The 144179-nt window shown below is 39.7% G+C and overlaps 1 protein-coding gene across 3 annotated transcripts; it reads right to left on the reverse strand.

Moving 5' to 3' along the window:
• Positions 1-9003: 9003 nt before the first annotated feature.
• Positions 9004-98664, reverse strand: HHIP (hedgehog interacting protein). 3 transcript variants are annotated; one of them, XM_079770731.1, is made up of 14 exons: positions 97762-98664; positions 91733-91925; positions 84656-84812; positions 83617-83818; positions 40852-41003; positions 40258-40431; positions 39419-39562; positions 35583-35704; positions 32857-32980; positions 31661-31791; positions 27900-27981; positions 18898-19046; positions 16166-16290; positions 9004-15337 (listed from the first exon to the last, which is right to left on the reverse strand). In XM_079770731.1, exons 1-14 carry the CDS (start codon positions 98539-98541, stop codon positions 15323-15325), a joined length of 2550 nt encoding a protein of 849 aa, XP_079626857.1. In that variant the 5' UTR covers positions 98542-98664; the 3' UTR covers positions 9004-15322. The 3 variants fall into 3 exon arrangements, with proteins under 3 accessions (XP_079626857.1, XP_079626856.1, XP_079626855.1); XM_079770730.1 differs by having other exon boundaries at positions 16162-16290; XM_079770729.1 differs by having other exon boundaries at positions 9004-16290.
• Between the last annotated feature and the right edge of the window lie 45515 nt (positions 98665-144179).

Below are 144179 nucleotides of genomic sequence, written 5' to 3' on the forward strand. Positions count from 1 at the left end.
AAAGAGATTCTGGGACAGTTTGGACCATCAGACTTCTAATACATTGTATTCATATCCATGAAACACTATTTTTTAAAATATATTTTTTATTGATTTTAGAAAGGAAGGGAGAGGGAGAGATAGAAACATCAATGATGACAGAGAATCATTGATCGTCTGCCTCCTGCATACCCCCTACTGGGGACGGAGCCCGGAACCTGGGCATGTGCCCTCACCTCCTGGTTCATAGATCGACATTCAACCATTGAGCCATACCAGCTGGGCCATGAAACACTATTTTGAAAGCACTTTACTGTGGTATCTCCTCTGATGTTGGCAAAAAATGTGGCAGTTATCCTTATATCCAGTTTACCAAATATGAAATAAGCTTAGATGACAATTTCAAATGTTAGCCTTCTAATTGACTTTCAAATATGACATTGGAAAGACCACTGATCAGTGACCACAAGATTCTGACTCAGTTTCCATTGTTGGTCCGGCAATCCCATCCCCATGCCATTATCTAGTCCAAATTGTCTAGGGGAATGACCTATGAACACAGATTAATTTAGATGGTTATCATTAATCTACAGATATTCTATATTGTTAGAATAGCACATGACCTTAAATTACAGTCTGAAGTCAAGTGAATATGAGAATGCCCATACTGACCCTTTTACCGTCTCATTCTCTTGCTCTCTTTGAAGCCATCCTTAACGTTCAGGTGTATTTCAGCTTCAGTCTGCATTTAGGGCTTTCCTCTTGCACATGTCCATAGAAGAAAGAAGACAACATTTAGTTTAATCCCGCAATTCCTTACTCTAATAATTTGTAGGTTAACTTTTGAAAGAGTTGGAATAATAGGTCAAATTTCCTAAAATTTTGCTACTCAAAGTGGGTCTGTGGGGCAGGAGCATTGAAATGACTTGGGAACTGATTAGAAATGCAGACACTTAGGCTCTGCTTCATATCTGTGGATCATACACTGCTTTCCACAGGACCCCCAGGTAACTGTTAAAGTGCCAGAGGGACTGGATCCAAAGACAGAGTGCTAGTGACTAGGGCTGGGGGTTGGGGACCTGGCTCAGACATAGCATCAGAGGTTAACAAATGAGCACAGCCCTGGTTGGTATTTCTCAATGGTTAGAGCACCTGCCCAAGTCCTGAAGGTTGCAGATTCGATTCCCAATCAAGGGCAAGTACTTGGATTGCAGGTTTGATCCCTGGCCCTGGTCAGGCACTTGTGGGAGGCAACCAATTGATGTGTCTCTTTCACACACACCTCTCTCTCTCTCTCTCTCTCTCTCTCTCTCTCTCTCTCTCTCTCTCTCTCTCTCTCCCCCTTCTACTTCTCTGAAAAGCAATGGAAGAAATATCCTCACATGAGAATTAAAAAAAGAAGAAATGAGCACAGTCTTTTAGAGGTTTGGTCTGGAGGTTTGGTGGGTGATGCCTGCTGTTCAAGGTTTGGGGCACTAGAGGGGGGCATTGGGCTGCACAGCTAAGTGAGCCAAGCCTCTCTCCAGGAAGCAAATGGACATCTTAAAATGGTGCATTATTAAACTTTGTTTGGATCTCTCATGCTAGATTGACTCTAGTTACCAAGTAATGACTGCTATTTATTTAGCAAGAACTGTGTGCCAAGCACTGTGCCAGACCCTTTACATGAATGGCCGCATTGAATCCTCAGAGCTGCTATTATTGCTTTCTGTTACAGATGGAGAAACTGGGCTCTGGGAGGTCAGGAAATATGTTTATGGCCACACAGCTGAGTAGTGACTGGAAGTGATGGAGGATGGATGGTTGGGGGCTCTGGCTGAGCCTGTGCTCTGCACCTCCACACGACACAGCCTCCTCTCAGCTTCCCTCCGGGGCAGGCCCAGTGAAATAAACAGCTGTGACTGTTAAACAATTAACATGGGAGAACAAAGAAGGAAGGTGACATGCTGCACATTCCTAACGCACATTCTCTGGGAGGTGGGAGAGCACAGAGGGCACGTGCATGGGCTGGAAAGTTATCCTGTCCAGTGCGGGAGCCATTCGCCAGGTGTGGCTACAGGGCACCTGCAGTGTGGCTGCTGTGACTTCGAACTGAATGTTTAATACGCTAATTCTAATGAGTTTCTCTTTAAAACTGATACTTGAGTCAGTTCTCAGAGGCTTTTAAGTATGTCTGGAACGCCTTGGGTATGTGAATCTACTTTTTCAACTGTCAAGTGTTTTGATAACAAATTTCCTGGCTGCATTAAGATACGCTGTAAGTGTAGAATATACACTGGGTTTCAAAGACTTAGTATTAAAAAAGAACATAAAGTATTTCGTTAATGATTTATATATTGATTACATGTTGAAATGCTCATATTCTGGGTACCTGGAGTCATATAAAATAAATTATTAAAATTACCTCCACCTGTTTCTTTTTACTCTTTCAATGTGGCTACTAGAAAATTAAAAATGATACACGTGGCTCACGTAATATTTCCGTGGGACTGTGCTGCTCCAGAGCCAGGTTGTCGGCTTCAAGTCCCCACTCTACCACTTAGCAGCTGTGGGAACTCTGTGTCCCCCGCCCTCCCCCGCATTTCTTCCTTTGTAAAATGGTACAGTAGTACCTGCCTCACGTGGTCGTTGAGAAGGTTAAATGAGTTAGTGTTTGTAAAGTGCTCATTGGATGGCAATTCTCCGCTGGTCTTTTGCGTTTCTGCACATCTTGTAAGCAGAATGCCTTTCTACTGAACTGTTTTTTCAAGGATGCTTGAATAGCAAACAGCCTTTGAAGACAGAGGTAGCTTCTCCCTCTAATACAAAGGTCAGGCAGGTCTGCCTACTGTCCATTATAAAAGATTGGGTATCCTAACCTCAAAGTTCCTCTTTTGTAACTCACCCACTGCATGTGCCAGTATCACCTGGTCCTTTCTTTGGGAATTGGGGCTCAGAGAACTAGTTACTGGTTATGGCTATTGCTGTGAGGAATAAAATCGTCTGACCCAGGGTCTTGTGTCCTCTGCCAGCATCCTTGAGCTCATGGCGGGCTAACTTGTTAGCTAATAATTACAGTGAAATCTTAGACCCGTCACAGTTTTTGCCAGCACTTAGAAGAGATGCCTAGCACACAGCCCCCTATGAGTGTTAGGTTTTATTACTGTGACCCCCACTTACTTCCACTGGGTTTAGCTGAATCACTACTGTCTTATGCCTTTTGTGTCCACTTCTATTTAGGAAGAGATCTTTTCCTCACTCTGTCTTTAGCCCTCTGACACCCCCCTTAGCTGTACCTTCTTGCTTATGATTACTTCAGGTGGCATGTGGTAAAATGGTTCGGCAGCCAAATGGACTTCATTTTCTCTCTTTAAATAGTATTTGTGATTGCTCCAAAGTCTTCTCTTCCAGGAGAACATCGTAGCACGACATAGAAAGGCACATAGTGGCACTCTCCTGCCCCTGGTTCCTTGTCTGTACTTTCTCCAAGACAGAGGAGGGTTTGGCACATGGTGAGTGCCAGCCACCATCACTTCTGTCCACCAGCACCTCCCTCTGTGCGGTGGTTCCGCTGCACTTGTTCACACTTGGAGTTGTGTGCACACGTGATCACAGTGCAGTTTCCACACATGCGTGGTCGATTCCAACTGTACTATAAAACTATACCTGGGGTTAGGCACTTTATTGGTTTTGGTGAAAGGCCAATGTGAAAAATTTCAGAGTAAAGAGTATGTTTAGTATACTATTTGGAATAAGCTACAGGATCAAAGCAAAGTTAGAGGGCATGGGAAGCATTTCACTGTGAGTTATCTATGAGGGATTGTCAGGCACACACATCACCGAAACATCTTAACTGGACTCTCTGAATTGCCTTTAGCGCTGATTTATGAAGAAGCCAATATAAAAAGATACCCTTGTTTTTATGTAAACAACTTATATAAAAAAGCGTTCAGTTCCTCAGACACACCAGCCACCTCTCAAGTGCTCCATGGCCTTGTGTGGCCAGTGGCTACCGTGCAAAGACAGGGTGTTTCCATCATCGCAGACAGGTCTATGGGCAGCCCTGTTCGAAAACAATATGTAAATGTTTGAACCAGATAGGCACTATTGTTCTGTGGTGAATAGCACTCAAAGTTGCTTCCAAGGCATTTTGATATAATTTTCAATGCGTTTACAACTTTAAGTTACGTGACTATATCTTGGTGTTAAGATAAAGGTATAAAATTTTATTTCTGAAAGTTCAGTATAGCACAGAAGTTCATTTTCTTTTTTTTCAAGGTTTATATCTTTTAAAAATATATTTATTCATAGTGATATTTTTCTTTTAAACTTTTTTTCTCTTGGTAGAGAAACTGAACAACTCAGTTTCTGTTATTACTACACACAATTTTGGCAGAATTTACACAGCCTAAAACAAACATATATTTTATTTTATGGTACATATTGCTTTAGCAACCCAGTTTATTTTGAACAGATAGATGGATTCCAACATCCATGAAAATATTGTCCTTGTTTGGTGATTATGATGCTGTTGCTGAAAATAAAAACAGCAGCTGTAGTAACAGCAGCAAGTGGCCTCATGACGATGACGGAGCACCATGCACAAGGAGTTACTCCGTGTTGTGTACATTCCACTCAACTGAGCACAAGCCTGGAATGAGGATATAGGACACATCACTGTTTGCTTTGGAGGCTGAAAGTCATGTGTCCATCAAGTCTTTTCCATGTTCCTATTCTGCCCTTGAAGTTAGCACGGTCTATAAACCATGCTCTAGATCCTGTTCTTTAACAATTGGTCCAGGTACCAGCAGCATGAGCCTCACCTGGGAGTGTATCAGCGACATGGAACCTCAGCCCCATCCCAGACCTACGGAATCAGGGTCTGTATGTTAGCAGAGTCTCCAGGTGACAGGTGACAGGAGGCACACCGAAGTTGGAGAAGCACCACTTTAGACAATAAAAATGAGGCCTCTTTGGTTTCTGGGCATGGCATTATGGGTTGAATTGTGTCTCCCTCCCTCCCCAAATTCATATTTTGGGGTCCTAAGCCCCAGTACCTCAGAAGGTTCCTTATTTTGAGATGAGGTCTTTACAGAGGTATCAAATTAAAATGAGGTCATTAGGGTGAGCCCAAATCTAGCATGACTGGTGTCCTTATAAAAAAGGATATTTTAAAGAGACTATGTGAAGTCACGGAAAAGACAGATATCTATAGGTCAAGAAGAGAGGCCTGGAACAGGTCCTTCCCTTATCACCTTCAGAAGGAACCAACTCTGTGGACGCCTGGATGTCAGCCTTCTAGCCTCCAGCGTTAGGAGACAATCAAGTTCTGTTGTTTAAGCCACCCCGCTGGTGGTGGTACTGTTAGGGCTGCCACAGCAGACGCATGCTTACACTTTCTTCTCTATCATGAATTGTCTGCCTTTTAGATAATGTTTCCCAGGAGCTTATGCCCTGTATCTGCCCAGAATATGGTATCTGTCTGTCAGGGTGCCTACAATAGTGGTCTTGGGAACACAGATCATGGAAGGGATAATTACGTTTCTGACTGTTGCAAAACCAGGCACTAAGGACCCTGAAGGGAGTGGTGGCCTTCTTGCAACAGTGCACTTCTCCAGCACAAAGGAAACCCACGATAGATCAGAAAGTGTTTCAGAAATGTAGAATGAGAGCTTTAGGAGACATTAAAGGGTTCAAAAACTGCCTTATGACCCAGCGATTCCACTTCTGGGTATACTAGTATATCTGGAGAAATCCAAAATGCTAAATCAAAAAAAAAAATATATGCACCCTTATGTTCATTGCAGCGTTATTTGCACTAGCCAAGATATGGAAGCAACCCAAGTGCCCATCGATAGATAAGTGGGTAAAAAGTGGTGGTACATTTAATTTATACAATTAAGTATTACACAGCCATAAAAAAGAATGAAATCTCACCATTTGCACCAGCATGGACAGACCTAGAGGATATTATGCTAAGTGAAATAAGCCAGACAGATAAAGACACTTATATGTGCAATCTAAAAAACAAAAGAAAAAACAAACCAAACAAAATAGAAACAGACTCATAGATACAGAGAATAGACTGATGCTTGCCAGAGGGGTGTTGAGGGACTGGGTGAAAGAGGTGAAGGGATTAAGAAGTTCAACTTGGTAATTACAAATAGTCAGAGGGATGTAAAATAGAGCATAGGGAATATGGTCAATAATATTGTTAATAACTATGTATGGTGCCAGATGAGTACTTGAAATATGGGGAGATCACTTTGTAGAGTATATGATTGTCAAACACCTGAAACTAATAGAAAATAATATTAAATGTCAACTGCAATTGGAAAAAAAAAAAGAATGATAGTATGTGGATGAGAAAAAGACCCAAAGAACAAACACATCAGAGAAAGTAACAAAGAACCACAGAGGGTGGAGGAGAAGAGGCTGGGAGACTAGAGAAAAATGACTAAGACTGTCTTTTCTCATTGTTTAGCCTCCACACATTAATGCAAAGGGGTAGTTAACGGGCTCCTGTCTGAGATTTGCAATTTCAGATTTGCAATACAGATGTATCCTGGGATTAGGAATATCTAATAACAATACCTGTTAGAGCGGGCAGGAACCTCAGTCTCAATTTATATATAAGGAAACTGAGTACCAGTGCAGTGAAGACTTACCCAATGTCACCTGGTTAATTACTTGGAGACATAAGGCCAGGAGCCACATCTGACAGTCCTGGCCCAGGATTCTGCAAGTACACCTGGCCCGCATGGCTTTGGTAACAGCACATCACAGAACAGGGTATCTATGATCATCTAAATTGCTTTACATGAAGCACATGGATTTTGCATCAAGTAGTTTTAATTATAAGGCTATAAATTTATGAAAGGGATCTGACGACATCTTATTAAATTGCAAGAGTGAGCTCAAGTAGTTTCTGCTGTGGGCACAGTCCCAAGAAGAATGAATTTTATAGTCAGGAGCCACCCGGGCTTCTCCCTCCCTCTTCCTGCCTTCTCCTTTCCCCCTCTTAAATTCTGTTTGTTTGTTTTAACCATAAAAATATTGTATAGAAATCAAACATACATTAAGTTATGAAAATGCAGAAGAAATATTTCATCCAAGTTGTTTTTCTTCCTTTTATTCTGTCATTTATTTGAATGATGATAGGATTTAATCTCCAGAGAAAACTCTTTGGAACTCCAATAGAAAAACAACTATTTTTTCTGATCAGATACTAAGTGTGGCTGCTTCTTTAAGTTGTATTTCCATTAGAAATAGTACATTATTCTAAAAAATTCCTTTTAAAAAGTGCGTGTAAAGAAGCAAGTTCATTGAACTCTCCCACATTAGCTATCAGACTCCTGGACAAACTGGAAGCTGATAGTTTTAATAACACAAATGTGAGTATGAAAATTCTTAGGGACAACTGTGGGAATAATGGCCTCTTCCACAGGGAGCCACTTAAGCAATTTAAGGGTTACATATCAGGTTCAGAGGTGGGGTCCTTCTGACTACATCTTGCTGTGATCATGTTGGCATTCAAGGCAATGGTTTTCTCTCCTGTTCTCCTGGAGACGATCTCCATGTCCCTTTGTAATTCTACCATGTTATCTCCCTTTTCATCTGTGTCTTATTATATATGTAGCTGAATCAATCTAAAGGAGGAAAACAGAAACCGCTTTAAATGTTTGCAATGCAGGGAATGTAATGCAGGGAATTGATGACACTGGTGAGGGCAGAGCTAAGTCCATCAAGGGACACCGAAGAAACCCAGGTCAGCAGCAGCCGGAGACTACTTCTGTCCCTAAGCTGTGACATACACCTTGTCATTATTTTCTTTTTCTTTTTTTTATATCCTCGGGTGAGGATTTTTTTTAAAATGTATTTTATTGATTTTTTACAGAGAGGAAGGGAGAGGGATAGAGAGTTAGAAACATCGATGAGAGAGAAACATCGATCAGCTGCCTCCTGCACACTCCCCACTGGGGATGTGCCCGCAACCAAGGTACATGCCCTTGACCGGAATGGAACCTGGGACCTTTCAGTCCGCAGGCCGACGCTCTATCCACTGAGCCAAACCGGTTTTGGCTTGTCATTATTTTCTTTATGGCAAGTATGCAGGAGCTGCTCTGAGTCTGCCAGGGATTCTAAAAGCAGGAGATATGCCCTCTGGAGATTTATAATCTGGTTGGAGAGGCCAGATATGCACAGGAAACTGAGAGCGTGGTTAAGGGCTAACTGGCTGGGACAGATTCTAAGACCTGGGAGGGCAGAGCCTCAGTGAGAGAGGTATCTGGTGTTTCCGGAGCCACTGTGGAGTGAATTAAAGGACGCTTCTCCTGGTGTCACATCGCCTAACTTAAAGCTTCTGGAGCCACTTGAGCGAAGGGACTCTGTGAATAAGCTTGTAACACATTTTATTCTCTTAGAAATAGTCATCTCTTGTAGAAAAATAGCTTCTCCTCTTGGCGAGTCAGAGCTGTTTTTACTCAGGGAGAAGGGAGACCTAGATGAAAGTATTTGGCTCTCCTAAAGAATATTAGCAGAGTTAATATTCATGTTCAAAAGAGCATATCTGAGCTTATAAGAAATACTCTTGGTGGGGCTAACTGGAAGCTAAGTGGCAAGGTCAACAACATTTTGGGGTATCTGCCATCCCCCTTTTTTGTGCTCCTCCCCTTCCTGCATGCTTCTTCCCTTCAGGTTGGGCAGTCAGGGCTCTCAACTGCTCTTCTACACTCTTCACTTATTAATTTTTTCTTACTTCAAGGTCAGATTGAAGTCACTTACAACTTAGAGTAAATGGAAGTCAATATAATATCCATGGCTGCCTAATCTATCCATACAGTGAAACTGACCCTTAACATTAACATATATTTGGGGGAGTAACATTTTAAAATTAGAATATGAAAAATGACAAAAGGCAAGAATATTCTGAAGAAGTAGTTTGGGTATCGAATATAAAAAATGATGTTCATATAGTCAGTATGAATATTTAGGAAAACTTTTAAATACTAAAATAAAAAAGAATTTTAAAATAGCACATGTATATCAGGTCATAAGATAAAGTTTAATACATTTGATCACGTTAAAGGGCACAAAACACAGTCAGTCTAACCAAATTTCAGGCATGCATTTACATAAATATATTAAATTAAGAAAAGAAATTATACACTTAAACATCCTTTTCACCTAAAAAAAATCATTAAATCCACAGATCAACAATAAAAACCAATTCTCTGCATTTACCACTTCAAGATACAATTGTTCTATTTTAAAGATAACACAAATACACTTGTTAGAATTTATATGCATTATACATATATTATATATTACATAGATAGTGTGTATACATATGTAGTGTTTGTACAGATAGATAAATATATATACATGGGTGTGTGCACATGTACAGATACACACAGATGTACTTTAGGCCATCTGTACTATTATTGCTTGATTCTAGTGCTGAGCTGAATTGGAGTTGGTTGGGTGTGATTAGTGTCTTTTGCTTCAAACATGTTCATTATGCCCATTGGGCTCACAATCCCCCACTATCGATGTCCTTGTCTTTCTATATCACATAATCACACTAGGCACTTCAATAAATATTTGCTGAATTAATGAATGGCTGGTTGACTGAATAATAGAAGGTTAGTTAAAAAATCAAATTAATTCAAATTTCGAGGGATTATCTGAGCCAATGACTTTGCATGTTACTTTTCAGAAGAACATTTATAGAAATCCCAACTACTACATATATTAACTCTGCTGCCTCACACCTGTACCTGCTTTTATACTTGTTCACACAGCCTTCTGCCTCTTATTAACAGAAATTCCAGCAAGGATTGGTTCTGGTAGCTTCTGTGTGTGAGATTACAGACAAATTGTTGCTCTAATTGTCAACAACCTGAAGGAAAATAAACAACTAGGAAAACTAAAATGTATTAGAAGGATGATAAAGTTCTTTAAAATTCTTTAAAACTGCACAAAATCAATCACAGATAAGCCCTGAAAGACAAGGGAGTTTCTTTTCAAATTTGTCTTATGCTTAGTAAGGATAATAATTCAGTAATTTTTTTCATTTTAATTAGATGGGTTTCTTTTAAATAAATAGTCTTCTTTCACATATCCTAGGCAATTAAGCTCCAAAAATTCCAATATACCTCAGTGTCATGTATCCTATTATTACTACATAGTTCTTGGTGAAATGCATGTCCAAAAATGTCCTATAAGTGTAATGAGATATGGGAAATATCTGATACCTGATAAGGTCATCAACTTGATTTCTCAATAATAGTATTACAAAGAGACTGTATTAATGTGTTAAATCATATTAGACTCTACTATAAATGAAATCTTACTTTATTCTAGGAAAGTCATGCCTCAGATTTTAAGAATATGAGGTAAAGAAATATCCAACATATCTTTTGGGCATAGACTATACCAAACCTGATTATACATTGTTCATCTGAATGGAAACTATTGGCTAGCTATTTCTTAGTTCAAAAGGAAATGTACAAGAATAAGTTTTAAACTGTGAAGACAAAGTTTATTTTATAACTTGGTCTTCACAATTAAAAACTAGCTATTATGAATTTCCCATCACCATTAATGTTCTGTTCTATCTTATGTGCTAAAATGAAATGTCTTTTGAACTTCAAAGATTATAGCCAATTGAGATAACTCACCAAACTTTTAAGTGAATTTGCTTATATATGGATATATGTATTTTGATTTTAAGTAAATACTTCATCTACATATGCAAAAACGTCCTGACTGAAACATGTCTGACTTTGAGATGTATGTGAGATATAACTTTAGAATTCATATTGATATTTTTGGGGAGTTTTTGGTAAGCCACTATGTAGTCTGGCAAAAAAAAAAAAAAAAAAGCAATAACAGGTTTTAAGCCTACTTTTGTGTTGATACAAAGGATCCATTGCTTATTTTTTTATTTTCCAACCAATTTATATATGAGCTATGTAAAAAAAAGCCAAGTAAACGATGGATCTATCTTGGGTTTGTATTTAATGAAGAATATAAGAAAAGTGCTAATCTTATAACTGAACAAATCTCCTCATGGCAGCTGGAGAAACTGCTACTGTGATTGACAGGAAACCGGCACTACACCAATCCCTCCCACTTTCATGAATACATCTTACTGCCCTGGACACCTATTTTAAGGCAACTTCCAAAACTTATGAGGAGATATTTAAGAGAAAGGAGTGTTGAAGTTGGCTAGGACTAGTGTTTGACAGGTTCTATGATCATGTTTTCAATATTTTTAATATTGAAATGCTTCTATTATTAGGTTTCCCTCCTTCTTTGACATCCTATGAAGTATTGGAGGTCTGACTAATTCGTGTTGGTGTGATGAAGAGAAAGGAGGTAAGAAAACAAACATATATTTCCTTTGGCTATTCTAAAGAGGAACTTTGCAGCTATTGCCAGCATTCACGACAACAGGCTCACTAACTTCCTGGGGGTAGTATAGAAAAACATACGTTTTCTGGGCATGGGACTGTTGTTTGAGTTCTCTGCAAATTCAGGTCTTAACTGGGGTAGGAAAAGGAGACTGCCAGAGTTGGCGCCCGCTGCTCCAAAGTTTTCTTTAAACCAGTGGTCGCCAACCTTTCAGACCTCAAGGACCACCGATAGGCGACCCGCTGGATAGACGTTATTGGTTGTTGCCTGAATAGGAAATGGCTGCTGACTTTCCTTACTGTCAGCTGAAGCTCTCTCCTGGGAATATTTTTGTGTCTTTCCTGCAGCTGTGATGGAACACCAGCTGAACTGGAGCATCTGGGCTGGTAGTCATTTCTGCTTTTGGTCACTTCTTTCAATGATTATAATAGATCAGTCTTATATGTTTATATTTATCTGTTGTTCTTCATGGTACAGAGTCTGAGAAAATGTGACATCAGGAGACAGTATTTCTCAGAAAAATAAATAAATAAAAGATAATAACCAGCAAAATGAGTAGCAGCCTACCCCAGGACAACTTCATTATGGGTGTATTGGGGACGTCTGTTGAGAGACAGAGAGAGAGAGAGAGAGAGAGAGAGAGAGAGAGAGAGAGAGAGAGAGAAGGGGGAGGTTAAAAGTTAGAAAGCTATATGGGGAAGGGGCAAAAGGAAAGAGAGGAGAGAGAGGAGAGAGAAATAATTATCATAGGTAACATTCTGTAGAGATGCTCAGAAACTTTATTAATCAGCCAACTACAGCGGCCTGTGGTATACCATATTTTTCCTCTTACAAGTTTGGACTTGGTTTTTCTTTTATGTTTTAAAGCTAAGAAAGTTAGACTAATAAAAGTTTAAATTAATGTATACTTTAGAAGACTCTAGTTGTAGCATCTAATCTCATAACTTACACCTAGCAGGCTTTGTTGTATAGTACATGATTCAGGGATAAAAACAATATTAAAAAGAAGTACAGGGTGTCCCCCCAAAATGTATACATATTTTAGCAGCTGATAGCTCAATTTTGAAAATTTTAATAAATAATGCCTTCATAATTATTCAGAGTGTGGGGATACATTTTTTTGGGACACCCTATATATTAAAAATTGTTAGTACATTATTATGTAATTACTTTCAAAGAAATAAATACAGAAGAAGTGCCTGTTCTGAAGTATGTAAATGAAAAAGAGTTTTCTATTTAGGATGTGTGCATATATTGTATGTGTAGGTTTCTTTGTTCTTTCTTTACAAGATAGTCCATTAATCTGAGAAAATATCTGAGTATTCTTTGTGATAAAATAAAAAATATATTTTACAAAAGCCACACTGAAAATTCAAAGAAAAGTGCTTTTTATCATCACTCAGATTTCTGAAATTATCCCTTCTTTTTCACTTTAATAATATGCCAATTTCCTCTTCTTCTCATTACATTATATAACTAGGACAAGAGTGTGGTAGAAGCAGTGGCAGGAAGATTCTTTCCAATTCTTTCTCGTCTACCATAGCAGCGTTTCATATTAAACTGACACCCACATATTACGCTCCAGAACAGATAAAGGCATAACAATATATATTTTTCTATTTCACTATTTCATCTTGATCTCACACACCTGCATTCACAAGGACATTTCTTCCATTCTGACTGTGTGCTTTATGAACCGAGTTGGTGGAGATGCTGCCGTTTGTGGGAAGAAACAATAACTTTTCCTTAGCTCCCACTTTTTAAACAATTCCTATTTGTCTCTCATTATGAATCATTTAAGACAATTCTCCAGTCACATATTTTAAAAATCTACTTGAAATAATAGTTCAAAAAATGTTTGAAATGACCACTGAGTTTAAAATATGTAGCCATCCTTGTCCAGCTCGTGTTGCTTAGTGGTTGAGCATCTACCCATGAACCAAGAGGTCCCTGGTTCGATTCCTGGTCAGGGCACATGTCCGGGTTGCGGGCTCAGTCCCCAGTGAGGGGCAAGTAGGAGACAGCTGATCTATGCCTCTCATCTATGTTTCTATCTATCTATCTCCTCCATTCCTCTCAAAAATCAACAAAAAATACTTAAAAAATAAAATAAAATCTGTAGGCATCCATTACCATTGCTATTTATGTCTCTCCTAAGAACAGAAAGAAATGACTCCAATGAGTTTCCTTTCTTTGCTTGGGTATGATGTCCACAGATCTTGTTACCTTCTTTTTAGAAGATTGTGGTCTTTCATTCTAATGACTCACAATAGAAAAAGCAATGACACCTGGGGTCTATATGTTTTACTGAGTCATCTTCCACTTAGGAAAGGACTGTATAAAAAACTGGGGTCTGCTCAATTTAATATAGATATTTTTAAATAGGAGAACTAATGACAAATAACACCTTATCTATGGGAAATATTATTTTGGAAGAGATGGAAAGATTCAGGATGTAAGAAGAAACACTGGATTTTCCACATTTTACTGAATATATAGCAGTATCCTTATTGTTTTCAGTGAAACTATGACCGGGAGAATGTGTAATAAAACTGCACAATCTGACAGATTTAGACAGCTGGCTCCCTCACAAAAAGTTCACATTTTGTTAATGTCACCACATTGAATAAGGGACGATTAGATGGTAAGGTCCATTTACAAAAAATGGTTGTCAGGACATTTTTTTTTTTAATTGTAAAACTTTCTGTGATGGAATTCAGTAAAAGGGCTATGAAGAGAAAGCAATGGAGACAAAAGACTGCTATTAACCTACAGATGCAGGCTACTGCAGGGTTCATTGCAAGATTTGTCACACTGTTGGGCCAATGAAGTCTTAGTGTGACTAGAAGGGACCACCCCTTTTCTGGGGTAAGAGGGCAATTTGGTCTCCATGCTCATTTAATTCTGAGACTTCTTTGAATAGACTGTCAATTGAATCTAAATTGTGCAAAATTATGCATGCACTTTTTAATGCAGGCCATTGTTCCCTAAGCACTGAACCAAGATTTCTCAACCCATTTCCATTTGGCATGAGGTCACTTGAAACTTAAGTAATCATATATGGAAGACAAGAGCAGTGTGCTTAACCAATCTTTCCACATTGTGGTTTCTGTATACATGCTCACTGTGCTTCCATTGCAACTCTTCCCGCTTTAAATCAATAGAGAAAAATACTAGTTACAAGATTTTATTCTTTTTCATTGAGGTTCCTATTCCTGAAAGGAAGGAGCAGGTTTGGAAAGTCAGCCTGCGCTGCATAATCTATACTACTCTCCAATTTAGATTCTGCAGGAACAGCTGTTTGCTGGAGGGCAGCCTATCGTGGGTGTGCGTGTGTCACGGGGAGGTGTTTTTTTCAGTAGTGCAAAGAGGCCTTATAATTTTGTTATAATCCAGACATGGAGAGCTGGCCTTGAAACCATTAAGAAAAATGTCTATCAGACTTTTTGCAGTTGTGAGTGAGAACATAGCATTTCTTTGAAAACCTGAATAGAACATTTACAGAAATTTATTCATACATTAACCAAAGAGGAATTTCATTGAGATCTGGAGGAACATATACATGAAAAGTCATATTTGGCAAGAATTATTATATGAAAAATTTGTACAAGTGACAGCTTACATAGCCAGGATTTGTTTAAAAGCAAGTGAGCTCTTCTCCAGGGAGGTTTGGTTGATGTGCAATCTGTTACGCTCTAATCACATACACTGACAGTCTTGCTACGGTGAAAAGCACTTTACAAATGTTTAATGCTGGCATTTTATAAGGATTGGCTGTTTTCTTGCTTTTTCATCCGTCGTTAAGGATTACATGTTGGCACAGGGATACATTGCTAGATTAGATCCACAGCACATTTAAGACTGTTTGCTTTCTCACTCCCCTTCTTTCCAATTAAGATGGTGAAAAATGTAACTTTAGTATTTTACAGGACAGGGTAAAGGTGTTTCATCTAGGTGATGTCTATATTATAAAAATAAAATAAAAAATATAAATATGTAACACAAACCCAGTGCCTATTGTTAAATAAAATATACAATAAAAGCAGACCTTTTAGGAAGATTGGTTTTAGAATATGCTGTTATGATTTAATTATAAAACACTTGAGAACAATCTTGATATTAAGCTAGAGTAACCAGATTTCTCTGCCAATAAAAAGGTAAGTGCATAACATTCTGTAATTGGATACAATGATAGAAATGAAGATTACAATTTTAAATCAAGTTGCCCATTTAGAAATTCATCAGGGAGTTCTGAAACATTCTCACATTATTGTCCTTTAATATAAAAATATTGCCTTTTTTATTAGATCCATCAGATTGCACAGTAATGGTTCAAAACTCCATTATAGTTGACTTTAGTTATTACAGACAGAAAATTCCGGGGAAGTCAAATAATCTCTTCTGGTAATATAAAAATCCCGTTATCAATTTACAATGGAATTTCTGTGTAAATTACTCCACACAAGGAAATATATATTTTTAAAACCCATCTGTTATGCAACCACACATATAGGGGTTGTGAGTGTGTGTGTGTACGTGCGTATGTGAACAAACGTGCCAACATACACACACAGAATCTGCACATTTCTGGAAACTATTTTTAAATTAATAAAAGAAAATGAAATCACAGGAGTGTGTAGCAGGATAGCAGTCTTTCTTTTTAATGACAGGATGAAAAATAAATGCCCATTGGAAAGGAATAGTCAAACAGTCCCAGAAACTATACAATGTAACTTGTTAGATCCAGCAAATAAGATGTCATGTCAATGATCTGATCAAGAATACCTGCCCTGGTCACTCTGCGGATGTTTCTGTCCACTTGTTCACACTGAGGACCAAGGTATCCTTTTTTACAGAGGCACTTGTTGGGTCTAACACAGACACCTCCATGACGACAGGCTGGCTCACATTTTGCTGGGAGGAAAAGAAAAGAGCAATACAATCACACTCACGTCGTGTATGTCGGAAACAGCACAAATAGTCGATGAGTAAGGGAAGGGAGGGAGAGGAGGCGGAAGCCAGTCACAAAATAATCCAAAAGATAATAAAGACAAGAAGGGAAGAATGCTTTCAAACACACAGTTATTTGGGGACCAGACCTCGGCACAGAATGGGAGACATCGCCAGAAAAGCATAGATCATGGGAAACAATTTTAATCCCTTGCAAAATGGACTCTTTAAAACAAGGATTTCAGTTCTTTGCAAGTCTCGGCCCCACTAGGGCATTTCCATGTAAAGCTCTGTTCCTACTCCCCCAGGGAGGACCTCAATGTGGGAAGGGCCTGGCCCACGAGAGAGGCCATGGCTTGAGTATCTCCAAACAGCATGAAGGGATGGTCAGGTATCAGTCCTGGTTTTGATGGAGCAGTGAGCACTTGGACTTCCTAGGACCCCTCCTCATTGCTCCTTCGAGGTACCCAGTATATGCCGCCTCCCAGCACACATGGAAGGTCCTTCCCGGGTCAGTGCAGTTGGCCAGATGTTCTTAGCAATCCTTTTCAGGGCTACTCTACAGCACAGAATCTCTCCATAAAAGGACTGTTAGCACTACAGTATTGGTGGGAATGTAAAGATTTACTGCTAAAATGAGATGGAGAGAGAAAATTGGGTATATAACTTCATTGCCTTTTGCTGATAGGATAAATCTGGGAGGTACAGTCCTGTTGGCAGAATCAAATTCCTTGAATACATTTCCTTATACTTTCAGGGGACAGGGTCATTTTAACCTTTGCAATGCATTAATAAAAAAGGGGTCTGTGGTTGACACATGGAAAAGGGAGAACAAAAAGGAAATAGACTGTTCTCTCTTTTAAATTTGTGGGAGATGAGTAAACTATGTGAGTATAGGAATAAAATTCTTGCTTGGGTCACCAATATCACAAATGGTTTAATTTTATGAAATGGTTCTGGTTTATCTTATATGTTTAAATTATTTAAATTGATTTACTGGAAAGATTAAAGTACTTTATTGAAATAAAACTTAATGTTAGCTCAAAGAATATCTATTTTCATTTATATCACATATTATTATTATTAATACCTATTATGGTATATGTTTAATGTCACCCATATTCAAAATAATTTGTTTGCCGTCAGTTTAAACATACTGTTGCTAGAAGGCACTCAATAAATACTTGTGATCTAGTAGTTTGAGAAGTTAGGCAAAATGCAAAGTAAGGTATAAAACAGAATGGACACGATATAGAAGAGGCAGATAGAATATATATTGTCAGGAATCAGAGGGAACAGAGGGGAGATATAGTCTCAGAAATTAAATATTAGTGCATTTGAACACTGATAGTATAGTAACCATAGTATTAATCAATCATGAAATGTTAGTAGTGCTGAAACAATTTAAGCTTAAAATGTAGGCTATATATGTAACTTTAAATATTGGCTACTTTTTGTCATATAATATACAAAGTAGACAGGTTATAGTTGTGATTTTTCTGAAAAAAATACATGTTTAGGGTAAAGAAAAGAATTAACATTTATGAATTAAGAATGGGGCTTTTAATTTTCATTGGCAAGAGATATTTTAATACTTAAAATAGCAGAGGTTAAAACTTTTATTGGATGTAATATATATATATGCTGGTTGTTGAAAATGCATTTTTTATCCTTATGCCAATCTTTCCCCCAGTTTTATTGAGAAATAATTGACAGACACCACTGTATAAGTTTAAAGTGTACAGCATGATGCTTTGATTTGCATAGATTGTGAAATGACTACCAAACTAGGTTTAGTTATCACCAATCATCTGATATAGACACAAAGAAAAGAAAGGGAAAAAATATTTATCCTGAAAATGCATTTTCAACATATATATCTTGAACTCATTATCTAAAGTTACATAATCTTACTTCACACCAAGTAGGATTTGAACATCCTGGCATGTAACTGAGGAAATCCCTAGTGAAAGGATAGAGGAACTCTGGAATAAACCTCCTTTGCTCGCTCGCTCTCTCTCTGAGCATCTGCACACCTAGTTGATGGTTCACAAGGGAGTGGCCAAAAGGATTGAAAAATCTCATATATGCCTCTAGGTAATTGCGTTTCCCCCTTTTATTTAATAATGCCCACAGAAGAATGCTGTTTTTAGTGCACCGTAGCCAGAAAGCAAGCAGTTAAGCTCGAGAGGCATTTATGGGGCGTCTGGAAAATGCTGACCCTGGGAGAGGGGCTCTGCAAACGCGAAGTCCTTGGCTGGTGGGAAGTCTCAAACCCAGGACTGGGAGCCTATAGAGATGATCTGTTTTTAATCTTTACTTTTGGAAAGGATGCAATTATTTAAAAGCCTTTTATGTTTATGACTGACTTATATATGGGAAATGTTTACGTTGGGAAAATGGGAAAGCCTTCATTTGCTAGTTCAGGAGCAGAGTGAGCATTCATATTATTGGAAATGACTGAATGTTGAACACTCCATAATTCAAGAAGAAACAACCTGGTGTTAAGTTCTTGAGTTCCTGAGGACTGTCCCCTGCCCAGTCTTCCACTGGGACAATGGCAGTACTGACCGATTCTGCAGAAGTCGCCCTCCCATCCTGGGGTGCAGCAGCACGCCCCCGTGGGGGTACAGTAGCCGTTCCGACAGAGCCGGGAGCATTCGGAAGTCAGCATCTGGGCTGGTTGGACCACTGCTCGGCACTCCTCGGGCACTAGAGGCCTGAAACGAAAGACAGAAATTGGTTGAAAATCAATACTGGAATGAAATCTAGTGATTTTGTAGCTCACAAAGTGTATCTCTTGCTTTCTAAGCAGACCCTTCTTTTAAGTGACTCTGAAAGATTGACAACTTTTTTTTTTTTTGACAACTTTCTAGGAATAGAAAATATACACCAGAGAGGAAACAAACTAGCCAGTTTGAACTAAAGAGGACATTAGCAAACACTGTAAGAAACTTCATCATGATCAAAATTCATTGATTAAAATATAATTATGCTACAGCAATATTTTACATTTGCTGGCTAAGACTTCCTAGCAATTACAACTTTAACAATATAGATGTATAGACATTAAAAAAATCTTTTTTCCAGATCTACAAAAATTTTTTGTAGTATCTGAGATACGTTTCACTTGTTATTGGAATATTTGGCATTATCACAAGGCTGAGGGTATTCAGCAAAATAAATGCTTGTAACCTAAAAAGCTTGGGAATCCATTTTTGTTTCAATTTTACATTTATTTTGAGATACATTTTTAGGTTGACTTTTTTGGAAAGGATAATGCACTGTGTATGTGTATGTGTATGAGTGTGTGTCCTACTGACTCAAAATTTCAAGTCTTTATGCAAAGAATTATTTATATATATATGTAAATAATATATATATATTTATTTATATATATATAAATAAATGGCTCTACTCATATACACACACTATATATACACACTATATATATATACACACTATATATTTATGAATGTGTAGATATACATTTTAAAATGTTTAATTTTATCCTGCTATGAAGGAAACGAATGCTATTGGTAGCAAAGAGAAACATCTTATCTGCTGAGTAAAAAGTCATAGATTTTCTTTTAATTGCTCTATAACTGCCATCGTTTAGAGAGGGATCAAGAAGCCTTCTGAAGATTTTTATGGTTCTCGCTGCTTTTGAAAGAAGAGGCTTTCAAGCTGAGTCAGGCTGGAACCATGATCACAATTAACTACTCACTGTCTAATAATCTTTGGGGAAAGACGTGTGGTGGTACACTTCTCATCAGGAACTGTTACCTGTGCCCCAGTGTGATGAGAAAGCTCTTTTTGGTGAAGGAATGTAAATAAACGCGCCATCACCAGTCAAATGGCCATCATCAGGACAGCCAAAGCGGTGGGGCTCCTTCAGTAGCATATCAAAGAAAGTGATAATTATAGGCCACAACCACCACAAGAGGTAATGAGGTAGCTTTCTGAGAGAAGCAAATAATTAGACCCTTTAGATTCCCCATTCGTTCCTGAGATAGGTTGTCTTGTTATGCCCCTGTGGGCACTGTGAACAGCAATAATAATTTGGAGGCTGACCTCAGGCTGTTTATACAATGACTCAAAATCATATTAAAAATATATAGTGACTTCTTTAGCTCTTCTCTCCAGTAAAAGTCCCAATCTGAGTTGAAACTACTGTGCTTTACAACGAACATGACAATTCAGAAAAACCCCTTAAGTTCTATTCAACCGCTTATTTAAATCTAGAAATGGTCAATTTCTAGAAAGGTCCCTAAGGCATTCCGTGGACTGAGCATATTTTTACTCAGAAAACATCAACGGATATTGTCCATGTGTTTCCCAAGGGTGTCTTTTGGGGACTAAGGGCAGGGCTGGATAAGGTGGAGAAAATATGAAAGGATTATGCCAAGGAAAGTGAAAGCATGACCTCTGACTTTTTCTTACTGTGGTTGACTCGTTCAAATCTGCTCTCTGTCTTCCTCAACTAAAATTCTTACTCTGTGAGACAATGGCGGTGTCTTTGACCATCAGTAGAGCCATTTGTTTAGTAGCCAGGAAGTTCTTCTGAGCCATAGGCCACGATCATTTACCAGGTGGCACTCAGTAAGCAGTGTTGTTCAAATTTTACTGGTAACTAGAATTCTGTTATCCAGTTCCACTTGTTATTCACTTGTTCACCCTTTTTCTGACGCATTCAAAAAAAGAGACCCAGAAGTAGAATGTATCAAAAATATATTACATGTTATATGTCATGCAAAACATGGAGGCACACAGCTCATGTACTACTCGACAGTAGGGCTTATGCCTGAGCAGCTGAGTCTAAAGAGAAGACACCATTTAGATCAAGAATGTAAGTGGCTCTGGTTAAAGGACAACAATCAGAAGATGCTGCCTGTTTGAGGCAGGGTGCAGGGGAATTGATTCCCATGGGAATTTGCCGAGGAAAGGAAGGCAGACAGGAGAATAGGGGTCCAGTTCTGAAGTGCAGTTTTTCAGGGTGGGTATCTGATCCTTGTTTCCACACTGACCCTCCAATTAGATGCTTTGACTATTTTTCACCATATATGCATACATGTGCATATAGAGCTTATGGGCAGAATTCTAAGTTGTTTTTCTGCCTAAGATTTAGTAAATACTTATCTACCTATGGATGAAAATATTTCATATTTGGGCTTGCTTACTTTAGCTTATATAAGATGCTGTGGTTGTCATATATATAAATATTATGATTCCCTTTTTTTATTTAAATACCTGGGAAAATCATCTTTTTCTTCTTTTATAAAGTTGACAACTAACATTCCTCACTTGGCATGTCCAATAAATCTTCTCTTTTAAACTGTTAGTCTATTGGGAATACCTTAACTCAAAATTACATAAAACATAACCCATTTCTTACAGAACTTCACTTCTCTTAAGGAATAGATTATCCTCTCCTTTTCCCTTCCCAATTGGAATAAAGCTTTGAGAACAAAAACTACATATTCAAACCTCTTCAAGTCCAGTCATTACTCGGGCAAATATTGTGCTCTTCCTGGGGATAAGATATAAACAAAACAGAATCCTGATCCTCATGGACAAACCATGGGTAAGACAGACATGCAAACACAGACTAAATCAGTGTGATCTTTGTTGCGATACAGGCATAAATGAAGTAACACAGGAATACAGAGGAGACAGTAATTAGCTTAGGATTGAGGGATGTTATAGAAAGATGACATTTAAGCCACCAAAGTATTTTATCTCCTTCAACTACTTATATTCATAGGTGCTAGGAAAATACCATATAGGAATTCAATGAATGTTTGTTAAATTGAACTGAATGCATATAGTAGAAACTTTCTCAAATACTTTTTCTGATATATAAACTCCATGAAAATAAATTCCCAAATTTCGATGTTACACTTTTTGATTCATTTGTCAATATCGATAAAAACAAGTCATTTAAGCAACAGATTTTTAAAACCCAACTAAAATAGATTAGTGAAAAAATGATGATAATATGCAGTTTTTTCTTTAAAAATTACACCTTCCTCTAGAAAACAACTTTTTACAAATGTATGTGGCTGTTTTATGCAAGATTAAATCTGCCTTTATCTCAAGTACTACAATATCTGGTGATACATTGCCTTGCAATAGAAGTATAAGGTATTCAGAAGGTTTAGTCATCTACCACCATTCCAGGCAAGGGAGAAGTGTGGGAATTCCAAGAAATGCTTTTACGAGTTTTGACTCTTAACAAATGAGTGTCATCTTGAAGAATAAGTTCTTCTCTGTTCATATTCTCCATTTTATGTCCTTTTAACAAATGCCATTTATAAGTGGTAATTCAATCAAGTTTTCATAGCAATCTATATAATTATTCTAGGAACTGGTATTCTAACATTTAAATTTGGTAATTTAAGAAAGACTATACTACACAGTACAAAGCAGAAAATTCCTTTGAATGCTGTGGTCATGGATCATGTCTCCAGGAAATAAGATATACATATAAGAAGAATTATATAACCATTTAAAAATAACATGGTCATTTAGATATTTCTTTCCATAAATTATTATATAATGTTTTCTATTTATTTTGAAATTTGTGATAGCTCCACATAGCATTGTATGGATTCCATAAGTATAGTTTATTCAAAAACATAAGCAAATCTTGGTAAAGTATGAATAAAATTCCAGTTATGCTTAGGCTCTTACCATATATTATGTATGCATGCTTATCCATTCATTAGAAATTTTGACTTTGCTCTCACCCCATTTTTTGGTAATATATCTTTAAAATTTCAGATGCTGTCTTACAGCTTAGAAAGGATTTGTTGGTTAAAAATATATTGTGCATCACAACATAAAATGTAGTACATTAAGAGTGAAATATACCCTGGCAGATATATCCATTTTTTAGTTATTGGATATGTAAAAAAAATAGCGATAGCCAAACTGTGGGACATACTTCCTTGTCTTTTAGGTTTCAAATCCACCATGCTGAATGGATTTTTATAGGGCATATACTTGTTCATGACCTCTAGTGTTAAGAAATTCTGTCATGTTTGAAAACTAGTCCCTAGCGGAGCCTGTGTCCCTGTTAATAGCTGAAAGGTCAATGGAGCTGCTAAACAGTTTGTATTACTGTCAGGGTGGCCATGAAAACACCGCCTGCAGCAAGAGACTTGGCAGCTGGGTCAACAGGCACTGTGGGGATTTATCAACCTAGGGGGGCCACTTGCATAAAACTTTGACTGATGAATTGGGACTAGACTGGCTTATTGGGCTAAAGCCTCTCTATTATGCATGCCTTTCTTTGGGATGGCAGGGCTGCCTGCCGGCTCCCTGAGACATATGCAGAGGATAAACAGAACCGATTTCCTCTTATGAAGTGATTTTTTTTTTTTAAAAAAAGCACTCTTCAGCATCCAGTATAATAAGGAGTAGGATGAAGATATTTTAAGAAAATAAACAAAGGGCAGTAAGTGGGGCCGTGGAGGGGAGCGGTAGGGAGGCGGCAAGAGGAGCAGGTTTGGATATTGGTCACACAGGAGTCTGAGGTACAGCATTTCTGTAAAATGACCTCTCAAGCCTGGAATTTGCATTGTTCATTTATAGACCCCTTAAGGGAACGGTCTGCGGGACTTGGTTGGGTAACAGATAAGCAGTATGTTAAAATACAGCACGACTGGGTACATGGTAATTAAATCAACATTAAGAATGATTTTGTTATATAAATTCCTGGAGAAAGAACCCCAGAAATGTTTCAAAATTAAAAAAAAAAAGTCATTTGCTTTTAGTGCATCTGAAACAAAAATGAAAGAACCTTTGTCAAAAGTGCAAAAAAACTCCACCACCACAACAACAAAACACACACATAATAAAGCTTGGAAAATGCATAACTCCTTTTGGAATTCTCTAGTTTCTATCCCCCAGGAGCACTGTTTGACCCTGAAAAGATTTCATTAAGAGCAAGCATCCAGGGCATGTCTTGGATATTTGAAAACTAGGTATGAAGAGCTCTTTACAGCTCCATGGACACCTTTACCCTAACTTGGGAACTAACACAAACTTAAATGTTGAGAGATTACCTGAAAATAATCCTTCAGTGCACGGAATGAATACCAATAATACTCAGAGTTTAATATTTTAAATCTAGTATTTAATGACCTCCATAGCACTCTGCAGAAAGGGTGGAGGGCAGCGTGAACTCAGGACCATATCAAAGGTGAAGGGACACACCATGGGAACCCACTTAGCCCAGGGCCCACACGAAGGAAGAGTCAGAGACAAGACCAGGGGACTCCCTGTCCTATCAGGCTAGACCTGCTGACACTCTCAGCCAGTCTCAGGGGGCACTACTGTGTGAAACTCGAATTGTGGCCCAGGTCTTGTGCTCACTGGGTTGGGATCTTTTCTGGAACTGCTGGCTGAAAGAGCTCCCAGATAGGGCATGCAGAACCCATACTACAGACTTTGGGGGACCCAGTGCGTGGGCCCAGCAAGCTGGGTGATTGGTGTGGACTTGATCCTAATGCAACTCCATCACGAGATGTAATGCTCCACTCGGAGGATACTAACAGAGGCAAAATGTTCTGCTTTTTCCTTAAACGACTCCAGAGTTCTAGCGAAGCCTTAGAGAAACCTGGTTGTGTTCGCACTAAAGTTTCTTTCATGATAAATAATGGCATTTGATTTTTTTTTTTAATCCTCACCCAAGGATATTTTCCCATTGATTTTTAGAGAGAGAGAGAGTGGAAGGAAGGGGGAGAGACAGAGAGAGAGAAACATTTATGTGAGAGAGACACATCAATTGCTTGCCTCCTGCACATGCCCTGACCAGGGCCGGGGATCGAGCCTGCAACAAAGGTCTGTGCCCTTGACTGGAATCGAACCTGGGACCCTTCAATCCGTAGGCTGACACTCTATCCACTGAGTCAAACCAGCTAGGGCAGCATTTGATTTTTATAAGAGGTTATCTTACCATCCTCTTCTGAGAAGGCCGCCCACTGTAAATGATTTTGCACTTATGTAAATGACTGTGTAACATACAGCCTCAGACCACATTGTCCTTAGGGAAGTTTGCCTTAAGAATATTAAAAATGGTTTATAAACTCCCTCATCTTTCTTGAATGTGAGTGTGTGTGTGTGTGTATGTGTGTGTAGGGAAAAATAGAAACAAACAAATCCTATGGTAAGAAAGTAACTTCTGTGACATCTAATATAGAATATAACATTTTTATAATTTGTTGTTCCTCTCTTCCAGGGCCAGAAGTCAATTCATGTTTGAAAGATATTCTGAAAACATTACAAATCTGGGACTCCTCCACAAGAATAGAGTTAATCTAAGATTTTAATTTGAGATGGATTTTGGATATGACAAAAAATGTCTATATATTGTTTTTTTAAGTTGATGAGGTTCTTTCTTTCTTTCTCCCTCAAAAGTTTTAGAAAAACACTTTTGCTTTGAAGCAGATACTCTGAACACTGCAAGGCCAGTAATTAGCTTGTGTTTGCAAAATAATCCCGCTCACATACACGAAAGTGTCTACTTATATAGAAATTCAATTCATCTAGGCCGAAATACTGTAATAATAAACGTTGGCATCCAAATCAAAACAGAATGAGGCTCCCAACAAATGTTTATGAAAACATTTGTTTTCTTACAGTCAGTTTGATTTTGAAATGTATGCCTCTGCCTGTGTACAAGGACCATGTCTTTGGGGCTCTGTTACTCCCCCAACCTTCTGAAAACCAAACACACATCTTAACCCTGGCCCCACACATGACACGACTCACCAGAAACAGGCACCATAATGAGAAGTCAGGCCTTTCAGGTATGTCACTCGGAGACCACCCTATGAGAGGGGGCCCTCAGATCACAAAGCCAAGGTCCCTCATGGCAACCCTGGTAATTAGACACTAATAATGGGTTGAAGGTGTAAAATTCACCTCCGTGCACCACCAACAGACTAAACAATCCAGATGAAGAGAGAAAGATTTTCCGGAGGAGGAGGAGGAGGGAGAATTCATTATACCACTACCAGGAAGCTTGCAAAAGCAGACCAACTTTGACAAACGTAATGGAATAACAATGGCTATTTTGAAACGAATGGTGAGCGTTAGATCTGAGCGAAACCCCCAGGCCTCATTATGAATCATTAGAATGCTGGTATTTTATGAATTAACATGAGTTTGGATTCCGTTCTTCATAGTGCCAACTTCAACAGTTACTGTGTGTGGTGTCTGACATTTTTTTCATTCATTACTTTGCTTTTCACAAAGAGGACATTGGCTTCCCACTCAAGGAGGAAAAGAAACCCCGCAGGGCACAGCCGGTCCTTGTCTTCCTGTGAAAGCACACGTGTTCCTTACGTAGCGAAGGGATGCTGTCACTGTGGGACCGATGCCTAGATGTGATACTTCGGACAGACAGTTTAGAACTGAGTGTTCTTCTTTTTGTTCTGAAGTACCTCAGGAAAGACAGTGTTTTGTGGTAAAAGGGCAAGAATCTCCATTTTGTTAGTGACTTTTTCAGAAAAACATACACAATTTACAACTTGGGGAAATATTCTTAAAATAGAGCTAAATTACTGCTTTTAGTAAACTTTTCAGGTTATTAGAACTTATTCTTCTAAAAGACTTGAAGCCCAGGAATTTAAGTTTGTAAATGGGCTTATGAAGATAAGTCAGAAGAGAACTAATCTGAAGCTCATCACATGGGCTAGCGGGGCTCCCATGACTACTGGTGTCCAACAATGGTCGTGTTTGTGAGGATACTTAGGTTCTGCAATAGTTGTTTCCAAACTTGTGACTAATTTCTATTTGACAGTATGTAATTTAGCAGCTTCTGATAGTCCAACTTTATCCATGAAGTTAACGACTGACTAATTATGATCCAAGATAATTTGAACGCCGTGTGTGTGTGTGTGTGTGTGTGTGTGTGTGTGTGTGTGTGTGTGTGTGTGTTGTGATGGGTGGGTGGAGAGTAGCAGGGCAGGAATAAATATACTCTTCAAAGGATTAAAACATTCAAGTCCCCTTTTTGCTGAGGTAAATAACAAAACACGTTTTTAGTTTTCGTTTGTTTAGTCACAGAAGCCTGCGTGCAAGCTGTGAACTTCCAGGGAGTTTTGAAATGAGGCTCAGATGTTGAACTGCCAAAATAGCTTACCCTGATTACCTATCAGAAATCACAGTGAGCAGCTGCAACGTCTGCCAGCACGTTTCTAGTTTTCTCAAGAGACAAGGGGGGGTTCATTGTTTTTCCCAGGAGAGCCGAAGCCACTTCCTCATACATCTGGGTCTTCCTCACGTTTAACTGAGGACTCATTCCGCAAACATAATGCTGCCCCCATGCAACAAGCACGACCTGAATGTGTGATAGCAGTAAGGCTTTTGAGTTTCAGCCTAGTCCAGCCTAGCTCTCACAGGCTGGGGCCGAGGGTCCTCTCAGGACAACCGTAGCACGGGGACAGGGCAGACGCAGTCATCTTTCTCAGTTGTTCATGGTAATTTGTCACTAATTTGAATGCACTAAAATAACGTGGAGAAGAGTATTTCTTGACTCAAAGGAATACAAAAAGAAATCTCACCTTTTGGGATCTATAATTTTGTAGAGTTTTCCATTGTGAGTCTGGGTCATGCTTTTGCTACTTGATAGAATGTAAATTTCCCCTATGTAGAGAGAAATACAGTAAATTATTTCACAGTACATGTATTTATACATGTGTATGTGTGTGTGCTCCCGTGCATGCCCACACACCCACCCATACACACACACCCCCCTCAGGAAGATCACCTGCCTAAAATCTATGAGCGTCTCACACGTCTGCCTTCACATCGCACCCAGATTCCACCCACTTCTCTCTGCATTCCATTGTTACTTCCGTGCAAGCAGGTATTAACTTCTCTCCCTGATTATGGCAACAGCCTCCTAACCGATCACCCTGCTTCTATCCTTGTCCTTCTGTGTCTTCTCTCAACATACCAGCCACAGTGATTCTTGTAAGGTAAGTTAGATCCTATGAGTTGGATCACTCTTGTTTCGATAGCCTCCAATGGCTTCTGATCTCTCTCAGAGCAAAGCCAGGTTCTGACAGTGTCCTGTGCTGTCTCCCTTCGCCCCTTATTGTTCTGCCTCATTTGCAATGCTTTGCCCCTTATTCACTCCTTCCTAGCTTCACTGGCCTCTGGGCTTTGACCACACAAGGCAGGTTCCTGTCCCAGGCTCCTGCCTCAGGTTCCTGCCTTTCAGTAGATCCTCAGTGGGTTCTCCTTTAAGTCTGTGCTTAAACATCATCTTTCTTGACTATACTATTTAAAATTGCACTTGTCCCAACCCCCAGCAATCTGTATCCTTCTTCACAACTAGATTTTTCTCCTAAGCACTTATTACCCATTGACATACAGTATATACTTTTAAAATTTACTTTTATTGTCCTCCTTTAGCATATGAATTTCATGACAACAGTTTAGATTTTTTAAATCTGCTGCCGTATCCACAACACCTAGAACAGAGCTTTGCACAGAATATATTTGTAGAATGAGTGTTGTATGGCAAGTTTTATCTTGATTTATTCTGCCCAAGACTGAAAGGTTTGATTACCCTGTTGTCACTGTTAATGGATAATTTGAGGCTAGATGGAATTGGGGTACTCGCATCTTTTTAATGTTTAGCTTTTTAAACAATATAAATAAAAATTTGGAAAGACAGAAGGAGAGAGACCCTGAAGCTCAATCCCAACTCTGCCTCCCTAACTCGTGATGCTAGGCTATGTTCATGAACAACAGACAGCAGACCCTGTCAGGAGAGAACCACTCTTGTTTATTACCAGTGCATCCATGTAATTCAGTGTTCATTCAGAGTGGATAACACAAATAGGGCGTTAGAAGCTATACTTATGATTACATGTTTATAAGGCTTTAACACTTATATTTGGTTCTCATTCATGAAATAGTTCTTGATTTACTCTATACTTCTCTATTCCCCTCTATTTATTGCGTATTAAGAAAACCCTATTACTTTCTTACTTCTGAAATGGATGTGATATGGTTTACGCTTAAAACTTACACACAACAGAAAAACTAAAAATGAAGTTAAAAAGCAAAGGAATGTAAGTAAAAAATTAATATTTATCTTATCAAGTTCTTTAGATAGTTTACCTCATTTGATTCTTCCTACAAACCCATTCTGATTTTATAGTTTAAAAAACCCGCACATAGGCCCGGCCGGTGTGGCTCAGTGTTTGAGCACCTACTTATGAACCAGGAGGTCAAGGTTTGATTCTTTGTCAGGGCACATGCCTAAGTTGTGGGTTGATCCCCAGTGTGGGGCATGCAGGAGGCAGCCAATCAATTATTCTCTCTCATCATTGATGTTTCTATCTCCCTCTCCCTTCCTCTCTGAAATCAACAAATATTATTTAAAAAAACTACATAGGAAAAACAAACTTTTAATACTTTTTCCCCCCAAATATTTCAAAACTTACTCATTTCCTTAAATGGCTCTTAATTAAGTCCAGTTTCACATTAAATCAATATTCAGTGAAAGTATATTTTTAATTATAAAATATACACGATATTATAGCTTTGGAGAAGGAAGGATTGTGTATGTTTTATTTGTTGGTTCTGCTCCCAACAGTATTAAGTGTAGACAGACACTTGGATATTTTAACCAGTGATGCTGCTGCTAATAGGATGACTGAGAGTGAATCATTTGTAGCAAGGTCTGGGGAAATCTAAATGATTCAGTCACAGCATCTAAATATTCATCTCTAACTCTGGCACAAGCAAGTTAATCCTAATTTGTATTTTCAAATAAGAGTTGGCCAATGAAATGTAAATTACATTACAGATAATTTAAGAGAAAAAGGGTATCTTTCTGGGTCCTCTAAGTGGGGAAGGAGAATATTAAGGGAAAATTAATTGTAAAATGCTTCCAATGCTGGAACAAGAAAAGGACAGATTGGATTTCTCTTCTTTGAATCATTATATTCCTGTGGCTCTGAAATATGTGTTATGTGTTTGAGGAATCTTGTCTGAGTTCCTTGTTAACCTGCTGTAAGTAAATGGCGTGGAACGATTTCTGACTAATCCTTCATTTGATGCAGGAAAACCAAATCTGTACTTTTAGAGAAAATATTCTGATTTCGATGGGAACCACAACTCTTTCTTAACACAGAGAAATTCATCTCTAATGTTAAAGGGGCATAGTTGTCATTTTTCTTTAAAGGGAAGTATTATGAAAGTAACATTTATCTCTAAAATTTAAAATTAGTGGCATTTCCACTTTTTGATCACATTCTAACTTTAACTTCTTTTTGCAGACATAATGAAAGTACTAGAGGCCCAGTGCATGAAATTCATGCACTGGGGGGGGGGGGAGGGTGGTCCCCTCAGCCCATCCTGTACCCTCTTGCAGTCTGGGACCCCTCTGGGGATGTCTGCCCTGCCGGTTTAGGCCCGCTCCCCGTTGGACATCCCTCTCACAGTCTGGGACCCCTCACTCCTTACTGCCTGCTTGCTCACTGCTGCTTACCGTTCGACTTGCTGCTCCTTCCTTAGTGCTGCCGTGGAGGCGGGAGAGGCTCCCACCACCACCACTGTGCTCACCAGCCATGAGCCAGGCTTCTGGCTGAGTGGCGCTCCCCCTGTGGGAGCACAATGACCACCAGGGGGCAGCTCCTGCATTGAGCATCTGCTCCCTGGTGGTCAGCGCACATCATAGCGACCGGTCGTTCTGGTCGTTCCACCATAACTGTTGCTTAGGCTTTTATTATAGATACCAACAAATAAATTGTATGTTATTCCATAGATCATCAACAAGAAGATAATTTCTATTCTGTTGCAAAGCAGATCTATGAACTCAGATTATTTTGCACAAATTTTACGTCCCAGTGGACACAAAATAAAAATTAGGAAATAGAGGATAAGTGAAATTTGGATTGCAACAAATATTTAATTTATTCCAAGAGGCATGGATAAATGGGAAGGCTTTCAGATAGAGAATCTAAACAAATGACTCAGATGCATCAAAAATATCAGTAGACATTTAAAATTTCCCTCTTCTTTGGGACTCAAAAGTTCTCCTTTTGTTCCTGCCTCCCATTTTCCTGCTTTGGTGACTTTCTTATTTCTGGGGTGGAAATAAGATGTAACGGCCCCCCACAGAAAGGTTATTGAAGGAACCCAACAAATAACTGGACCCTCTGAAATCTCTCCAGGAGGTCATCTTTGCTCTAGGTTACATTTCCAACCCAGGAGGATGAGAGGGTGGTGTTTATTCTCCCGAGCGGAACAAAACCTCCAGGCAAAGGCATGAGAAGGGAACTTAACAGAAAAGTTGGTGCGGTACCTAATTCGTCTTCTCCAAATCCCAGTATGTGACCTGAGAAGTAGCCTCGACAGGAACCGCCATTGCCGAGACAGAGCGGTTTTTCTTGCCATTGCTTGGTCACGGGGCTTTGCTGAAGAGTTAAGAAATTCCTGCAACACAAACATACCACAAACCTACAGTAAAAACACACCATTGCTTAAAAAAACACACAAGCATTTGTCTAAAATAAAACTCAATAAATAATTGTTGTGCCATAGGCCTGGCTTCTAAAGGGAACAATATTATAGCCCATAATGTGTGTGAATGCTATGAAATTCCCAGCTGGGGAGAAAGTGCTTAGTTAGGATTTTGTTCCCCCAGGGCACTAAATGTACCTGAGTCTGAGAAAAGCCCGCCCCTTCATCCAGAGAATGATACTTCCTCTCCAGGACTAGACTCCATGCTGAGCTATCAATCAGAGAGAGGGGCAGGGGGAGATAAGGGGGTCAGTACACTTTTCTAGTCCTGTAGTGACCAAGCATATCAGCTCTGCCATGTGCCTGAATGCCAGGGGCTTGGGAAACAAGATTCTGAATTTGGGTTTCATCACAGAATTTCTTATAATTATCCACAATGTGACCTTAACTTTAGACCAAAATTTAATTTTGGAGTATTCCTACCACTTGAGACTAATTAACTTGCCCAAAGTCCTGAAAATCAAAAGCAAAAGCAAAAATTCTCGGCCTTCCAAGATTATCTTTAAAATATTTATAAACTCATATAAAACCATAGTTTTCAAATTACTCATTATCATGGCAAATTTATGGTAAGGATGAAGGGAAGAGCCTACATAATCTCAAAAGTCCTGAGGACTTCTCTGCACTAAAGAAAATTATTATTATTTTTTATAATTGACGAAGATACAACATCAAGATATGATTTATTTTAAACCTGTTGCTACAATCATTTTATTATATTATTCCAAGATTTAATGTTTGTGGTGTTGTACACAAAGAAAATTATTTTATGAACTTGATCAAGTCTGTTTAAAAAGCATCTCTTAGGTAGTTCTTCAAACCACCATACAATAGTGGGACTAAACATAAGTAATATCTGTGTGTGTCCCAGAGCTGACCCCCAAAGGGAGACACGCACTTGAATACTTTATGGCAGCCTGCCCCCTAATCAATGTATATGTCATTCAATATATCAAATTGTGGGATCAGGACGCCTACCCATCACGGTCTCCAAACACGTAGCTTCCATACAGCCTTTCCGACTGGCAGCCTCGGTAAACAAACCCGCCAACCAAAGGACCACTGCTAAATAGCTTGAATTCTAAAAGTGATGGCTCACTTTCTGGAAAGAAATGTACATAGCATTAGATCAGATGAAACGTATTTTCATAAAGTAAAAGTGATGGAGGCCCAGCCACGATTATTCCAGTCATTTACTAGAACCCTGAAGTGTGTTCCATCATGCACGAGGTGGAGCCTTGCTATAGATATTTAGTGAAAATAGTTACTCCTGTTGCTTAACTGGTATAAATTTAAAGGGCTTCCACATACAGCTTAATGAAATGGGAATGCTCCGACGTGCTTGCTGTTGTTATAACTGCCAAGACTTAGAAAGTTTGTAATGCAATTAGAATCTGGATATTTTGGAAATCATAGTTACTTACTTTAGAACCAAAATACTTAAAAATAATACTGAATTTTTTAATATTGAATTTTTTGTAGAAATGCTTCAGCATATATTTAGTAAATGGAGCTAGACATTATATAAGCTGTTTGAAAGTTCACACTTTAATGAAAATAAAAGTATAGTGCATAAAAGGTCTTTAAAACCACATTTGCACATTTCAAATATTGTCACTTAGTCAAGTAATATCTTCATTTAAAATATTTTAATAGTTTTGTTGATAGACTTGTGTGGTTAACAAAGCCAAACGCAGTCATTCCTTTTGAATCATGTGTATGGACATGACCTCACTCTTTTCATACATGTCACTATACACTTGAATACACATATGCTAATTGCAGTGGAAAAGATCTGAAGTCAGTTACAAATCAATCTGAAAATTACTTATTACTCATTAAGTACATTATGTGCTTAATATAAATAAGTCACTATCAGCAGGCAGTATTTTAGACACAAACTTTTGTGGAAAGACAGCAATTTTAAAGTCCTCCCCCCTCCCCATGTGATTATGATGAATATGATATTATAAGACGTAGAAAAGATAGATTTTAAATAACCAGTACTCTGAGATGTAGACTATTTGGAAGGCAGCTATGCTCACCACTATACCACCAACACCTTGATGTAGACTATTTGAATGATTGAGGACATAAACTCTGGAGTCAGGCTGCTGAACTCTGGGGTTCAAATCCAGGCCCTGCCACTTTATGTTGTGTGATATTTAATTTTTCTGTGTCTCACTTTCCTCATCTGTACAATGTGGCCTAGTGCCTATCACATAGGGTTGTTCTGTGAATGAAATGAGTAAAGTTTATGAAGTGCTTACTACCAGGGCTGGCATGTAGTAAGCACTGTGGCTGTGGTTACTTGTTGTTGTTGTTTTCAGTTTTATTGAGGTATAATTGACAAATAAAATTGTAAGATATTTATTTATTTTTGTTTTGTTAATCCTCACCTCAGGATATTTTTCCATTTATTTTCAGAGAGAGTGGGAGGGAGAGAGACAGAGAGATCGAAACATAGATGTGACATCGATTGGTTGCCTTCGCACATGTCCCGACCAGGGCCGGGCATCGAGTTACATGCCCTTGACTGGAATTGAACCCGGGGCCCTTCAGTTTGCAGGCCGACGCTCTTTCCACTGAACCAAACTGGCTAGGTCATAAATTGTAAGATATTTAAAGTGTACATCGTGGTGATTTGATATATGTATACATTGGGAAAAGATTCAGTGGATATGTTTTTAATACATAAACGTAGGGATGCCAATATTGTAACCATTTTCAGCTGAACCCCAAATAATGTGCTTGTAGAATTTAGCTTAATCTACAAATATAGCTGGAATTCCATCAAGCTAGTGACTCATTAGGTTTTTTTTCCAAACCACATTAGTCTTTGGTTTGGCTTTTGTAAGATGCACACACACACACATACATGAATACCTGGAAAAAAAATAAAGTAAAATAACTGAATACCACATGAACTAACACAGCTGCTTCATTCTTGGTACTGAATAAATATCTGTATTTAATGAGTAAATAGAAGAAGCAATCAATTTAATAATCTACTGTGTTTCTTAAATCATAATATTTGATATGTTGCTTCCTCCAAAAGGAATAAATATTAAAACATTGAAAGATGTTAAGTATCTTTGACTTCATATTATACAATTTTATATTTTATATGTATCTCTAAATAACTCTAGTAGTTACGTTATTAAAAATAATGTCTAAACATCCCATTTCCATGACATGTCTTTGCAAGGCTATTACCTTGTTTTCCCTAAAATAAACACATTTAAAAAATTGCATTCTTATTTGAAACACTTATAATTTTCCTAATTGCTAAGACTAGCATGCTGGTTATTGAAAAATTCCTTACACTTAACACTTGTTTTTTGCTCTGTATATAAGATGTTAAGACAAGTTCCCCTTGTATATTACATAAATAGAAGTTATTCATCTTGATTCTCAGATGAGCAAAATATAAACTGCTAACTTTTGAAGGTCCATTACATTTTTTGGATTTACCGAGCACCATTTAATCTGTGGGAAAGGTAATTACCCCAATGGAACCCTGGGGGCTTATAAGAGTTCCTGGACCTTTAAAAAGTGAGCAATTTACTCCTTCACCACTGTTAGGCCAGTGTTTTCATGCTTTCCCAGTGCTCATTCTGCAGAAATCCTTTTCTCTTCAATTAATATACTAAAATAAGATAAAACCAAACCAAACCAAAACCAACAAATGATGTTGTACTCACCATAATCTTTCCCCTTTATTATCTGTAAGATTCTGGCTGATGACCTGTTCTTTCCATTGGAGTCTGAACACAGTATTGTTAAATTGATGTTGATGTCAGTGGGATGTCGATCCACGGCACATCTGTGTAACAAAAGGGGACACCCATGAATTCCTACCTGTGTCTTCCAAGCTCAGACTGGAGAGTTCTGACACAGAGGTATTTGTGGGCTGGCAGACCTTTTGGACTATTTGGTTTGGATCCACTAGAAGAGGCTGAAGGAAACATCCTGATGTGTTTGTGTATCTGCTGAAGCTTAATGATCTCTAGAGAAGAGTTTTTAATTTCTCTGGGTATCTCCCTACACTGTGAATGTGCACACTGACTTCAAACACTTGCTAGTCTGTTATTAAGGAACTAGAGGCCCAGTGCATGAAATTTGTGCACAGGGGCAGGGGGGTGTTCCTCAGCCCAGCCTGCACCCTCTCCAATCTGGGGCCCCTTGAGGGATGTCCAACGGGTGGTTGGACATCCCTCTCACAATCCAGGACTGCTGGCTCCCAACTGCTCGCCTGCCTCTGCCTGATTGCCCCTAACTGCCCTCCCCTGCAGGCCTGGGCACCCCCTCCAACTGCCCTCCCCTGCAGGCCTGGTCCCCCCCAACTGCCCTCCCCTGCAGGCCTGGTCACCCCAACTGCCCTCCTCTGCTGGCCTGGTCACCCCTAACAGCCCACAACTGCCCTCCCCTATAGGCCATCTTGTGGTGGCCATCTTGTGTCCACATGGGGGCAGCCATCTTTGACCACATGGGGGTGGCCATCTTGTGGCTTGGAGTGACAGTCAATTTGCATATTACTCTTTTATTAGATAGGATATCACATGTACAATAAACTGGTAAAGTATAAGAATCAGCAACAGCCCACTTTGGCGACACACAATGTAAAATTAGTTGTTGTATTAGTTTTGTGTGTCTTCCATGGAACCCCTACATTCTAAAACTCGGGCTGCTCTAACAAAGGAAAGTGTGCACTCCAATTTAGGGAACACAATAAAACTGGTCCCACAACCATTGAGGTCTTTTAGTGGACTGTAGTCTTCATGTTCTGGGCCAGAATTTTTCTGTGACTTAAGTCACTGACTATAAACTCCAGGAGGACAGGAGCCACTTCCACCTTCATCTCTGTATTACCTAGTTCCAACCTGGGGATATTTGTTCAATGGTTAAGTCAATGAGGAATTAGGCATGAGGAGTTTGGGTTGAGGGAAGAATAAAGTTGAATACTATAATTTTGAAGTTCCTACAAATGTGGAAGATGGTGTTGCATTGTTTTTAGGTTTCCCAAACTTTGTCATTATTGACACTTTGGTGGGTGGTGGTAATGGTGGTGGTGGTGGGCGGGGTGCTGTCCTGAGTATTGTAGGACCTTTAGCAGCATCTCTGGCCTCTACCTGCTACATGTCAGTAGCATGATCCCTTCCTCCCAAGTTGTGAAAACCCAAAATGTTTCTAGACATTGCCAAATCATCCTCTAAAAATCACTGTTTTAGGCAAAAATATATAGGTATACACATTAATGACTTAAAAACAAAACCCTTTGGGAAATTAATAAATTAATAAATAAAACAATCTGAGAGTAGGTTCTGGGTCTTGGGCAACATGTTGCAATTATTTGAACAACAGCAAAACAAAAACTGTTGCCTCCAAATGCTCCCATCCATATTAGGGAAACTATAAGCCTGACCTGCCAGAGATGGGTTAGCTGTTCTGTGGCAACAGTCTCTTAGTTGTCCTCTTTAATTCAAGGACTCACAGAATACAATGCCTGGCAGGGATCATGACATCCACATGCTGTGACTGAAGGTGGAACTAAATCCACACAGGGTGAGAAAATTTTCCTATATTGCTTTTCTTTTTCAGATGAAACTATAACATAACAACAAAAAGGTTTGCCCTGTTTCTGGTAAGAAAGAGCAAATCTGGAAGAAAAGGCCAGGTCTCCCAATGGTTTCGTTGCTGGGGGCCATGAGGCTTTTACTCTGGCTGAATACTAGGTCCACTGAGAACCACTTGACCCTTCGAACCTTTAGTTTCTTATGTAAAAAAAGAGGCTGAGAGTGAAGCTTCTCTGTCTGATACTGTAAAGGAAGATACATGTTGTTATACATTTGTCCAAACCCATACAAGGGGCGACACCGAGTGAACCCTAATGTAAACTGTGGACTTGGAGTGATTATGATGAGTCGATGCAGGCTCCTCCGCTGTCACCAATGGATCACTCTGGTGGGGTCAGCAATGGCGGGGGAGGCTCTGCATGTGTAGCAGCAGGGGTATATGGGAGATCTCTCTACATTCCAATCAATTTTGTTGTGAACTTACTAGTAAAACTGCTCAAAAAAAAAAGTTTAAAGTCTTCAAAAAAGGGGGAGAGGGGCTTGATGCCAGCTACCTCGGAGCACCCCTGAGAGGCATAAGGAGATAAGGAGCATAAGATACTTAGCTCAGTATTCTGCACCCAGGTGCTTCGTAAAAGTCAGCTTAATGCCTAGCCAATAATAATTATTTAGTTTCCTTTCTGCTTTATTAAATGTTCCAACATAACCTTGGAGGGAGGCATGAGTGTGTCTCCAGCCCTCTGCCGTGGGGGGTGGGGGCTCCACAGCACAGGCGTCCTGCCCTACGTCAGGCCTGTAAAGTGCCTCCCACTGTGTTTTTACACTGAGGGTCCAGGACCCCCGGGAAGGTTGCACGAAAGCGCCGGCGGGACTGCGGTGACTCAGGCTGCTGGACTTCAAAGTGCTGCTCTGCGGTGGTATCTGCGAGAGCTGAGCTACAGGAATGGAATGTGACAGTTTCCTCCACATCCTGAACCCACCTTAAGTATTCCCTGTCGCCCAGATTTTAAGATCTGCTGAGATGCCAAAAAGGAAATGAACTGTAGACGTGGACTTTGATGGAGGGGAGATGAAGGGCATGAGGGATTATAAAACTAAAAAGTTCGAAAACTGCTCACCTTGCACACAGTGAACACTCAATAAACATTAAATAGCAATAATACTTTAGCCAATAAAGGAGTCAACGTGGCCCGATAGCCCTTGGTATGACCAGCAGATCACGGATTGGGTGAAGCTTTCATCACAGAATTACTTTAGGAGACTTCATAGCTTTTTAAAAGTGTGCCCCAAGCTTCTCACTCTACATTCTTCTTAGGGTTCCTTTCTTTAGGGTTCATTCTAGTAAGTGGTCAGTATTTCATTTAGCATTCCTTTAGTATTTGTAATTTTTTTCAAGGAAAAGAATGCTAATGTTTAGTCAATTCCTTATAAGTTGGTACTGTATTAAGTGAAGCTATGAAAATAAGAACTATAATTTATTTAACATCTACCAGGTGTGTCAGACCCTGTTTCATGACTTACTTGTAGCTGCATGCTTTTAATCATTGTAGCATCCTTGCAAGGTAGCGCTTACCACCCCCATTTAATATGTAAGGAAAGCATCGTTTAGACGGATTTAAGGAGACAAAAGGTTTATTATCTCTCTGATGATTCAGGTGGAGTTTGAATCATGACACTGGCCCACCGTGCTTCTCTAATAATAGCCCTCCAAAACGTGAAGGCGATTTTTCTGCATGAAATTGTCCTTTTTCATGTCTAATCTGCCTCCTAAATCTGCTCCGTGCATTAATAGAGGAGAGTGCTAACTACTGGCTCGGAGAGTGAGCCTGTGTGATTTCAGCGGCACAGCCCTGAGCACCACTCCTGCTGCTCTGGGTCTGGACCCATCTGTCTGTCTGTCTTTTCCCAGTTCCCGAGTCCCAGCCTGGCGTTCACGCAGGCCAGCCACCGGCGGGTGCTCTCACCTGCCTGGATCGTGGAGGCCGTGGGCAAACACTTCGGGGGGCTGGTTGGTGCTGTTGAAGTGCGGGTTGCTCCTGGGGATGGAATAAGGCACGTTGCACATGTCTGTGTCCACGTCCAGCCGGAGGACAGAACCTGTGAAGTCACTGGGAAGTAGGAGGACGACATGAGTGCTTTCGTTTTTATGACATGTTTCACCAAAACCAAATGCAGGGAGGTTGCTCTACAGATCATGCCCCTGTCTGAGACCAAATCATTCCAGTTCCCAATTCCGTACAGCTGGAAATAAAGCGAGGGGCGGTCTGCTTTCAGACAAGAGGCCACAGACTGCACCCTCAGGCGGGGGCTGCTGTTTGCGTCTGTCCTCTTATGTTCTTGCTGACCCATCTATCTTGTGTTCTGCAAGAAACTCGATGGAGTATGTCCATTCTGCGGAGTGGTGGCAGCAGTGTGAACACGCAGAGAGGAGGTGCTGTTTGCATCTCAGGGCTGCGAGCGATATTAGCTCTCTGCCTTCTCACTCTGCTTCGTGCATTGATAGAAGAGAATGCTAAATACTGGCTCGGGTAAGGATGTCAACAGAGCCTTAAGTTGTGTTAGGTCATCAAAGTGCAGCGACTTTCAGAAATGTCACATCCACATGCCACTGAATGCCTCTTCACATCCCCAATGCAGGCATGCAAACCTAGTTAAACGTTTAACCCGGGGGATACAACTCACAGACTGCTTTTCACTCCCTGGGCCCGAGCCTTTCTCCTGGCACTTTCACATCAAGTGGGAACCTGCCTTTTTTATTTATTTATTTATTTATTTATTTATTTATTTATTTATTTATTTTTACCTTAACCCGTCCATTTCTTCCATATCATCCAGCGTGATCATCCCATCCCCAAGAATGATGTACAGCAAGCCGTGGGGGCCGAAGAGCAGCTGTCCCCCCAGGTGCTTCCTGTGCAGCTCTGCAACTTCGAGAAAGACCCTGGCGGTCCTCAGGTCAACCTGATGGGGGTTTTTCCTACATTGTGGGGCAGAAACAAGACCACGACTGTGAGAGCTGGAAGGCGAAGCCACTGGAAAGTAACGAGTACACACCTAGGGAAGCAAACACCTGGCCTGTAAATAAGGAAACACATACTTGAAATGGGGCTAATAAAAACCACCAAAAAATTACGTTATTTTCCAAGGTTCAGAAGTAGCATTTAGATTGCAAGGTAATTGAGGAAAAGTGCCCAAGCTATCGTTTTGTTGTTGTTTTTTTTTTTTTCTCCAGTTTTCCTTAAAGACACGCATGGGGGTTTAAGCAAGATGGAGATTGTGGGTTTAATTATTGCCACTGTATGGCTATCTATTTGTAACTTCTAAACAAAGAAGGATGAAGAGATACAGAGAAAATAAGATGGAAAAATATGTATGCCTCCGTGCATTTCAGCGATACCTGGACACCGTGTATTCCACAACTCGAAGAATGTGGTCATGCGGCCCCATAGCCCAGCGTTCTTGGTTGGTGGTGTAAGACACATACAGCTTTCCGTTTTTCTTGTAATTGGGGTGGAATGCAAGGCTTAGCAGTCCTCTTTCATCTCCTCCCTGCAGTCAAATGAAAAACACAAAGAATCGCAAAGTTAATTATGTTCTTTATTGTGTTTCAGCTGGAACCCCCGAAAGAGTCTCTTTCTTTCTTTTGGATAATCTTTGCCCAAACTCTTTTCTTTTCTTCCTTGCCTACTGCACAAAAAGGGATTATAAAACATTTCACTTTGCGGAACTCTTTAAGGGTTAGCACAAGCCAGTTGTCTCGCGTGGTTATCTATGCACAAGACCCTCGCATTACTTTTGTCGAGTGATTTGTGCCTGTGATCTTGGGAAGCTAGGAAGACAAGGTTAAGTGCTGGGAAGAATTCTCTGCTGGGTTACCATGTTGCTTGTCGTCCACGGAAGACAAATAAAAAGGTTCATAATCAGCAGTCACTTCTAATCCAAGTCTCCAAAACCTAAAACACAGTGTGGGCTGCCAACTCCCACTGTCTTGGCAATATGTTTAGAAAACAGTTAAATTGCTTGTGTAATATGTAAACCTTTGTTTTACCCCGGAGGCATCTGCATTGGTTGTCACAACGCTGGTGGTCTGCTCATCATCGCTAGGTAATAAGCAGCCTTGGTCTCTCTACGTAGAACGAGGTATTTTCACATGCATCCCCTCCACGCTCAGAGTTTTTCTTCATAGAAGGATGGGGAAACGGGAGGAGAGCGGAAAGCCAGGGCTGGGGCGGGGGCGGGAGAAATACGAGAGGGGAAAGGGGACACTAGGAAATAAAAATCCCAAACAACTTTCTTTTGTTATTATATGAATGTCAAGGACTGTGTACATTAGGCATGCCAAATGCTGTAACAATTAAAACATCATCATGTTCTTAAATAGAAAGGCATTTTATCTTTTCTGCTAATTCAGCTTGAAACTCAATATGGTCTTAACATTTGTTTTATCCCACAAGTAGTCTAGGAATTTCTATAATGAAATCAAAGTATCTAAAATTAACTAGATCAGAGACTCAAGTCCCTATTCTAGTACGGCAGCAAGCGTCTGCTCCGGAGTCTGCTGAGTCATCCACAGAGGTGAGGACAGTGACTACACACATGGACAGCTGCTAGTGCATCACCTTCTCCGCACCATTTCCTTAAAAGCTCGTCCTAGGGCAGAAAGCTACACGTTGCTCCTTAGAAGTAAGTGGTCAAGGAGGGAAAAACACCTCTACCACTGCAATGACTTCACAAGGGGATAGTGGAGGCACTCGAGTGCTTTTTTTTGTCTCTAGAATAGCATGTGCTCCTTGCAAAGCATAAGACTACGTAGTTTGTATTCTACATGGATTTGAGTATTTTAACTTTTAGGCATAAAAGCACAGTTTTAGTAAACATTGTTGATTGATTTCCTGGAATAGAGAAAAAAAAATGCTCTCAGATATGTGCCATCCAAAGTGGAAACATCCACACTTTAAGATGGTATAAATAAGAAAGTCGATGCAAATATCCCAGAACTACCAAATCGTCGTTCAAATGTCAAAAAAGTCACTCTCCTCATTTGCATATCACAATATGCTTCATATTAATTTAAATTAAAAGAACAATCTCACTGAAGGGTAGGGATCTAATGACTATGATTTTATGTGTGAGCCTCTATTGTAGGGACTATCTTGTTAAGATGATTTTAATATGGAGTTGATGTTGCTGTTTTTCTGTTTACATCTTCGTTAAACAAATATCTCTGCCCTTTCTTATGAGACTTTGAAAGCTGGGATGTGTAACTAAGATTCGGTTATAGGAAAGTCACTGCACATTTAAACCTCCTTGGCAGATGCATAAGGAGGCCTGGGGGTGGGATTCAGTGTGTGGCTACTTCCTCTTCTGTACAGATTTCCCTCTGAAGCTGTGAGTGCAGAGAGAGGGCTGCATGCCCACTTCACAACTGTTTGTGTTCCACTCTAAGAAGCTTTTGTTGAAAGTAGTTCTTTTGTAGTCTCTAATCAAATCATCTGAAATACAATTGGAGTTGGATAGCAACATGGTTTAAAACTGCTGGTTGCTTTTCAGGAATTAGGAATGTAGAATTCATGTACTGTGGGAAGACTGATGGGAAAAGAGATTTATGCAAATCCCCAGTGTCACCTATCACAAGCAGGCAGCAAGTAATTTACAAACACATTAGGGTTGCCTCACCGGAGTATCCAAAGCTACCATGAGACCCTGGTTCCCCTCTGCTTGGCCCTCCCAATACCGCATCTACTTCTAGACAGCCCCACACCAAACACAAGTGACTCCTCAAAATCAGGTGTTTGAATGATTTGAAAATAATGTCCCTATGCACTGTGGAACTCTGAGATTTAACACATGTTTCAGAGTAAATCATAACCATTGGAATGGCAGTTTACTTATTAAGAGTCCCTAAGGGTGAGAGGGGTGCCTTAATAAGTAAACTGCCATTCCAATTACCATTCAGCTCTCAGGAGAAATTTCACAGGGTCAACAGAAGAGAGGCAAAACCCTCCAAAGAGTATTGGTGACTTTGGTATAAATACAAGATCAGATCTAGTCTTATAGTTTGAGGATACTCTATCCTGGTGGACAGGTCAAAGTTCTAACCAATTGGCTGAGAATATTCCTGGTCTCTGAAGAAAACAAAGTATGTAGCATTTGAAAAAGGGAAGTATTCACAAAGTGATTATACCAGAAAATATTTTTTTCTTTTTAAGAGGAATTGTGGAGCACGGTCTTTCACTGTGACATTATATATTTTTAAAATATATTTTTAGTGATTTCAGAGAGGAAGGGAGAGGGAGAGAGAGATAGAAACATCAATGATGAGAGAGTCATTGATTGGCTGCCTCCTGCACACCCTGCACGGGGGATGGAGCCCGCAATCCAGGCATCAAACCGGGGACTAAAACTGTGACTTCCTGGTTCATAGGTTAATGCTCAACCACTGAGTCATGCTGGCAGGGCTGTGATATTATTTTGAAGAAAACATTCCCTTCATACTTTCAGCAGGGGTCAAGTTAATTTTTCCTGATTGCTGGCCTCTTTAAAAATTTGCCTTAATCTCTTTCAAGGAATGTATATTTTAGGAAACAGGGTTGGGCAGCACTGAACCGGAAGCAGCATTTCCCATTTTTGCATAGTTTTTCTTAGTGATCTTTTGGCAAGTGACTGGCTTCAAGTTCAGTAGTCTACAAAACAGCGCTATGGCATTGAGAAAAAAAAATGAAACATCCATTAAAGTAAACAATGCAGTGCTAAGTTCAAGATATTCCTTGTTACTGCCTTGTCCAAAAAAAGTTTGTATTTGACATTCGTTCAACAAATATTTATTGAATACCTTACTATGTGTTAGGCATTGTGCTTGGTGCTAGGGCTAAGACAATCAATAAAAACCAACCCCTGGCCCTGGCCTATGTGGCTCAGTTGGTTGAACGTCATACAGTGCACTAAAAGGCCACCAGTTCAATTCCCAGTCAGGGCACATGCCAGGTTGCAGGAGGTTCTGTCCTCAGTTGGGGTGCATATGAGAAGCAACTAATCAATGTTTCTGTCTCATCGATGTTTCTCTCTCTCTCTCTCTCTCTCTCTCTCTCTCTCTCTCTCTCTCTCTCTCTCTCTCCTTCCTCCCTCTCCCTTCTTCTCTCTAAAATCAATTTTAAAAAAACTCTGTTATTAGAAAAAAAAACACCAACCCCTGCCCTTAAGGAGCTTATACATGGAAGCAGATAACAAAGTACCATTCTCAGTTGTTTTATTCCCACCATACTTTCTTATGATGCTGATTTTGGGGGGAGGCTAAGCAATGCTACACTATGAGAAATGTGCATGACCCAAAGACAAGTATTAAAGAGAATAAATAAAGAATCTGGGTAACTTTGACACAAAGGCTGATTAGTATATTAACACCTGAGGTTTCTGCACTCAAAACTTGGTAAGAAAAAGAAAAAAGCTTGGCTGTACGAAAGCTAAATTACATGAAGAATTAGGCAGTTTCTGCAAAAAGTAAGACCATCTTCTAATTTATTTTATGTACATGACACAGGTGCGCAGGTATGGATGAAGACCTCCAGTAGAATTGTTGTCCTCTTAATAACGAAGGAGCTTCTAAGAATTGCTGTAAGAACAGAGTGGCGGAAACTTTAATTCTCTATGAAACATATACTGTATTGTAAGCAAGTCATCACATTCCCTTTATTGCTGGCCACTCCCATGTCTACGGTTTGCTGGCACACCTCAGGAAAGGGACACGAGGACTTGCAGACTACACGGGCCCTCTTTGTGCAAACCTTGGCTTCTCTGAGGCAGGAACTTTTTGCTGTTCAAAAAATGTGAAATAGGTTTGTTTTAGAATTGTTAGTTCAAACACAATACCAGGTTGTATTCGTTTTTCTATTGCTGCTGTAAAAAAAAACCACCACACACTTAGTAGGTTGGAATTCAACTTGGGTCTCATTCTGGCTACCATAAATGTGTGGGCAGGGCTGTGTTCCTTTCTGAAGGCTCTAGGGCAGTGGTTCTCAACCTTCCTAATGCCGCGACCCTTTAATACAGTTCCTCATGTGGTGACCCCCAACCATAAAATTATTTTCGTTGCTACTTCATAACTGTAATTTTGCTACTGTTAATGAATCGTAATATAAATATCTGTGTTTTCCGATGGTCTTAGGTGACCCTGCTAGCGGTTCTCAACTGTAGAGCCTAAGACCATCGGAAAACACAGATATTTACATTACGACTCATTAACAGTAGCAAAATTACAGTTATGAAGTAGCAACGAAAATAATTTTATGGTTGGGGGTCACCATAACATGAGGAACTGTATTAAAGGGTCCCGGCATTAGAAAGGTTGAGAACCGCTGCTCTAGGGGATAATCCATTTCCTTTTCCAGTGTTTAGAAGCCAGCGGCATTCTTTTGTGTGTCCTCTGTACTCCCTCTTCAAAGCCAGCAACAGTGGACTGAGTCCTTACCACATGGCACATCTCATGCCTCTGACCTCCTCTTCGCTCCCACTTTTCAGAATTAGTGATGCCGTGGAGCATCTGCTAACATGGGCATGTGACACTTTCATATAAGAACTCTGTCAAGAGCAAGGCTCCTGTGTTAATCAAGAAGGTTAAGTTCAATGTTAGTTCTACTAACTGGCAGATTTTTAAGCTCACTGAAATGGTATTATTTTGCTTTGTTCCTAAGTTTTGAAACACTGTAGAGTATTAATCTCTTCACAACTCCTGGAAAAGATGAGAAGTGTTGCTTTTCACTGGTTCCAAGTCTAATTTGGTCTCAGAAGAGGAGTCAATCCCCTGAGGATCCCCACTTAGCTTGGGGAGATATTGCATGATTTGTTTCTGTGATAGAATGAAAAAATATATTTGCTCTTGATCCCCAGTTCCTGAGTGAAGGGACGGTTTTTGTTACTCATAACGAACCCCTGTCAGCTTTACTGGAGTTTATGATAATGAGGTAACTCTTGGTGGGTCCCTAGAAATCTTCAGGATGGGCTGGTAGCCAGAGGAACCAAGAAATGTGATTGGAGGATTGGAACTTTCAATCCCCCAACCTGCCGGGAGGGGCAGCACAGGAGACTGAGCCCACTCACCAATGGCCAATAATTTAATCAATCATCCCTCCGTAAAAACCCCAAACAATGGGGTATGAAGCTCTGGGCTGTTTAGCACATTGAGGTGCGGGGTGGGGGTGGGGGTGGCACACCCGAAGAGGATTTGGAGGCTCTTCTCCCCCACCCCCATGCGTTGTTTTCATTTGGCTGTTCCTGAGTCCTAGCCTTTAAAATAAATCAGTAATAATAAGTAAGACACTTTCTATTATTCTAGTGAATTACTGAGCCCAATATGGGAAACCCTGAATTTGTAGTCAGCTGGGCAGAAATGTGGGTAGCTGGGGCACCCCATTTGTGGTTGGTGCTCGAAGTACAAATTATTTTCCTTTCTTTAAAATTTCCTCTATTTTTCCAGATTTGGCTTTTCTTTCTTTTTTATTATTTATTTATTATTTGTTTATTTGTTTGTTTTTTATTGTCTAAAGTTTTACATATGTCTCCTTTTCCCCCAATTGACCCCCGCCCCAGCCATTCCCACCCCGGGCAAGCCCCCACCGCCCCAGTGTCTGTGTCCACTGGTTATGCTAATATGCATGCATACAAGTCCTTTGGTTGCTCTCTAACGCCACCCCACACCCCCCGCCATTTGTCTCTGGATTCATTCTTGTTCATCAAATTATGTTGATCATTATATCCCACACATGAGTTAGATCATGTGATATTTATCTTTCTCCGACTGGCTTATTTCACTTAGCATAATGCTCTCCATTTCCATCCATGCTGTTGCAAATGGTAAAAGTTCCTTCTTTTTTGTAGCGGCATAGTATTCCATTGTGTAGATGTACCATAGTTTTCTAATCCACTCATCTGCTGATGGGCACTTAGGCTGTTTCCAAATCTTAGCTATTGTAAATTGTGCTGCTATGAACATAGGGGTTCATATATCCTTTCTGATTGGTGTTTCTTGGGATATAGTCCTAGAAGTGGGATTACTGGGTCAAATGGGAGTTCCATTTTTAACTTTTTGAGGAAACTCCATACTGTTCTCTACAGTGGCTGCACCAGTCTGCATTCCCACCAGCAGTGCACAAGGGCTCCTTTTTCTCCACATCCTCACCAGCACTTGTCGTTTGTTGATTTGTTGATGATAGCCATTCTGACAGGTGTGAGATGGTATCTCATTGTTATTTTGATTTGCACCTCTTAGATGATTAGTGACTTTGACATGTTTTCATATGTCTCTGGACCTTCTGTATGTTCTCTTTCGAAAAGTGTCTATTTAGATCCTTTGCCCATTTTTTGATTGGATCATTTATCTTCCTTTTGTTAAGTTGTATCAGTTCTCTGTAAATGTTGGAGATTAAACCCTTATCTGAAATAGCATTGGCAAATATGTTCTCTCATACAGTGGGCTTTCTTGTTGTTTTGTTGATGGTTTCTTTTGCTGTGTAGAAGCTTTTTATTTTGATGTAGTCCCATTTGTTTATTTTCTCCTTAGTCTCCATTGCCCTAGGAGCTGTGTCTATAAAGATATTGCTATGACATATATATGCTATTTTGCTGCCTCTGGAGTCTTGTAGGATTTTTATGGTTTCCCATCTTATATTTAAGTCCTTTAGCCATTTTGAGTTTGTTTTTGTGTATGGTGTAAGTTGGTGATCTAGTTCCATTTTTTTTTGCATGTATCTGACCAAATTTCCCAGCACCATTTATTGAAGAGACTGTCTTGACTCCATTGTATGCTCTTGCCTCCTTTGTCAAATATTAATTGAGCATAATAGCTTGGGTCGATTTCTGGGTTCTCTGTTCTGTTCCATTGGTCTATATGTCTGTTCTGTGCCAGTACCAGGCAGTTTTGAGAACCGTGGCTTGGTAATATAGCCTGATATCTGGTAATGTGGCTTTTCTTTCAGATAAGTCTTTCACTTATTCCAGTTATTCTCTGGTTTCCTGATAACCAAACGCTAAGGATCAGCTCATCTCTTCAAGGCCTCTTTCTGATTAATTGTCTTTACTCATCACTCTAGGTGCTCTGAGAAAGTATATACGATTCTCAACTGCTGGCAGGACCCAAGCTCACCTCCACCACACTCCCCTGACAAAGATTATGGCCTTCTTCAAATGGAGAGCTGCTAGAAGATACCCAGAAAGTCAGTGTTTTTAGGAAGCATCTCTTGGGGTATGAAATTTCTGGTAGGTAGCAATCAGTCCGTATCAAGTGTATGTTTAGGATCACACATTCTATCTTCTACAGGTAGCAAATGCAAACACAGATTAGCAAAGTGCAAGTGGGAGAATGAAATATATTCTAGATGGAGACCAACTACCTGAAAGCCACACTAACTTTCTTCACTGACTCTTGCCCACTCTTCTCAAACATAAACAAAATAAATCTGTCACCCTGCGTTTAAGTTACAACCTACACAGAGGGAAGACTCGAGAAGTAGTTATTTTCTAGAATGTCCAACTTCCCAGCTGCTGCTTATTCCCTACACTAATGCTCTTTTGACATCTCATGCCTATGGGGGAAGATGTATATACACACTCGGTTATATACTTTAAAATAATTATGGTCACAATAGTTGATGTATGTATGTACATGATTTATTTTATATAAGCTTTATCTTTGTCAAATGGAATTGAATTTCATAACTGTATTTTTCCCTAGGCTCTTTACCTGTTTGAACTATGATATTTGATACAGTATGGTATATTACTTAATGGATTGCCGTGTATCTTTTACCTTGTCTAGGTGGTGGTTAGCTGTGTTAGAGCCTTCACTATCTGCTGCCCAAGGAATCCAATATGATATCAGGGAATGGCTTGAACACTAGGGACTATTGTCTCAATATGTGTGAAATATTAATAATACTAGTGGTTTTCCAAAATTCAGTTCTCTAAAACAGCTTTTCCAAAAGATAAAATGCTTCAATAAAATTAAACTGTGAAACAGTTATTTGCAATAATAAAGTAGCAAAATAATAAAATGACAAAAAGTCTAAACTTTTCTCAGAAACAAAATCCTAGCACTGAACACTTTTTTGAAGAAGGAAAATTTATAGAAAAATTGGCAACACAGAGAGAAAGCAAAGCTCTTACGCTTGTGTATACATGAAAATAAATAAAAGGTTTAGCAAAAACTACAAGAATATTTATGGGAATTAAAAATGAATACAAATGACAATTTGAAAAGCTCTGTAACTACACTAACCTCATCTATTACAACCTACAGGTTGAATACTTCTTAGACCTCAGATTTTTAAAAGTATACATTTCTAGACTGAATTGTAAAAGGGTAAAATATCGGGCAGTTGTATTGTTAGACATGGCAAAATCTCAGGTGTGTAAACTAACAACTAGATCAATTCTCCTCTAGACTGTAAGCTTCCTGAAGGCAGGGACCTCATCTTGATATTTCTGGTGTCTTACAAAGGATCTCATCTATACTAGAAGCCATGTCATAAAAGGTAACATGTATTGAGCACTTACTATATGCCAGAGAGGATGCTAAGTAATTGGCAAGCATTATCTTCTTAAACTTTGTAACAACTCTAGAGTTTAATGCTATTTTATATTATCCTTTATTTTCTGGGTAAAGTATTTGAGTAACTTTCTCAAAATGCACAACCAGAAGTGCCAGAGATTGAGATTGAAGGACAAATACTATAAACCATTGTAACATCACCCCACCAAATATATCCTAAACGAAGAAATGAACTAACAAAGAATGGATTGTATTTCCCCATCAGTGCCCATTGTTCACAGACTGGGGCAGGACTGATATAGTCTCATGTGGGTTTCCAAAGCTCCACAGGGAAACACAGTGAAGCTTACACCTCAGTTATTTTAACTTTTGTGAGATATCATGAAGCTTATATCTATTATTTTAACACAAATGTTAATTTAGGTTTAGGGCAATGTGCTGATACACCGACAATCTGGAAAAGAATTGACTTGTGTGCTTTTCCGTGATGTAAATACCCTCCCCACGGCCAATTTCAGATGGACGACTTGATGTTACTGACTGGTGTGTGCAGAGCCAAGCACAGTTAGCTCTCGCAAGCCTGTGGCCACCAGTGCAGAATTTCCATTCTCCTTCAATCCTCTTTGATGCTTTCCCTCTGTGGTTATTCTGTTCTTTTCTTTTTTCCTCCTCTTTTAACATGCTTGTCACACCTGTTGCTTTTCACGTGAAGCACCCAAATCTTATTCTGTATTAACCCAGGATTTAAAGAATTAAATAGATCATTAATTAAACAGGAAGGAAAAGGTATCTCTTATTGGATTTTTAGATGAAACATACAGAAAAACTAGCATATCACCAAAAAATAGAGCAGAACACTCAGCAACCCTGTCAAGGAGTTCACCTGGTTGTTTGATGGGGGAGAGAGGCAAGTGAAAACTCCTCAGTAAGATAGTTTCTTCCCTCCCAGAAGTTCACACAGATAATTACAGGAGGCAATGACATTAAAGTCGCTGTGTAAATTTCAATGTGATATTTGAATTGAAGATACAGTTATTACAACAGAGATGTAAGAGCCATCCTTAAATTCAATTGATCCATCTAATAAGATTTTGGATGGGAATGTGATTTGGAGGGAGAGAACATGTAGCCCTACATTTTAATCCGATGAGGAATGCATTTAAATTATGTAGAAGTATTATTATCTTGCTGCCCACCACCCAAAGAACTTTTGGACTTCAGAAAATTGCAGGCATGGAAAGGCACATTTATACTTATTTTTAGCATCAGCCTCACCACATAGTTTTGATAAAGATCTGCCTCTATCTCTTTGGGAGATTTAGAGGGTATATGTTACCAGTGGCTTATTAATAAATGATTTGCAAGACTTGAGGTAATCTGAATTTTTATTTTAGAGTTGAAAGATACATACCTGGCCACTGTAGGAATATTACTTTTTTTCAGTTAAAAAATATGGAGATTATATACTCTAAACATAAAGTAATGTCTTTATAAACAAAGAAAGGGGATAGTGGAAACAAAATCAACCCCAACATTTGTGTGTTCTCTAATAATATTGGCAAATCGCAATATATTTCTCCCCACCAAAAACAAACTCTATACAAAAATGCACTTCCAAGATTTATATATGCATTCTTAATATTGGCAAAGTTGTGAAAATTATCTCAGAGAAATATTTTCACATATTTATAAGTAAGATAGTGAATCCAGATTCAGCTTTGGATATCCAATTAAAAACTAATAAAGAATACAAGATTGCTCAAAGAGTATGTTAAAATATGTACATCCATTAAAAAATAAACATATCCCCCAAATTAGATAATGCTGCAGAATAAAGAAAATATTGGTTTATGTTTGGGGAATTTCAATTTTTCTTTTTCTCACTCTCTTAAGGATTTCCTTCTTAGGATCATTCTTAAAGTATGACTATTTCTAAAAACTACTATATTGACAAATATGGGGCATATCTTTTTGAAAAGCAAATAATTCCTTTGGAACAAGGAAGACAATTTAGAAAATGCATTAACTTCTTCAAACCCCCAAATTGATTTTACTTGATGGGTAAGAAGAAGAAGTTGTCCTTCGATTGTCTTACAGCTTGGAAGTACCTTTCTTAGGATGATTGAATCTATAATAAAGAAAAATAATTGTCCCAATTTATGAATAAAAGCCTTTTGAACTCAAGAACTATTGACTTATAGAAGAATAAAAGCAAAATTTTAATGTAATTATTTGTAATATTAAATTTTTATATTAAAATTAATAAAATAAAATGAACTCATATGATTTCATTTACCATCTTGATAGCTAAAATCTCTGAGGTATAAAGTCTGACCATTTTGTTTTATGCCTCAAACCCCCAAACATAAAGCATTTCCTTGACAGTTTCACCTGATTTATACCTTTGTAGTTTGAAAAATATTTTTTTCTCCTATCAGAAAATGGAACACTCGGGTCCCTTCAATGAAAGAAAGATTACAATATTAAAGATAAACCCTTAACTATAGCAAAGGGAACAAAATTGTTTTTAATGAATCTGACCTCTTGCTTTTATAAAGTTTGTTTTTTATGATGTGTAGCTAATATGGTGGTCATGCAGCTAAAAGCATTATCTTCACATCATTATACAGAAATACAACACTGGTAGACTTGAGTTTCCTAGTCGTGTTTCACTGCTCTTTGTTATTGCGTATTTCCTATTGTTACTCTAAAGAAGAACTCAAATTGACTTATATGAGAACAAACATTAATCAATTAAGTAAGATTATTGCTTTGAAAAGGAAACCTTGAAGAAAAGAAAAAAAAAAACCTCTAACAGTTTAGACCACCAAGAAGCACTAATAAATTTAAGAAAATATGAGGTTTCCTCTATGTGACTTCTCTTGAGAAGTTATGCAATAGATTGCTGGAACTTCAAGGACAAATAAAAATTATGGTACTTTTAAAATTATTTTCTGAGTAGAGTTTGTATTTACATGATTTATATGTCAATTAAACTTGTAATTTACCAAAATAGCAAAATCAAGTTCTTTGACTCTCTGGTATTTTCATTAGTCACAAATTTACAAAATGATCAAATGCAGAGTTCTAGCAACACTAAAGGACTAAAAAAATGATCAACCTAAACGTTCATTTTTATACTAAAATTATCTTACATTAAATACCAAAATATCATTAGTTACAAATCAACACTTAGAAATTAAACATTTGCTATGCCTCAGATATCCAACTTAAGCAACTATGTTTGATGTTTGATGTATTACATATTTATATTAATTCTGAATGAAATAAATTAATACATACTTCTGAAACTGCATCTTTAACATTAAATTATGTAAAATTTAAAATAGAAAGTTTTGCGGTTCCATGTTCTCTATAATCAGGAAAGTATGATATTATTCTGCTAAGATGAACTAAGTGTGGGAACTACATAGTACAGGTACCTGAAAAATCTGAAGTCCATATTAAAGATAGGAAAGTAATTATAAAATCAGAGAAGGATTTATGGAGAAAGTCTAAAAGGGGGGCACTTGGATTTTTTATGTTTAAAAAACAAATCTGAGTACCTTTAACTTGCCTTAACCTCATGAAGATTTATTTTAAGGAGGACAGTGTCTGGCTGTTCACCCTTTCCATGGATGTTTCGCCAGTAGGTATTTTCAAAGCAAAGGAAGTATGTTCCCTATACTTCTGACCATAATGGAAAAATATACGTTAAGTAGCTAGACATAATATAATTTTGGATCAAAAGGAAGAATTTGGGGGAATTTCTGATATTCAAATTGCATGAGATTGTGTTCTTAGTTAACTGAGGGAAGAGCCAAACAGTGACAGATCAGTTTTGTAATATACTCATAATTGAACATATATAGCAGTTTGGACAAAACTGATGGCACATCCATGCTTCCTATCTTAATTCACAGGATTGCCATGCAGAGACAAGTTCCTGGTTCTATATCCCAGGGCAAATGAAGTGTTCCACTCTCCTGACCGCCGGCACCCACTCTCTGCAGTGTCATGACCCTTTGTCCTCGCTTGCTGCACAGCTCCTGCTCTCAGATCCCAGCTCTCCGCTCAGTCATCAGGGGCAAATACGGTAAGCCAATTGCTTCCGTGACATTGTGCATCAAATTCCTATTCATTGTGTTCAAGAGTATGGGACTCAGAGACTTACTAGTAGATTGCCTGGGGTTGCAACTTAGCTCCTCTACTTGTTAGCTCTCTGCGTCTCAGTTTTATCATCTTTAAAATGGGGGACATTTCTTATCTCATAGATTAATGGGCCAGACACACCCTTGGTGCTGAATAGAAGTTAGCCATTACAGTATTACTATATGCCATGGCTGGGCTATTGTATTCCAGTTGGAGAAAGAGTACAGAAGTCCATATGCACTCCCATTCTTGCTCTCTGACTGTGAAGAGTTCTATCTGAGGGCACATGTCAACAGAGTGGAACAAATGTGGGCTCTGTGATACCAGAGCTGGATACAGTGTTTGAATCCTTGCTTTTTGACTTACAGACTTGACTTTAGGGAGGTAATTTAGCACTTTTGAGCTTTAGGGCAAATGAAGTGGTCAGAAAGGTTCCACTCTCCTGACTTTTTCTATTGTAAGTGAATTAGAACTTCAACACCATAAAGTTTCCTTTTAAATGAAAAATACACAAACTAAAAATTTTAAATCACTGGCACTCAGCTGGCAGTATTAGCTGTTTACTTCTCAGCCCTTTTATTCCTCATGGTAGAGGGTGGGGGATGGGCATGTGGTTCATGGACATGACAGTGGACAGGAGGAGTGCTATCCTTAAATGTCAGGAAGGATGGGGAGTTTAAGATTATATTCAGGGACCAATAATCATTTTTTTCATTTATTTTTCTGCCTATAACCCCAAACCAAAATGCCACCCTTGAAATGTATAAAGTCGGCTCTCAAAGAAATGATAATTCAATTTTTCCTCCAAGCACTTATAATTTTTTCATTATGATAGGAAAAACTGTGTCTTTTGCATTTTGATGGCATCACGTGGTACACCATAGTTGGATACAGTGTTTGATTTTTCCCCTCATCTGGTGGCACGTGTGGCAAAATGACTTTGGGAGTGACACTCTCAGTGGGGCCATTGCTGATGACACTTAGTCTCCTTGGATCTGACATTTGTAGTAAAGCTGCTTGTTTTACTGTACACTTTTAATATTTGAAATACAAAAAACAATTTAAAGAGGCCTTTTTATATATACAATCTAGATTCACATAGACTTATTTACTTGTGTAAATAAACAAAGATACTTATGTTTATGAATATAAAAAATTTAAACACAAATACATTAGCAAAAGCTACATAAATATTTCAAGAATCATCATATGGCCAACAAAGTGAATTTCTAGAAGTAGTAATTCATCAGCCCAATTATGAACACAAATTTATCAGCAATATAAAAAAACTGCCTCATTCTACTCTTTCTTAAATATTTTTAGATGCAAAAATATATTGTTGTTACACCTATATGCCTGGTTAGCGGGAATCAGGAAATGTAAAATTACCTATCAAAATTAATAAGCATGATATAAAACTTTTAAAGGATTTTTTTCTTACACTTATAACCAAAATGTAAGGCGATATTGATGTGACTGTAAAAAACTCAGGTTTCTGGGAACCCATATTTTATTATTGTAAAAATGATTTTAAAAGTTATCTTTTTAAATTGGAAAATTGGCAATCTTTCTACCGTGTGATAAACAGTAGACCATCACGGATACAGAGATATTATTTTGTATACTACCATACATCGTTCCAGAACAATCTAGAGCAGGAAAGGGCCTGAGATACGACGGCCCTGCTTGCTGCCGGGGTGACTTTGGCATCCATGGCTGTTGAGCTGGTTACAGCACGGACACTGCTAAGTTTTCTTTGACTCAATGAATTTCCTGATGTAAATCTAAATGGACAAGATAAAGGACAGCTTGTTTTTCTTCTTTGGCTACAAGTCTTTTGTTTCTACTGGCTGCGTCCAATGATAAGAGCCTTACCCCACTACCTTCACACAGGTTTGTAAAAGACAAACCCCATCATTTTACCTTGCCTCCTGAAAGCAATAACAAGACAAAACTTTCTGACTCTCATCACCTAAAGCATACGACCAAGTGATTTCACAGGGAACACGAAACCCTTTCCCAAGACTGCCCCAGCCTCTCTTTCCAACCTCAATGCTGCCATTCTATCTCATGTTGTTCCCGCCAGTCAACTTGCTCCCTGGCCTTTCACATCCCGATGCCTTTACATGCGGTTTTTCCCTCTGTTTGGATCCCCACCTGGCTGCTCTGCAAGAACTCTTCTGCAGTCTTTTCTGACCCGAGTTCAGCATGTCCCTCTCTTTTCTTCCTAACGCCTTCTGCCAGGACACCAGACTAGTCTTCCTACCCCATAAAGGAGAAATCTTGACTGGAAGTCATGTCTTATTAGTCTTTGATTATATCCCAGCACTTACCATAATGGCTGCACCTACTAGGCAAATATTTGTTGAGTGTGTGAATAAAAGACTGTAAGACTTATAGCTCCATCTCATGTATTACATACATATCTTTATTCCACAGTCTTCTAAGGCTCAATTTTATCAATGAAGTCATTTGAAAGAATTAATTTAGAAAAAGTGCTAGCATAAAGCTTCAGAAGTAATAGGATGTTAATGACTTTCATTTGGTATTAGTAGAACAAAGAAGCATATTGCTAAAATACACAATTTAAAAAAGGCCTTCCTCTGATAGCAACAAGTAATGGTCTATAAAATGATCACCTAAAATTATTTTTTGAATTATAGACTAATCCAAGCAATAGTTCAGAAAAAAGGTAATTATTTCCTATTATGAATTTAAAGAAAATTCATGCTTACCTACCATGCTGTTTTTCATGATAGAGGTGTAAAAGAAAACTAAAGGTAATATAGTAATCTTAGAATTACTTCCTAGGATTAATGTCACTAGAAAATATCAGGTAAGGTATTAAGGGATAGCTAGACAATTTTTTTTTCTTCATAACTATTTGTCTAGAGCTTCAGAGCAAAAACACTAATAAAAGTCAGTCATCATTATGATGTCATTCTCATAATTTCCTTAGAAATAAACTAGCAAGTACAAAAAATATTTATAATGTATGACATCATCAATGTGCCTTTCCATTGCTTAACCTTTGGGTTATATTTAGTGAGGCTTCCTGTTTATTATAAGGAACACTTTCTGGGTAAAGTAAAATACATTCATAAAAGCCCTCTGAAGTAAAATTATCTTTGTAAATCACAAGTGTACAGATGTGGCTTAAACACTATAGACTGAGACAACTGTGTGACCTAATCCAGCAACCTATGAAAAGCTTTTTTCATTTTTATAACCCAAATTCTTTGGAAGGTATTTATCTGTTACTGAAATGGTTTCAGTATACAAATGATATTTGCCTACTGGTATGGCATGGGCCCTGAGTGACACTTATAACACACCAAACTTGTTGGAGAAATTAGTGCTCCGATGACATTTATAGTTATAGTTGTTGGTGCTCCCACTTTAAATCTATAAAACATTCATGGCAATTATCCACATTCAATTTATAAGTAATTACAACTTACGCAGAATAGGAGACAGGAGAATTAAGTTTTGTGTAATGAGACTGCATTCTCAACCCTTCCATTCTTGCATATAGCTTCTTAGATGATGCACTTCCTCATTTATCTCATTCTGCAACTGTTTCATCTGGCAGAGTTAATGAACGGCTACCAGTTCACAGTTTCTCTGACATTTTACATGCTCCCGTGGCATGTGATTTTTGGAATATGACATGGACTTGGGAAAACAAAAGAACGAAGTTTCTTAAAGTACATTAGAAGGACGTAATCCTTCTCCATAAATTCTAATATTTAGACTCCCAATTTATTTCGGTAGAAAAACTCAACTGCCCACCCATCCAAGGGATTATCTCACCACAGGTGAGACTTTCTACCAAAACTTTTATGAATAATGTATTTTCACCTGTTGACTGCCTAGGACTTAAAAAAAGAAATGTCCAATTAATTCTGTAGCAGGACATTCCATCAACCAGCATCAAACTAGGGCTCCTAGCAAGCCACACTTAACTTCCTTTACAATTCACAGTGCTCGAGGCCAAACCAAGCGTAGCTTCTTTTCTGCTTCAAAAAGCTGTCCCAAGGTTGACCCCATTTGGGAACAGAGGCTGACGGGAGCAGGAACATGATCCGAGTCTAACTTTGTGTGACTTTACTGTGTAATGCTGATAGAAGACAGCAGAGTTGGGAATCAGTGCTGATTCTGGAACAAAATGTCTTCAGATGTTCACAGGTTGGATTTTGGATGGTTGTTGGATGGATTTGCACGGTTACCAGAGTCAGTCAGACATGAGATTGAATCCTGGTTTCTAGATGTAGATTATTAGGGAGATTACTTAAATGTTCTCATCTATAAAATAATAATATCCAGATTATAGGGCTATTGCAAGGATTAAGTAGGGAGTGTCTTGTGAAGTCTCTGAAACTAGTAGAACTTCAAAAAGGTAAATGGCCTTCCTTATCAAGTAAAACGTGTATGCAAATAGTGTAAAATTTAGCTTTAGCTTTGATAATGCTGAAATGGCCTATGGGCCAACAGGCAAAAACATTCCATAAGTTATCAGGCACCTGGAACACCTAAAGCACGCACTAGACCCAATAACTTATATGGCTTTGTGGTGGGAGGAAGGAAGACACTGAAGCACCAGCTTAATCTAGGGCAGCTCCACATAGAACCAAAGAACGGAAAGGGGCTGGATTCTCCTTTCTCATGTAAAGCGCACTGATTTTTGAGCATATCTAATAAACTGTCTTAGTCCTACTTGTAGGAGGCTGACATATCCTCCATGGAGTTGGGAGAAATTAAGCAGGACTGCAGCATTAAGTCTTATACTAATACTAGCAGTCCGTTTGCACGAAGATTCGTGCAATAGACCTTCATTCACCTGGCTGCCAGCACCAGTTTTCTGCTGGCACCGGGGACCCAGGCCTTGGCTGTGGCCACCGCCTTCTGCCTTCTTTCAGGGTCGGGGCTTGGCCCCCGGCGGCGGCCTTGGGCTCTGCTGCACCCCAGTGTCCCTGGTAAGGATCTTAGGAGCCGACCCTCCGGTGGTTGCCTGCTATCAGTGCAGGCTCCCCGCTGGTGCCCGAGGCTTTCCCGGCCTTGGGCTCCGCTGCACCCCAACGTCCCTGCGACGGTTTCCTGGTGGGCGTGGCTTGTGGGTGTAGCAAAGGTACGGTCAATTTGCATATTACTCTATTATTAGGTAGGATACAATTAATGCATTGTCTAAACTGAAGGTATATAGAAGACTGACTGTGTGAGATTTGGATCTGCCAGATACTACATTCAGTCCCTTGATCTGTTTGACCAGCACCATTGTAGGGTCATACTTCATACTGAGTAACAATCCCCTATCTCAAAGCACTCTACTTATATGAAAGCAATGCTTATGGCACTGTAGCCTTCCTGATACGTGAAGAGAATATTACTAGGATATCGAAGGAGTTATCAGCATCCATCAGCATGGATGGCTGATGCCTAGACAAATACACATAAGTAGGATTACCTGGTTATTCAGCAATAATCAATGAATGGTATGAGGACTAGCTGAATATAACCATTAGGTAAAGTGACAAAGCTGGGTATATTACCAAAGAATAAATCACCCTTGTCCTTGATTATAAAATAAACCTTGATCGTTCATTTTAAGCCAATCTGTCAGGGAGCCTAAGAGATAAGAGCAATGCCTTGAACAGCAATGGAAGGAAACCCAGTCTAAGCATCTTTCTTTTTGGTGTTTATGCTTTCATACATATTATGAGAAATTCTGTCTCTGTGACTGTGGAGGCCAGTCTAAAGCCTTACGGGGGAGCTCTGACAGCTGCACAGGTGGCTTTGCTGAGAACACTGTGGCCTTATGGTGAGCCAGAGTTCTCTCTACAATTTCATTCCTTTGTTCCCTTCTTTCCACTCAGTCATTTACGCCTTTAATAACTTTTTAATGGTCTATACCAAGTCTATAATTTAATAGTCCAAGTTGTTATTAGAAACTTTACTTTAAAGTACAATTTAACTTGGATAAGCAGAGAAATAATTTCTTTCCAATAATTCCTTTTAGGAACATTTTCTATCTTTCCTTTGTTTTCAGTATTTCAGGTGCATCTTGAACCCCCATTTGTTCCCCATCCTAAATCTTGAATCCCTAGACAATCTACTCTTTTGAAAGATATTGACTTAACATACTCAGGATCACAGCAAACAAAATATTATATTTTAAACAGCTTTTTTCTTGAGCAACTTTTACTAATTTTTTTTCTAACTTTGCAACATTTCCCCAAAGACTGCTTCTCACTAATTTCCTGGCTCTTAAAAAATTCCTTTTCCTTAAGTTTGGTGTCATAATAATACTTCTTAGGGCCTCCAGGGAGGATGCTGAACTTAATTATATTATGGCCACTGTAATTTGGTGGGTCAGCCACACTTACTTCCTCAACCAATTTATATGCTACTCAAGGCGAAACCAAGAGTAACCTCTCTTTATGCTTAAGCAACAAGCTGTTCCAAGAAAGCCGTTGTTTATAGTATTGAGAAACTGTTCCTCCAAGCCACATCCCAGTGTAATGTTCAGTTGGCAAAAAGAAGGTTGTATGTTGTTCAACAGGGAAATCTGTCTCATTCGACCACCCAAGAGGGCAGCAAAAATAAGTCACCTAGTAAAGGTGGTCTTTTATACAAAGGTCAAACAGAACTTTACTGGAAACTTTGGGTGGACTGGAAAGTCCTGGCTTAATATAGTGAACTGCATAATTTAACATGTGTTCAAGTTTGACTGTATAAGTAAAGCTTATTGAAAGATCAATGTATGCTCAATTATGCTTTTTTAAAAATTTTATTTAAAAAGCAGTGGTTAAAAGGAAGAAAAATGAAACAGGATGGCTTGTGCAAGATATTGCTTCCTAATCCCGACACAACCCTACATCAGCCCCCTTCTTACTCCTGCTTCCCTCCCCCCTCTACTTTTCATGGCACTTGTCTGTCATACAGCCACCTGCTTCTCCTGATGATTGAAAGGAGAAGGTATGGAGAAGGTATGGAAAGGTATGGAGAAGGTATGGAGAAGGTATGGAGAAGGTATGGAGAAGGTATGGGAGTAGGAAGCAAAAGGAGGAGGCTTGGTCTTCATGTTGCTCGTAGCAGACACAAAGTGCCAAGTGCAAGTTAACTGACATTCCCTCAATTTTAAACATATTTTTGCTTTTAGTCATTTTGTTGCCATCATCAAAGTCATTTTTGTGTCTATTTTATGATTAATAGTTAATGATCAGATGTGATATAGTTAAGGATATTTTATAATTTCAAAATTTATGAAACTTAGGCTGACCACATATCCCAGTTTGCCTGGACACAGTTCTGGTCTACATTCTAGTAAGATGATTAAGAGACTCTTTACTCTCACAAGTATCTCAGTTTGGGTGGTAAATTCAGTGGTCACCCTTATTTAATACATGTTTCAGCTACTGAGCGTGGGCAAAGGAGGAAAATTCTAAACGTACACTTTTAGATGAAAATAACAGCTTTGTATAGTAAATGGTGCCAAAGGCTGGCATGTGGGTTAATGACATTAGTATGGTCCCTGTCCTCTAGGGACATATGGCAGATGATGGCAGTGAATGTTAGCGCCACAGTAAAGGTTTTAACTTATAAAGAGCATCCTTGAGCTATTTCATATATTGCAGAAGGATGCGGTTACATAGTCAGTGGTGCACTTCGTGGTAGAGAATAGCAGTGTATTCAGGGGCTCAAGACAACAGGATTGGGATGTGAGATATGTATGCATCAAAAGCCCAGGCATGCCAATGACTGATGGAAATCTCACACAAGTAATTTACAGGAGAAAGTTTCAGAATGCTATCAAAAGCACCTATACCACTTGCTCTTAACTACCCTCATAAATGGGATGCTCAAAAAATAGTTCTTTGTGCCCTGACTGTTATTGATCAGTGGTTAGAGCATTAGCCTACTTACTGAAGGGTCTCAGGTTCGATTCCCAGTCAAAGGCATGTAGCTGGGTTGCAGATTCCCTTCCACTCTCTCTAAAAATCAATGGGAAAATATCCTTGGGTGAGGAGTAACAACAACAAAAAAATAGTTCTTTGTAATGATGTTCTAAAAAATTCGAAGCCCTAGGAAATATAAACCATAAAAAAGTAGGATTTTTTTGATAGATGTTCATTTAGAGAACTATGCTAACTTTTCAAAAGATCCCTAATGTATTCAAATATTGCTGTATAAATAATAGTCTAGTGTCTTCAAAGATTTAAAGCAACATAACTTCTTAGAGAGGAGTATATTGAGAATAACTGATTGGCCATATAAATCTGAGGTCAGCCAACTTTTTCTTAAGGTTGTGAATATTTAAGGCATTGCAGGCTATATAGTCTCTGAATAGCAACTCCTCAACTCCACTGTTGTAGCTCAAAAATAGCCATAGATAATATGTAAATAAATGGCATGGCTGTATTCCAAAAAAACTTTATTTATAAAAATAGGCAATGGGCCAGATTCTGTCTGTAGTTTGCCAATCCTTAATCTAAGTCATTATTACATAGTATGTCTTAAGTATACTTTACTCTGGCCCACAAGTTATATAATATCCATATATGTGGTATAATTTATTGCAAGGTTTAAATTATTTCACTATAATCTTAAATTTAATTTCCCCAAATCCACCATTGTAACCACAATGATCTTTTGTTAATTCTTTAACATTACTAAAACAAAAAGAAAATTATTAGCTCCATTATTTTAACCATGGGTCAACTTTTATATTCAGAAACTCTTCATAAATATATTGCACTTATTCTTTATTTCTTCTATAAAAATGAAGACTAAAGTAAATAGCATTGGCTCTGATCATTTATCCCAAGTGAGGATCAAGATGAGAAAATATTTTATTTCTGTTCAATCTGATTGAAGAGTCCTTATCTTAAAAAGAAAACGAGGAACATCCATCAGATTGCATATTAACAGTCTAAGCAAATTAATAAAGTTTAAGAATTCTTAACCAAGAACATAAAATTCCATAATCCCTCAATGGAGCTTGATTCTGGAAGTTACTATTTTCATGTGGGCCAGATTACAAAACCAGAGATTTGTTTTCAGTGCCCAAACTCTCTCAGGTTTTGCCTTTCTTTCTCTTCTGAAAGCTATTTTTACCTTTCTAAACCCAAACATCCTCCGGCTTTCTCTCCATCAAAATCCGCACTTGAAAAAAGAGCTGAAATTTGTTCTCACTACACTAAAAAGTCCGATAAAGGTATGGTCTGCTTTCTCAGCGGTATTTGCATTTTAACACAGACTAAGCTATAAAAATCAGACTGAAGATCTTTAATGAAAATAATATTTCATACCTCCTTATTTTTATAAATACAATTTTAACTTTTTCTTTATGTCTTAGTATCCTCCTTTAAAAAAGCAATCTTGTCTGTATTTTGCTTCGCACATATTTTATCCTGCAAACAACACTAGTTCCTATTTCATATCGCTCTCCCTTAAGAAATCTCATCTAATTGAAATATCATTGAGCAGCGGAGACTGCTCTTCTTTTTGATACTTGAGGGCATCTTGAAAGAAGTAAGTTTCACCCGGGGTGAATAGCTTGGCAACAAGCAGTGCCACGTAGACCTTTCCTTTATGTTCATGGAAAAACACTGGGTCTCCTTTGATTAAGAGCATCTGAACAACCGACAGGTACTGTCACCCTGCCGCGAATCCATTAGTCGCGCTGTCTAGCCCTCGGGTAGGTTACGGCATGAAGTTTGTTCTCCATGAAAATCTGCTGCTTCTCACCCTGCTATCAGTTTCCACTTCTCAGAAAAGCAGCCTTGAGAGTCCTTTCTATCTCTTCCCATGTTTCAAGCCACTGTTCACTGTTGCTCAGAAACATGAACATGCTGGGAGAACCTATAGCAAAACATCAGGCGTGTTAAATAAGGAAGATGAATTTTACATAGCATCCCATGTCAGTATGGCTCTCTGTGTGTGGTTGATCCACCTCAGATGATCTCGCCTCTGCCGGCTTTAGTTTCCTTAACTGTAGAATGACTCCAGAGGTCCCTTCGACTTCTAAAAGTTGTATGATTTTGTGGCTAAAGCACTGACAGATATTTTCTTTGAAGCTCAGGAGCTGTTTTTTGCTTAATTTTTCTTTCCCAGCTCTGTCCCTAAAAGTTGAAATTGAACTGATGGCCAGACAAGTGAGTTGCTGAAGCACGGCGCTGGGATCTAAGCAGTCCACAATCTCTCCTACGCAATTCTGAGCCCCAAAAGCTTTGTAAGGCTGTTTAAAAACAAGTTTAGTGCAAATTTTTTTTTGCCAGAAAAACTAGACCTGAACTGTTGTGAAGCAGTTTAAGGTCTTTATTTATTCTACTCAGTTTGACTATTCAGATGTTTTTCCGCAGATATATTAATATTAATAATAATATTATGATCTGCTATCCCAGACCCCACCAGGGTTGTCAGGCAATACATCCTATGTGAACCAGATTGACTTAGTATAAACCTGAAAATCCCCAAATTCTAAAACTTACCAAGTTTTAAGGGTTTCATGTAAAGAATGGTGAGGAATGGCAAACTCAAAATATTTCTAATGATGACCTGCATACTACAATATCTCAAAAGTTTGCATCTAAGGATAAATAGTGTTTGGTACTGTTTTCATAAAAATTTCAAGTACATTCTTTGAAAATTGGTATTTTTCACGGTGTATATTTTCAATTATTAGTTAATAAAAATATTCAGTTAATAAAAGCTCCCCATTCCCTGTATGGATAAATGGTAACTTTATTCACTTTAGTATTTTGTAGGTCAACACTGGGAACAATGAGATGGCCTCATGCCAAATAAGGGAACAAGTAAATGGGGAAGTATTTGAACCTGCCTAGAAAGTAACCCTGAGACACTAACCCAAATGCTCTAATTCCCTCCATCTTTCTAATACTGTAAATCTCTATCTGTTTACAGTTTAATTCGCTGTAATCCATCAACACGATAGAGACAGAATTTCTGGACTTTTCCCAGTTCCTCTGGCTCAGTTAGAAGTCCTATTAAACATCAGCTTGATGAACAAATCCATCCATGAATGAATGGCACACCTACAGCATCTCCCCCATGTGGGGCTGAGCCATATTATTCTCGCAGATCTACAAAGCACAAGGCCAACAGTCAGTGTGCTACTACACGGACACTTTCGGAAAACAGATTGTTTCTGAGCTGGATTCCACAGCTCTGTCAGCTTTCTGATCCAACAGTATGAAGCTTTATTACTGTCTTCTGGTTTGCAAACCTCTGGCTGGATCCCTACCTAGATCTTCCATGAGTGAAAAGCCAGTTTCAAAGGAAAATGCTTCCCATCAATGGACATAATGAGGTGGCAGAGAGAATACTCTGACAAGGGGCCAGTGTGGTGACAAAAAGCAGAAGGGTCAAATCATTTCAACTTTCTACACGAACACATTACACACTGCTTTTAGAAGGGATGGCTGTGACAGACAATGGTGTAATATGTGCTAAGGAAAACAAGGACTTTGTTTAGTGAGGGATTGTGAGTACATAGGCACGCTTTCAAGCAGAGAGGACTAAGGGGGAAGTCTGTCATATATTAGGTAACATCATTCCTACTTAAAACTCAGACATAAGACATAAGCTAACTTTTTTCCATTAAAAGGAAATTGTTTTTTTTTTTTGTTTGTTTTTGACTGCTTATTGCATATAGTTAGCATTAATTCAAAGAATATGTTTAAATGTGACAAAGGCTTTAATGAGAAAATAATTGACTAAAGATTTTCCTAACTGAGATAAAAGTACACACATTCTTGGATAGAGTCAGAATTTGTGCTTTTTAGACTTTTGCTTTCATTTAAGGGAATAAATAAGAACAGATTTTAATATGCATATTAAATACTTAGCAATGGCATACTAAAAGGCTTATGTGAATGAGCATTTGAAGTGTAAAACATGGCAATATTACTCTTTAGTCTACAGCACATTAATCACACTAGTATGATAAAAGACAAGTTAAAAACATATCATACTCATTTACCAAAGTTAGTTAGATTATACATAATGGAACTCAACATCATTGGAAAGAAACTGTGAACTATAGAAACATAGGTTGTAAAATATTCCACAATTATATGTCTCAAAAATACAAAACTTTATCATTAAATGCTTTCTATTCTCTATTTAAGCATTTGCAGGCAGACCCCTATATACTTCCGGTGTTCTTATAGATTTGGATACAAACTTGACAGTACTCACTAATTAATATGATTAATGGATGTGATTGAAATAGAAACTTTACAAAAGCCTTTCAAAGTAAAGAGAGGACTGGGGTTGTATAGATGTGTTTTTTTCAGGGCCTCACCTACTTTTTTGGGGGTGTGTGTGAGTTGAGTCATTTTCTGCAACTTAGAAGTTATTAAGTCAGTCTTTTTGATCCCATTGCTTCTGGTGATTCAGCAATGCTTCCTAGCATATTTTATTGGTACATCAAATATAGGTATATTGGTCTACAAGTATTAAAAATGAAAGTAGACATAAGCAAGAAACTAGTATTACGTGGACATTAAGAAAGTACCATCCGATCAGGTATATTGTACCAGCAGAAAACGTTAGTTGGGTTGCTTTATGACCCTGAATGTTCCTAAAGTATGTCACAAAGTAAAGTCCAGTAGTAAGAAGCATAGGGAGGCAGGAAGGGAGGATTGAATAGTAAGAGCCTAGACTCCAATTTAAAGGAATCATATTTGTCCAAGGAGTAGTGAAAGTCTGCTGGTAACAGCATGCTGATTTTCCTTTCAAACTTCTGTGCTTTATACCAGCGATTTTCAACGTTTTCCTCTCATGGCATACATAAACTATTGACTAAAATTCTGCAGCACACCAAAAAAATATTTTATATTTTTTGCTGACCTGCCAAAAAAAAGTATACTTTTGACTCATTCATACCAGATGGACATTATTGTGTTGGCCATTGTCAATTTTTTTTTTTAAATTCATATGGCACACCGGTTGAAAATTGCTTAGACTATGCTGATCACTGCCTGTGGCTGCCGAGAAGGGCACATACCCAGGCTAATCATGGTAGCACATGTTCTGAAGCCCACGAGTGGCATCGGTTCTGTGACTTCTGTTGGGACTCACAGGGAAAAACAGCTCTTGCTCCTCTGGGTTTGCTAAATTGGTAGGATGTGAGCTGGAGCTGCTACGGTTTGTGCCACAGGAAGAAAGCCTGCCCAAGAATGAAGCCAACACAGGGGAAAGTGAAGCCAGGACAGGGAAAGCCAAGCCAAGAGTTGTTTTGTTTTGTCTTTTGATTAAGCCCATTTGAATTGAGTTTCTGTTTTTCTGAGGATCTTCTCTCTCCTTTCATTCATTTTTCAATTCTTTCTAGATTCAGTTCTTAAGCTGCCTTGCCCTCCAGGCCAGGAGAAGCTCCCAAAACCCCTCACAGGAGAAGTAGGGCAGTCACAATAGCCTGAAGAAACCAGGGGTACCACAGGAGCCTAACACATTGCAGGGGCGCTGGCCATAACTGTCCCCGCTGTCTCCTGTAGATGGAGACCCAGAATCCCTAGCTGACTATCTCTTGACTCAGGTTACATGTCTAGCCTGATCTCAATCCCTTCATGATGTTTCCTACAAGAAAGGTTCTTCCCTCTTTTCTGCCCATCCCCTTTAGCAGTCATTCCCTATGTGAGGTGCCCCATCCTCAGGTGGATGGAGTTACCTGTTCTTCCCATTGGGCTCTCACAGTCTTTGCTTATACTTAGCTTTGATTATAGCATGTACCAGGTCATTTATTTGGTTTCTCTCCCTGTTGCTTATCCTGCCCACCGTGCATTCCTGGGGAACCACCTTCCACAGTCCAGGTCCTGTGTTTTGAGTTGGGTTCCAGAGATGGCTTCAGAGATGGGCCCTGTTCAGTACCTAACACATATGATGAATGTGTCTCCTAGTCTTTGTTTAATGGTAACTGAACAGCAAGTCTCTAAATAATGATGCCATGGAACAGGCTATAGTAAAAACCATCAGAATTTTTGACAAAACGAACACACAAACAAAAATCATAGAGTCATATCTCAGCAGTGTCAGGCATGAGGACAAAGAAATGCTTTTGGTAGGATTAAAATAAGCAAACATCGTAGGACAGTTTGAATATTAGTGTCTTAATGTCTCATCTATTTTATCCTAACTATTGTTTTCAAATGTGTTTCAAAATAGTGAGTTTGACTGCCATTTTTTTCTAGTAAAATCTTTTCGGGTTATCGATGAGTTATGGCTACATTCTGTGTTACTATGACGTCTTCCAGATCCAAAGATAAACAACTGGGGGTGGGGTCGGGGGAAGAGGACATTCTGGGCTGATGCCTGTGTACTCCTCACATTAGTGTCATCAGTTTAATATTTCCCCCATCATTTAAAACCTGTTCTCTGTCTGTTGACAACTCTTCTACCATTGAGTTTCACTCCTGGGTGGCATTTAAGCTATATTTAAAACTTACATCTTGTTTATATACACTCTTGAGCCAGATCCTTTGGTTTACAGGAAAGAATGTGCTGATCTCTTTCCTTCCCCACTAAAAAATTACTGAAGTTAACATTAATTGTGTCTATGACTGCTTATTGCTGATCTCCTCAAAGGGTTGATATCAAATGCAAAGCTCTCGCCGCTTGACTTTGCTTATGCTACAACATGAAATATAAATCAAAGAGATTATGGAAATATTCCACATTTAGTCTATGCACTTATATACCTAAACATTGTCTGATTAAAAATTAGGTGTGTAATTTTTTTTGAAAAGTTTATCTTTAGTAATATTTCATTCAACCACCCAGTGTTCTATTATATATATGTGAATATGTAAATATATATACATATTGAAAAATCATATAATACCACTTATAGACAATAAAACTGAGCAATGAAATACTTTTCTTTAGGGAAGAATTAAAAATACTGGCCCATTAAATGTTATCCAAAACCAATAGTAAAAGAAGAATAATTAGACATTCATGGAACTAAAACATAGATATCTAGGTCTACCTAAATTGGGCCCTTGCCATTAATGAAAAATTAATGATCACTTTGTTGTTGTTTTTTTTTGTATTTTTTTAAAGAATAGTTTATTGATTTTTAGAGAGAGAGGAAGGGAGAAGAGAGAAACATTGATCTGAGAGCATAACATCGATTGGCTGCCTCCTGCATGCCCCCTACCAGGGATCGAGCCTGAAATCTGGCCATGTGCCCTGACCGGGTTTTGGGTTCCAGCAACCTTTAGGTTCCTAGGAGGACACCCAACCAACTGAGCCACACCAGCCAGGGTGATCGCTTTGTATTTTATATCCTGTAAAAAGCATTACCTCCCAATATTTTCAGTCTAATATAGCCAAATAAAGGTATATCTTTTTCACCCAAAACTAATCAATTTTGATGTGCATTACTATCCCCAAATAGCACAATAAAACCTTTCTCATAATGATACAACATAAGAATTGACAAAATCTTTTTTCAATAACTAAGTATTTTGTGAAAAAATAAATTTACTCTGGTGCAATATCATTATTCATTTTTAATGTCTCTTATAAATTTTCAAGTGCCACAATGAATTCAACTTAGCAAAATGACTGGGATTATGTTTTCTACTATGCTTTCCAAATGGCATTCAAGATAGTCATAATTTGACTATGAATCCATTTTGAACTCATTTCTATTTCAACTCATTAAATGTTTGGTATTTAAAATTAAATTGTGGAAATAAGAAGCTTACTGGCATGCTTCATCTGGGAGTTTTCACAACAAAGGTGTGGTTAGCACTATCTTGTGGGCACAGGAGAGGTCTCTCTTTTAATATGATATCCAACCGATATCCAACCATGTGACTAAATGCCTCCCAGAGATGTAGCATTAGAAATGCAAAGGTTAGATAAAGTCAAAGGTCATCCCCCTACAGGCAAAAGGGGGCCAGCTTCCTACCAAGTTTCTAGCAGGCCTGCTTCCCTAGGGCACATCATAAAAGTAATTTACTGACAACTCACCTTATCAGGGGTCATTTGGAGCCTCTAGTCTTCTGGAATTCACTTTTAAGAAGCATGATTAAGTGGGGACAACTATTGGCCCTAAGAGTATTTATGCTGAGAACAAATGTCTGTCAGAATTAAATTCTTTGTGTGTGGTGGTTTCAGACTTAAAAAAAGATGCGTGACCCGATGAAAAGCACATATATTCTATTCACCAAATTAAATCTCAAATGAACATCAGTTAATTGATTTATTTGTTTTGTGTGTTTTTTTAAAAAATATTATAGAAATCCAAATAGCCAAAACAGCCTAATAAAATGGAGAATGTATTTATTACCAAGTCAGTTAAATCCTTTTCAATCTCTCCTAGTCCAGTTTGCGCTCACACTGGAGGGAAAATGCATTCACAGTATTTCAAAGAAAAAAGGAAGATGCCACTGAAGCCAAGAAAGTTAACATACTTTAAACATTTTGCAAGAAAAGCTATTTCCTGATTAAAACAAATCTCCTGCTTTTTAGTGTTTTTGATAATTTTGACATGAAATATTTGGCTTTAATATTAGGTAGAGATGGTTTTTCCACATTTAAAAAAATTACTAAAGGTTAAAATATGTGTGCCCTGGACAAAATTAAAATAGATTACCTGCCACTGTGTGTGGGATACAGCTTGAATCTACGCAGCGCGTGGAAACGAAGCCGGGACGTTCAATTGCAAAGCACACATCTCAGTAATAACAGGGGAGGAGGCATACAATTTCCAGGAACACCCACAATGAAAATTATTCTTTCCAAACAGAGAATTGTTTTGGAATAAGTTAGGTTAATTGGCACCACGAGATTTCTCCCTAGGAAACAACACTGAAATCCTTACATGCGCAAGTGAGATGATCAAGCATTCCCCTCCCGCCCTTTTCAGTTGTTCACATCTAGTTTACACTGTCCACAACCACATCAGCTTTTGTAGATTCACAAGCAGGTAGAAAAGCAGACAGCTCCTTCCCCGCCACCTCCCCCCTCTCCCCTCCCCCCATCCCCCCCAGCTCAATTTACAGCCTGGAAGATTGACTAGCTCCATGAGGTTCAATGGCCAACAATAAAGGAGAAAGACACTCACTGAGGGTATGTATCTGGGAATGTCTACTCTTGAGAGTGAATTATGGGTATTTTATAACTCAGGTCATTATTTTATAATTTAAAGAGTTAGAAATTCCCTACAGCATTTGCTTGTCCTCCTTATCAAAGGTCCCTAGTTTTGTATTCCATCATCAATTTTAGTCCTCTCTGACTTCAAGATACCTGATTTGGCCTCTTCTATGCTAAATCCAAGTATAATTATCCTCTTAAAAATAAACATCTGACCTCCTTTTGCTATTTAAATGTGCATTTCCCCAAGGAGGAACGTGTGTGTACACACTGTCTTTAGTTGTGGTTACCCTTTTCACGAGTTACCATTTACCACTGGCACAGAGCGAGCCCTCTTCTTTACATTACCACAGTTGCTATTCTCCTGTAATTTAAAACTTTCCACCAGAACCCATTAAATGTCCCGTGTTGCTAATGTACTGTTTCAGAATCTGTATTTTAAAACTATGGGAAAGAAGTATAAATTCAGTAAACACCATGTGTATACAATGCTTACACTTAATAGGGTCAATTTCTAAGTATTCCTCCAATTATTGACCCACTGAACACTGGAATAGAAAGCAGCCCCAGCTATTATAAATCCTCTCATTTGACGATGAAGCACTGAGGCTCCAGTGGGCAGTGACTGGCCCAGCGGCACAGTGCATTCGGGCAGCACTAGTGCCAGGAGTCAGTATTCTCCCCACCATCTGCTCCTACTCCTGCCCCTCCTAGTCTACTCTCAACACAGCTGCTATTCCCTTGTTTAAAAGTTTGTCAGATCATGTCACTCTATTCAGAATCCGCCCAGGATTCCTCATTTCACTCAGAGGAAAAGCCAAAGACCCTCCACTATCTGACGCCCACTTCCCGCACCCACCCGGCAAACCGGTGCTCAACTCCGTGCTCTCACCTCCTACCACTCCTGTCCTCTCCCCTCACTCAGCTTCACACTGGTTTCCTCCCCAGTGTGCCAAGCACTGCCCACTTCAAGGTCATGGTATATCTTCACCTTCAAACTTGGTTTGAAAACTTACAACCCTGTAATCCCTGCACATTAAAGACATTCTCCTGCTGTTAACTGAAAACCTGAAGTCTTGCTTATGCTGAGTTACTCTGCTTTTAGAAGTGTAATTGGAGAGATGGTGACCATACAGGGAGGTGGGGTGCCCAGTGGGCTCTGCATTGGGAGACGCTGATTGGGTTTCTGGATCTGAACCTAGGTGGAAGGTGGGGGGGGAGGAACGGGGTGGGGGCGGTTGTCAGCATAAAGCAGAGTAAGCAACAACCTGAGCCTGGGCAAGCATGGACTTCCCACACCAGAGCCACACTGGCCACTTGCACTCCTCTCTCTCGCACAGAATTTTAGAGCTAGAAAGGACCTAAGGTGTCCTTTAGCCTAGACTTCAAAGATGAGGCTCCAGAGATCCCAGAAAGTTAAGCGAATTGCTCCAAGTCACTCAACGACGGGCAGAACTGGTGTCCTGGTGCAGGCATGGATGCGTGCTATGGCCAGGCAGTGGCTAGTTCTCCAACTGAGGTGATATTTCAGGAATGTGACACTCTAGGATCAAAGGTGTTGACAGCTGATGCTGTCACCAAAAGTTTTACTCGGTGGTACCTCTAGTTAATTATTTACAAGGGAAGAAGCTCACCTCAGCAGTTTTTTGTTTATTTGTGTGCAGAGGTGTTATATGTATTGATATTTAATCAAAGCCAAATCTTAACACACACAACCCGCCACACACACACACACACAAAGACACATTGTCTCTAGGTTGCAATTAAGAAACTCGTGCAATTAAGGAACTATGCTAACTATTAGGTAAATGTTTTTGGAGCTAGCCACATTACTGCAAGTCACAGAATCCGTACTAAGATCAGCCCCCGGGTAATGTTCATAGCAACCCCAGGCGTAAATACATTATTGATGTCATGGGGTCAATCTGATCTTCAGACCCCTGGAGATTTAAACAGAAGCTTTAATGGTGGTACAGGGAAAAACCACAGGCTGCGTAGGAGAGAGAATGAGCTATGTGGCTTTTTCAACCTTAGGTCACAGACTTGAGTCCAGCCGAGGCTAGTAATTGATAACTTATGACAGATGTTTGGTGACCTGTGTGTGGCGGGAAGTCAGTTCAGGTTTTGTTTCACTTTTCCTGAACAGGTGTGTTCACATCCATCCACAGAGACGTTTTCACTGTGGGAGCCTCATCACCAAACCTTTCAGAGAAAGGCTAGCCATTTAATGGGAATTAAACTTGCTTATCTTTTTATCCTCTTAACACCAGTGCTTTCCTAATTTTTTTTCCCCCAACCTCAAGCATCCTCCCTTCACACTGTGTACTCAATTTTTTTCCTTTTTCCTTTTTTTTTAAAGGAATTCTTCTGAATAGTTTCAAACTGTTGGCTAAGGGTTCTTAGAGCAGATGTGTTTTCCCTATCTAGAAATAGCCTGGGGACAGATGTCACTTTATTTAAGATTGTGATCCATTTGGATCAAAGGTGCTTTAGGATAAGAGGCTGGTTTAGAAACAACTTATTAGAATTTTTTTTTTAAGGCAAACTATTTAGCTGCTCTTAAAGAGAGAGCCAGAATATTTGATCTTTGAATAGTTGAAACGAATGTTCCTTTCTCAAAAATTTTGTGGCAGTATACAAACCTTTAAGATCCTTTGTCATAGTGTTTTATTTCTGTATTAGCTTCCATTTATTGATTCTATGATTGAATTAAATAATTTCAACTGCTAGCGATGACGGAATTAATTTAGACCAAATTCATTAATGTTCTCCTTTTCTGTTCTTGTCCTACCACATATATGTATGGTAGAATAATGAATATATATTTTATCTTAAACACATAATGATATCTTTTTACAGATTTTCTGTGATTTGGAGTTCAGGCTTGTGGAATTACACAATATTTTAAAATGTAAATTGAAATTGTATATGGCATGCCTGGATAGAATAAAAAGGAAATTTACTTTCAGGGGTGGGAACCTTTTTTCTGCCAAGGGCCATTTGGATATTTATAACATCATTTGCAGGCCATACAAAATTATCAACTTAAAATTTAGCCTGCTAGAACTGGTCAAACATTTCATTAACTCACCCCTAATGCCTTGGCAGGGCCAGACCAAATCGTTTTGCAGACCTTATACGGCTCACAGGCCAGATGTTCCCTACCCCCGCTCTAATTGATTCAAATTTTACCTCCCTTTTGGTGGTAATTCTTGAGAGCCACTGTGACCATATGCATTGTCACCTGGTATCACAAAGTCACACTAGGATAGAAAATTAAGTGATTTAGAAAAAGATTTTCTCAAGCTTTTCTCATTAAAACATATTACAGAATGGTCTTGATAAATTGCACCTTATTTTCCAAAGCACAGTTTGACTGAAGAGTCCAAAGTTGATTTTAATTTCTAGGCAGTGATCCAGTTTTAAAAAACACTTTAGATATGTCCCTAGTTCTGGCCCCCTTGCCATTAGGATAGTTCAACATAATCACAGACTTTATAGACTTTAACTAAATGTCAATGGATGAATACTACCAACACATATATTAAAATACATTGTAGTAATTGACATATTTATAATAGATAAATATTATTTATTGTATAAGTAAATCTATGTATTTATTATATAAATATAAAAATGCAAGAAGCCCGGTAAAAGCAAAATGCTACGTGAGCTCCCAAAATCGCTCATAGAAAGGTAGAGACAAACCAAAGGGCAGACATGCTTGCAGATTTAGGAAATTTTCTATAAAATACTGAGCTAATGTGACAGGAAAAGTGTCTGTTGTAGGCTGGGCTCTGGGAAGGAGGTAGCTGAGGTCATTCCATGTATATATCCTTATACCTGATCTTCAGCACATTCCACAGACACATTAAGTGATGTTTGTTGTCACTGTTGTTTAACTTAGAAACCTTTCTTTAAAGTTTTCCCTTCCCTGACTTCCTGGAACATTTTGCTGATCTGTTTTTTAAAAAAATTGTTTGTTGTTTGAGTAGTACACTCTCCATATCATGACATTACATGTTAATTTTACAGCAGTTTGCCCAACTGCCCCCTCCCCAGACCCCGAGGTTCTAAATCTGGGCTTTGAGCAGTCATTGCTAGCGGGCAAAAATACGTGCCTTCTTAGTTTTCAGTCCCAGTATATTTCCTTTGCAAATCCCACAATTTATTAACTCTAGGGCAGATCAACACAAACCGTGTTCCAAAATAAACACACAAAAAGACATACATTATTATAATATCCAGGTTTAGAAAAACTACTCTGAAAGCAAGGAAGTTCTGATGAAAGGTTGCTGCCAGACTCCCGGGTCAGCTGGTGTGTGCTTCATCATCGTTAGGCATGCGCTCTGACAAACTCCAGGACCGGGGGCTTTGGCTGAATGAGGTAGATTGCAATGCCCTACACTTCATGTGGAAAGGTGATGCTGGCAAAACAAAGGTGTTGCCTTTCTCTAGTGATGCATTCAAATACAAATCTATTCTAGATTTATCTGTTTGGATTAAAGAAAACCCACACCCATCCATCAATTTAACTTTGTTTCCGTGGGATTGCCATATAGTTTTGGTGCAAATGCTAACATCGTCACAGAAATTCCATACGTTATTATTCAATCCCATATTGCTGCTACCGGCCGGGTGTCGTTCACAGCGGCCACTGGAACTTGTGAGTGGGTCACTCATGGAGCTGACTCATTCTCCTTTCCTTGCCCTCCTTTTCATGTTAGTAAGTTGGATGATAACAGTTAATGTTTATAGACTCGTGTGAGGTCTTGCATGTAAAGTGTTAGGTGAAACCTTTTATTATCTCCATTCTACACATGAAGAAACTAAGCCTAGAGAGGTTAAATAACTTGCCTAGAGCCCCCCCCCCAAAAAAAAAAACCACAAAAAACAAAACAAACACAAAACACACACACACACACACACACACACACACACACACACACACACACAAGCAGCCCCTTGTGTTGATGCAGTGCCTGGAACCGAGTCTGGAACCCATGCCCTCAGCCTCCTCATTGTCCTGCGCATGCTAACACCAACAGTGCAATCTCTGCTTCTGAAACGTGCTCCTGAAGCTGCCCTATGCAGTGCTGCTGCTGGAAGGCTGGTAGCAGCAGTCTGTAGTGTGAGCATGGCCTCGGACAACTGCCTTGGAAATCAGCCTTGGTCACTTACTAGCTGTGTTATCTTGGGGAGTTGACTTAACTTCTGGGCCTCAGGCTCTTCATCTGTGAAATGGGCTATTTATACCTGCCTCACGTGTTTACTGTAAGGATTACAGAAATGATCTATGTATCAGCTTAGCAAAGTAAATGCTCAAGAAATGGTTATGATGAGTAAGAAGGAAGACAAGGGTGTCTTGCTAACAAGATGCCTTGCTTGGAGACTGTAGCATTGGGGAAGAAAAGCTATTGAATGTTTCTGAAAGGGAGGGCTGTGCTGCCTTCTATAGTTTAGAGACAGTTTTGTGATGCCTGTTATTTCCTTTTCATTAAATGAAATAGTTACTGGAAAGGAAAACAACTCATATCATCAACAGGTCTCTTTCTCTTTGTGGTCACATACAGTGAGATGGTGGCTGCTAGGTTCAATCAGATGTTTGTTTGTTTGTTTGTTGCTGTTTTTTAAGGTGGCAGAGACCATCTCAGGGTCCAGATTTCTTGCTTTTTCACTTGTTTTAAATGATTGCCACAGGGCTTGTCAGATTTATAGACTATTTCCTCTGTCCTTCAAGTCTTAGATAAATGTGAAGACTTGAATGTAAAAACTTTCCTCGCCTCAGCTGTGACTTAGGTGGCTTATGTGGGAGAAGGCAGGCCTTTCTTTACTCAACTGGAGGGACATTGTGTACATCGCTTCAGTAAAAGAGGATGCACGTTGGAAAATAAATTATAGATTAAGCTGGCTTATTACACTGGCATACACCACATATATGCACAATCATAGTTATAAAACTGTTTTATCACTAGAATTGCCAAGGCCACAATAAAGAAATAAGAAAACCAGAAATGAAAACTGACATAACTAAACAGAAGATTACACTGAGATTATTTCACATCACAAAGAGAATTTTTGCTTTTCTCTGTGGACATTCATAGTAGATTTAAAATAAAAACTGATTTAAAATTGAAAACATTTTTCACAGAGTACAGGACATTTTTATGTAGAGTGTCAGCAATACTCAATAACATATACCTGAGTTTAATACCATATCATTACTACCTTGATATAAAAAATAGGTGTATTAAAAATTTTTACTTGTAGATCTATATTTTGTCTACATTTTAATTTAATGGTTTGGAACCAGAATTTTAAGCTGCAAAAAAAAAAAGAGAAGACATTGAAAAATTTTTATTTTGGGGAAGACTATTGAATTAAAAGTGGTAGACCACTTTTGGAATGAATTTACCTAATGGTTATTTCCAGCACTATAGCAATTCTCTTTTAGATGAGGTTTAACAACTTCAAATGCAGTAATTTGATAGGTCAAAAACTTTTCACGTTCCCAAATGGTGATTCTTCTCTTGTAACGTTTACCACATAGGCCTTGCTGCTTTCTGTTAACGGAGCACACCCAGACCTGTAACCATTTTCCCAAGGAAGCACTTGATACCTGGCCCAGTCTCGCCTTACGTATAGGTGAGTGTGCTATGTGCTCAATACCACTTGAGAAAGTAAATTGCTTCTACCTTGGGCTCTGATTCATTTCACTTTCGCAAAAATACACTAACATCTCACCAGATCGCAAGCTGAAGGCAGAGGCAAATGTGAACGGTTAGGTCTCTGACTAACTTCAGAAAAGCAGGACACCAACCCCGCTTTCCTGCTTGTGATTATGTGAGTGATTTACAAGCATGTGAAATCAGAGGCCGCCCCGTCGGGCTTGCCCCGGCGCACCCTGCGTCCTCCCCACATGCTCCTGGGCTCGGCTGCTGTCTCTCAAGAGCCGCACCTCAATGGGCTCAGTCACCCGGACAATCAGCAGCTTTCAGCCTCACGTCCTCTCCTCCCCCCATAAAAGGGCCGCTTCCAAAAGCCTCTTTTGAAATGAGGATCCAAGTAGATAGAGAGGGACAGGAGTCCAGTCACACTTGTCCCAGTGACAGACAAGTCTTTCAGCTTTGTCTGCCGTGGGCTGCAAGCCAAAGGGCCATGGCTGTGAGCCTCACCGTCCCCCACCACTCAGGAGAGCCCAGGGGTGGAGAGAAGGCCTGCTGGTTTCCAAGGGCCGCCTGTAGGTGACAGGTGAAGGCTGGTCTTGGCCGCTGCGCACACACAAAGCCAAGGGGGACCTGCAGGTCCTTGGTGGTCAGGAGAAGTTTGGTGAAATCACACTAGAGAAATGTCTGGTGTCCTTGTCATTTTTTACAAGGGGTTTTCAGGTATTTTTAGCAAACTACATATTTAAGGGATGATAATAGTTTTGTCAACTAGATAAATACCAGGTTCCAAAAAGGAACAAAACCGGGGACATTTTAATGAGTAAAACCACCGTCCAATTAGAATTAATTGCTGAGATTTTTAAATACCAGTTTTCAAAAATTTATATCAAGAATCTTACATGCTGCCCAAGTTAGCTCATCTCCTCAATCAAAGTGAACAAGCAGTGTGTGGAGGCCAAGTAAATGACCAACAGTACAGGACAAATGACAAGTGGTGTCCAACTATTGGACCCTAGTGTTCATTTCAGTATTCGGGTTTGGGCATAGGCTGGGCAGATAAAATGCATATCAAATCAATGTGTGTCTGAGCCAGAGTTTGGCTTAGTCTAGACCCGTGGTCGGCAAACTGCGGCTCACGAGCCACACACGGTTCTTTGGCCCCTTGAGTGTGGCTCTTCCACAAAATACCACGGCCTGGGCGAGTCTATTTTGAAGAAGTGGCGTTAGAAGAAGTTTAAAAAATTTGGCTCTCAAAAGAAATTTCAATCATTGTACTGTTGAAATTTGGCTCTGTTGACTAATGAGTTTGCCGACCACTGGTCTAGACCATTGGTTGGCAAACCGCGGCTCGCGAGCCACATGCGGTTCGCGAGCTGCGGTTTGCCGCTCTGTTGACTAATGAGTTTGCCGACCACTAGACCCAGGGTTTTCAAATTGGCTACATATCGAAATCACCTGGAAAATCTTTAAAAACATACCGATGCCTAGTATGTTTAACCCCAGATGGTGGGCAGTGGAATTTTTTAAAGTTCCCAGGCAATTTAACTATGTAGTCATTCTTGAGAAAACACTGGTCTATCTTTCCCAAGGACTTGGGATAAAGCTGGTTTTAGTACCTGTCCCAAGTTCTGACTCGGGATTCAGACATAAGCTCAACTTAAAGATTTCAAATCACCAATGTCTGGGAATTTCCCCTTTGGAGATAAAACAATAACAAACAATGCATATGCCTCCCCCCTACACACACACACACACACACACTGAAAACTTTAAGTTTCCTCACCAGTTGGGCACTTGAGCCATTCTTCACCATGTCCCTACTGGTGGTTAGCTTGTACAATGCACTGTCACCAAAGATCTGTCTAACCACTGCATATTTGAAAAACATATTTCTGATTCACTCTTTACTTGGCAATTTCACAAACTTCAGTGTTGCAGGAGTTGAGCTGATGTGAATGACATGATCTCTTCCTAAATGAAATGGCAGTTTAAACTCATATGGCATAGAATTTATTCCATTAATCCAATGCCACAATTTATTTTCTAGAGCAAAAGGAAGTCAATTCTTTCGCCTGTGCTCTGCATTTCTACACAGAACTTTTGCTCCGGGCAACTAGACAGTGACACTCCCAAGTACTGAAATCTCCCACAATGTAGGCAGCACAGCCTGGATGTTTAAAAGAAGACATCACTTTTAGCCTCAAACAGGACCCGCTTAGGGAGGAGCTGTCCGAGTTCCCGGAAGGACTGGCTCTTTGCTGGCTAGAATCAGGGCTAGAATAAGGAGATAACCAAGTCCAGCTCCTGGCCACGCAAAGATCAGTCCTTTTCCATGTGCCAGGAGTCACTTTCAATTCTTACTTGACAATTAGCAGAAAAGGAACTCCAGATTCCCTTACAGCCAGCACTAGCTTTGGAAAGCCTTATAATCAGGAATTCCGCTTTAAGTCTGATTTAATACACTCATGCTGGTCATTAATTAACATCATGGGGGATCCCACTGTGTTTTGTCTTGTTTTCGTTTCAAACATAGGAAGGTCAGGCTTAGTATACATTATTAATTCTGTGATCTGAGTATTGCCATCAATACTGTGCTCCATTAAAACAGCTTTATTTTCTCTCTTGGGATTTTAAAACGGAAAGAATAGTAAAGAAGTGATATGCATAATAATTTATGAAAATTCTGATTTGCATTACTTATGCAAAGTGATTATTGACAAGCAGAATATTGCCATGAACACACTAACAATTCATATATCAAGAAGCCTGAAACAATACTGTGAAATAGCTGTGAAACTATCTTCTCTTCAGAAATCTCTGAAGGACACACCACGAAAATCAATGGTAGGGTCACCTCACGAATGTATTGGCACCTGCTCCATCATAGCTATCTATAGTTGCCTCTTCTAATGCTTCCAACCCATGACTTGTGACAGGAGTTCCAAGGAGACTAAGATACAGGCCAGTTGTCATATAACCTCCTTGAGGTGATAAGGACGTGGTCTCATTCTCAACACTCACTGTCCAGTATACATTTAAATATACATGTGATAGATTGGTATCTTATTGATGTCACAAGTGTCAAAGATAAACAGAATTTAAAATATTGCCCTTTAAAATATGTCATATTATGTAATAACTCATCCTACATAGGATAATGGATTTTGAAGTTTATTTCAAGCCCTGGAGCTCTCCTGAGGCCTGCAAATCATGCCTAGGGCAGAACCATCGCACTGCTGCAGCCTGGCTTGTGCAGTTGTATGGCACGATGCAATGTCTCAATAGCAGAGAAGATAAACTTTCATGGAATATCCCAGTGAATGGGCATACATTTAAAAAGAGAGACTCTGAAGAAACTCTATAAAAGGAAGACAGTTAAAGTAGAAATAAGAACACCAGTTTTTTGTTGTTGTTTCTTACAACAAAAATTTCAAGTATTCTTAGCTCATTTCTTTCATTTACATTTTATCATATGTATCTTTTCTTTCTTTTTTTAAAATATTTTTATTGACTTCATAGAGGAAGGGAGAGAGAGAAATAGAAACATCAATGATGAGAGAGAATCACTGATTGGCTGCCTCCTGCATGCCCCCTACTGGGGATTGAGCCCACAACCCGGGCATATAACCTTGACTGGAATTGAACCCGAGACCCTTCGGTCCACAGGCTGACGCTCTGTCCACTGAGCCAAACCAGCTAGGGCTCATACGTATCCTTTCAACACCAACATTTTTACTAAAATAATACTAGAAAACTATATATTAACCTTTCAAATACTTGAAAACGTTATATTTTAGAGCAAATTGTTAATGTGCATGTATATGGTGGATGCCCTTCGACTCAGTAATGCCCTTTTTATGAATTCTAAGAAAGTCATCCATAAGAATGATAAATAACAATGATAAAAAAGAAAAGACTAGAGTCATCCCAAATGTCTCATAAAAAGGAAATGGACTTATTGAGAAAAATTTCCAAATCTGGTAACATACTCATGACATATTATTAGGTGAAGAAAGAAGGCTAAAAAGATGTTTATATGGTTTGATTTCAATTTTATTTTAAAGCTTTTTAGCATAAAAACTATAAGAAAGCATCTTCTTTTGAATGTTTCTGCATTTATTAATATGGACCTGTATTAGCTTTGTACTCAGGAAAAATTCATTCAATGTTAATATAAAAACTGGAAGGAAGTATGTCAAGATGTTACTAGTGATATTCTTTAATTGATGGGATGACAATTTCTCTTTTCTGGAGAGCCTGCTCAGCTTGCACAGTAGGAAAAATACCGTGCTGTTGAGTGATGCACTTGTGGCTGCATCTTCATTCTACCCTCACTAGGGACACTGGCAGTGACTGATCAGAACACATTTCAGAATGTATTGATTGAACTCTGATGTGCAAAGTGCTAATGCATCATTGTAAGAGACTTTTGATTATTGGCAGTGAATTTTAAAGAAAAAAATTATTGGGAGACAAATGAAACTACTGGGCTAAACAGATTGTCCAAATGATCTGTGTCTTGGTGCCAAAGTCCTTTTCCGTAAGGGACTGGAAGTACCATGAGGCACCTCTCTTAGGCAGTATGCCTCAGTGATGCTGTCACACATGAGGTTGAGGTGGGTGGTCCCAACAATATGGCATTTCCTATATTCTAATTAAGTCATTCTAATTGTTTTACATGGTAGGTACCAAATATATAGATCTGAGGAATATATTTTTCCAACTTGTTTGTTCTTGTTTTGATGTTCTTACCTATGAGTAGAGCTCAACAAAGCAAGGAGGAGTTTATTCCTATAGGAGTAGAAGAGTATAAATCCTCCTTTAATGTTTTTGCCAGTTAAAAATTGAAAAAGATAACTAGTTCTTCTCAAATCATATACAGCTCTTCCCCAATTGCATACAGTTAATTGTTTCATTCTAAAATAGTCATGAGTTGTTCCACTGCCTCAATTTTAGAATGCCACAATTTGCTTTACAGCTTAGTACTGCTAATATTATACTGCATTACTCTCTTTTGAAACAAATTTGGTAATTTTATTTACATACCTACTAGATTACTTAACTCAAATTGGAGAAGTGGGAAAGAAGGCAAAAGATGTGCTAATATATTACAAGATGGCTTGTTATACCATAGATAAAAATATTTAACTTACCTGTAAAAACATTATTCAGGGAAGTCACAGTATAAGTAGCATCTTTTATGACACAGGCTCAAACACAGATGTGGTAAAGAATGATTTGCAGTTGCCAAAATAACCAAAGACCTCTTAGTTTGTACTAGCAAATGCTGATATACAAATCTACAATTGCAAGTATTATGCCTATTAAATAACATTTCAACAAATACTTTATAAAACCAAGAATGATTTTAAATGTGTAAATTACATAGGGAAAGCATGTCCAAGTACCAATCTGCTTGCACCGCTTAATAGTCACCAAACATCATTAAAGGGGAGGGACGCGGGGGGAGACGACAACTGTATTAGTGTCAACAATAAAAATAAAGTTAGAAAAATTGTCATTGTGCCGATTCAGTTGCCATAGTTATTGTTCCCTTATGGTGTTTCCTTATTGTCTCCTTAAACATTCTTTTATTATAGAGAAATACCTTTAGTGAGGATACCACTAAAATAAAATTAACATAGCCAGAGCAAAGATAAATAAAATTTAAAAAGCCAACCTTTATTCCACTTTGCACAAGTTTGTGAATGTCCAAATAAGGCTCCTTGAAAATGTCTCCTTCGGGGGTGAGTATCTTCACGTAACCTTCCTTTTCCAGGATGAAGAGCCGGTGTGAGCCGTCCCCGCTGTGGAGGGCGCTGACGGGCTGGCGCAGCCCACTCACAACCTCCTGAATGCAGAAGCAGTTGTGCTTGTGCTTTCTAGACAAAGGAAAGAAACCGGTAAGCGGTGCTTAAGGTGAAGGATGGCAGGGATGCACTTAGCATCCTTTCAAAATACATTTCCTCTAGGGAGCAATGGTTTGGATGGTCCTGAAGGGCTGGCTGCTAACCCAAGGGCACAATAGGATTCTCTGAAATTCTTCTCAGTTGGGGAGAAATAAAACCAAACAGCCCCCTATCAGAAAGTAAAAGAGAATTTCAAAACATGTATTGGAAATATTGAGGGGAACACTTTGTCAAGTATATGGTTGTCTAACCACTATGCTGTATACCTGAAACTAGTACAACATAATATTGAGTGTAAACTGTAATTGAACAAATTTTAAAAAAAGTTTTTTAAAGAACTACCATTCACACACCACCCAGCTTCAAAAAATACATATATTTTAAAACTTCATAAGCTCATTATCTCATCTTTCAGTGACTATAATTAAAATGAGCTTTACTCACAATAATTAAACCTTATAGAAGGGCGCTCGAGAGAAAGTTCTAAGACCTATTTATAAAACTCTGATTGGCTAATAATAATGTGCATCATAACCTAACAGCAAAGCATACATTTCAAGTTAAAACTATACTCATAAAATTCACATGAATCATAGAGAAGCCAAGCTCATAACAAGATTAGTAATCTAAGCATTAAAAGCATTTACGCTAATATGACGTTAGAGAAGCAAACTACTAAAAAGAAAAAAAAAAAGCATGTGGAGGGTATAGCTGCTGGACATAAGCAAAGAAAGATGAGTCACTTTCAAAACCACAAGATTTGTTAGTTTTTTTTTTAAAAAAAGGTTAAAGAGCATTATCTTTATGAACCTGCTGATCTCCTCCACTTTGTCATATTCTTCCATCTGGTCCAAGTAGTTAGACGCTGGTCCTCTGATTTGTTTTCTTGGAAAATCTGGAAAGCACAACCCACCATCTTTTTTTGCATAGTAAAAGCAAAACTCCTCAGCAGTAGTTTGAAGGAAACCTTTAAAAAATGTAAAAAGGCTCATTAGAAATAGTGGCATGTAAAAACATCCTATTGGAAAGATAAAAACACAAGGGAAGAATTTTTTAGGAACTATACGAATAATCTAGGAAAGTATATAGACAAAAAAGAAAGAAAAACTTTGTATTGTTTGGGATTTTCATTTTTTAATCAAAACTTGAGATGTTCAGTAAAAGTGAAATTATGTCATATTGGATATTTTAAAAGGCTCATATGAAATACACATTATATGAAACCGAGCATTTCTTGTTATTGCATTGATTTGTTTTCAAGCTTCCCCAGTGATCACATGTTACACTGGTGAGCTGATCCAATCACTATTCAGCATTTTTTGCCCTGGAGTACTAATAATTTCCTAAGAAGAGCAAATTAGAATCAAGAAAGAAATAGACCATCAGGTGCTAGTTTGGGCCATTTTATAATTCTTACTATATTTTCACTTACATATGATTAAAAAATAAATCTAATAACTATCACAAGGTCATTATACACTATAATGAATGATTGAGCAACGAATTGATGTTGATAACAGAGCCACCATTTTCAAATATGTAGGTGCTGTTTCCTACACTTCACTCATAGGAGAAAATGATTATTTTGCAAGACAAAAATTATATTTAAAATATCCTTTCCATTTTCTCAAGCACAATAGCTGACATACCACCCTTCACTGAAAAATAATTATAACAAGCCAAAACAAAAAATGCAATATAGGCATCTGAAAGACAAATAATTTTGCTTACATAGTAACAATTTTTATGAAATAAAAAGAGCTATATTTGAATAAGATGAGGACTTTATGATCAAATATAATTTTGACATTATTTTTAACATTTGAGTTAATATGGTGTTGGTTTTTTGGGAGGAGGGCATATTAATTAATGATTCACTTCCATATTCTGATGATTTCTGCTATCAAAATAGTTTGTTGCTACTAGAGTTGACTTTATATGAAATTTATGAAGTTCTAAATTCCTGCTTTTGGTCTCATATCTTTCATTATGTTTAATGTTTTGATTTTTACCTAACAAATCAGATTATCATGCCCCATCAATGTTGTGATAAAGGCATGTGGTAACTTAGTTGACATTCAGAAGTTGTATAATACATTCTAGTTTGCATGGATTTCTAAGAACAAGAATTTGGGGACAACCAAGTGAGGTTTATGAATGGATTATGTAAGACATATTTCTTTCCTGTGAGCTTGACCAAAGTCCCTTCAAACCTAAAACTATTCTTGGGAACTGAGGGTCCCAAATGGTTAAAACTTGATACAGATTTTTGACCTAACTTTTGGGTAAAATGTATCACCCCTAAATTTCTGAGGCAGATTCTTCAAGGCCAGTATCTGATTAGGCTATTGAGAAACATCTTATCTTTGGGAACCAGGCAAGAAAGAGCAGATGTCCTTGAGAGTGTATGTGTGTATGTGTGTATGTGTGTATGTGTGTGGGGGTGGGGTTTGGGTGGGAGGTGTGGACAGAAAAAGGAGGCAGGGCAGCTGGGAAAGGTGCTCCTTGCAGGGGAGAGCAAGGCAGCTGGAAGAAGTTATCTTTGTTTAATAAAAAATCAGGGATTAGACATTGAAGAGAGAGGTGAACGCTGCAGCAACATTTACTCATCTGCAGCAATTCACTGTTTGCAAAATGTCACTTTTCTCCTCCAGTCTTTAATGGCTAAGAAGACAGAGGAAAGCTGCCTAGGGGTGTCCAACAAATTTGCCAGAGGAAAAAGAAGGCGCACTGAGCTGCTAAATCAAACTTTTTGAACAGTTTTGGGCTAGATCTTTTTTTTTTTTCAGAGATATATATATCTCCAAAAATATATACATATACTAGAGGCCCGGTGCACGAACTCATGCACGGGTGAGGTCCCTCGGCCTGGCCAGTAATTGGGGCGATCAGGGCTATCTCCCACCCTGATCAGGGCCCGGGGCTGATCAGGGCAGGCTGGGCAGCAGGTGGGACCACAGGAGGGACTGCGGGAGGTTGGTAGGCCAGCCCACCCCAATAGGGACTGATCGGGGTCAGACAGATGGGGGTAAGGGGGGCGCAATGGTTGCCTGTGGGAGCACACTGATCACCAGGGGGCAGCTTCTACATTGAGCGTCTGCCCCCTGGTGGTCAGTGCGCATCATAGTGACTGGTCAACCGGTCGTTCGGTCGCTATGTATATATGTGTGTGTGTATATATATATATATATATATATATATATATATATATATATTATCTAATATATCTATATATTTATATTACATATACTACATATGTTTATACCATATATATTATGTTACTATATATTTACATTACATATAAGATATACAGTATATGTTTATTATATATAAATTGACCATCAAGCAGGAAGAACTCCATGCACTCAGGAAGACTGTCAGACTATGGATATATTTACAACTGAATGTATGAAGGAGAAATTTGGTGTTAATGTGATGTTTGCCTCCAGGGTCATAGAAAAATTTCAAAGCACAATTCAGAAGAAATTTCGATTTTGGTTGTTTGCTGTTGCTGTTTTTTTTAAGTCTGCATTCCAGCCTTACAGTCTGCAAACCAACAACATCTTAAGGGGAAATGAAGGAACAATGCTGGTGGCTGATTCCATTTTATAAGGAATTATTAGCTGGGGACAAACGAGGAAATGAAAAATCATTTTCAAATGGGACATCAGAAGATTAATGGTGCCGATTCATAAACTCCGTGGTTCCTGGGGGTACCACACTCTTTTAGCAAATTAAAAACAAAGCAGAAACAGAAGGTTCACAATTAATTACTCTGAGCTTTTTACAAATTCTAGACTCACTGAGTCATCTAAGTGTGAAGGAGGAAGCCGACTCAGAAGACTTTTACATAAAAAAGGGCATGTTTGAGATGTTCAGGACATTGGGCTACCATTTATTGCCAGGGAAGATTAATTCACCAAATGGTACCCTTCTTTGGAAAACTGAAGCACATCCTATTCAAAGTGAGTGTTTAGCTCACCTTGGATCATCATATTATCATCAAGTCCACTCATAATGGATGTCCACTGATTATTCCAGCAGCCATATTTTTTGTTTAAACTCCTGATAACTTATCAACTCTCTTGGACCTGGAACTTTTCTCTCCTGGATCATGAACCCAGTCCTACTACACCATGAAGCACCCCATAAAACACTAACATGTGAATAAATATTCTCAGTGGAGAAGTCCCAGCTCTAGCTTTTCTCTCAGCATGTATGCTGGAGAAAAGTTATTTTTCCTCATTGCACGTGGTGTTCACCATGATAAGGAAAAAATGACCTTGGCCTCATTAGCAACGGGATTAAACCAATTGAACTAATTGTGTACAGACATTTCACACTGCAGTAACCTACAGATGATGCCTTAGAGTGATAAAAATCATTTTGATAGTGATGAATGGAAGAAACAAGGCTGTCGAGTGTGGTGTGCCATCACTTAGTGAACAGCAAAGCACTCACTCTGTTCGTCATGATTCAGGCAGAAGAGAAGACCTGTGGTGTTCAGAAAGGAGCTCCTGTGGTGTTTTGTTTTGTAATTTTGGTACTTTTTAGAAGTTTTAAGAATTTACCTCCCAAAGTAAATTCACAACTATGATTAAGAAAACTCTGGTGTATCCTCACTTTTGTGATTTTTAACTTAAATTCTTTTCTCACTTTGAGGGGGGCAGGGAAGATAAGCAGGTCATGAATATTTCTACATTAAAGTTTCTAGAAAGTAGCTATCTTCCAGGTGTCAGAGTATTCCAAAGTGACTGGTGTGTTATTAAAACCATGAAGGTGAAGCAAAGGGACAGGTCATTTACATATTTATTCTTTTACTAGAGGCATGGTACATGAAATTTGTGCACGGGGCAGGGGTGGGAGTCCCCTCAGCCCAGCCTGTACCCTCTCCAATCCGGGACATCCCTCTCATAATCCGGGACCTCTGGCTCTTAATCGCTCACCTACCTGCCTGCCTGGTCACCCCTAACTGCTCCCCGCCATGCTGGCCTGGTTGCCCCCAACTGCCCCCATCTGCCGGCCTGGTCATCCCCAACTGCCCCCCCTCCCCCCGCTGGCCTGGTTTCCCCTCACAGCCCCCCCACTGGCCTGGTCGCCCTACACAGCCTGCTGTTCAGTCATTTGGTCATCCCTCACTAACCCCCCAGCTGGCCTGGTCACCCCATGCAGCCTGCTTGTTCAGTCGTTTGGTCGTCTCTCACTAACCCCCTGCTGGCCTGGTCGCCCCACGCAGCCTGTTTGTTCAGTCGTTTGGTCGTCCCTCACTAACCCCCCTGCCGGCCTGGTCATAGGCAGCCATCCTGGTCATAGGCAGCCATCTTGTGAGGGTGTAACAGTTAATTTGCATATTACCTCTTTATTATATAGGAAACTAGAGGCCCGATGCACGAAGATTCGTGCAAGAATGGGCCTTCCTTCCCCTGGCTGCCGCACCGCCTTCGCTCTGGCCCAGAGCTGCCTTTCTGCCTTCCCACCCTGCCCAGAGGTGTGGAGCAGCTGGGGTGGTGCGGAACGCCCTGCCTCTGGCCACTCAGCACCTGCGTAAGCAAATTAACCCACAATCTTTGTTGGGTTAATTTGCATACTCACTCCTGATTGGCTGGTGGGCGGCGCAGAGGTACGGTCAATTTGCATCTTTCTCTTTTATTAGTGTAGATATTGAGCAAGGGAGGGAGGAAGACATGAAGATGTCTCTGGAATTATTTTCAACCACTTTCAGCATTTGCTTTAGCAAAATACATACCTTTGGATACCTTCCTCTTCATGTTTTTGATTTACAGAAAGATGAGGTATTAATAAGCATAGTCAAAATATGTTAACTAGTTTCTTATAAAAAAAAATCACAAAGTAGCTGGTTTGTTTTTCTGTTTTTACCATTTTGAACTTCAGTTAAAAGTAAACCATGTCACTAAATAGACTTACGGTGAAAATATTGCAAACTTGCTTTTTGAGCAATTTCTGAAAAATCAGTGTTCTAGAATTCTAGAGTCTTCTGGGTTTGGGGGAAGGGCAGAGGGCAGATTACCATCCTATTCATCATACTTTAGGAAATGATAACCTACGTGCCAAGGATCAGTCTGGCTAACAAACTGATCAACATAAGGAACACAAATAGTGTTATTGCAGCTTACTCTGGGGACCTGTATTCAGAGCGATTATTTGCATTTGATGGGTCCAGAGGAAGGCCCCCTCTGCGAGCGCCTGCAGCCTGCTAGCCTGTCCCTGGGAAGCGCCCTGGCTGCTCCGTCCACCCCTGGAGTGGAGCTTTCATCTGGTTATCTTTCAAGGCAGCCTGGGTGGCCACCAAAAGCACTTGACATCTTGATGCACTTCAGCAGTTTTACATATATACAAACTCTGTAGAAAAATAAATTTGTCATTCGTCACCACATATGTTGATCTGGGGAGTGAGGTGCTTGCCGCTCTGGCTCCTGAGCTGTTTGCTGTGCTCCCTATTACAGTGGGTATCGCTTTCTGTTGTTTGTTTTGGAAGCTAAAATAACTTCAGATACAGGAAGACCCCCACAGATGAGTTCCCAAATCCAGCCTGGTTGTCTTGAACTCAAGTAGATAGAGGCAGATGAAAATGCTAAGTGTTCATATCACTTTCAGCTTACGGTGGTCAAGGCGAACCTTTAAGACTTGAAATTTGCAGCAGGCCTTTATGGGACCTAATCTGTTATCGCTTCTCGACAGGCCATCTAGGCAACCGTGACCCATTCTACTTTGCTTTGGGGAATGTGATAAAGAGGGAGAAACAGCTGGCTTAAAAAAAGCCTTCGAAACATGACTGTAGTTTATAAAGACAATAATAATATTTTCACATTGAATGGGTTTAGATCCATGTTACGCTATACCAAAGGAAGCAAGTAACCCTAGTCAAAATGTTTTCTTAGGTTATTAAGAGAGCTCTATAAAAAAAATGCAAAAAAAAAAGGAAATCTATACTTTTTGTGGGTCAGAGTAAAAAGTGAAATGTGCATAGCAATGAAAAAAAAATTATCTAAGTGCATCCCAGAGTTCTTAAAGCTTGCCTTTTCCTCCAGTGCCATGGAGTTTTCTACACTGTTAGCTCCAGATTTGTTTGTGTGTGACTTTGCCTAACTAAACAAAAGCTGTCTCCTTAAATTCTTTTCTACCTCTATGTTGATTCTTCCAACTAAACCAACAACCAAAGTTTACAAACAGTTGATGGTAAAATTAATCAATGCCCAAGAATGTATATGTTTATTAGGGTTCAAAACATGATAGTGACCAGGTAGACTTGGATGACTGTCAGCATGAGAACTTCTCTGTGCACCCTATCACTTTCTCACTGCACAACTTAGGGCGAGGCATTTCATGCCTCCGGAGCCTCAGGTGTCCTATCAATCAAGTGGACAATTCCTACCTATCTCCCAGGGTTTTTGAAGTGCAAATTAGTCATTATATGTCAAAGTGCTTTGTACGGCTTTACTTTTTTTTTTTTTTTGAATTGTATCTTATTTAAGGGAATACCTTAAAAGTCAGTGGACAATCTGCATTTATGTGTCAACTGTGTAGAGGAGGAGGCTGTCTTGATATACTGATGTAGGTGGGTAAAGGAGAAACCAGTAAGAAATTTGTACTGATAATCTAACATGTGTAAAAATCACCGACTGTATTACCGATTTAACAACAACAAAAAGCAGAACATTTCAACAAAACCAACGTACTCCTGGTGGACCGAAATGACAGTAATCCCATTTAGCAGCAATAAAAGTTTACAAATTTGAAAAGGTTAGTTATGAGGAAAGAATAGGCTTGTTGAAAGATGAGATACAATTTAGACTCCTGGATGCAAGCATTTAAGGACAGGTATCTTGGAAGGATATTCTGCAGTTTATGTAATGTATGCATCTTTACCTGGAATGTGGCCTCGGCAAGTATAAAAGAATTCTTTGCAATAGTCTTTGCAGAGCAGGGGGAGGACTAGGTCTCTGTCCAAGGCTTCCCTCTCAGGTGAGTGGAACAGGTTCTGAGAATATGGAGAGCAAAGCGCACATCTGATTTCCTCCAGTAACTTCCCACATTCGGTGTTGTTGTTCACAGAAAATATCTGAAAGCCGTAAATCAGAAATAAACTCCTTTTTAGTGATGCGAAGTTAGGTTTAGTTGCTTTTTATTTTGTAATCATGTAACTAGAAAAGTATGATTTAGCCAATACAGTTGTCTGAAAAGAATTGCCATGTGACCATAGAGAATGCTTTTATAAGGATATACAAGTCCTCTCTTGTGTGGGATGGGAGCGCCAAGGGTAGGGGTTGGACAAAAGTCTTCTTACTCTTGCAAATCAAAGTGGTTTATCTGCCTTTCAGGTGTAAAAAATTTTAAATGACAATCATAGTGAGACCCTTTATCTCTTTATCACTTTACTCTGCTTCAAAGTGTATAGTGACTGATACTTAACTTTAAAATTCCAAATACCTTTATCCACTAACAGGGTGTCTCCCAAAAAATGTACACACCTTGAATGATTATAAAGTCAGTGTTTATTAACATACAGTTCATTTTCAAAATTTAAAAGAATCTACAGAAATGAGTATATATACACTTTTTGGGGGACACCCTGTATATGTAAAGCAGAATTTAAAAAAATATATATAGTTTATTTGTGTCTTGGGTAAAAATCTATTTCACTCCTGAAATTCCTAATTTGATATTCTCAAAGATGTTAACTTGAATTACATTTTTCTAATTTTAATTAATATTCAATCTAAAATTGCATAGGGAAAGTTTTCTAAAGTGGGGGGAAATTTCTCCCTTTCATGTTCTATAAAAATAATACCTGGAGCTGAATCAAACTGGTTTAAGACCAATTTTTATTTTTCATTATATCTTAGCCAGGAAAAACTTTCTAACTAGCTCCTCAGGTATGTTATATGCATGAATAAACTCAAGAGTCTAATAAAAGTGCTTTTGTATAGTATTTAGTAAGTCTTGATGGGAAAAGGCATGCTTTTATCTTTATTTATACAGTAGTATGTCTTTTATTTCAGTAAGACCAATTTGGGTGTCATTGATTCACTGAGGTTAGGTCTCAGTGCCTTAGTACTAACTTTAAAAAACTGATTTCAGGAGTCCCTCTAATTAATATAGAGGAACAGTATCAGCACAATATTCGAGATGTGAAATGTAGTGCTGTCTAAACCAATAACTGATTTTTCATATTGAAAAAAACCCTAATGGGATTGAATTTTCAACCTTTTCCCAATTTATGTAACTATATCTGTACCTAATCATTTCTTTAGAACTATGAACTGGAGTTAATATTTTAATATATAGATCATTGTTTAAAGCAAATATTTCACTCACAAACTGAGGTTCTAATTTGAGTACATAGTATGGCTTCTATTTTTTTTTTTAGAATAAATATATTCTAGGTGATCACAAAATTTGGATCTTCAAGAGCAAAGCAACTTAAATTCCATAGAAGTTACCCAGTTTCAGAAAAAAATTTACAATATGTTGTAACTATCTACAATATTCAGAAGTCACTTCTAATCACAATTATATGTACACTTTGATTTTTATCAACTTATTTAAATGACAATTGCTTAAATGGTTAAAGTTTTCTAAAAGGAAATATACACCAGACACTTAGAATTTGCATTCCAAGAATGTTTTAAATGTCTTTTATTGTCCATACTCTGGCAGACCTCACCAGATCCTTTCAATATTAATACTGTTCAACTTGGTTCTGTTTGTTTATCATACAGCAGTCCTCTAAGAACAAAACAACTGCAGGATGCTGAAACCACCTCCTTTGCTGGCGGAAAAACTGCAATGTAATTACCTTTGGTTTTATGGAGAATATGCACGCTTCCATTTTTTTTTTTTTTTTTTTATAGCTGAAACAAAATGATCCCCATATACTCTCCCAGCTGCTGTCCAGGAAGAGCTTGAAGTTAGTGCCTAAAGAATTTTCTCTTTTACAATTTTTGGAATGTGTCCTGGCCACAAGATCTCTCATCAAAAGTTTCAGAAATAGGATTCAATAAATTATCTGAAATCAAGTATAATATTATTCTTTGTAAAGTTTCATGCTGTTCCGGCCCAGCAGGATGGTAACATTTTGCTCTGTGTGAGGTCTGCAGTGTAAATACCCATTTGAAGATAGATAGAGCCATCATTCTGGCTTTGGTTTCAATGAACCAATAGTCTTACTGAAGTCAATTAAACTGACTCAGCCCAAGCTGCAACACTGTTTTAGACAGATGTGTACTGCTGTGTGTATGTGTGTAGGGAATTTTTTTTTTCTTGTCAGCCTATGTGTCTGTGTCTATACAGGTCCTTAACTTTCTATCTGACAATGTCATCAATCTTAAGAAGAAATTTAAGCTAATTTCCTGTTTCGATTTTTAAAAGCCATATACGAAACCATCAAATTATAGTGGTTTAAACTAAATATACTTTGGAAATCATGTAAAACTTCGAAACATTATTACAGCATGCCTAGTAATGACTGTGGCTGTTGCTGACTAATTTATAACATCTGGCAGGTCATCCTTTAATCCTGAGCCACATGAAAGTAAAACCCATAGAAGAAAGGTAAGATAAATCCTGGAATACACAGTGAAGCGTGGCCTACAACTATAGCTTATCAACAAGTAGTAAAATGGGTGACAGAGACCTTCTGTATTTCTCTTTATTTATCAAGTAACTAAACAATGAGGATAGAAAGGCCCCCACATGGGTTTGATGAGCAGACAAAAGGAGAAAATACATGACAGTATATTAAGATGTCACCTTAAGATCACTTGGTACCTAAAAAGTTATTTCTAAAAATCATATGCCTACAATGTTCTTCAGCTGTTGGGTAGAACACATGGGTCTCTGGACTATAGTGCTGGATTATGTCATTAAAGAGTTCAGTTTCAATTTTAGGCTAATATGTAAATAGATCATTGTACTAAGGCAGCTGTTAAAGGGATCCCAGGATGAGTTATTTGTTTAGTTGGATGTGTTCAACAATAGGCTTTGTCCCTGAAAGAGCCAGAGCAAACAAATGATTGTAAAAGGGCACACTTGAAAACAATTACTTTTCACCCATTCCTTGACAGCTTTGGCTGTGAAACCACCCAAGGTAGGGAGATCTTCTATGCTTCTGTGGCTACCAGTTAAGTTTTAGAAATGGGGGTGTTTCAGTTGGTAGCGGTTTCAATTTGGCTAATGGGAATTAGATCCTTTTAGCAGGTTGTATTTAGGAGCTGCAAAAATATTAAGACAATATAACTTCCTAAATTTTGGCAGTAGTTATTTATAACAGTAGTTAGCCATCTCATTACAATACTCAAAATGATTAAAATGAACAAAACATTAAAGTATATTTAAATAAAAAACATAATACCATGGCTACAGAATTGAACTCAATGCTAGTTCATTACATGAAAGAATATGTGTGAGTCCGGAAACTAGACTTACTGGCACAGCTGAGCATGCTCAATACTCCTCCATAGTTTGCTACTATCTGTCTATGAAGTTTCTTCCCATAGGAAAAAGCTACTCCTATAGTTTCTTGAAAAGTTGCAGAAATCTTTCTGGGGGAAATCATTTTCTTTTTCCCACAAACAAAAAAGGGTCCTTTCAAAAAGCCATCATCTCTCCTGTCCACATATTATGAAATAAGACCATAACATATATTATAAACCAGGAAAGCTTAGGGAAAGAAGGGAAACAGTGATGTTTATTATAAAATAACATGTTTTTAAAATTATTAAAACTTGAGAGCTAACATAGGTCCAGAATGCATAGGCATAGCGATATCAAATCTCTGATTTGCACCACTTAAGTATTGTTGGTTTATAAACCATTTGTAATGAAACCAGCAAAGTCTAGTGTACCAAATTTAATTCACACACATTTCCCAAATGAGTAGGGGTTTCTTGGAGATTGGGAGCACGTAAAACGGAAAGGAATGTGGATAGCTAACGTGGCAGATTGCTTCCTAAAGAATGATTTCTTAAAAAAAAAAAAAAAAGCTTTATATAACTTCTCTTAAGGATTATAATTCCCATCAGCCCCCCTCCCCCCCAACTCCAATCTCCACTACATTTAGTTAAGAACAAAGTTTTCATTCTTCATGTTCATGTTTAGTATGGCAGGGGTCTGCAGATCATGGGGGTACTCACAGTATACACTGCACACAGGGAGACTTAATGGCAAATATTTCTAAACCCTCCTTTAAATTTCCTGCTTCTTTTGAGATCCTGGTAAAACCCTGCAGATGATGTGAATGTAGCTCTTCTGTCATTTAATTCAATTACAACACAGGAGCTTAATGACATTGTTTTTGAATAAAATGCTGGAATATCTGTTCCCTGAATCTCAGACCACTGCTGCATATGGTAAGAATAAAGAGCGAGATGCAGCTGAAAACCTGCAGCAAGACAGTTCTCACTCATCTGGGAATAGAGGGAGTTGGACAAATGCTCCCTCAAAAGGCATGAACATTTGGACAGAGCTGGGGACTGAAAGAGAATGATGTTCTCTAGTTTCACCCATTAGTGAACCAACTAACAAACACAATGGTGTTGTTGTTATTCTTTTGCCATAAGCAACAGGGCTCTGTGTGTGGGCAGCAGTTTAGTGGGGAGGAGGATAAGTCGACCCCTTTTTGTCCTATTGATTTTTTCCTATTTGCATGACTTGAGCAAATTAAATGATGCAATATGGCTTTTTGTTACAAAACAAAGTGAGAGATACCACCCAGACACATATGTTGATTCGTAGGAGCTGTTTACATGAGAATAGAGTGAAATCTACCGTGAACTGAGCATAAAAATTAGATTCAGCCTGGGTATTTTTTTTTTTAATTATTATTATGCCTGGGCCAGCAAGACTGGAGCAGAAGTTTTCCAAGAGTCTCTCAGACCTTGACAACTGCAGTGTTGTAACAGAGGAATTCTTAATTAAACCTCGAATGGGGAAAGGGAGGGGGGGGGGTGGGCAGAGACACCTGATTGTTTATTTCACGCGCAGTGATGGTTAAAGACGTGGTCCCCCAGGCTTTCTCCGGAGGAGGACAGTAGACCGCACACATTACTGCATCCCCTGGCACGAGAGATGTTGCAAACTCAAAAAATAAGCCTGTGTTTCCAATCAACCAGCACCCTTCTCATATTTGTTTAAACTTATTAACACGAGGGAAATATAAATGCCCTTACTCCTGACACAAGTTTCTGGAGGAGATCTTCCCAGGCAGCTAAATACCAGGGCAAAGCCTGACCTGATAACATTACAAAGCGTTACCAACAGGAAGGGAGAATTGTCTCCGTTTGATGTGACAACTACGACCCAGCAAAAATCTCTCGCCAGTTTTTGGGGTTCTCCACGGGAGTACCCAGGACTTCCCTCTTCGCTATTTAACGACTGTAACGTTAGACAGCCCCCTCTGACGGGGCTGGGGATCGTAAACCAACCATGCTTCAACATCCTTCACGATTCAGCCCTCTCCCTTCACCGAGCACGTGGAGAAAGCTGCACAGATCTCTTCACTCGAGAAAAATAAACCGGAAACCACAGCCACCTTCATTTACAGTTTCGCCGCAGCCAGTGCCCATTCGATCCAAAACACACTGTTAATCGCGATTCTTTCTAGAATGTTTACCCAGCCCCGGAGGAGGGTACCACAGAAGCTCTTCTCTTCTGAGGCGGGCAGTTTTGCACAGCATCCCGGCCGCGGACTCCTGGGGGCGGGCGAGGGATCTGCGCACCCCGGAGCAACACACAACGCAATCACGCCAGCGCTTTTAGAAAAGTTACCCAAAAGAACCTCCCCCCCCCCCCCCAAACAAATGTCGCCCTGCTTCCAGCCGCCAGCATTGCCGGAGCCGCAGGGAAGCCCACCCGGCCAGGGTGCCAACCTCCCGGCGGCGAGGCGGGTGCGTGCCTACCTTGTGATCCAGGCGCCCCAGCCCCGGGCTGTCACTCCTCAGGCAGCAGGAGAGCCGAGGGTAGAAGCCGCCGCACGGCATCTCTCCCCCACTCAGCAGCTCCTGCTGGGACATCATCCGCCTGTCTCTCCTTTTCAGGCGTTTCGGGGGGTTCCCGTTCAGGCACCGTCTCCTCCTCACTCCGCTCGCTTCGCTTCTTTCCCCAAACTTAGCATCTCCTTCGAAGAAGCCCAGAGCCACGGCCAGCAGCAGCAGCTTAAATGAGAGCATCTTCAGCATCGTCTGCCCGGAGCGGCCGGGGCTGGGCGCGGGCGAGTGGGGGGGTGAACGCAACTGCCCAGCAGGGGCACTCGGGCGCAGCAGCTCCGGGAGGAGGCTGCGGGGCGGCGGGACACTCTCGAGGCAGAGGGAGGTGGCGGGGGGGCGATGCAACTTTGCAAAAAAACGAAAGGCGAGGCGATGGGTCCAATGCGTTGGGGGAGCCCGAGGAGCGAGCGAAAGTTGTGCGGATGACACCGTGTACAGCTGTGCCCGTGTCAGTGGGGTTAGGGGCTCTCTGCCGCGGCTGGGCAGCGGGAGGAGGAGAAGGAGTTGGAAGAAGAGGAGGAGAAGCCGGCCACAGAGGCTCACTGGTCCGTGTAACGGGAGTTGTGTAGGTGAGACAGTAGCAGGAGCAGAAACGGCGGCGGCGGGGCAGGCGAACGCAGGGCCGGCGCTGGGCTCTAGATGATGCTGAGGTCTCCTCTGCCGGCGGCTGCAGCTTCTCACACAGCCTCTCATGTTTCGTTCCCTCTTTTCTTCTTCTTTTTAACTAGCGCGCGGGGAGGTGCTGCCACCGCGCGCCCCTTGACGTCACCGCTCCTCGCGCGCCTCCGCCCGGGCTGGGGGAGGGGAGGGGGCGGCCCCGGCGCGAGCGCGTCCCCCGGGCCCCGCGGCCTCCGGGATGCGCGGGGAGGGGTTGCGGGCCGCGGCGGCGGGCGGAGGTGGGGGGCCCGGCAGAGCTCCGGGGAGCCAGCCTCCAGGGCGCGGAACCCAGCGCACCCGCCTACGCCGGAGCTCCAGGTGGGGGCGTCCCCGGCCCAGCCCGATCCTCCGGTCTGGGGCCCGGTCGCGGCCCCCGAGAGTCCCCGCCGGCTCCTTTCTCCTGACCGCGGCCCCACGGCGCGACCCCGGGCTAAGGCGGCCGAGCCGAGGCCCCGAGAGAAAGTGAGTAGGAGTGGGCCGCGGGAGGTGAGAAGGGAGGGCCCCTTTCGGAGCCTCCCCACCCGGGCCCCGGCCCGGCCCGCCCCTCGCCCCGGGAGGAGGATGCGCTGAGTAGCTGGAGGTGGTGGGAGGGAGGCTCCCGGCCCCTTTCCTCTCCTGGCTCGCACGGACACCCCTGTCCCCGGGTCATTTTCAATGTGAAGCTCCTGTCGGTAAAGGTCTTCCTTGGGGTCTGAATGAGAGGCGGTGCCACCCAGGTGCTGCGAGCCGCCGGGCCGAACGGGTTTGAAGACGGTTCCGGGAAGGGTGCCCGTCCTCCTCGCTCAGGTCCCGCGCGCTCCTGACCGGGAACGAGCGCGCGCGCGAGGCGGGGTGGGCTGGGGTGCGCGGCGGAGCCCGCCCGCGGGAGGGTTGCCCCACCTGGGCGGGCTGGCCCGGGACGGCCCCGGGAGGGCCCCACCTGTGCCCTGGAACTCTGCCAGGCCCCGCTGGCGATCCCCGGGAACGCAGGCAGGCACGCAGGTTCCCCGGCCCCACGTGAAGGAGAGGCGGAAGAAACTGGCCGCGAATCAGCTTCATTTTCAATGAAAAAAAAAATAATAATAATAATAAAATAATATAACAATAATAAAATAAAACTCCTGGGGAGAGTTCCCCGGGGGTGTCAGTACCGAGGCATTAGTTCTGAAGGACGAATTCCTAGCAGGTTCGCTGATGTCCAGCAGTGGGACGCCCTATATGTCCCGTGTACCTAAACAAATGAAACTTTGCCCAGTTAAGAGTCTGCCTAAAGAAAGAGTTTCTAAAAAGATCTGTATGCTATCAAGAGTGGTGACATTTTCAGGATCCCTGCAAATTGGCATTATAGGCATTGCACACCAAAAGTGTGCTTTCTGCCGCCAGAGTGTTTAAGAGGGGAGACGATTTTCCGGTAGATGGATCTTGAAGAGAGATAAAGCCGTTTTCCCATTTTGGCAATGGAGGAAATGTTCGCCATATTTGGATTTGCTTCACTTCGGGGACTTAGATTTCATCAAACTAACATGAAAGTTGGTGATGGTGGAGATGGATAACCATGGAACTAATTACTGTTAGTTAAAGTGGGTGCTGGGACTAGATTAGGCTTCTCTGCCCCTTTCACTTCCGGGGTCCAGATTTAGGAGTGGAGCTGTGTCGTCCCCCCCGCCGCCCCCCCCCCCCCGCCCCCCCCCCACACACACAAAAGAAGCAACCGATTGGAATCTCTGAAAAGAATCTGTTGGAATATTTGGTCCAGTCCTGAGCTCAGTGTAGGGTCCCCAAAACAAACTGACCCTGTCTCCCAGGGGCTGTTGGACAGCATGACTCTAGTATACATGTGATCCCAAATGTGTCTTCTGATCCACAGATGCTTTATCTGACATTTTTCCTGCTTTGGGGATTTCTAATATAAAATAAAGCATAAAGTTATAAAGACTTTAAACTGTTATTTAACAAATAGATCTGGAGATGAATCCCATCAAGATTGAATCACACAATCTCATCTAGTTAGGTTGTTTAAAAACCAGAACCCAGGGGCCTAATCTAGGCTGCATTCCACTATCCAAGGCTCTATACCCAAATATCAGCTTAGTGGGTTTTCTTTCTTTCTTTTTTCAAAATAAAATCTTTCTAAAATTATATTTCAGTGGTTTGAGCTCTTGCTCTAAGGTATGAATCCATCTTAGTAGTTTCAAAACAGGCCTTCCTTATGGTTGTACTTAGAGACTAAGGACACTTAAAGGTAAATTAATTGTGGCTTTAAAAAAATTATGAAGCTGTTATAACCCATGACCCTAAGTTTCAAGAGAGAGTTTGGAAAGGATTACAGAAATGGGACCATCACGACAGTCATCGGGCCAATGATGAGTAGCGGAGCTTATTCTCAGCGCCACTTGATAAAATTTCCATATAGTCACTCAGCAGCGGTATACACACGAACTAACTTCTAATTCTTGATTTTGCAGAGGGAAATTGCAAAGTTCACCTATAGTCAGATTGACAGCATAATTGTCTAGGAATCAAGAATCAACATTGATTATTTCCTAAGATTAAACCTTGAAAGCCCACTTGGAGGCTGCACAGCCTTCTGCACACTTGAACATGAAGAATGGCCTTCAGCTAAATCATCAGAAGTGGTGAGAAGAAGAAGGGACCCCTACCCGGCCAGACTCCTCCAGACAAATTAAATCGGTCTTTTTTAAAAGCAAGCTGCACGAGGATGGCCAGATCATCATCTTCTGCTCGCACCAGCACTGAGCAGCCCCATCCAGGACTGCCTGCCACCTATATGCACGTGGTGCCGTGAACAAGGGCACCTGGCTGAGGCAGCCAATGGGAGCTGACATCCTGCTGAGCTCCACTCACCAAGCAGACTGGACTGGTGCATGGCTGTGTCTACCCAGACAATGAGGCTCCTGATTTGTACCAAGGCACCCTGTATGGGATAGGAGCAACTAGGACCATCCCACCCCATACACCCGTCCTCGCCAGGATTATATTCCTTACTTCAGATAGCTTAAAGCTTCTCATGAACATTTTAGGATTATTGTAAAAGATGAAATATTTGACACAATTGAATAGGTAAAGCTCCAAATATTACCATGTATATGAATTATGTATGTAATTTCTGTGTATCAGAAGTTAGCACAACTTAAATTTGGTAAATGTTTAAAATAAAATTATTTGGGTTATTGCAATCAGTTTTGTATATGGATTTCTGGACTTCACAGAAACATACAGTATTTCATTCCATTTCTACAAATATATATTAAGTGTCAGAGACTGTGCTAAGCAATCTATAAACAGTAGTGAAAAAAAAAACAAAACGCCCTGCCTCAAGGTAGTTAATAATCTAGTAAGGAAGTCAGATGATAAGGTCATAAATTTATGATTATGACTTGTGGTAAGAGTTATGAAAAAATGCCAAGATGGAGAATATCAAGGCACACTTATTGCAGATTGAGTGACTGGAAAAAGCCTCTCTGTGAAAATGAAATTTCAGCAGAGACCTGGGAAGAGTCAGAAGAAGTTTATGAAGTGACTCCACCCTGCCGTTTAGAGTACCGAAGCATTAGAATTCAAAATAGAATGTGATACATTAAAGGGGAAGCACAGAATACAGTTGATAACTAAGAAAGGAGAGGCTACAGGCCAAGTTCATAGTGTGGATTATAGACTAGGTAACTAATAAAGTTATACTCATGTATTTGTCATTTCCTTTTACAAGTACCCTTTCTTCTTTCCTACCTTATCCTCATAGATTTTTAAGTTCTGGCTTTTTACTCAATTTTTAGGAGTTATTCAAGTTCAAATAGTATTTCAGCCATTGCATCTCATCTACACAGCACTTATGTTCTATATTTTCGTTTGTGCATCGTTGATGACTCAGATTTTTTTCATACATGGGAGTCGAATATCCATGAGATGGTAAGCTCCACCAAAACAGGAATGACATTGCCTTCTTCTTTGGTGAACCCGGAAAAGAGTCTAGTTCAGTCTCATCCTACAGTGCCAGCCTCCCAATAAATGCTGCTGACTGGCCAATCTTGTTTGACTTAACACTTTTTAAAGATTTAAAATGGAGGAAATATTTGCATTATGACATTTTAAATTGTTAAACAGAAAGGGAGACACACCATACATTATCACTAAGGAATTTCAGGAGACATTGCTATCAAGCATGATAATGCAGAGGAAGGGCAGCATACAAAACCAAAGAATAAATATACATCTTTTAAAAATTAGAGACTGGTTGTAATTCAAACACGGTGACACAACATTAGGGCTGCTGGAAGGGTTTTTTTTTTTTCTAGTTATTCATTGTCTTTCAAAAGTTGGTACCTGCTGTGTGCCAGACCCTGCTCTGGGCACTGGGGACAAAGCAGTGAACAAAACTTGTCTCGGGGAACTCACATGCTATTGGGGAAGAAAAGTCACAGACAGTCTGCCAGAGATGAGTGCTACGAAGAAAAGCGGTCATGGGGAAGGAGAGTGCGGGGGTTGGGAGAAAACATTTTATATATAACTAGTAGCCCATTTGCAGGAAAATCCGCCGCCTTTTCGGACACCGCGCCTGCTCCCGCTCGCCACTGCCACCCGCCCCGTTCCACCCCGCTCCGCCCCGTCCGGGCTTTCCCTCTGGCAGCCACCTTGCTTTCCGCTTTTCCTCCCTCTTCCTTCTAAGTTGTCTTCAGTCTTCACTCCTCCCCTCTCAGCGTATGCAAATTAACCACCTTTGTTGGGTAATTTGCATACTCGCCCTGATTGGCTGGTAGGTGTGGCTTTGGCTGGTGGGTGAGGCTTGGGCGTAGCGAAGGTGCGGTCAATTTGCATATTACTATTTTATTAGGTAGGATTATTACAGTTACACACTGGTTAACACTGGGGATATGTTCTGAGAAATGTGTTGTGTGCATGTACATAGAGTGCATGTGTGCAAACCCAGAAAGGATAGCCTACTACACACTGAGGCTAAACAGTCTGGCCTGCTGCTCCTAGGCGACCAGCCTCTGCAGCATGTCACTGTTCAAAACAACACGAGCTTAAATCAAGCACGAGAGAAAATGACGCAACCAAGAGACGCGATAAACACCGGATGAATAAAGTTGTTGCCACCATCACACAAGAAACATCTTTTTTATAAGTAGAAAGAGTACACTCTAAAATAACAATCAATAGGATATCATAGGAAACACGTAAAGCAGCAGCACAGTCGTTGATCATTATCAAGTATCATGGGCTGCACATGACTGTACGTGCTGTACTCTTAAAGAACTGGCAGCCAGTAGGTTGTGTACACCAGTGTCGCCCCAGACACGTGGCTAATACCTTGCGCGGTGACAGACATTATGGCATTGCCATGGCGAGGATGTCCCTAGGTGGTGGGAATTTTTCAGCTCTGTTATAATCTTACTGGACCGCCGTTGTATGTGCGGTCAGTCATTAACTGAACCCTCGTCATGCAGTACGTGACCGCACATTGTCAGGAAAGGTGTTGACAGAGGTACGGGCACAGACTAGGGCATGGGAATTAGGGCGGAAACTGGAAGCAGCAGGCCACGTGCCTTCGGATATGGGCAAGCACAGGGAAGAGCAAGTCAAAGACCACGCAGCAAGCATGCTTGGCATGTTGACGGGTTAGTAAAGAGACCCACGTGGCTGGAGCAGAGTGGGTGACAGGGGACATGACAAGAAACGAGGGCAAAGAAGGAGCCAGGGGCGTGGCTAGCATAGAATCTTGTAAGCTATATTGTGGACTTCGGCTTTTACTGTGACAGGAATGTATTCTCTCACAGCACTGGAGGCCAGAGCCTGAAATCAAAACGTGGGCAGGGTTGTGCTCTTCTGAGGAATATGAGGGAGAATCTGTTCCGGGCCTCCCTGCTCACACTGGTCGCGTCAGGGGCTCCTTGTTTTGTAGATGGTGTTCTCACTACCTTCGCTTCATATTCCCTCTGTGCAGGCCTGTCTCTGTGCCTATACTTCCTCTTGTGATGAGGACATCAGTCACAGTGGATTAAGATCCACTGCATTATAACTTCATCATCTGCCAAGGCCTTATTTTCAAATGAGGTCACATTCATAGGCACTGGGAGTTAGAACTTTGACACCTTTTTGCGGGGGAGGGACACAATTTAATTCATAACAAAAATAAGGCCTCCTTGCCAGGTGGTGAGGACAGAAGAGCAGGTAAAAAGGAAGAAGCAGTTCCCTCGCTCATCCTTGCCTTCCAGCCTCCCTCTTGTTCCCTGACTTAGGTCAGGCTGTCAATAAGCAGAGCCCAGGACAGGGAACCTTAGCAAGCAATTTATTGAAGGAGTACTCTTGGGAGCAGGGGAAGGAAGCTACTACATAAGGGTGAAGCTAAAGATGTAAGCGGAGCCTGGCTTCAGCCTGATCCCATGGGACCTCCAGAACATGGATTGCACCATAAAATAGGTCCTAACAGGCTCAGTCACCAAGTCAGTGGGGATACATAACTTCATATAATCTTCACCTTCACAAAGTAGTCGGGCAGGAGTTTCTTTCAGCCATTTTTCATGTTTGCCCTTCGTTATGAGTAGTGATCCTAATTACATTTCCCCTTCTTACACCAAGCCCATAGAGCTCTGTCCACCATCTTTTTTTCCAGAGCCAGGCCCAGGTCTTCTTCCCAGCTCTGCCATTCCCTTGGGGAATGCCGGCTCTGAGAATGTTTTTTAACTTGTGCTCCAACAGCAACAGTTCCTTCTTTTGTTTATGCTAGGCAGTGTGTTAAACTTATTTAGAAAACACACAAGAAATCCCTTCTTCTACTTTTTTGCCTAGAGGGTAACACCTGGCTGCTGTGTATTCTGAATGTAAGGATGGGGAAATCGGCAGCAGGCTTTTCAATAAACGCTTCTGTTTTCAGCCCTGTGCTGTGCGCTGCTGCCCATCACACCTGGCATCGCTGAGCCTATAACCCCTTCCAACTTCTGAAGGGTAGAATGGCGCCCTCCTCAGCTGCAGCCTCTTCATGTTTATTCTGGGTTTTGTCTTTTCCTAGCCTGCTTCACTCCTCCACTCACCTTCCATCTTCTAGAACTGCGTTGAAATAGTTTATCTATTGGTAAACTCCCTCATGTTTTTCTCACTGTTCTCTACTTACCCCTCCCCTTTTAACTGGTAGGTTCCTATTTTAATGGGGTCTGAGGAATGAGAGAAGATAAATTTATGTGCTCAGTTTATAACCTTGAACTGGCACCAACCTGGTTGGAAAATAATGATCTTGTTTTTATTCATCTTTTTTAAATGTACGTATAGCTCACATTTATTTCACTGTTTAATATTAGAAGTGTTTTGGGTCTTTATTTACAAGTTTGGTGATGCTTTGTGATAAAAAATATGCTGTAGGAACCTAACTCTTGTTTATATCTCGTTAGTCTATGGGAAAATTGATTTGTTTTTACATTGTTTCACTTAAAGTCATAGTTTCCAAGAACCCATTAATGATGTTACGTGAGGACTTAAGGTATATTGTGAAATGATTACCACAATCACACATCCATCATCTCACATAGTTACCTTTTTGTTTTGATGTCATGAGCAAAGTTATATTTTAAAATGTATTGATTATGAATTTTTCAAAAAATATATATAGTTTGGTTAGGTTGTGTTGCCTTTTCAAGCTTCCTTCCATGATATTTACTCTTAAAGTTACTATGTTGATGTAAATAACTGTTTTAACTCATTAAATCATATGAAATAGAATTGTAATTCTGTAATTAATTTTATTCTGTTTATATTTAACTAGAGGCCTGGTGCACGAAATTCGTGCACGGAGGGGGGTTGTCCCTCAGCCCAGCCTGTACCCTCGCCAATATGGGACCCCTCATGGGATGTCCAACTGCCCGTTTAGGCCTGATCCCTAAACGGGCAGTCGGACATCCCTCTCACAATCCAGGACTGCTGGCTCCCAACTGCTTGCCTGCCTGCCTTCCTGATTGCCCCTAACCGCTTCTGCCTGCCAGCCTGTTTGCCCCCAACTTCCCTCCTCTGCTGGCCTGGTCACCCCTAACTGCCCTCTCCTGCAGGGTTGATCACCTCCAACTGCCCTCCCTTGCAGGCTTGGTCCCTCTCAACTGCCCTCCCTTGCAGGCCGGGTGCCTCCCAACTGCCCTCTCCTGCTGGCCATCTTGTGGTGGCCATCTTGTGTCCACATGGGGGCAGGATCTTTGACTACATGGGGGCAGCTATATTGTGTGTTGCAGTGATGATCAATCTGCAGAGTACTCTTTTATTAGATAGGATAGAGGCCTGGTACAAGGGTGGGGGCCAGCTGGTGTGCCCTGAAGGGTGTCCCGGATCAGGTGGGGGTTCCCTTGGGGTGTGGGGTGGCCTGAGCGAGAGGCCTGCGGTGGTTTGCAGGCCGGCCACGCCCCCTGGCAACCCAAGCAGAGGCCCTGGTATCTGGAATTTATTTTCCTTCTACAATTGAAACTTTGTAGCCTGGAGCGGAACCAAGCCTGGGGCTCCCTCCGAGGCCGGCAGCCATTTGTGTTGGGGTTATAATTGAAACTTTGTTGCCTTAAGCGGGTGGGCCCGGCCAGGGTGTGTGGAAAGCTTTGCTTCCCCTGTTGCCGGTGGCAACCCTGGCCTGCTCTCTCAAGCTCCATTCTGCCGCCATTTGTTTGAATTTGTTTACCTTCTATAATTGAAACTTTGTAGCTTGAGTGGAGGCTTAGGCCTGGCAAGGGCAGGCGGAAACCTTGGCTTCCTCTGTTACCTAGGAAACCTTGCTCTCTGTGGCTGCAGCCATCTTGGTTTGGGTTAATTTGCATACTCGCTCTGATTGGATGGTGGGCGTGGCTTGTGGGCGTGGCTTGTGGGTGTGTTGGAGGTATGGTCAATTTGCATATTTGTCTATTATTAGATAGGATTATTAGATAGGATTCCTTCATAATTCATTATGATTATTTTGCTACATATAATTCATTATAAAATAACTTTTAGAGATTACATATTAATTATGCCTTATTTCTTATACTTTACATATTATATTTACTTATTGAACTGCATACAATTTTATTGCTAGATATAAATTCCCTAAGCGCAGCAGCACCAATTAGCAGATGGCATTTACCTGGTTTCCTGACTAATAGCTGGCCTTTACTGAGTATCTACAATTGGTCCTTAATCATGTCTGAATCACGATGGAATGATGGAATCATTTCTGAATTAGATGGAATCTATCTGCAACATTCACTGTCTCTGGCCACAGTTGCAGGGGCTGTGATGGCCGCTATCACCAGCCCCTTTGAGTAGCCAGCCTTGCATCTCATATAGTGTGTTTGAGTCTCCAAGACTGTGGATGTGCCATTGAACATCCCTCGCTCAGTACATTGACTAGAGCTGGTGTCAGTGAGAGAGAGTGAATTGGGATGGAGACCTCTGGGCACTTGCATCAGGAGTCTCTTGTAAAGATTTCTTGTGATGGCTGGGAATTGTGTCTCTTGGAATTGAATCTTGTCAATTAAATTTAAAAAAAAAAAGTCTCATTTAATGGTAGTGACTTAAACGGTTATTTTTATAGTATGTGCAAGAGTTTTTCCTTAGTAAATGTCAATTTCTTATAATACCTGAATCAGCTGCAGTGTGTAACTTGCTAATACGTTTTCCTCCGATGGAATTGGAAGGGTGAGTTAATGGGACCAGAGGGTGTACAGAAATGGGACTTAATTATAAAATAATGGGAAACAGTGGCATCATGAAATTACCTCATAAACAGAGCAATCACAACTGAGATGACTCAGTATTTAATGATTACATCAATTAAATTAACTCATTTGTATCTCAACCCTACGTAAATGATGTAAGAAAGTATAGTACCTTAGCGATGTAAACAATTAATAAAATGTGGAAGACATTATAAATTCACAGAATTGAAAGCCCACACAGCTATAGAATTAATTACTTCTGTGTGCATTAGGTGTTTTGGAAACTAAGCATTAATTTTCTGGCTTTGACTCATATCAAGACCACCCTGTAGGAAAGTTTAATTCCTCAATGAGTATCTATGTATCATTTAACTACATGTTTGGCAACTAATCCACGAAAACAACCTATGCAAATGAATGTTTACTAATGATTGAATGAAACCATGCTCTATTTCTAGATGTTTTTAATTTAATGGTAATGTAAAAATGCTAAGACTTATTTATTCAATTCAGGCTACCTTAATCAAGATACAGAACTAATCTTTAAAGATACTAAGCTGTGTACAATTGCGGCAAATTTAACAATCTGGCAAACATTTCTTTAAAATATAAAAGAGAAATTCAATATGAAAACAGTTACATCAAAATACATGCTCATTTAAACATTTCCAAATAAACATTTAGAATATTATTTATCTTATAAATAATTGCCCTGGAAAAATGGTATGTTATGAAAACCTTTATCTGGTAGTTAAAAATGTGGATTTGCAATAGTCTTGTGGTTACATGGTCTGGAAGGGGACAGATATATTTGTGAAAGAATGTTCTCACAGACTAAAACAAAAATTTAGCCATTAAATTTTAGGACCAAAGAAACCATTACATGTAAGGCAACCATATATCTGATTTGATAGAATTTGATATAATTAAAAAATTATTTGTGTGGTGTGGTTTGAGACCACAGATTCTGCCTTATTTTAAAATTCATGAATAGCATGTATCCACTTATTTTCAAAATGAGTGGCTTACTTATAAAGAAGTTCTTCAGTTCTTTGTTGGAAATATGTCTAAATTTTATGTCCTACCCGGGCCTGAAGTTCTGCAAACATTTTCATTTATTAAATGTTGTAAACACCTGGGCATTTTGTAGACATTACATATATTTTTACATGCATAAATTTAGAATAAATGTTGGATATAAGAGGAAGCTTTCTAACTTTAAAATCTACTTCTGTGTCATAAAACCATAGGTTCCTCAAGATTCAACTTTTGGTGTTTTGGTTTGTTTACCTTACATAAAATGTGTTTTTTTTTCCTACTTAAAATATCTGAAATATATATTCTCAAGTATTAACCAGTTCTTGAAATATATTTGGATAGTTATAAATGTAAATTAGCCAAAAATGTCAGGATTCCATATTCTTTAAAACAGATGATTATTTTTTCCTTTTTGGTAAAGGAATGAAGAATTGTGGGTTTATTTTTGGGAGAATGAATCCAAAACATATGGAGTCAGACTTTATTTTCCTATGAAAAATAATTCTTTTCTAATCACCATATGTGCATTGTTTATTGCTTTTAAAGAATAGCTTAACATGATTAATATGCACCTGAGTAAGAATGGTTTTATTTTCATCCTAAAAGGTGAGAGGCTCTGCATGTGGGACCAACCCAAAAGCCAGCACTACACATGGAGATAGTACTAAAATTAAGTCTTCACTCACAGGAGAAGAAACTTTTAACAATGTGTTGATCTTGTGAGGTATGGATATTTACGTAGTATCTCCTCAGGGGGAAAATGAGATCACATTTCTGAAACTCAGTGTTGCATTCTATGTAATCTAGCCTTATTTCTTCTAAAACTAGCATTTTCCTCTTTCTTCATGCCTTCTGGGATGTAATGCATCTCTCATTTCCTTTTGTGCTATTCTATTTGTATAAATGAATGGCTATTTTTTTCACATAGGTTCTTCTCAGAGCTTTCTCTCTTCAACACCTGTGTGACATTTCCCTCTAGTCTTTGAATTCATTTGCTCAATTATTTTTGTGACATGACGTTTCTTGTGTGAAAAGCCAGTAGAAAGAGTGTATCTGATGCCCTGGTAATTGTGGCTCAGTTCTTTGGGCATTGCCCCATGCACTGCCCAGAAGGTTGCTGGTTCGATTCCTGCTCAGGGCACATGTGAGCTCCAGTAGCAGGCGTGCAGGAAACAGCAGCAGCCAATCTCTCTCTCTCTCTCTCTCTCTCTCTCTCTCTCTCTCTCTCTCTCTCTCTCTCATCTTTAATGTCTCCCTCTCCCTCTCCCTCTCCCTCTCCCTCTCCCTCTCCCTCTCCCTCTCCCTTCCTCTATCTCTAAAAATCAGTAAGAAAAATCTTAGTACGAAGTGTCTTCTCAAAGGAAAGAGATATTTTGAGCCCTTACTTTATGCCAGGTGCATATATCATTTAATCATTGTAGCAACCCTACAAGGAAATAAATACATTTTACATAAGAAACAAAACCTCAGTGAGCTGTCGAAACTTTCCCTGGCCACAGAGCTTGGTGCAAACAGACATGTCGAAAGACTATGCTCAGTCAGTTCACTGTGGTGATTCCAAAAGCTATGTTATAGTTTTACCCTAAACACAGATGTCCCTGCATTGTGCTCATCTTCTCATTGCCAACCTGAGACCACACCTTTCAGTATAGGCACTGCTGAGCGTCCTCAGCACCTGCTGTTACCATGCGTCTTTAAGCCTGAAGTTCATTGCGTATATAACTTCCTGGTCTTTGCGGAACAGACAACTCAGCCTGTTTTTCCATATTGTCCTCATTTCCACTGGCCCCTTCCTTCCCCCCACCTCCCCCACCTCCTTCTGAGATAACACCCTGTGCTTTGTGGTCACCTCTGGTTTGACATTCCTCTCATTGACCACATCCTCTCTATTAATTATATATGCTTCATAACAATACCACCACAATCTTAGCAGCCTAAAACCCCCCACCTTGGTATCTCATAGTTTCTATAGTTAGGAGTACAGGCTCAGCTTCAGGGTCCCTCGAGGCTGCTATGAAGGTGGTGGCTGGGGCTCCGGTCTCAACTGAGGCAAGACTGGGGCAAGGGTGTGCTTTCAGGCTGCTCTGGTCATTGGCAGCTTTCAGTTTCTTACAGGCTGTCGGACTGAAAGCCTCCATTTCTTCTTGACTGTTGGCCAGAAGCCCTCTTCAGTTGCTAATAACATGGCCCTGGATATGGGTCATCTTACCACATAGCAGCTACTTATTTAAAACCAGCAAGGGAGAGAGGGTGTCTTCTCAAGGTGGCCATTACAATCTTGCCATGTGATGTAATCACGTAGACGTCATCATGTACATCCCGTCACCTTGGCTGTATTCTATTGGTTAAAAGCAAGTCAGAGGTCCCACCCACTCTCAAGGGAAGAGTATCTCACAGAGTTGTGAAAGATGCCCTGGCCTGCTAATACTTTCTTTCACTCATGCTGTTTAGATTGGAGGTGAGGCCTATGCACACAAAAAATAAAATAAAACAGAGATAAGTGGCCTTTAAAAAATATGGACAAGTAATTGTCTAATCTAAAACCACATGGGAATTTTTTGTTTTATCTTTGCTTCATTACTAAATTAAAATCCACTGGCCCTAGCTGGTTTGGCTCAGTGTTAAAGCGTCGGCCTTCAGACTAAAGGGTTCCGGGTTCAATTCTGGTCAAGGGCATGTGCTTGATTCCCAGTGGGGGGAGGGGGGAGGTGTGCAGAAGGCAGATGATCAATAATTCTCTCTCTTTATTGATGTTTCTATCTCTCCTTCTCCCTTCTCTCTGAAATCAATAAAAGATATTTTTTTAAATCCACTGACAAAATCAGATTTTCATGTCTAGTGTCATGCTGATAATGTTAAAGGGCAAATATTGAAACATATATTTAGAGAAATAGTGCTTGTTATTCGCTAATAATATTTCCTTTGGGAGCTGGGGGTAAACTATGAAAACTAGAAGATCCTAACTTTTAACTTTTACTCATCAATATGTAACTGTTAAATTGGGTTTTATACTGTTATCTGAATTAGCAGAGCTAACACGAATAAAGAAGAAAGTCGTTAAGGCAGTGAAAAAAAGCTGGGATTTTTTCTACAAACAGGTAGAATAATTCTTTAGTGGCTACCCATTTTAAAAGAACCTTAAAAAAATAGAGGCCTGCCCCAAGTTGAATAAGCAACATTACTCTGATTGAAAGAAGCAAATGAATGTGTAAAACCTTTCCATTTTCTCAAAGGTTGTGTGTTATGAAAACCTCCTGCATGCTTTTTCTCTAAAGAAGTTTTCTTTAAAAAATCCACACGCATTTTAAGGAAAACTTCATAAACAAATGCTTTCCTGGCCAAAAGGAACCCTGCGCTATAAAACCATGAAGAGAACCAGGGCGGGCGATGCTGAGCGCCCGCGAGGCCAGGCCTCAGTGCCTCTCCCTGGATGGCTCCTCCACGCGCAGAACTCCCTGGAAGTCCGCGAGAGGAAATTAATGCACCACCCAGAGCAGAGAAAATTGAAATGTGTTGAATTAATATTTTGGATCATGAAAGTCACTCAAAGAAAATTCTTTCAATAGGGTGCCAACCAGAGTCTGGTTATATAATTTTTGTATAAACCTTATTTTTTCCCCCTTGAAAGGAAATTTTTGGTTTTCTCAGAAAGAATAATGAATGGTGCTGCTTAACATCCCCAGAGTACAAAGTGAATAAGCTAACTTTACAAATAATTTTTTCTGATTATAAAATAAATACATTCTCAATGTGGAAAATACAGAAAACTGCAAAAGAAACAAAAATCATCCTAATCCCTTTCTATCCCCCACCCCAAGATAAAAACTGATAACATTTTGGTATATTTTAAAAAATTGTATTATTTTGAAGGCAAAATTGATACCTATTATTATTGAAAAATTTGAGTATATTTTATCTGAATGATGGGTATGTATAATTTTTAAGTATAAAAGTCCTGTTTCTGTTTTTGTTTTTGTTTTTAAAAGACACTTCAAAACCTGTACAGGCAAGCTGACATTGTACCCTTGAAAATAGTCACCTTGGAAAGAAAACTAGATGCTTACTCTACCGATGCTTGCTTCACTCACAGAATTTCACATCACTCTCTTGGAATTGCTTTCAAAACCATTTTATAAGCCACAAGACAAACACCTCTTGTAATTTTATAATCTAAATGCTCTTTAAAACATTTCTTTCTTTTTTCTTTTAAGTTTCTCAGGTTATCTAAATCCAGAGAAACAAGTTACTTGTAGATCATTTGTGGGAAACAAATGTCTTTGAGTAAATTACTATGGTTTTTATAAGTGTGTTTAAGGTAAGTTGAACCTCAGATATTTCTGTTAATGTGAAGTGACATCTTGCGTAAATAGTCCATAATTTTATATTAGTCATTGGTTTCAAACTGTGCAATATATCTGTTCCTGTGACATTTGCTAAAGAACAGCTCAGCAGTTACAACACTGACAAATCTGAAATTCAGTTCTCAGTGAAATGCTGATGGAGGCAAACCCAACCTCCTTTAGAGGTTAGTCATTTCAAGCATAGAAGTTACAATTGTTCGTGAAAAGACTAAGGACACAGGGGACTGCATTAACATGTCTTAGCTAACAACCATGAATGGCATATAGCTGTGGCTGTGAGGTAAAAAAAAACAAAACTTGATGCATAAGGGTGAATGCTAGAATGCCTCTAACATCACACTGTGTAGCAAGTGGCCAATGGATGTGGTGGTTGGATGGTGAAGAGTTTTAAACTCCAAGGTCTACTGTTAATGGAGAAGATGGGATCATGAGACACAAAAGAGATGAGCACTTTGAGCAAAGGAGCCATATCTAAATTCAGCATTGAACACTGATGACTGCCATCTTGAAACTCACCTGCTTAGGTGTCTGTGGGGTCAGGGCATTCTAATTATTTTCTTACCTCTCTGATTACATTCAAGCAGACTATAGTCTGTGGATCAAGAATTCTCTCCAGGCCCTAGTCGGTTTGGCTCAGTGGATAGAGTGTTGGCCTGCGGACTGAAGGGTCCCAGGTTCAATTCTGGTCAAGGGCACATGCCCGGGTTATGGGCTCCATCCCCAGTAGGGGGTATGCAGGAGGCAGCCAATCAATGATTCTCATCATTGATGTTTCTGTCTCTCTCTTCTTCTCCCTTCCTTTCTGAAATCAATAAAAATATATGTTTAAAAAAATTCTCTCCAGGAGCATTAACTAATTCCTATGGAACGTTAACTAATTAGTCATGTCCCTACCTCATGAAAAGCGTGGTTACATGCTGTTCCTGGTCTGGGTTCAGGGGGTGTGGTGGTAGAAAGAACAGTCTGGTAAAGGGCAGAGGACTGAAGATTGAGATTTCCACTGTGTTATTTGCTAGCCTATGTGTCTATGGCTTGTCTTTGGATCTGGTTTGCCAATTTCTTGAAGACCGGAAGGTATTTTGTATCCACAGACATCCCACACAATAAACACGTGATATATCACTGCCTATTGATTTTCTGTTTAACTTTGCCATTGCCTAGGAAAGGCCCTGCACTTACAATTTATATCCTCTGCTGCTTTACCTCTGCCGGGGCATCTGGAGAAGTGATGATCGGCTGCGGCAGCTTTTCTTTCCCTTTGCCTGTATGACTCAGGCCGTGTTGTCATCATTCCCATTAGTAGCCATTCCACATGACTCAAAGGGAAAGATGGAAAGGAGTCTCACCCAAGACAACATAAAAGCAAAGATAATATCATAAATTACAGCTTTCGCTACAACTCCACAGGAAAAGTGGTGATTCTGAGAAACATAGATGTTCTGCTTTTCACAATTTATTCCAACTACTCCCTCAGCCCCATCATTCTTTTTTTCTCTTTCTTTTTTTTTTTTTTCCTTCCAGAAACTATTTTCTGAATGAAAGGGTAGAGGGACCAGGATGGTCTTGGTGAGTGATGCCTGTGAGGCCTGTTATGATAAAGTCCCTACTATGTGTGTGTTTTCTGGAATATCCTTTGAAAATGCTGATGCTATTAGCCAAGAATCTCCTAATTAATGCAAGAATGTCATGTGCAGGGCCCATTGCCTTGTTTAAATTAGCAGCACCCTGACCAAACTAAATTATTTTATAAATGACATTATTACCAAGGACAAGTATTTCTGGTTAATTTATACTTAAGTCATTCAAAAGATGCATTATTTAACTTATTTATTAAGTGAACAAGAAAAATCATCTATCAATTTAAACTTGGAAAGGATACTAACACTCATGGGCGTTCCCAAGGCTGAGTCTTAATTGTTTTCTTTTCCATAGGGTTCTGCAAAAAGAACATTTAATCTTGCAGTCACATTCTAGAGAAGCCATTTATATTTAATTATATTTAATTCTGCTTGCTTGAATGCTTAAATATGTTACTCACACAATATCCACAACTGCTGCTTTCCCTTTTCTGCTTTCTAAGGATAATGGCTTTTTAGAAATAAAAATATTGGCATGATCTGATGATCCTGACCTTTGTGCCTTTGTGATGTCACTTTTCTTACCATGATCGTGCTTCTTACGTTGTTTAGCAACTTTTGTTCTTTTTCTCTCCCTTTCTACTAATAAAGGGGAGTGACCATCTCACACTCTCTCTCATATATATATTCAGTGGCTGGTGTCATCCCTGTCACTTTTTACCTGAAATTTCCTTTAAAATAGAGGTAAAGAAAATAGTACCAGCTTCCTTCAATGCCTGAACTTGAGGCAACGGGTTTGGGGTATGAATAAGGCCCTGCCAGCCTGGGCAGCAAGGCTCAGTGGTTGAGCATCTACCTATGAACCAGGAGGTCACAGTTTGATTCCCAGTCAGGGCACCTGCCCAGGTTGCAGGCTTGATCCCCAGTGTGGGGCATGCAGTAGGCAGCCGATCAATGATTCTCTCTCATCATTGATGTTTCTATCTCTCCTTCCTTCTACCTTCCTCTCGGAAATCAATAAAAACATATATTTTTAAAAAGACCCTACTATAATATAGCTAAGAATTTGGAAGTAGAAGTTGTGGAAATCTTGACTCAGGACCCGAAAACTGTCATCCTTCCACCATGTGAACTCTGTTCTCAAGTAATCTTAAAAATGTTATATCACCAATCCTCTGCTTTATAATAGCTTTAAATATTGAGACTATAGTAAGTTTAAAGTGCAAGAAAGATTCTTCATAGCAGACAAAAGGTAGCTAGCTACTCATTAAATATTTGAGTGCTTCTTTTCTCTACGGATTATCAAGCCACGCTTCTCCGTGGGTCTCTTGTATGTCTGTAGGTGCTGAGAGCAGACACTGAGTGCCTATTTCAGAGGCTACCTTGTCAAGGATAGACTGGTAGTGAACAGCCTTGGAAGATGCAGTGTCTCCCTCTGGGTGCCATAAATGAAGCCCATGTCTGATGTTCATGAAATGAACTAAGGTTTATGTTGTGATTTTTATGGCAAATCAATGTTAAGAGATGTGAAAGGTCTGAGCATTTACCCTGCTTGCAAACTAACAAGTTATCCTGCCAAAGAGACATGACACTTCTGGATCAAAAACAAAGGACAGTTTGTTACATCACTGGCAGTACGGTCACGTGCACTGAATGGTGGGGACGTGTTCTAATAAAAGCATAGTCAGGAGATTTTGTAGTTCTGTGAAACAGTAGTTTGCAAATCTCCATTGTTACATAGCATTCCAATATATGACTTACCATAATTTCAGGATTTATTCTACTGTTGGTGGACATTTACATTCTTTGTAGTTTTAGTTACTCTAAATCATGCTGCTTATGACCATTCTCGTAAATGTCCTTTTGTACTCATGTATACGCTCCCCTGTTAGGTATACATCTAAAAATTAAACTCCCCGGTCAAATAATATGCCCAACTTTAGTAAATATTGCTAAACAGTTTTCTAAGTGATTTTTATCAGTTCATGCACACAGTGTACAGAGAGTTTAAGTTGCTCTTTGTCCTTACTGACATTTGGTTTTGTTATGAGGCTTTAATTTGCTCCTAATGACAAATGAAACTGAGTACCTTTTCATGCTTATTAAGCATTTGGAAATTTTTTTGTGTGAATTTCCTGTTTAAAATTATTTCCAAATTTTCTACTGAATTACCTGTCATTTTCAAACTGATTTGGAGTTCTTTATATATTCTTGATATGAGCCATTTGTGTGTTGTAAACTTCTTTTTCCACTACCATGTGGATGATCTTTCCACTCTCTTAATTATGCCTTTTGATGAAGAAGAATTCTTAATGTCAATTTTTTAAGAATAATTGGGAAGCATGAAAAGTCTTACTGAAGGTAGAGTTTGTGACCTAACGGATGAGGCCTTGGAAGGAATTAGCATGATATTGCTGTAAACAATAGCAAACCTTTTAAGATGTTGAAGATTGCATTGAGTGATGATATGTACAATGGGTTGAAAGACCAGAGAAGAAACTCTAGTCTTGGATACCAGTCAGAAGCTCTTAAAGTAGTGATGGGAGAACAATAATGTCCTGAACTAGGTTGACTGCAGGAGAAATAGAAGGAGTGCGTGAGTGTAGGACATGTTTCAAATGAGCAACAGAAGCTACCTGATCAATGATGCCAGTTGCATGGGCAGAACATGGAGTTGTCCTTGATACTCCCATTTCTCTCACCTGTTACATCGATCACTCATGATATCCTATGACTTCTACATGCCTGATAGCTTTTGAATCCCTCTTCCTCTCCCTCCCCACTCATTATCTTTGGCCAAGACTATTGCAGTAACATCTATATTGGCCTCCTCTCTCCTTTCAGACCATCCTGAACACTACCAACTGGCTTGTCTTTCTAAAATGCAAATTGAATTATCCCATTCCTCTGCTTAAATAGCTTAAATAGATTAAAAACAAAGTTAATACTTTTTATATGACTTAAAGACCCTTTAGGTCTTTGCTGCAGACCATTTTTTTGTACTCATTGTCCATCCCTACACAATAGGTTTTCTAGTCAGACCAGAGATATGAAGTTTTCCAAATACACTATGTACTTCTACCTTGCCTACCTGACCAATACCTGTTCACCTTAAAGTCTGAATTCAAGTCTCTCAAGCATTCCCAGAAATGCCTGAAAATTTCAACATTTTTTTCTCTGCATTATGTACATTGGCCAATTAAAGTGGTTATATTATTATATCCTGGTAGCTTACATGGACTGGAACATTGGTGGTACCATTTCAAAAAATAAAGAAGTCAGGAAAATCTGCTTTGATTTTTGTTGTGTTGGGTTTGAGATTCTGGAAGGACATCTAGTCAGGAAGGTATAACAGGTAGCTGGAAGGAGGGAGTGTAGGTGAGATGCTGAGTTCAAGCATGCTATTTTTGCATTTGGAGCCCTTTAAAATTATAAGGATGTGAAAGCTTTTCAGAGGAAGAATAGAAAAAAAGAAGAGGTTGGAAGGCATATATTCCCTTGTTACTTTGAATAGAACTTGTATGTAATCTGCAAAAATCTCTATAATTTCAAACACCTTTAAACGATATCTATTGTTCTGATGATAATAGCACATAAAATATTTGTAAAACATTGAAAAAATATAAAAAGCAAATTATTCAGACATAGCTGTTCTTAACATTTTTTCTTTCCTGTCCCTTTTAAGCAAATAGATTTTTATTTCAAAGTTAGGGGACCATTATGCTCCAAAATTTTTTGGTCCTGACTTTTGTTTTGACCAGTCTGCTAAAAGGCCATTGCTCTGGGCATCCCAGCACTGGGACTCTGATACCAGCTCAGCTCTGGGCTCAATTTGGAATGAAGTTTAAGCCACTTCATGTCTCTAAGCCATATTTTTATTACTTGTCAAGTGAGAACTAGATGGCTTTTGAGGTCCCTTTTAGGTTAAGGGTTTGGTAATTCCATGTCTGACCCCTTCCTCCCCAGTTAATTCTGGCTACTCCTGGGGTTGGACTCTGGTTCTCTTTCTCCTAAACGGTTTCCTTCTACACTCTTTGTCAGGCCTTGAAATGACTCATCAGTGGCTCCTTCCTGAGTTTGCCATGCCTGCCTGCATTCTGGTAGGCAGCAGCGATACCATCAATGAAGGGAGATTAATGAAGGAACTGTATGTTCTACAGTGTCAATCATTGGGAGGGACTTTTAAAAACGCCCTAAGAATGATCAAGGTTGGGGAAGACTGTCTACCTGGCTCCAACCCTCTCTTTTGTCTGGATGATTTAAGGATGATTCTCCATCCCTTTGGCTGGAGGCCATTCTCAGGTGCTTTCCATGTGGCTCCCACAAGCAGTTCATATGATGTTTGCTTTCTTCCCATCCGTAAAATGGAATAATCCTCCTCCTCATCCTCACAAATACATTGTGAGGCATAATTAAGGCTATAAGCTTTGAGGATTTGATGAGCAACACATAGAAGTATAGCATGTCATTATAACTAATTACAGAGTATCTCTGTGTAAAATACATTCAAAATGGCAATATCCTTACCTGGAGACAGAGAAAGGAGTTTGGAGATGGATAGAGAAAAAACAATTAAGGAGACATAAAGAAAAGAAGAAACAAAGAAGTGTAATAGAATGGAGTAAGGCAAAAGGAAGGCAATTTTAAAAAGTCAAGTAGAGAAAAGAAAAGAGATGAACTTAATATCTCTGGAAATTAACTAAAGGGACAAATTGTTCAGGATTTATTAGGAATTTATTATAGCTATGATAATTATTATAAACAATGGTAGATAAGATATAATAGCATGTATGGCAGGCAGAATTCTAAGATGGCCCCATGATCTCAGCCTCCTGGTGTATTCCTGTGATTATGTTACCTATGTGGCAAAGGGATTTTGGAGATGTAATTAAGGTTACTGATCAGTTGATGTTAAGATCATGAGATTATTTGGGTGGGCCTAACCTAATCCCAGGAGTTCTTTAAAAGCAAAGGATTTTCTCTGGCTGGTAGTAAAAGAGAAAGTCCTAGAGCTGCTCACTGGCTGGCCTGGAAGAAAACAAACATCATACGAACTGCTTGTGGGTGCCACATGGAAAGCACCTGAGAATGGCCTCTAGCCAATAACCAGTGAGAAAGTGGGGGCTTCAGTCCTACAACTGCCAGGAACTGAATTCTACTAACAACAAATAAAAAGTGGATTTATCCTGGACCTCTCAAATCCAGATGGCTGACAACTTGATTTCAGCCCTGTGTTATTTTAAGTGGAGAACACAGTCATGCCAAGCTAGATTTATGACTTATAGAACTGTGAGCCAATAAATGGGCATTGTTTTAAGCTGCTAATGTAAAACCAATATAAGGGGGTGGCAGGAGATAGAAGACAATTAAGGGGGAATAAATGGTGATGGAAGGAGACTTGACTATGGGTAGTGAACACACAATATAATATACAGATGATGTATTATAGAATTGTACACCTGAAACCTATATAATTTTATTAGCCACTGTCACCCCAATAAATTCAATTTAAAAAAGAAAACTAACATAGCATGCATGGTAATACAGTAGAAATAACTATATTATAACATTGCTTAATCAGGTAAAACTCTTATGATTGACTTCTGGGTCTCAGGTATGATTAAAATTTAAGAGTCACAGTAAAGTTGTGGGTATCCTAACACTGATCATGACAGTCAAGGAGAACAAGGATACATGAATCTTAACATAAACACAACTGTGATCTTATTTGGTGCAGTTTTAACATACAAGTTAAGAATCCTATTGCTCTACTTTTATAGGTAACATTTTTGAATGTATATTTATAAATTAAACCATGTTGGAGGGAATATTCAAAAGGGCTTTTCTGGGCTGTTTTGAAAGGAGGAAATCTATTTGCTTATCCTATGACCTTCACCATTTTATTTTTGTGAATTTCAATATTCTTTAATTAGGTTTCTTTATGGCAAATTCATCTTGTAGTTAAAACTTTGTTTGACGAGTAGCAGAATGGGCTTATTTGAATTATGTTGTATCTGTATGTTTTATTCCACCCACTAATGGAGCAATTGCCAAACAACAAAGGGGTTTCGGAAAGCAAATCAAAGACAGATTTGGCAAGGTGAAAAGACGTAACTAATTAGTGTGTTTCTTCTCTGTCAGTGTCCAGCACTGATATTTCCTGTTTCATTGTCTCAACTTGTGCTAAAATTATCAGGGTTCTAGTCAATAATAGTTTTGTGAAGTTAGTAGTAAGCCTTGCCTTTTCTCCCACAACTCTTCTTGATGTCCCTTCTAATGTGAATATTGCCACCATTCATCCAGTTTCCAAGACTTCAAAGCTCTGAGTCATCTTCTACCTCATCCTCTCCCTAAACCCTCATAGCCTTAATATGGGCCTCTGATAGCTTTTAAACATTTTTTGTGTGTTTTTTAAAAAATATACTTTTATTTATTTCAGAGAGGAATGGAGAATGAGATATAGAAACATCAATGATGAGAGAGATCAAGCCTGTAACTCGGGCATGTGCCCTGTCTGGGAATTGAACTGTAACCTCCCGGTTCATAGATTGACGCTCAACCACTGAGCCACACCGGGTGGGTAGCATCTGATAACTTTTAATGTTATTGGATCTAAGCAAAGACTGTGTCGTGGTCTTCATGGGATGAGAAGGAAGTCTCCCGTCACTGTCAATAACTTGAGTTATTAGGAAAGATCAGAGGATTTCTGCTTATAGGACTTAATATAGGTAATAGCTTCTCCCCTTCTACAGATCGTTTAAATGTATCTGAAGCTTTAACTCAAATTGTCTCTCAATATCTCTTTCAGCCTCCGATTTTGTGATCATGTATCTTTCACACCACAGGGTTCCAGAGAGACTTGAAGGGATTCTAGTCTGAAGGAAGTAAAGGGAAGCTCTGAGGGGCTCTAGGGAGGGGCTTTACTTATGGAGACTATTTCCATGTTAAGGTTTGGCACATAGCATTATGCTCTGAGCGAGGATGGCAGTGTCTTCTCACTGCTGGGCAGGCTGGGTAGTTCAGGGTGCTGGGCCCAAAGGGAGGGCCCATCAGGCTGGGAGAGTGAGCCTGAGTAGGGGGAGGGTGCATTTCTAACTAACTGGGCATGACCGTTAGTTATGACGGCATCTCAGCATCTGCTTTGCTCTTTAGAAAACGCTTCTTACTGCCCCACTGGCAAGTGTCCCAGAGTGAGGTCTTTCTTTGCTCAGTATCTGCTGGTGATCCCTGTGTGCAACTCATGGCTCCCAAATTTAGTGGACAAGGCAGAATGGTAGAAGTTGGAGATCACTGTGTGTCGATTTTACTAGCTTCCTCTGTGGTTCTTTAAGATCTTGATACTCTTATGTTACAGAGTGGTCATCCCTCACTCAACACTTTAATAATTAGCTACTTCCTTTTATTTTATTAATGGATTACTTTTGTTACTTCAACAAATGTTTTTGGAGCATCTACTCAGTGCCAGGCACTGGTGTTCACACGGGGCCACAGTGGGCCACAAAACATGATCTCCACAGGGAGTGAGTTTTTCGTCTAGAGGAGGAGGCAGATCATGAGAGAATCATTAAAATGCAGCTTCAGCCTGTGGGTTGCTGCTTGAGAAGCTTGTCTGGGTTGGCGTGCTCTGCCCCAGACTTTTACATGTCAGGCTTCCATGTACCTTTTCCATCTCAGATCCAACATCCCCTCCCGTGAGAGGCATTCTTGGATCACCCAATATCTACCTCCCCTCCTCATAAGCCTCTCTCTATCCTATTATCCACATCAACAGTTCTTAACTCCAAGCATCTCTTAAAAATAAAGGATTTTTCCTCATAATCTGAGTGCAAACTAATTATTCCTAAAAACTTTATCCAATTTATCATGAATATTTATATATGTTACTGAGTACTGATTAGCTAACTTATTTTCTTGTTTGTCCATCTAGCATGGTAGCAGAGACCATGCCCCTCTTATGCCCTCTATCCGGAACCCAGAGCAGTCCCTGGGTGCTTAATAAATATTTGTTAAGTGAGCAAGTGATTGATTTTGTATATAAAGTACCTAGTGTTCTGGTGCAGGTTTGATGGTGAGGGGAGAGGTGATGTCAGATCTAAGACTTAAATAATTACCTAAGCTAAGTAGTTAGGGATGGGGAGGTGGGAAGAAGAACAGTGCGTGCAAACGGGAGTGGTGTGTGTAAGGAAGGAGAGACATTCAGTGTGGCTGATGCCTGAGCTTTAAGGGGAATGGCAAAGGAAGAGACTGGAGAGCAGACTGAAGGCTTCTTAAATCATGTGAAGGGAATTGGACTTCATCCTTTGGGTAAAGGCCAGTGACGATGCTATAAAGGTACCAACTCATTTAATCTGGCCGACAAACTGTAAAGCGGGTGCTTCGAGAGTCTTGGAGGTTTAAGTGATGGCATGCTTAATTTGTGGCAGGGCAGTGACTAACCCAGGTTGTCGGGCTCTGGCCTCCATGCTTCCTTTTAGAAGAATAGTGAAATCTCTGTACGGGAAGTGTTGAAATCACATGAAATCACACCTCCAAGTGTGTTGGTTGGCTGGAACACTTAAGCTGTTCTAACCACTGCTGGGCTAATTAGGTTTCATCAGTGCCACAGATAAAATGTGCTTCTACCTCTCTCAACATTCTTACCGATGCTCACAAATGCATGAGCAGCACAGGGGATGGCTGGGGGAGAGAGAGCAGATGAACATAAAAAGCAGCCCTAGAAGCCCAGCCTACCATGTGTCAGCAGCACCGTTCACACACTATCAGCTACTATGCTTAGATATATGGAAAGGGATGGGGCACTTGTTGGTCATCCCTGGAGGTGGTAGGTAACTAGAAAGTAGAAAAGAAATGAATCCTGTTAGAAAAGTTTAAAAATATTAACCAGACCTCTGTATTCCTTTTTCTTCTACTTTTTAAAAAAATATTTTATTCATTTCAGAGAGGAAAAAAGAGGGAGAGAGAGAGAGATAGAAACATCAATGTTGAGAGAGAAGAATTCATCAGCTCTTCCTGCATGCCCCCTACTGGGGATGGAGCCCACAACCTGGGCATGTGCCTTGACCGGGAATCGCACCGTGCCCTCCGGGTTCAGAGGAGGACGCTCAACCACTGAGCCATGCTGGCCAGGCTCCTTCTTCTTCTTTACCATAATCTATGGGCCTTTTCTTTCTGTCTTTCAAGCTTTCAGAATTCATCCGGAAGCACAGCACATTGTTTAAAACCTGCCTCATGGGACTGTGGAACTGAGCACAGAACTGTGTTATTCCAAAAGGCAAAATGACTAGGGCATACATATTTATCATAATTTAAGATGTCTATTCTTGCTAGCAACCTAGAATTTTCAAACCAGCTTCTATGAATAAGCATATTTCATGGACTATTAGTTCCAATATTTCAAACTTGAACTTTATAAGTGACTGGGTCAGCAAAATAAAAAGAAAAACAACCTAATAAATCGATAATGGCTCATCTCTGCAATGTTTTCTAAGACATTTGGTATGACTTTAAGTTTTTCTTTGTCTCGTTTTGTTTCCCCTGGGAGTCCTTCCTTCAGGGGAAAGCAAAAGGACATATTTTGACTTGTGTTATAGGCCCCTATAAAGCTCTAGAAAGGAAGTATCTGCGCATTTGGCATCAGGATAGTGGCATTGGCTTTGGAGTCAATGCCCCAGCGTTAATTGCCAACTCTACCACTCCCTGGCTATGAACTCTTGGCAGGTTATGCAATCTCTCGGAGTCTCGGTTTTCCCACCTGTAAAATGAGATCTGCCTCATGTTGTGAGGATGAAGTGAAATTATACATGTGAAATATGCATTGAAATAATTGTACAAATGTCTACTATTAATATTAATCATTGATGCTGATGGGAGTAGAAAAACTCTAAAAGCCGTTTACACGTCAGGATAAATTCAGATTTCATTTGGATGGCTTACGTGTGGAAGTTGACTAACGTGGGTTGTCTGGAATGAGAGGGTAGTCTCACTTGTACAGTGTATGAAAACTGTGTTGTAAGAATGAATGATGTTGGGATTAATGAGAAATTTGAGCACATGCTAAAACATCTTAGGAAAAAACCTGAGAGCAACATCCTATTTAACTCTCCACATGTCAGGCCAGGGACATGTCTGAAGTGTTTCAGTGATGTCTTTGAGAGAGCTTTGCAACGGTCAGGCTGTCAGTCTGAAATAAGGGGAGAGGTTGTGACATCGACACATGACAGGCCACCGGAGTCCACAGATGACCCGAATTCAGGAGGGGCAAACGCATATCCAGTGTCCTGGGGATCTGTGGTCCAGATTTTTTTAAAAATGTAGATAGAGAATCCAGGAACAACAATAACAAAATGCTGGCAGCTATGGTGCCTTAAATTCTAAGTGACTATTATGAGAGTTTGGCCAACCCAAACATTTGTTTGTCAGTAAGAGGGCTTTTGGCAGGGTACCTAGTAGCACAGGTTTTGGATTCAATAAAATCTATACCCATAATTCGGCTTTGATATTTTCTTGTTTGAAACCATTTTATGGACTAAAGAGTCTGGGCCTATGTATGCATCCATAAAATGGAGATAGTAACGACCCCCAAAGATTATTGAATCCATTAAATAAAGCAGTGTCTATAAGCCTATAGTCCAGTGCCTGGAGGAAGCAATCAACAAATGGCTACTGTACTTACAGATTATTTCAAACCTTTAAAAAAACTGATCTCTCCGTCTATTTCTACAACACCCTTTCTGCAAAGAAAAGACTTAACCAACCAGTAGTAAAATCTAATGCTATAATTCTGATTCCATGTAATTCTTTTCCTAATGAAAGGGTAGATAAATGAAAAGGACTTAGATACCCAATCTCTGAATAACCGAGTCCACAGCCCGGTAGAACCCAGGCTTAGGCAGGTGAGCGAGGTTTTCCAAGTGCTTGTAGTCAAAATGAAAATTTAAAAAATAGCCTGATAGTGCATGCCATCCAATAGCACTTGTGGCGTAGCACTTTTTGGAAAGAACTCCTAAGTGGGGCAAAGAAATTTTAAAGCAGTGGAGTTTTACCAAACCTATGAGTGCACAGAGGAAATCCTTTATTTGCTGAAGAAACGACGCTCTTACTTTTGCAGAAATGGGCAGGGGCCAGAGGGGGAGAAAAAAAACCACACAAGTAAGATACGCTGTTGATAATAAGCAGAGCCTCATGGGAACCACACACAGGAACCTGCTTGCCACCTGCAGCAAGAAGCAACAGCAACAACGGGGACCTTTTTGTCATAATTGACCTATTTACTGCCCAGAGGGCCCAGCCAGAGACAACTGCCATGTTGACTGAGCAGAGAGAGGTCTGGGGGTGGGGGGTGGGGGGGAGGCCTGTAAAGGGAAAAAATCCAAAATGACTTTGGGGCAGAGGAGGGCGGGGGGTTGTCCTTAGAAAGACAGTGAAACACTTATATTCGGAGGTGGATCAACTATAGTTCTAGGCTCTGTTTCCTGGGGAGGCTGGGAGGGGAGACCACAGGCTTAGTTGCTGTGGAGAGCGGTACTCACTGCCTTGCTTGGCTCCAGACACGGAGCATGGTTTATGGGTGAGCAGAAGGAGAACACTGTTTTGTACTTCCTGGCTCTGCTCTGCAGTGCCCAGTGGTCCAAAAGAGACACACGCTCCCTCTCAAGATGAATGGATATGAAACTGTGAAGGTAAATACGACTTGCCGTACCCCTCTCTATTTCAAATACTCAATTGAAAACTAATTTTATAAAGAGAGCTTTATTGTATAATAACACTGAAAAAAAAGTGGAGAGCTCCTGGGAGCAAGAATGCAAAGACTTGATAGACCTGTAAGCCACGCTGTTATTAAGCCCCTAGAGGGTAAGTAAATAGCTTTGCTCTGAGTTTGGTTAATTGAATGGATCGAAGCAGCATGGCAATGAAGAGGTGGGTTAAAAAGATATGGCATTTGGATCTTTAGGCATTTGAGGCAGGCTAAAAATCTTTGCTGAAATGGGCAAAAATGCACAGTGGTGTTGAGGATCTTGGTTTTGAAATGATGGAGTCTACCATAGTGTTGAGGAAGCCACTGACAGCAGCAAAGGTGGCTGGGAAGTTTGGTGGGAAGGATGGATGAAGGAGGCAGGTGTGTGAGGTGTGAAGGAGCCGATTGGTTGTCTTTCTTGCCTTCCACCTTCCTCCATGGTTTAGAAGGGATCCCTGCCTTTAGATCTGCTGTATAGTGGCTTCTCAAGAGGAGGCCGAAAGGATACAAGGGAATGGGGAAATGAAGGTCAGGTAGAGGAAAGATAAGAAGTAATGGATGACACTTTGAAATCTTTCCAAATGCCTTTGCAACATTCAAGAAACTGAGACGTTATTCTTCCTCTCTTTACCCTCTTCAAACTTTGATATTGCTGTTCTGTGTTGCAACTTCAAGTCATATGGCAGCTTTGGGTGTGAATGATTGACAACACTGGATTGTACCCAACCATCACCTACAGCCAAAAGCAGTAATCTCAGGCAATGGCTGCCCTAATGCAATTCCAGCTCTTTCTACAGGGACAATTTGTTTGTTTGTTTTCTTTATTGTTGAGATTATTATAGATGTCCCTCTTTTCTCCCCCCATAGCTCCCCTCCACCCAGTTCCTGCCCCATCCCAGGCCTTTGCCACCCTATTTTCTGTGTCCATAGCTAATGCATACATGCATATAAGATCTTTGTTTAATCTCTTCCCACCCCCAACCCCCTTCTCTCTAAGAATCATCAGTCTGTCTAATTTCCGTGCCTCTGATTCTATTTTATTCACCAGTTTATTCTGTTCATTAGATTTCTTATTCGTTTGATTTTTACATTCAATTATTGATGGATATGTATTTGTTGCCATTTTGTTGTTCATATTTTTTATCTTTTTACTTTTCTTCTTCCTCTTCTTAAAGAATACCCTTCAGCATTTCATATAATACTGGTTTGGTGGCAATGAACTCCTTTAGCTTTTTCTTGTCTGTGAAGCTCTTTATCTGTCTGTCAATTCCAAATGATAGCTTTGCTGGGTAGAGTAATCTTGGTTGTAGATTCTTGCTATTCATCACTTTGAATATTTCTTGCCACTCCCTTCTGGCCTGCTTAGTTTCTGTTGAAAAATCAATTGGCAGTTGTATGGGCACTCCCTTATAGGTAACTAACTGCTTTTCTCTTTTTGCTTTTAAGATTCTCTGTCTTTAGCTCTTGGCATTTTAATTATGATGTGTCTTGGTATGGTCCTCTTTGGGTTCCTCTTGTCTAAGGTTCTCTGTGCTTCCTGGACTTGTAAGTCTATTTCTTTCACTAGGTAGGGGATGTTTTCTTCATTATTTCTTCAAATAGGTTTTCAGTATCTTGCTCTCTCTCATCTTCTGGCACCCCCATAATTCAGATGTTGGTACGCTTGAAGTTGTCCCAGAGGCTCCTTACACTATCTTCATATTTTGGATCCTTTTTTCTTTTTGCTCTTCTGGTTGGGTGTTTTTTGTTTCCTCATGTTTCAAATCATTGATTTGATTCTCAGGATCCTCTAGTCTGCTGTTGAATCCCTGTATATTATTCTTTATTTCAGTCAGTGTATGCTTAATTTCTGATTGGTCCTTTTCTTTTCCTTTTTTTTTTTTTTTTTTTTTTTTTTTTACATTCTCACTAAGATCCTTGAATGTCTCTAGAAGATTCTTGAGTAACCTTATAACTGTGGTTTTGAACTCTATATCCAGTAGTTTGCTTTCTTCCATTTCTTTCATTTGAGACATGTTTCTTTGTCTCCACATTTTGGCTGCTTCACTGTGTTTGTTTCTATGTATTGGGTAGAGCTGCTAAGTCTCCTTGAGTTGATAGAGTGGCCTTATGTAGTAGGTGTCCTTTAGGGCCCAGTGGCTCAGCCTCCCCAGTCACCTGAGGTGGACACTCTAGATGCACCCCTTTGTGGGCTGTGTGCATAGTCTTGTTGTAATTAAGCCTTGATTGTTGTTGGTATCACTGGGAGGAATTGACCTCCAGACCAATTGGCTGTGGGGACCAGTTGCGACTACAGTGGGAGAGCTGCTGTGCAGAAGACACCCTTATGGAGCAGGACTTGCTTCAGTGGAACTTTGGTGCTCAATGAGTCTGCCCCTTGAGTGTGTTGCTTATAGATGTGTAGAGTTGTAATCTGGTATGATCTGACACTGAACACTGGGTATACTGGCTCTTGGATCTCCAGGGAGTTGTAAAGTTAGCCACTGCCTAGGGCCACCCAGCAGGAGCTACAGAGAGATCTGCAGATTCCTCCTCTTTGTATCAGGTTTGGAAGTGCCCAGATGAGGCCCAGCTGTGAAGCAAGGCAGGCTGGTGCTGGTGCTGGGTCTTGGGCCTTTTATTGATAGGTTTGGGGATTCCTGACCCGGCTGCAGCTTCTTTGAGAGATTTTACCTTGAGCAAAGACAGGCTATTCATATGCAAAAGCTGCTGCAAGCAGCTTGGGTGGGGTTATAAATTGGATTAGGTGGGGTCTCAGGGAATCACCAGGGTGGAACAAACAGAAATGGCTGCCAGTCAAACCTGCGACCAGGAAAGTCCCAGCATAAGAACAATGATTGCTGCAAGCACCTCCATCTGGGAGAAAACCACTCCCAAGTTCCTGCCCCGATGCCAGACAGTCCAGTTTCTCCTCATATGTATCTCTTCGTCTGGCACTGGAGCTCAGAGGAAGCAGGAGCTTGTAAATTCAGTCTGTATACCGGACTTTTAAGAGAAGCAGCTGGGTCTCCAGCAACCTCTGTGTCATTGAGCCCTAATCCGCACTGGTTTTTACAGCCTGTAGTTCTTAACTGCCTGTCGAGACTTCTTTTCCCAGCTCTGGGACCCTGGGCTCAGTGTCTGGTGTAGGGCTGGGACCCCTTGCTCCTCCAGGCAGCCTCCACAGAGCTGATCTTCTTCCGGATTAAAAAAGTGGCACACGTGGGTGCTGGACCAGCCTGTTCTGGGCCTCCATACCTCCTACCAGTCTCAGTGTGCTTTCTTCTTTACCTCTCTACTACTACTTGTAGTACTTCCATTAAGCCAGCTTTCTGGAGATTCTGGATGATGGTTGCTCTGTATTTTAGTTGTAATTTTGATGTGGTTGTGGGAGGCAGTGAGTATGGGTGTTTGCCTATGCCGCCACCTTGGTTCTGTCGACAATTTTTCTCTTTCTTCTCTTCCCTTCCTCTTCCTCTCCTCTCTTCTTCTCTTCTCTCTCTTTTGTTAGTGCTGATTTTGTGATTATGTTTACTTTCTTTTTAAAAAAAAAATTTTATTGATTTTTTACAGAGGAAGAGAGAGGGATAGAGAGTTAGAAACATCGATGAGAGAGAAACATCGATCAGCTGCCTCCTGCACAACCCCTACTGGGGATGTGCCCACAACTAAGGTACATGCCCTTGACCGGAATCGAACCTGGGACCCTTGAGTCCGAAGGCCGACGCTCTATCCACTGAGCCAAACCGGTTTCAGCTGATTATATTTACTGTCAATCCCACCATGCAGGATGGCAGTCATTTATGTTCAAAATTGTTACATAAGAGAGGAGCAATGGGGGTTCCAGCTTCTGGAGTATGGAGCAACAAGTCACAGTCAAGGAACTGGCCTGAGCTAACTCCCCGGGCCACAGTCTGTCCTGCCGCTTGCCCCTTAATCTCAAATGAAAGTAAAGGCATTGTTTGACACACAGTTATGAGAAACATGAGGCCAAATATTAGACTCTGGGCATAGGCTGTACTCAGAAACAATGCAAATTTTCTTCATTTACCGTCACGACAGCTGGAGAAAGGCCTACAGAGTGCTTGAATAGTGTGGCATTGGGGAAATGAAGACTATTAAGCAAATATTAGTCCATAAGTGGGGATCCTCTCCTTTGCGTACACTTTTAATTAAACAGCCTCTTGGTAGAGTGGCTCAAGTGAAAATGTTCTAACAAACATTAGAGAAAGGCCATTAGAAACAGCAGTCAGCTTCTGTGCTATACGAAGTATCCCAAAGGTTCTGTAGGATGAAGTTAATGTGCTCTTAAGGTGTCTACTTCTTGAATAAAGTAGAGTATAATTAGTTATTAGGTGACATTGGAATTCTGAAGGTGATAAAGAAAAAAGAAACATTCTGGAGTTGGAGTGCCCTGTTTGACTACTGCCAGGGAGTTAATATATTAACAAGGAAATATTGGACCTAAAATGAACTAAATTTATTATTTTTTCTGCTGCTAAAATTTTGTTTGGATAACTGAAAAAGATGAAATGGAAAAAGGAGACATTCATGTCTCATATGGAAGGAAAGGCCCGGTTGTGTCTGATATTGGAGAACAAATTTTTCTGGGACTATTCATTCTAGTCAAAATATTACCTTTGTGTCTCTGCCAATGGGAGTGTTCTCATTTGTGATTCGGGATTGTTTGTCTTGTTGTGGTTGTTTTACTCTCCTTTAAAATTCTTCCCTTTTCTGCATTACTTGTTTTGCTTTCAAACTCCAGCTGATGTCCGTGGCTGACTAGTTTTCTGGAAGATGAATGAAGCTAAAATCTCTGTTGGCCCTCAGCTACGGGACCATGGAAGGTGTTCCACGGTCACACACTGCCTCCCATTTGGAAATAAATTTGTGCATTTCTTACTTGCAGTTAGGCAGTGAGTAAGGCCTCTTCCTTGGAATGGAGCCATAATTTAATACCTTTTGTTGTACATCAAACTGAGTCATGAAGGGGGCACCTAGCAATGCAGAAAGGACGTTTTGCTTCTGAGTTAATCAGCAGGACTGCCTCAGGGTCTAAGGGTCAGAGACTGGACCACTGGGGCCTAATTGCCCAGCTCCGTGACACCCAAGGAATCTCCGGAAAACATTGGGATCTTGCTGGGTCCTTGGGGGCTCCAAAGATGCACAGCTGCTTTGGGGGCTTTGTTTTTACCTTGGCCTTCTTTTCCTCCAAAGGCACATCTACTCCAGGTGTTTTGACAGGCACAGAAGAAAATACAGGATCCGGAGGATAGTAGTCATTCAAGAAGTCCCACAGGACACTGATGAAAATTTAGTTTTATGCAATTCTGTAAGGGATCACCCTGCTCAAGTAGGTTCCTCTACATTAGGAATTCTTCCCTCTGCAGTGGTTCCAAATACATTTCTGGAATCTTCTCTGATCCAAAGTTACATCCTCCAGAGATCCCCCCAAGTTCCCAGAGCCTCCGCTCACCTGGGAATGAAGAAACTGAGTATTTATTTGGTTCACACCCATCTGCGTCTGTCTTTTGGCCCATACTCAAAGGTCCTCAGTACCTTTCAGTTTCTCCACCTGCTCTAGAATCTGAACTTGAAGGCTGTAATGATTCAGAAAGCTAAAGGTGATTTATATTTGAGAAGAAAAGGGTATATCACCGAATTCCTTTCACCTGAAAATAATAAACCACTCCCTTTTTATTCTCAGAAGGTAGCATGGCTCAGTGGATTATTAGTTTCACTCTCCTTGACATTGGCCTTGACAATGATTTATTGGATATGACGCCAAAAGTACAGGCAACAAAAGCTAAAACAGACAAGTGGGACCAGATCAAACTAAAAAGCTTCTTCACAGCAAAGGAAACAACACAGTTTTGAGTTGGCCACCTATATTAATGAACCTAAATCATACTTTGTCTTTTGAAAATTACAATCTTGTGTTCCACTTCCTCAAACAAACCTGAATATATTTATACAGAAAGTAGAAGCTTCCTCTACTAGGACACAAAGACTCTTCAAAGTCTGACCCCTATAATCTTTTGTGTCATCATCCGCCCACTTTCCCCATCCAGCCTGTTCTTTGACCACTTTCTTTCTCTATGCTCCTCAGATTGCTGCCTTATGCCCTTTCTACATCATACCTCCCTCACACCCATTTGTTTCTGATTTATTTATTTTCATACAATCTCTCCTTTGGTTATTGAAATAATTGTTTCTCTTATATCTCTAACCAGGCTGTAATCTCCTTGGGAGTGGGCCAGGGTTCATGATTTAGATTCTAAATAAGTGCTTGTTGAATAAATGCATAAATTTAATGAGGCCCAAGAAACTTAGAATAGTAGAAGGTCAAAATTGCTTTAAAAAATTCTTGTACTGGATATTTATTGGTTATCTGCATAACATTCATTTTTTTCCTCCTCTTCCCTTTAACAAATGCCAGAGCTTCAGGGGGCAGGCAGCCTTCACCCACATAGCCAAGGTGCTTCTGGGGTAACAGTCCCCATTAGTCTAATCAGAGTAAAAATACAAGTATATTGTTTTAAATGTGAGGCAGACACATTGTCTCTGACTGTGTATCCTCAGATGTTGGCAGCTACCTGGTGACGGTGAGTGTGGACAGGCCAAGAATGATGCTGACACCAGGCTGGACAGCTGGAGACTAAGGTTTCTAGTGATACTACTGATGTGGGGTGTGAGTCCAGCCCTAAATCCTGCCCTGGACTCTCACATTCCCTAAATAAAAAAAACCCTTATCCTTTAGGCTAATTTGAGCTGGGTTTTTCTGTCCTTCCAACATGAATCATTCTAATATAGAACATTATGAATCGCCCCCTCCAGCAATGACCTGAGAATAGGAAACTGAGGGCTTGGATCATGCAGCATCTTTAAGACTAAGTAAAAACTAGAGCCCAGGTCTCTGTACTCTAGTCTGGACCCCTTTTTATTAAATCATACTTTATCTCATACTTCCAATACTGCTGCTTTTAATCAGATATGTGATCATTTTAAAAAAACTTCTTAGCAGTTCAGGGGTTTACCACTCAGTAATGAATTTGAGTATATAGGCAATATGGCCCAACAATTATTTAAATTTATACAGATGAGCCTCATGAAGATAATAGGCAAATTTATGCAACATAATTTTCAAATGAGGTATTTGAGACTTGGCTTTTTTAATTTTAATTTTAGCAGAACTGTAACTGCATCCCTGGCCTTATTTCCCCCCAAAATTGCTGAGACTGATTATAGGAATATTGTAGTAAGTCCACAATTTTGGCTAGGAAATGTCCAGATCTAGCAAATCTGATAGGAACAAAATATTAATTGTTATATCAATAGTCATGTGTTTAAGGTAAAACACTTATCATTGAGGGTTTATAAAAAGTGTTTCAGATAATTTGCCATCTAATCAATTTTAATCAAGATGTTGACAGGCATGCAAAGCCATGTTTTCAAGGGACTATAGAGGTGCTTAGGCATATATATTCCATGCCTGGCTAGGAAACAGAGCAGCTTTACGTTTCTCTAAGGTGAATGCATCATATTTACATTATTTAGCAATATAACTGCGCACTGGCCAGTAAGCCCCTGATGGAGTGCCTATGGCAAGCCACGCTGACCACAGCCAGCTCTGTTAAGTGTCTCGCAGTCTAAATAAACTCACCACAATGACTTGGGAGCCAGTACGAGGCAAAGTTTATCATTTTTGGTTCCTTGTGAAGAATCCGTAAGAGCATTCTGTATACATAGACAACCAAGTGCTTTTGATGGGCCCAGGGTCCTGAGAGAAGTGGGGAGACCCAACTGCTGACTATTCAGAGATTGTGGATGTCCTTCTCTCATCGATGCTTCTTCCTAGGATGCTATTCTTTCCTGCTCTTCACCTCTGGGTGAGCAACAGCTGCATATACATCACTAACCCTGACAGTTGGAGAACAGACAAGCAGTCTTTTCTATTCCTGCCATAAATGCCACTCAGTGAACCAGCCACTAGGTCATGCTCATGTGCAACGCAATCTGCTTCCTCCCTCCTGGGCTCCAGCCTCACCTTCCTAATGACTTGAGCCGGAGCCATCCCTCGGGGAGTCTGTTGTCCTACACAGAGACTTTCAGTGGCTGGTGAACACAAAGCCATTATTTTCCAAATATTTTATACAAACATAAAATTCCCAAGTTGGAAAATGTTGTCAGCTAGGATCAAATTCAACCGATAAAATTAACTTCTCTATGATTTACAAGAGAATATTTAACTATGGAAATACGCTGATGATTTTATTTGCTCATATAGAATGTAGTGGTTTTCAGAACAGCTTCACCCCCATCTAGTCCTTTTTTTTTAATATGTTTTTTTTAAGGAAAATTTGTGCTCTCTTCCCAGGCTTTATAGAGGGCATATTGCAATATTCCCGAAGTTGACATCATGAGAGAGAGGATGGAAGAACTTGAAGATAAACACTAGGAAGCATTGACAATATAAAATTAAATCATAGTAGAAAATAAGCCAGCTCTAAAATTATTTTGTTGGTCCCTGGGAATAGAGGGTTAGATGTATAAGGAATCTCAGCAGACTTCATATTTAAAAAGTAGGCTGCATCTTGCCCTTCCCAAATTATGACCTAGTGTTGTTTTCTTCAAGTGTTCAGAGAGCCATACCCATAGTCCAAATGTGCCACCTCTCAGACGTACACGGTTAAATTTAGACGGAAGGACACGTGTCAGATTTGTGGCTTATCGTGCTCACTATGCCAGGACAAGAAAAGGCTTCTCTTTTGAAAGCATCCTTGTCCTGCATAAGTTCAAGCTAAAAAAGCTGGGAATGCTCACCCTAAGCCTTCCTTTCTGCCCTGAGAAATTGATTCTGAACTCAACACTCAGTGCCTGGCACCATGCTTGATGCATAGCAGGGCCTCAGTAAGTACTTGTTGGAGAGATGAAGAAGTGGATGAAAGACTCTTTTTGAATCTATTGTGCTTCATCCTGCTCTGCCTCCCCAGGGAGGGAATTCCACTGGTGCTGCTGGGGATCAGAATCCTTGCCCTTGGGTTTCCCTCTTTGAAATGTCAAGGAATACCCCGTAGGTCTAATAGGTGGCAGACCAGCCCACATGGCTTGTTTCCACAGCCATGGATGCTAACAACTAAGAGAAGTGCTCTGGAGTCAGTCGGGCCCACCTTGGGGCCCCTGCTCAGCTCTCCCCTGCTGTGTGACCTCAAGCTCGGAGACCCATTTCCTCACTTGAAACATGGGGATGAGAATACCTCCCTCCTGGGCTGGTTGGGAAGACTGAATGGGATATTGTATTGAAAGAATTTAGCATACGGCCTGGCTCACAGTAAACACATAGCACATTTTTTTAGTATTATTTTAATTTTGCACCTGTGAGAAGGAATCCTGCTTTCTAAAGTTTATTTTCATAAACCTCTCATTCCCTGAGAGCGTTCCAGTTTCCTTTCTCTCTAGATGGTCAGTGACTGTTAGTCCCTGCGTATAATATTCCAGGGACAGTCCACTGTGGTTGTGAGTGACATTTTCACATCTGATATCAAGTATTTTATTGCTCCTTTTATCCACAGCAGAATATTGGGATCTTATATTCAATGAATAGCATACTGTAATTTTTAAATTAGAAATATTGAATATAAAATATTTTCATTCTAAATTATAAGAGAATATAAATTTCTACATATTAATATGGACATTCATTTTGTGTATATTTAACATAATGCTAAAATTATTTTACATTTAACAGCTACTTTATTTTTAAACCTGTAATTTTTAGAACTCCTTCTTAGTTTCAATTCCTTCACTCATAAGTATTATTTGGATATTTCTTCCCAAATGCACTTCTTCCCATATGTCTAAGCCAGTGGTCGGCAAACAGCGGCTCGCGAGCCACATGCGGCTCGCGAGCTGTGGTTTGCCGCTCTATTGACTAATGAGTTTGTCAACCACTGTTCTATAATATCATCATTTAGTTAACCATTTCAGTTTTACATTTCAAATCTTCCTCCTATCTGGAAACGTAGAGGCGCATTTTCAAAGCTGAGGAATTTAAGAAAGCAGGAATTATGGCCCACATGATTCCTGGTTCTGGGAAGAAACACATGTTAGCACAACTCCACTGAGCTCCCCTTTCTGTTTTTGGTCTTTAGATTAGATCCTCAGCATGGTCATGAGGATTTGGGTTTTGTTTTTGTTTTTAACAAATTTCTGTATAACTAGAACATGGACTATCTGTTGTTATATTTATGTAAAATTTTCTACTTTCTTTGGTTTTAATTTTGTTTATACATTTTTGACCTATAGAAGCTCTATGTTTTATCTAGTTAACACTCTAGTATGTTTTCCTCATTGTGATTTCTTTTTGCTGCTGTTTCACTTAGCAGTTCTATGGCTACTGAGTTCAGATACAAGTTAATCAAAAGTGTCTCCTATAAACAGTTGCCTTAAACATCATTCACATTAAATTTATCTCTTCACCTACCATTTCTTTGGCATATGTTATAGCTAAGAATGACTTAAAAATCGGTAATGAATTATGTTCGCACCATCTATTGAATAATTATTCTCCATAGATTTGATTTGTAAAGCTATGCTTATCATATACTCAATTAAAAAATATATTCCAGCGTCTGTTAATGGGTTATCTTTTATATAGGTCATGTTACTGATCTCTGCACTGAACCAGAGCTCTACTTCTTTTTGTTTCTTTGTTTTTGCAGCTTATAAGATGTTTTACTGTCTTAAAGTATAATTTCTTCCCAACCATCAGCGAATCCTGTCCGCTCCCTGATCAGAGTGAATCCAGAACCTGGCCACTAATAGACCCAAAGCCCTACCACTTAGCCTCTTCCACTGCGATCCTGTTGGTTTCAGCCACCAGCATCTCTTGCTGGGATTAGAGCAATGACCTGTATTGAAGTTGTTCTTCCCGATTTTACCTTGTACCTCAGAGTCTATTCTCGGCACCACAATCACAGCATGGATTTCAAATGGAAGTTAGCTCATGACCACCGTGGCTTCCCTTCTTCCTAAGAGTGCGGTGCTATGGCACCTGGTCTTACTGCTCTTGCCTGGCTCACTCAGTTCCAGGCACAGGCACGTGCCTTCAGCCTAGGGCTCGTCCACTTTCTGTCTCCTCTGGAAACAGCTTTGCTTGTTATCTGCATGCTATACTTCTCATTTAAAAAAATTTTTTTTTATTGATTTTTTTTAGAGAGAGAGGAAAGGAGAGGAGTAGAGAGATAGAAACATTGATGAGAGAGAAATATCACCAGTTGGCTGCCTCCTACATGCCCACCTCTGGGGATTGAGCCTGCAACCTAGGCACATGTCCTGACCAGGAATTGTACCAATGACCTCTTGGTTCATGGGTTGATGCTCAACCAATGAGCAATACTGGCTAGGCTTCTCCTCATTTTTTTTCAGGTCTGCTGCTCCTGACTCCCCTGCGGGATGACCATCCATGGACCCCCTTCCTTATTCCTCTCCCTCTGCTGTAGTTTTCTTCATAGCACAAGTCACTACCTGCTTGGTTAGGGGTTAGTTTTTCCTCTTGGTAATTGGAAATGAATAGAACTTTATGAAGACATTTGTGGGGGGAGAAGGGGAAGATGGGTATTTTCAGTTTCTAGAGTCATTCCTAGCATATAGTAAGTGCTCAGTTTTATGGAATGAGAGGATTTCAGAATTTGAGACAATTCTTTGGTAACATGAAGTATCCATGGCTGTTGTTCTTTTCAGGCTTTCTACTTCTTGAGACAAGTAATAATTTTCTATAAGATTTATGTATTCACCAAATATTACTGAACACCTCCCTGTTCCAGGTACTGTTCAATATGCTGTGGAATCAGCATTGAATATTAATATTTACATTTTTATTAACATAGTGTTTCCTAATATTTTAAAATTATAAGAATTCATCCCTATACATCCCTATATATTTTCTTTCTCATTAGATTTGTTATTCAATTTAATTTTTCCTTGATTAAATTTTTATAATTTTTAAAAAATAATCAGAACTGGAAACCAGCCTTATAGATGTAAGAATTTACTCTTTAAAAAAATAGCATTATATTTTTCTAATATTTTATGTGTAATTTCTTTTGTTCTCAAAAAATACCATAACTTTATTTATTTACTTTTTCAATTTTTATTTTTTCAATTATAGTTGACATTCTATATTATATTAGTTCCAGGTGTACAACATAGTGGTTAGACATATATATATAACTTATGAAGTGTTCCCTTTAATAAGTCTAGTACCCATCTGGAACATATATAATTATTACAATATTATTGACTATATTCCCTATGCTGTACTTTACATCCCAGTGACTATTCTGTAACTACCAATCTGTACTTCTTAATCCCTTCACCTCTTTCACCCATCTTCCCAACCCCTCCCATCTGGCAACCATCAGTTTGTGTTTAATTTTTAAAATTTATTTGTAATCTTTATTTTTTAATAATAGTATTTACAATTATGGCCTTATCTCTACATAGAGTCTTGGTGACAGTTGATCATTTTTGCCCTTGCTTTAATAGTATTTTAATTACCCTATAACTTTCTATTCTATTAGACCCAACGTTTATTCAGATCTGTCCAGCAGTGTGGCTGGAGTGTAATGAGTGAAAGACAAAGACATAAACATATTGATTCAAATATATTTGTTATATCATTCCTATATTTAACGAAATATACATATATTTGAAAGCATAAGATGTCAGAGGCTGAGAAGGGTAATCTAAATTCCTGATAAGAGGGAAGGAGTAGGCAGTGGCTGAAATGTGCAGGGCTACTTAGGACACTCAAAGGAGCCAGAGTCCTGCTCCAAGTGCAGTGAGAAGCCATTGGAGAACTTTAAGAATGGTACCATGTTCTATGGTTGGTAGGTGAAGAGTCAATTGAAAAGAGTTAGGACAAAAATTAGGAGATCAATTAGAAAGTTGTAGAAGCATAAAAGGAAATAACTTCTAGCCCTAGCTAGTTGGGCTCAGTGGATAGAGTGTCAGCCTGCGGACTGAAGGGTCCCAGGTTTGGTTCCAGTCAAGGGCACGTACCTTGGTTGCAGGCTCGGTCCCTGGCCCTGGTTGGGGCCCAGGCAGGAGGCAACCAATGAATGTGTTACTCTCACATTGATGTTTCTCTCTCTCCCTGTCTCTCCCCTTCCCTTCCACTCTCTGACAATCAATAGAGAAATAGCCTTGGGTGAGGACTAACAACAACAAAAAATAATAAAAATTTCTGGTTTTTTTTCTATGTATAATGCATATAAGGGATTTTACCACCCAGTTCTTCCAATTTTAAGTTAAAAAAAAATCTCACAGTTGTAAATTCAGGCTATTATATCCAGTTTCTAGGATATTATGTAACCTAGGGCAATTTGCTCTCTGTGCCTCAGTTCTCTCATCTGGAAGACAGGGATAACAGTGGCACCCATCCCGTAAGTTTTATTGTTGAAATTAAAGGAGTTCTCAGAGTAAATGTCTAGCACATACTAACAATCAATAAAAACTATTATTATTTTTATAGTCAGTTTATCTATAGTTGATCTTTGAAATTTGCTTGGGGAACTTGCATTCCATTTTTGACTTATTTATATTATTACTTAGACAACTGTGTTTAATAGATTTCAGGGAGTTCTACCACCAATGCTTTTATAGAATAGTTTCCAACTGTGAGGCTGTTATTTTTAAAATAAATCTTGACCAATATGTCTTATAATTTTTTCTAGAAGGACATGTGACTTTTGTTTGCTTGTTTTTGGACCTGACATACCAAAGACCAGTCTTCTCACACTGAAAACATCGTAGCTGGGGTATTTAACTTTAGCTCACAAACATTTTTATTTATTTATTTATTTTTTTGCAAAACAGTGTGCAGCTATGGTTTCATTGTCTTCTGACCTTTCCTGCTTAAAAGAAAGCCAACCTGATCTCAGTCCCTCTGTAGCTGACCTGCATTCTCTATCTAGATACCATCCTTCTATTAAAGCAATTTATTAGCTCATGTCTCTGTGTGGATCCTCTTTCATTAATTTTGCCTCAGTCAACATAAGGCCTTGAAGGGCAGTGAAATAAGTGGCAAGCTCCAGGTCCCTACACACATGGACTGTTACTTCACACAATAAAACAATGGCACCCAGGACACCATGTCTTCAGCAAATACTTGCCATAGGATTCTCCCATCTCTGTCCACTGAGAGCAATGAGTAATCAGCAGTACCTCTTTAAGTTATTGCTCCCTTATTTTCTGGAATATTCAGCCTCAAAATGGATATGGAAAAACCATATTTTTCATATCTGCAGGGCCCTGGTCACTGTCAGTAGAAAGGTCTTCCCTTCTTCTAGGTATATGGGGCTGCTCTGTTTCAAGAAGTCAAGCATGGATAGATTCTGAATTGTGTGTTTTTTTCAGATTGCTTTATTTATGAAAATTCATCTCTAACTCTAGCAATATATAATTCGCCTTTGTTTCCATTTTGCATGTCTCTGTGGGATTTGTTGAGCTTGGGACAAGTTGCTCAGAGCAGCGATCTTGACACATCGTATTAAACTGCAAAGTCTCTTTGATTTTAATTTATATTTTAGTGTTTCCATATTGTGCAGTCCCAGAAAAACTTTTCTCAGAATTTGATGCCATTTTAGGTCTCTCTATTTTTTTTAGACTAAACATGTTTTCTGTATTTCTTAGGCCTTGAACTGCAATTTACATTATCTGAATTGTTTGCCTACATAGATCACATTCTCTAGACAGTTTTCAATTCTTTACTAGACAGATAAATAGATTTATATACAAAATCTTCTATTTATAACATCTCTCTTTGGGGTAACAGAGTACTTTTTTTGTAATTCATAGGCTTCTAGCTTTGGATGCCTAACTTTGAATATTCTTAATTACAAATATGAATGTTCCCCGAAGGAATATCTAGTTTATAATGATGCACAATATGTATAGTATATCAGCTATATGATGTATATATGCCACAGTAATTTTATTTTTACTTTTGTTGAAAATTAATTTGCTCTCATATGTCTATAAATTTGATGCCAGAGAAGTCTTTCATGTTATTAGGCTTTCGATGTAATGTCTGTGAGTCCTAGCAATTGTTTATTTCATTTCTGTGCCCAGTCCTCTGAGTGTATTCAAAAGAGGGAAAATACATATTTTTTTCTTTCAACCAGTAGAATTCAAACTAGGCAAATTGGGTGCACTCAAGCTTTCAACCTTTACGACATAAATAAATAAATAAATAAATAAATAAATAAATAAATAAATAAATTTAACAGTTTTATTTACTTGTTTGTTTTTTATAGCGGCAGGGTGATTTTAAAAAGGGAAAACTGCATCCTAGAGCAGGTCTAAAGTGAAGATGGTCCACCTAGAGAGAAGTTCCTTTCTTACCCTGAGCACAGACTCTAGCTTTGCCCAGACTTAGCTGTCTTCCTGCCATTACCACGACTCCTCATGTCCCCATCTTGTTACAAGCATGTGTATTATTGTTTGCTCTCCAAAAAAGGAGTTTATTTAGAAAGTATACATATAAGATAAAAAAATTATTTTTCTTTTTTTCAAAATTCTGTACAAAAAGTGACTTTATTTATTCTTTTGGTGTCTTTTAAAGATATATATACACACAGAGAGACATATGCATATATATATTAAAACATGTAAATATTTTAGTCTTTATGTTAGTTCTGTCTTCCTATTACTCATTCATTATTTCCTTCAACAAACATTTATTAGTCATTTGTAAGTTCTAGGTGTGTCCTTGACCTTGGAAGTTTTGCAATGATTAAACCATCATGTGGAAATTCATGTAACAAGTTGGTATAATGATCTATATAATAAAATGTTATAAGAAATATGATTGAATGATAGACAAAGACATTGGGTACCATGGGACACAAAGGAAAGATGGTTGGTATTATTAGAATGGAGGCAGAAGGTGGTTTCAGAATGCTGTAATAGGGTCCAGCCCCAGAAGTAGATTTTTACGTCACAGTACTTTAATAGATGGGTGTGTGTGTTAAATTTTAGTCACTCTGTACTTAGAAAAATTGCCTGAGCACTTTCATACTGATTATTGAAGAGGAACGGAGGCTTAGCTCACAGTCCTCTAGAGGCGAATGCTGACATCTTCACACCTCCTCCCCAGCGTGTTTTTAGTGCTTAGCGGGAACACTCTAAATAGTTGAGATGCTTCAAAAGCTGGGCCATGAAGTTAATCCATATTTTTCTATAAATATTGCAAAACACAAAAGACCATGGCTGTTTTGAAGAAGACCTAGGAAAGAGTGTGATCATTTTGTGCTGCTGTGAGGACATGGGTACTCTGAGCTACACAGAATCAACTTCCCTTCCCTTACATAAAAAGGTAATTCAGCATGACTAGAAGCCTTAGGAAACAGAAAAATGTTCTTCTGGATATTTTTTTATTAGGTTAAAAAAGAAGGAACCCTTTCAACTTTGTTGAAAATTTCCTCTGAAAATATACCCTTGAACACCAATTGCATTTCTGTCATACTGGAAAATAACATGACTTCACTCCCTCTATCCCATGGGTTGCCAAAGTAGAAGCCGAAATTACTTTGTGGCCCGCCACCATGGAGAGAAATGGTTCTTCTCGCATGGCATAACGCAGGCCTCAATCATTCCAACTCGCTTTCCCCCTTGTTTAAGTATAGCTCAGGAGCTCATGCTAGGTGGGGTTGTTGCTAAAAGGGATGCACTATTTTCCACTGAGAGCTTGTGGGACACCCAAGTAGGCCACCAGGGTGTTGGGGAGAACCAGAAAAACAAAGGTATGAGGCTCTCCTCCCACTCCACCCTCCAATTGCAGGGTTATCAAACCAGGGCTGGTGGCTGCAAGACTTCGGGTTTGGATGAGAGAAGAACAGGAAGGTGGGAAGCAACTCTACAAGAAAACTGATCTGATTAAATACCCAAAGCAAGTTCAAGACATTTCAAAAGATTTTCTGTAAACAAACAAACAAACAAACAAACAAACAAAACAAAAACAAAAACCCCACAACCAAAAACAAAAACACTGTTTTGCTTTCCATGAAAAATTAATAAAACAAAACCTAGGAATTTCTCACAGTGCACACAGGGGGATGGGTGTTTCCACTTCAGGGCCAGCTGAATGAGAGACAAGTAATGTGCAATATTGTTTTGTGAACATGAATATAGAATCTACCTAAACACTTAGGAACTCTCTGTAGTCGTATCCTTTTTTTTTTTTAAATTTAATGCAGCAAGCTCTCCTGCATGTCCACAGGCAGTTCTCAGAAGCACAGCTGAAAACCCAGGAGAGGGTATGCAGGGG

The sequence above is a fragment of the Cnephaeus nilssonii genome (genome assembly GCF_951640355.1).
Source record: "Cnephaeus nilssonii genome assembly, chromosome: 5".
In the NCBI taxonomy this organism is placed as follows: domain Eukaryota; kingdom Metazoa; phylum Chordata; class Mammalia; order Chiroptera; family Vespertilionidae; genus Cnephaeus; species Cnephaeus nilssonii.

Coding starts and splice junctions, on each gene's coding strand:
- HHIP (XM_079770729.1), bottom strand. CDS start 98,541: ATGAGAGGCTGTGTGAGAAGCTGCAGCCGCCGGCAGAGGAGACCTCAG. Junction 40,432..40,851: donor GTGGAATACACGGTGTCCAG/GTATCGCTGAAA, acceptor CCCACAATGTAG/GAAAAACCCCCATCAGGTTG. Junction 19,047..27,899: donor AAAATTATAGATCCCAAAAG/GTGAGATTTCTT, acceptor CTTTCGTTTCAG/GCCTCTAGTGCCCGAGGAGT.